A 144,179-nucleotide genomic window follows, 5' to 3' on the forward strand; every position below is an offset into this window, starting at 1 on the left:
CTGTACTCTGTACCCCTGTCTAGAGCTTGCTCTAGATGGGTTAATTCATACCTGTTAAGCCTGGTTTCACATACTCTGTCAAACAGTATATAACCAAACCATGTATACAAAAGCTTTACAACACAAAAAGAACTAAGTCAAGCACAATGCTAACTTTATACACAATTGGTACATCTCTTTAAGTTTACATGTCCACAATATTCTATTACACAACTCTTCTCTCTTCCTATACTCTGCTGGACTTCTCCTGTACACTGTACACTGAACCTGCAAGACTGGGGTTAAGGGAGTGGGATGAGCTCTATAGCTCAGTGAGTAGAACAGTAAAACAAGTCATTAACATATGATCTTATGGAATGCATCATATCGCAGACAATTCACATCAAGGGTAAACCTGTCACCACATAGTCCCAGTATCTGTTCCGTGCCAGGCCGTAGACTGGGGTCCTGGTCTTCCTGTACTGTATATGTATACGTGTATATAACACCTGTACTTACCATTTGCCAGGGCGTAGACTGGGCACCTGGTCTTTACTATACCTGCCAGGCCGTAGAATGGGGTCCTGGACTTTACTATACTTGCCAGGCCGTAGAATGGGGTCCTGGACTTCCTGTCTGGAACTATTGGATCATTCAGCATATACCCACATCAACAACTAAGTATGCAATGCAACATCTTCATGGATTCTAATGCAATCAACCTATTGCATAATTATGGTGCATGAAATATGCAAAAAGCATTCAATGTCTCAATTAAAACGAGTATTAAGTTTAGTTCCACTCACCTCTGGCTATCTCTGAACTGACTCTGCAAACTCTGATACAGTACTCACTGCTGCTCTCTTTGGTTCCTCTGGTCTGTGCCTACACAGATGGACTCAAATGAGGGACCAAACTAGCTTATGACCAACTCTATTAAACTCCCCAAGAATCAACGTAAACTCACTCAAACATTCATGCAAAGCATGCAAAGGAAGGCTGGACAGGACACTTTCGGCGGCAGGTTCGGCGGCCGAAAGTTCTCTCCAGAGCCGAAACTCATGCATCTTTGGCGGCCGAAGCTCAACTTTCGGCAGCCGAACCCTTTCGGGGGTAAGTTTCGGAGGCTGAAAGGCACTCCAGAGACGAAAGTCTCTAACCTTCGGGGGCATCTTCGGCGGCCGAAACTCCCTTCCAGAGCCGAAAGTCCAAAGACTCGGGGGCAAGCTTAGGCAACCGAAGCCACCTCCTCAGCACCTTCGGTGGCCGAACCATTCTTCGGCGGCCGAAGCTGGGTTCATCAACAAGGCAGAACCTTGCTCTGCCTCACGCCAAAAAGCACCAATTTTCCTCCAACTCAAACACCTCAACTCCTCAACATGCATACACCCAAGTATATGCTCAAAGGGGTCAGAAACTACCTGCAAACCCCAACAACACAAAACACAAAACACACAAACAAGCTTTTCTCACAAAAATATCAAAAACACTCTCTTTTACCCTAATCATGCAACTCTCTCCCAAAACATCAAAACGCTTCCATAAATCATGAAAACAAGCTCAGGATCTTCACTTACCTCTTGAAACCAAGAAGATGAACGATCCTAACGTGGAGTTTTGGAGCAACTCTCCTTCAAACTCTCCAAACTTCACAACTTTGTGTTTTTAGCTCAAAACCTTCAAAATAACATAAAAATCAATCAAACCTTTGCATGATTTGATGAAAACAGGAAGAAAACTTAAGAAGGTCAGGGTCTCACCTCAGAAAGTGAAAGAAAACGGCAATACTTATCCTTTCAACCGACTGAGGGCCTTTTATAGGTGGCTGGCCAGACCACCTTCGGCGGCCACACGTGAAACCGAAAGCCATGCATGTTCGGCGGCCGAATGTTACCTTCGGCGGCCGAACCTGGCTTTTCTGCCTTGATTCTTTTCTGTCAAAAACTCATTTCTTTTTAGCTTAAAAATAGTAAAACATACTACATTACTTTAGAAAAACATAAAGAATTCCGACATCCTGGATGCCACCGGACGACAGGAATTCCGACGCCGGACTCTAGCCGGGTATTACATTCTCCCCCCTTAAAAACATTCGTCCTTGAATGTTCCTAAAACAACAACAAATAAACACATAAAAAGGAGGAAACTCACCTCAAAACAGATATGGATACTGCTGGAGCATCGACTCCCGCATCTCCCAGGTGCACTCTTCTAGATTGTGGTGGTTCCACAGAACTTTCACCATCAGAATTTCCTTGTTCCTTAGCTGCCTGATCTGCGTGTCTAGAATCCGTACTGGCTGCTCTACATAGGTGAGATCTCTAAGAATCTCCACATCAGGCTCACTCAGAACCTGATTCGGATCTGACACAAACTGTCGTAGCATAGAAACATGAAATACTGGGTGAATTCTCTCCATAGAAGTAGGTAAATCCAGCTTATACGACACATTTCCGATCCTCTGCAAAATCTCAAAGGGTCCAATGTATCGTGGAGCTAACTTACCCTTCTTTCCAAAACGAACCACTCCTTTCATTGGAGACACTTTCAGCAATACCCAATCACCCTCCTGGAACTCTAACAGTTTCCTGCGCACGTCCGCATAGCTTTTCTGTCTACTCTGCGCTGTTTTGATCCTCTCTCTGATCATAGGCACTGGTCTACTGGTAATCTCTACTAATTATGGCCCTGCAAGAGCTTTTTCTCCTACCTCTTCCCAGCAAACAGGTGATCTGCACTTCCTCCCATACAACGCTTCATAAGGAGCCATCCCGATGCTAGCATGATGACTGTTATTGTAGGCAAACTCCACCAGAGGTAGATGCTGCCTCCAAGAACCGCCAAAGTCTAACACACACATTCTGAGCATATCCTCAATGGTCTGGATGGTCCTCTCTGACTGTCCATCAGTCTGCAGATGGAAAGCAGTGCTAAAATCCAACCTCGTGCCCATCGCACTCTGCAGACTGCGCCAAAACCTGGAGGTGAACTGAGGTCCTCTGTTTGAGACTATAGATACTGGAACGCCATGCAATCTCACTATCTCATCCAGATATACCTGTGCCAACTTATCCACAGCATAGTTACTCCTAACTGGAATGAAATGAGCAGATTTCGTGAGTCAGTCCACAATCACCCAGATGGAGTCGATCCTGTTGGACGCTACCGGTAAGCCCACTACAAAATCCATAGCTATGTTCTCCCATTTCCATTCTGGAATCGGCAGTGGGTTAAGCATTCCAGCCGGCTTCTGATGTTCTAATTTCACCCTTTGACAAACCTCACAGGTTGTCACGAACTGCACCACTTCTTTCTTCATGGTTGGCCACCAATATACCTTCTTCAGATCCTGATACATCTTGGTGGCTCATGGGTGAACACTATACCTCGCATTATGAGCTTCCCTCATAATGTCTTCTTTCAGACTGCTACTATCTGGTACACAAAGTCGACTACCATAGCGAAGGATCCCTTTGCTGTCAAATCTAAACTCTTCATTGTTGCCTGATTGAACAGTCCTGGCAATGTTCATCAACTCTGGGTCCTCGTGCTGTTTCTGAGCTATCTGCTCCATAAACACAGGTGTCACTCTCATCTGTGCTATCAACGCACCCGTACCAGACAACTCTAGCTGTAACCCTTCCTCAATGAGCTTATAAAGCTCCATCACTACTGGTCTCCGCTCTGCTGCTATATGGGATAAACTGCCTAGTGACTTCCGGCTTAGGGCGTCTGCCACAACATTCGCCTTACCCGGATGATACTGGATCGTACAATCATAATCACTGAGCAATTCTACCCATCTCCTCTGCCTCAAATTCAGCTCTCTCTGGCTCAAGATGTACTGTAAACTCTTGTGATCAGTGAAGATCTCGCATTTAACCCCATAGAGGTAATGCCGCCACATCTTGAGTGCAAAGATAACTGCTGCCATCTCTAGGTCATGGGTGGGGTAATTCAACTCGTGCTTCTTCAACTGTCTAGAAGCATAAGCAATCACCCTATCACTCTGCATCAAAACACAACCCAATCCCACTCGAGATGCATCACAGAACACTGTGAAATCCTCGTTACTAACAGGCAGAGCTAACACTGGTGCTGATGTCAATCTCCTCTTGAGCTCCTCAAAGCTCTCTTCACACTGGTCTGACCAGTTAAACTTCTGGTTCTTCTGAGTCAGTTTGGTCATAGGAGCAGCTATCTTCGAGAAGTCCTGAACGAACCTCCTGTAGTAACCTGCCAGTCCCAAAAAGCTTTTAATCTCAGTCACTGTAGTGGGTCTGGGCTAGTTAGCTACAGCCTCTATCTTCTTGGGGTCTACCTCAATCCCTTCTGCTGATACCACGTGTCCCAAGAAGGAAATGCTCCTCAACCAAAACTCACACTTAGAGAACTTGGCATACAAACCATGCTCTCTCAATGTTTGTAGAACTATCCTCAGATGTTGGACATGCTCCTCTACATCTCTGGAATACACTAAGATGTCATCGATAAAAACAATAACAAAGTGATCCAGAAACTCGCTGAAAACTCGGTTCATGAGATCCATGAATGCTGCAGGGGCGTTAGTCAACCCGAACGGCATCACTAAGAACTCATAATGCCCATATTTGGTCCTGAAAGCTGTCTTTGGCACATCTGCCTCTCTAACTCTCAACTGATGATACCCGGATCTCAGATCTATTTTAGAAAAACAATCTGCTCCAGCTAGCTGGTCGAACAGATCATCAATCCTAGGTAGGGGATACCTGTTCTTGGTAGTGACCTTGTTCAACTGTCTGTAGTCGATACAAAGTCTGAGGGATCCATCCTTCTTTCTGACAAACAGTACTGGAGCACCCCAAGGTGAGGTACTAGGGCGGATGAAACCCTTATCTACCAATTCCTGTAACTGTTCTTTCAACTCCTTTAACTCTGCTGGTGCCATCCTGTAGGGAGGAATAGAGATAGGTCTGGTATCAGGTAGCAAGTCAATTTCAAACTCTATCTCCCTACCAGGCGGTAGTCCTGGAAGTTCGTCTGGGAAAACATCTGGAAATTCTCGGACTACTGATATCGAAGCTGGTTCCCTAACCTGTCTGTCTAGCTCTCTCACATGAGCTAGAAACCCCTGACAACCCCTCCTAAGCAAACGACGAGCCTGAAGGGCTGAAATCAAACCTCTGGGTAAGACACACTCTGACCCATCCTGGTCTCTGAGACGAACTACCTTTTCTCTACAGTCCAAGGTCGCACTATATGCAGATAGCCAATCCATCCCTAGAATAACATCAAAATCGATCAAATCTAGAACCACAAGGTCAGCTGGAAGGCATCTACCCTCTATGAACACTGAACTGAAACGACAGACTGACGCTGCCACTGATGGGTCACACTTGGGTCCACTGACCCAGAGAGGATACTCTAACTCAGAAATGATCAAACCCAATCTCTTTATGGCTCTCGAAGCAATAAAGGAATGAGAAGCACCGGGGTCCATCAAAGCATACACATCTGAACACCCAATGATGAGATTACCTGACACCACTGTGTTCGACGTGTTAGCCTCCTCCTGTGTCACAGTGAAAATCCGTGCTGGGGCTACCGAATTTCCACCTCGGGAACCTGCTGCTGAAGTAGAGGCTGACCCTCTCCCTCTACCCCTGCCACTACTCTGAGGCACGGCTGGAGCTGCTGGCTGTACTACACTGCCTGAACTCATCTGCTGGGATGGTGCAAAAGTCACCTGCGGACATTCCCGAGCAAAATGCCCTTCTTGTCCACATTTATAACAAGCTGAAGATCCCAACTGACAAGCTCCCTTATGTGGTCTCCCACATCTCCTACATACTAGACTGCTTGCGCTAAAGCTTGAGCCACTACCCATTCCCAGACCAGACTTGACTTTACTCCAGAACTTATTCTTTGTTCCTTTTGCCTTTTCCCATCTTTTGCTGCCTGAAGTTCTTACACTGGGGGCCTTAGAACCTGAAGCCTGTGCCTTTGACTGTCTCTGACTATTGGCACTTGCTTCCATTTTCCTGGCTGCATCCACTATAGCGTGGAAACTTTCCTTCTCTGCAGGAAGAATCAAGGAAGAATACCTGGGATGCAATCTCATAGTATATCTCCTTACCTTCTTCTGATCAGTATCATAGGCCTGACCCACGTACTGAAGCAAATCCAGGAATTTATCTGTGAATTCATCAACACTCATCTCATCCGTCTGTCGCAACTGTTTAAATTCTATGATTTTCATCTCCCTGGAGCTATCAGGAAAAGCCCACCCTGTAAACTCATTGGCAAACTCTCCCCATGACATATTGTCCCTCCTCGGCTCCACATAATTCTTGAACCATTCTCTGGCTTTCTTGCATTTCAGTATGAATCCCGCCATCTCAATGGCTCTACTATCATCAGCTCCCAATTCACTGGTTATCATCCTAACTGATTTGAGGTATTCAAATGGATCATCTCCCGTGTTGTATTTGAGAGCATCCAATTTCAAGTACTCTGTCATTTGCACCTTACCTCCAGATGAGCTAGGTTGATGTCTTTGGGCAACAGGAGCTACTGGTTCTGGTTGTGGTGGTGGAGGTACTGGTTCATTTAGCTCTGGGTGTGCTGCACTTGGATGGGTAGGGGAAGGTGGATACATGGGATATGGTGGGTAATAATGAGGAAAAGGCATATATGGCATGTAAGTAGGATATGGGACAAAACTAGAGTACTCTGACATACCTCCCATCAGATACCCTGTGTCCTGAGGAAAGGCTGGATAACCAAACCCCGAGGCCTGAGCGCCTCCCTAAGACTCTCCCATACCTTCGTCAGATCTACCTACACCCATGCTTTCATCTACTGACTGATCACCCTCCATAGCCTCCCTCACTTCCTCTGATCTCCCTCCTCTAGCTGTTCCTCTTCTGCTCTCTTCTACAGACCTTCTAGGGTCTATTGACGTACCTTCCCTGCTAGATCTTTGCGACCTTGCCCTTGGCAAAGTAGGAGGACGAGCAGCTATTCTCTCACTATCTGGTGGGACTCCAGTCAATTGTGCTAATCGACGAGTTCCTCGCATTTTAACTCTGGAAAACAACACATAACATAACATATCAGCATAGAAACATCAATATCAAAAACACTCTCTTTTACCCTAATCATGCAACTCTCTCCCAAAACATCAAAACTCTTCCATAAATCATGAAAACAAGCTTAGGATCTTCACTTACCTCTTGAAACCAAGAAGATGAACGATCCTAACGTGGAGTTTTGGAGCAACTCTCCTTCAAACTCTCCAAACTTCACAACTTTGTGTTTTTAGCTCAAAACCTTCAAAATAACATAAAAATCAATCAAACCTTTGCATGATTTGATGAAAACAAGAAGAAAACTTAAGAAGGTCAGGGTCTCACCTCAGAAAGTGAAAGAAAACGGCAATACTTATCCTTTCAACCGACTGAGGGCCTTTTATAGGTGGCTGGCCAGACCACCTTCGGCGGCCACACGTGAAACCGAAAGCCATGCATGTTCGGCGGCCGAATGTCACCTTCGGCGGCCGAACCTGGCTTTTCTGCCTTGATTCTTTTCTGTCAAAAACTCATTTCTTTTTAGCTTAAAAACAGTAAAACATACTACATTACTTTAGAAAAACATAAAGAATTCTGACATCCTGGATGCCACCGGACGACAGGAATTCCGATGCCGGACTCTAGCCGGGTATTACAGTCTGCACTTCCACAAAGCCCACACCTGTATTTGCAGGGGTTGATTCCTCGTGGCCTCCTAACATCCAACGCCTGGCATTGGTGCTAACTCGAATGCCCTCTCTCCTTGAGGATTCCAGCCTGGTCATTCTACTAACTAAGAATGCTATGAGGCCCAAGGACTATTGTCGCCTAAACGAGGTCGAGACGGATGGGCTTTTTTTGACAACGTTATGTATTCTGCCCTGAAAAGTGTCATCTGCACCTATATGGCTAAGAAGCATAATAAGGTCCTGAGGCACGAGTTTAGTGCTCAAGAAATAGATAGAAGGCTCTAGAGTCAGTGGACAAGCTCCAAGCAGACCTGGGTGAAGCCAATGCTTCCCAACTTGCCCTTGGGAATCGGGCTAAAAGTGTTGAGAATCAAGTGGCCATGCTTCAACGCCAAGTCCAGGAGCTGCAATCTCAGGTTGAGGAGAACCGAGTCATATACGATAGAATTGCTAAATTAGAGATCGAGTTTCAAGACTTAGTCAAGAAGGAGCTAGTGAAGTAGTTTCCTTATAAAGACTTTGCTTGGATAGAGGACATCCTTCCCTAGGAGGAGAGGGACGAGGATGAGGATGTGGATGAGGAGGAGAGGATTGATGATATCGACCAAGCCCCTGCAGAAAATATAATAGATGTAAGGAATGCTGATGTGATTGAGGCTCCTGAAGTCATCCCTCATCCTTTGTAATTTTACTGAGGCTTAAATGAAAAAATATTTTTATTATCTTTGTGTGCTTTGTATAATCAATACTCGTCTATAACCCTCTTCTATTTATTACCAATTCAGACTTGAATAATTGATAAGAATTGTCAAGGGGTGAACACTGGATCATATCACCCAATCATTGATTTAACAGCTGGCCATAAAATGTCCCCTTTATAAAATGGGACTGACACCCGGACATGTGACTTGATGGATACCCGTCTTGCAGCATGAAAGGGCTTTGGAGAAATATGTATATGAGATTAACACTTGGTTGTTAAACCTAGCGGATACCCGCTTTTGAAAATCAAATGCCTTAGAAACTTTTATATGCATAAAGTGCCTTATAAATTTTTTATAAGGGACCAACACCTGGTCTTCTAGCCTAGTGGGATCTGCTTTATGGCTCTGCATGAATGCCTTGATTTGTGAGACTAATGCCTGATTTTCCAGCCTGGTGAAACCCGCCTTGTGGCCTGCCATGAGTGCCTTAATTAGACGACCAATGCCCGATCTTCTGGCTTGACATAAGTGCCCTGATTAGTGGGACCAACACCCAGTCTTCTGACGGAACCCACCTTGTGGCTTGACATGAGTGCCTTGATTAGTAGGACCAACACTCGGTCTTTTAGCCTGGCATAAGTGCCTTGATTAGTGGGACCAACGCCCAGTCTTCTGGTCTGACGGAATCCATCTTGTAGCCTTACATAAGTGTCTTGATTAATAGGACCAACGCTCAGTCTCCTGGCCTGGCGGAACCTACCTTATAGCCTGGCATGAGTGTTTTGATTAGTAGGACCAACGCCTGGTCTTTTGACCTGGCGAAACCCGCCTTGTAGCTTAACATGAGTGTCTTGATTAGTGGAACCAACGCCCGGTCTTCTGGCCTGCAAAACCCATCTTGTAGCCTAGCATGAGTGCCTTGATTAGTTGGACCAATGCCCGGTCTTGGCCTGATGGAACCCATCTTGTGGCATTGAATGAATGCTTCTTCGGAGAGTGTTCTAGATCAAAATTCAAGCGTGCTAAAAGCAGTGACTCATCAGATGAAGACATGCTGTCAGACTCTCTTTTCCAAGATAGTCAGAATCCCGAGGACCCAGAAGAGGCCACCTGGCCATAAAGCAGTGTCTTACGTCCGCAATGACGTAAAACTATTTTGTTATATGTAATTATTGTTTGTAATTATTGTACTATTCCAGCTGTAAAGGAAAAGAAGGTAGTGGACGATGGGGCCCACAGCGCACCCGCACTACATCTTATCCTAAAGGAATCTTTCATACTTATCTGTAAACGCCACGTGCCTTGCTACGGGTGGCCTAGCTAGATTACTGAAGATAAGGTTGAACATCTCAGTTTTAGTATAAAAGCATAAGAGAAGTAGGAGTAAGTGTGCAAGTTTTAATTTTGAAAAGCCTCTGTGAGTCTTCTTGAATGTAAAGTTTCTTACTTGAATGAAATCCAGTTTCTCTAAATTTGAATCTCGATCTATCGGAAAGAAGTTGTCTCAGTTATCTTTAAAATCTGAAACTGCAAAAATTTGCAGAAAACGCAATCTTCCTGTCAACGATCTAGTAGGTGTGCAAGATACTCTCGGAGAACCTACTGGTAAATTCAACTACTTAGTCTGGTACACTAAACCAGAATCGGCCGAAACACCTTTCTCCGCTATCAAACCTACTGGTTGGGGAAAAGAATTCTCAGACACCGACGATCAAGTAAGTATCTTATGTCTTATCATATTGCCAAAGCTATAGAACACTTGCTTTTCCTAGACTTAACAAATCGAAATGAAGTTTTACAATTTAAAAATGCTATTATAGCTGAAGGTAGCGAGTTGTTCACCTATCATACTGTGAATCATAATGAACACTGTGACTGCCGAGAATATCAACGGACTTTAGCTTTGTTTAATGTTTTATTAAATTACTTAAATCAATTACTTAGAAATAATAATTTTTAAGTTTCATACTACTAGTTGAACACCAAAAGTTTGCGGTTGCGCTTGCTTCCCCTATTGGTATCAGAGCCTAGTTGAACCCAATCCTGCTTAAGCCTTAGTGAAACCGAAGTCGCGTTTCCTGTTGCCAGAAAACCACAGTTGTTAGGCGTGTTGGAATAAATCGTTGACAGTGATCTAAGGGTAAAATGGAAAGGTTACTCAACTCTATCTCTGGTAGATCTAGGAGAACTAGTTCATCGACTCCTAAAAAAGGAAAAAATAAAGAAATATTACTAGCAGCAGACTTAGATACTAGTTTAAGTAACTGGAAAATGCCTCCCGTATCTTCTAATGCTATATATAGTAATCCTTTTGCATTAAGGTCTGATTATGTAGTAAAGACTGTAGAACAGGCTACTCCAGTTCATGGAGAACTACAATCGATGAGATTATTATCTGAGGAACTTATTCGAAGGCATCAAGAGAAATACCTATTCCTACACATAGGAATGATTCAAGTTGCGGTAAAACCAGCAACCAGGTTAGGGCTTAATACAGCCGCCATGCTTTGTGTCAGAGATAAGCGACATAATAAATTCAATGACTCCTTATTAGGAGTGGTGGAATCCTCTCTATGTGACGGGCCAATCTTTTTCCAATGTCTCGAATACATAGTTCTTATGCACTACTATGGTAACCTTTGTATGCCATTTATGGGTAATTACCCTATCAGCCATGTTGATGTAATGGAGGTTGTTGAGGTCTTTACCTCCTTGATCTTCTTCTGGTCTTCCATAGCTAATTGCTGCTATTTTCCAGGGATTCAAACTTTCATACCTTTTTTCAATGGGATTCATATTGTAGTAGCTGATAGGAATGTATGGGTAATTTACCTCTTTTTCATTAACTGGTTTGATGCTTATTTTGTAGGCATCATCTCTGACCCGATCCGATTCTTTAATCGGTGTGGGTATCATGTCATCAAACGCTCTTTTTGCTGGAATGTTTGAACTCATTTCCTGTAAGAAATTCTCTTGTTAGAAAATCAGGTAATGAATTAAATTCTCCTTTGATAAACTCAATTTCAAAATCAAAAACAGATAAAATAGCCTGCCATCTAGCAAATATCTGTTTGGATGCAATGTTTTTAACATCTTTAAGGAGTATTTCCTTTGCACTTTTACAGTCAATCCGTATTAGGAATTTCTGATTCAATAAATCAGATTCAAACTTTTGAACACATAAAACAATTGACAAAATTTCTTTTTTAACCGTAGAGTAATTTACTCTAGGTCCTACCCATATACCACTAGTAAATCTAACTAGGGTCTCTTTATCATTAAGTCTTTGTTTGAGTATTCCTCCGTATCCCTTATCTGAAGCATCAGTTTCCACTATTTTAAATGACTCAGGGTGTGGAATTGCTAAACATGGAAGGGTCTTTACCCTTTCCTTGATTCTTTTTACTGCTAAGGTACATTCAGTTGACCATTCAGGAGGATTCTTTTTTAGACGCTGGAACAGAGGCTTAGCATCTTGGGCAAGGTTCTGATAGAAATCGGCGACATAGTTTAAGCTTCCTAAAAATCTTTGTAATTGAGTTTTTTCTTTTATTTCATCAGGAAACTTACTAGCAAATTCTATGGCTCGGTTTATTGGAATGACGGTTCCTTTGGAGATATTATGACCTAGAAATCTAACTTCAGTTTGGAAGATCTTTATCTTCTTTGCAGAAACAACTAGACCGTTTATTTTAACGATCTTCTCAAACATTTTTAAATGCTTGAAGTGCTGATCTATTGTCCTGGAGAAGATTAGGACATCATCAATATAAACAATAGAAAACGCTGAATAAACGTTAAAAATTTCATTCATAATCTTCTGGAATTCAGAAGGAGCATTCTTTAATCCAAATGGCATGACATTCCACTCATAATGCCCAAAGGGCACAGTGAACGCCGTTTTATATTTATCTTCTTCAGCTATCTGGATTTGCCAGTATCCAGACTTCATATCAAATTTTGAGAAAATAGTGGCTTCATAAAGCCTATTCAAGAGATCTCTTTTATTGGGCAGTGGATATCTTATCCATCTTAGCGCCTTATTTAAGGGCTTATAATTGATAACCAGTCTTGGGACACCTCTTTCAAGTTCAGCAGCATTTTCTACATAGAATGCTGGACAACTCCATGGGCTACTACTTTTTCTAATTAACCCTTTAGCTTCTAGCTCAGCTATTTCTTTCTTACAAAGTTCTAGGTGTCTTGGCCCCATGGCTATGGGCCTGGCCTTCGTGGGAATATCCTTTTCTGAGAATTCCGGCTCATATGGCAAGTTTACCACATGCCTTTTCCTAGTCCAGAATGCATCTGGGCTTTCAGCACAAATGCTGCTTATCAATTCTTCTTGGATTACTTTAATCCTCTGTTGAATTTTAGGTTCTTTTAACCTATCATCTATACATTTATAGATTACTTCCTGTTTTAAGGAATTTATAAATTTCGTCTTATTTTCTACTGTGTTCTTTAACACATCTATCTCTTTCAGTTTAGGCTGAGAGCTAAAGTAAAAGGTAATAACCTTACCATTTATCTCGGTACTAATTCCTTCTTTGGTTATTTGGATGGGGTATAGCATATGCAAAAAAGGATTTCCTAAGATAACAGGATGGGATAATCCTTTTACCATAAGAAAAGGGATTTCGAAACAGGTACCTTGATTGCAGATTACGGTATTGTTTAGTTTGTATTTTACCGACATTTTGCTCCCATCTGCTGTATGCAGCTCTTCAAGCGTTTTTGAAAAGTATTTTGAAGGCACTAGTCCTTCATTGATGCAGTTGAGATCAGCTCCCGAGTCGATTAATGCATTTGTCTCGAATACATAGTTCTTATGCACTACTATGGTAACCTTTGTATGCCATTTATGGGTAATTACCCTATCAGCCATGTTGATGTAATGGAGGTTGTTAAGGTCTTTACCTCCTTGATCTTCTTCTGGTCTTCCATAGCTAATTGCTGCTGTTCATTTAACAGCTCTAGGATGTTTATCCTTTCTTTCATTTCCTTAATCTCAGTTTTTACTGAGTTAAGTTCTGAGCGTAACTCTGCCACTGTTGGCTCCTTTTGCTTCTTCGAGTTTTTAACTCTTTCTAATACTTCTTTGAGGTCGTACATAGGTTGTCTGCTTTCTATCTTCTTGTCTATCAAGCCTTGTGCTGTGGGGTTCGTTTCTTTGTCTTTGTAGAGACTAATATAAGTTTCTAACTTCTCTCTTTTCTTTTCTGGATCTTCAATGTTGTCTATCAGGTCAAGGATAAGATTATCCTCTTTGGTCAGTACCAGAAGGCCATTCATTGCACATAGCGATTTATAATAATCGCAATTTCCTTCGCAGTCTTCTTTCTGTATTTCTTCTTCTTCAGTGCTACTTTCTTCTTCTGTGGTGTAGTCTACTGCATTTATCTCCATTTGATCTTGCTCTGAATCTGTCTCATTTAGCAAAATTTTTGCTAATGCTTCTTTCAAATCTTCCTCTATTGTCAATGCTTGTATCTGCTGTTTAACTCGACACTTATTGGCGTAATGTCCCACTTTTCCACATCTATAGCAGACTATAGTTTTCTCTGCTTTGCCTTGACTGGGCTTCTTTCTTTCCTTTGGCTTTCGACTGCTTTCAGGTTGTGAAAACCTTCTGTGCTTCTCCTTGTATGGACGTTTATTTGTGAAGAAACGCTTGCGTCGATGAGGCTTGTTGTTGTCCTCTCTGTCCTCTCTCCTATATGAGAACAGGCAAAAGAAGTTTAGCTGGTTCATCCAATTTCAACTTGAAAAGGAAGTTAAAGAATTTCCTCCCTGGTTTCATGAATGGTTTTTTAACTGGGAAATTTTCCCGATAATGTTACCTGATAAGGTAGGAACTGTTTATAAGTAGTTTACAGAGGTTAATAAATCTCTTGAAAATCCTAGATTGGACTTTACGATTCAATATAAGGTTCCATGGATAGCTAAATGGGATTATATCCTGACCACCAAACGATCCAAAAAATTCGAAGAATTTGCCATTAATAATGTAAAGTGGTTAACTAGGAGAGTAATGACTAAATGGTGGGACAAGTTTGACTTCTTTGGAACTTCATCTGTACACTATTATCAAGGACTCATTCAACTGGTTAAACAACCTGAAAAATCTTCTGACAAGTCTAAATTGACTCACTTACTAAAGGAGTTATTTCACTCCCTGCCAAAAGAAGAACTGAAGAGACGACTGTCATCAGCACTAGAGGAACTAAGTGAAAATGAAGCTTCTAGTGGAAAGCCGAAAGAAAAGGGAGAGTGTTCTAGATCAAAATTCAAGCGTGCTAAAAGCAGTGACTCATCAGATGAAGACATGCTGTCAGACTCTCTTTTCCAAGATAGTCAGAATCCCGAGGACCCAGAAGAGGCCACCTGGCCATAAAGCAGTGTCTTACGTCCGCAATGACGTAAAACTATTTTGTTATATGTAATTATTGTTTGTAATTATTGTACTATTCCAGCTGTAAAGGAAAAGAAGGTAGTGGACGATGGGGCCCACAGCGCACCCGCACTACATCTTATCCTAAAGGAATCTTTCATACTTATCTGTAAATGCCACGTGCCTTGCTACGGGTGGCCTAGCTAGATTACTGAAGATAAGGTTGAACATCTCAGTTTTAGTATAAAAGCATAAGAGAAGTAGGAGTAAGTGTGCAAGTTTTAATTTTGAAAAGCCTCTGTGAGTCTTCTTGAATGTAAAGTTTCTTACTTGAATGAAATCCAGTTTCTCTAAATTTGAATCTCGATCTATCGGAAAGAAGTTGTCTCAGTTATCTTTAAAATCTGAAACTGCAAAAATTTGCAGAAAACGCAATCTTCCTGTCAACGATCTAGTAGGTGTGCAAGATACTCTCGGAGAACCTACTGGTAAATTCAACTACTTAGTCTGGTACACTAAACCAGAATCGGCCGAAACACCTTTCTCCGCTATCAAACCTACTGGTTGGGGAAAAGAATTCTCAGACACCGACGATCAAGTAAGTATCTTATGTCTTATCATATTGCCAAAGCTATAGAACACTTGCTTTTCCTAGACTTAACAAATCGAAATGAAGTTTTACAATTTAAAAATGCTATTATAGCTGAAGGTAGCGAGTTGTTCACCTATCATACTGTGAATCATAATGAACACTGTGACTGCCGAGAATATCAACGGACTTTAGCTTTGTTTAATGTTTTATTAAATTACTTAAATCAATTACTTAGAAATAATAATTTTTAAGTTTCATACTACTTGTTGAACACCAAAAGAAGACAATCTCATCGTTTTTTATTACTGAAAAACACAACATATAAAAAAATATATCATTAACTGTTATTAATAAAATTTTCTAAGAAATACAAATATTTCATGACTTAGCTAACTAATTTGGTCAACCTATAAGATATTGGGTCAATAACGTTTGAGACCCTAAACAGTTCTTTTCAGTTTTTTCGGAGCTTACCAGACTAGTTGTTACATATGTGATTTGCTTATTTTCCTTGATTATCACTAGACCCTTCTGTAATTATATGAACAATCTCCACAGGCTCCATGTCAGATCTTTCTTTTTTTAGGCGGGATCACATTATACTTATTAAATGCTTATCACGTGATTGTATTTTGCAATAACAGCTCATGACTTATTTTGGAGGACTCTTGTGTAGCATTGGTTATTGTAGCACATTTTTATATTTGTTGTATTTTTGAATTATATATATATATTATAATAAAAAATTAACTCAAATAATTAAATATAAATAATAACAAGAATTTTTAAAAGTTGAACCTATTACGTAACTCCACAATCAATATAAAATTGAATTATTTTTATACATCATTAGATTTTAACCTCAATAAATAGTGCTAATTTATTGATATTATAAATATTTATTTTTAATAAATTTTATGAAAATCAATTAATATAAAGTAAAAAAAATATATACTTTTTTATTTATTTTTACAAAATATTAAAATTTGCAAATTATATAAGTAACTTTTTTTCAATTGAATTATAAAAAAACTAAGTAGAAATAGGTTTAATAATTATTTTTTTTGAATCAAATAGGTTTAATAATTATAAATTTATATAAACTCTATGATTAATATAAAATTTAAATTTAGATTAATCTATAGTATAGAAGTATAGAAAATTTAAGAATTCCATTAATAATATTTCTAAAAGTGTCTCATTGCATATGTGCCTTTTTACTTTATTTAGATATATATAAATGTATAATCATTTAAAAATAATATAGATAATAGGATAAACAATTTAATTTATAACTTATAATTATATGGTTTATATTTTTATATTATAATCAAATATAAAACTATATTAATTATCTAAAATATTAGTTTAATAATATTGGAAATAAAATTATAATTATCATTAACAGAATTTAATAATAAGATTATAAAATATAAAATTAATAAATTATTATATTATTAAAATAAAATTACAAATAATCTGTGCAATGCATGGGTCGTACGACTAGTTAATAAATTATGATGTATTCAAATCGTGTTTAGATTTATCAATTATTTAAATTCATTTATATTAATAATTCGTTGAATACAAAATTATAATTTTTATTATGAAAAATACTTATTTTAAAGTAAAAAATATTATTAAATTAATCAAATTAATATATGATAACCGCTGGATTTCTCCACCCCGATCTGGATCAGGCCCACGATACCAGCCTATTGTTTAGAGGCCCTCAAGCCTCACATGTGCACCAGGGCCGATCCGCTCAGCCTTAAGATCGGGTTTCAGTTAATTTTTTCAATCAGGCCGGCCCAGCATCGTCGGCCCAACGAACAGATCCTCTTTTGACTCAGTTCTAATCTTATCTCCCGGCCCGGTTCGGAACCAGGAAGAAGATCAACCCGCCTGTCTTGTAGGCCCATCCGCATGCGTGCCCAGGGAGAATCAGAGGCCGTTACGCACAAAGCAGGGATCTGATTTTCTCGTACGTCCGTATCAACGTGGCAGGGACAGGTGGCCCAGTGATAGCCAGTCTGTAATGCGTCGCTAGCAGACAAAGGAAAACGGATAAAAGGGGGAAATGGTCTCCCCTAAGGCTAAGCTTTTTCTAAGTTCACAAAACCCCTGTAAAACCCTATTTTTCTAGATCTCAGATCATCAATTAGCGTCGTCTGTGTGAACGAAGGAGATCTTTTCATCGCCGGAGTTCCACTCTTACAATACCCACTGAGATCCACAATGGCTAACCACAACAAAAACAACGTCATTCCAAATGATCTGAGCTCTACCCAAGAGGGACAGCAGTTCTCCTTTTCCAGTCCTACAACTCCAAACAATCAACCACCCATCCCTTTTAACCCCTCGCCAAGCCTGGCAGTGAATGCTTCCGTCGCTACCTTGTCCAATCAGGACCTCCAAAGCATCGCCCTCCAACTACAAAACACCGCCCACTGGCTGGAGCAGATAATGCAGCAACGGGGCCTTAGCACCCCAGCAAACGTATTGTCAGTGGTAGAAGAGCTCCAGACCAATGAACCTCAACCTACCCTCAACCATCCCCCAACAGTTAACCGCGAAACCGGAGAAAGGGAGAGAAGAGCTGGGGAAGAGGAAGAACCGGAGGCCAGGGTTCATGGAAGAAGGGTGAGAGAGATGATTGAGAACGATGGGGCCGACAGTTATTCTGCCGGAACAACCAGGTGGATGAGAAGCGAAATGGAAGAGGAGGAGTACCACCTGGAGAAGAAACCCAAGCAGGAGGAGGAAAGTGTAGACTAAAAGCTGCAAAAAATGAGAGAGCAGCTCTTGGCCGAGTTGGGAATGAAGGATCATAATCAAGCTCTCCTGCCCACCTCTTCACCCTTCTCGAAGTGGGTACAGCAAGAGACCGTCCCCAAAAAATTTATGATACCGCCTGTGGCCGCATACAACGGAGCTGGAAACCCCCGGGAGCATGTCTTGAACTACAAGACTTTCATAGAACGGCAGACTTTGTCAGATGCCTTGATGTGCAAGGTATTCCTAACGACACTCTCGGAGCCAGTACGGGCGTGGTTTAATAACCTTGAGGCCGGAAGTATCATCAGCTTTGGAGATCTGGCCACTCGCTTCATCAGCCGGTTTATTGCAGGGGTGCCCGCAGATAGAAAGATGAGCTACCTGGAGACGATCAGGCAGATGAGAGACGAATCGCTCAGGGAGTACGTCGCTTGTTTCAATACAGAGGCCTTGCAGATTCCCGAGCTCGATGAGGGAAGGCGGTGGAAGCCATGCAGAAGGGGACGACCTCTGCCGAGTTCTTTGGCTCATTGAGCAGGAAGCCTCCGACCTCACTGGCCGAGCTGATGAAGCGGGCTGAAAAATACATAAGGCAGGATGATGCCTTGGTGACAAGCAGGTTCGCCAGGGAAGCGACAGATAAGGGGAAAGCACCGGAGGAAGGGAGGCCGGAGAGGCACGAGAAAAAGCATGGCAAGAGGCCTGAGCCTTACAGACAACCCTGGGAGCGAAGGGACCAAAGACCTCTCCCTCCTTGGGTCTTAGAACAGAGGCCACTCCCTCCGTGGGTTCCAGAGAAGCTGACCCCACTCAATGCCTCTAAAGCCGAAGTGCTCATGGCCGTCCAGGACAAGGAGTTCCTCCAATGGCCCAGGCCTATGAAAACGGAAGCAAACCAGCGAGATCCTAACAAATATTATCAGTACCATCGTACGCACGGCCACGACATCAATAACTGCTTCCAGTTGATCACAGAGATCGAGAGGCTGATAAAAAGAGGGCACCTCAAGAACTTCATGAAGAAACCGGAGGGACAGAGGCCTCAGCCCCATCCGGAGGGATAGAGGCCTTAGCCCAAGTGCCAAGGAGAGCGGGAGCTGGACCAGTGAATGATGGGTCCAGTGTGACCATCAACATGATTATTGGGGGAACAAGAGGTCGGATGAGTCGTAGGGGGAAGAAGAGGAGTCGAGAGGGGGAAAGCAGTAGCGCCGAGGTCATGCAGGTCGTCGAGCACTCTCCAGTGGCCATCACTTTCTCTCCGGAGGATGCTCAGGGTATTCAGATGCCCCATGACGATGCCCTTGTCATTGAAGCTGTCATTCACAACTACCGGGTCAAGAAGATCTTAGTGGATGATGGGAGCAAGGTGAACCTGTTGCCCTACCGGGTTTTCCAACAGATGGGAATCCCCGAGAAATAGCTAGTCTGGGATCAGGCACCGGTCAAGGGGATCGGAGGAGTACCAGTGCCCGTAGAGGGGAAGGTGAAGCTGGCTCTCACCTTAGGTGAAGCGCCAAGAACTCGCACCCATTATGCGGTGTTCTTAGTGGTCAAACTCCCATTGAGCTACAACGCAATCCTGGGGAGACCTGCACTGTTTGACTTCGAGGCCGTCACCAGTATCAGATATCTGGCATTGAAATTCCCAACAGAGGCAGGAGTGGGAGTAGTCCGGGGAAGCCAGGAAGAGGCGAGAGCAGTGTACTTAGCCACAGTGGCAGAGCCGAGCTCGGCAGCAGAGAGGCTCGACTCAGAGGTGCTACAGGTCAGGGATGAGAAGAAAGAGGCCAGAATAGAGCCGATCGGAGAGCTGGAGACTTTCCTTTATCAGAGGCAGAGACAGATAAGGTCTTTAGTCTCAATGTCGGCCTTACTGAAGAACAAAAAACTGAAGTCATGGCCCTGATCCGAGGTCATTCATCGAGCTTCGCCTAGAAGCCCTCTGACATGCCCGGGATTGACCCTAAGGTGATGACCCATAAGCTGAACGTCCTCCCCGATGCCAAACTGGTAAAGCAGAAGAAGAGGGTGGTAGGAAGGGAGAAGCAACAGTTCACCAGGGAGGAAGTACGGAAGTTAGAAGAGGCAGGCTTTATTAGAGAAGTCATGTACCCGCAGTGGTTAGCAAATCTTGTATTAGTCAAAAAAGCCAATGGCAAATATAGGATGTGCATAGATTTTACTGACCTAAATCAAGCCTATCCTAAAGATTGTTATCCCCTCCCTGATATTAATAAAATGGTCGACTCTACGGCCGATTTCGATTACATGTCTTCTTTGGATGCTATGTCTGGCTATCATCAAATCCCAATGGACAGGTCGGACGAGGAAAAGACCTCGTTCATAACAGAAGATGGGACCTACTGCTATAAAGCCATGCCCTTCGGGCTAAAAAACGCCGGGGCAACATACCAAAGACTGATGAACAAAATCTTCAAAAATCAGATCGGCAGAAATGTAGAAGTTTATATAGATGATATGGTGGTCAAAAGCCCAACTTTCCAGCAGCACGTGGTAGATCTGAGGGAGGTATTTGAGGTGTTAGAACAGTATAGAATGAGGCTGAACCCAGCGAAGTGTGCCTTCTTCATCAGGGGAGGAAAGTTTCTGGGATACATGGTGAGTGGAAAAGGCATCGAGCCCAATCCAGAGAAAGTAGAAGCTATACTGAATATGCCAGAACCGACCTGTGTAAGGGATGTCCAGAGACTGACTGGGAGAGTAGTGGCGTTAAATCACTTTATGTCAAGGTCGGCAGAGAAATACTTGCCATTCTTCAAGAAGTTGAGGAAAGTGTCGAACTTCGAATGGACAGAAGACTGCCGAGAAGCTTTCAAAGAGCTCAAAGGCTACCTCAGCTCGCCCCATGTGCTCAGTAGCCCCTTGGAAGGAGAAGAACTTCTGATATACTTGGCAGCCTCTAAGCAAGCAATCAATGCAGTATTGGTAAGAGTAGATGAAGGAGAACAAAAGCCAGTGTTTTATGTCAGCAAGGTGCTTAAGGATGCCGAGGTCAGATATCTGAACATTAAAAAGATGGCGTATGCTCTGTTGCTAGCAGTCCAGAAGTTTAGGGTCTATCTGGAAAGCCATCAGGGTGTAGTGATGACAGACCAACCTCTGAAGAAGATTTTGCACAGGCCGGAAACATCAGGTCGAATGCTTGCTTGGTCCATTGAGATTAGCCCTTACTGCCTAGAGTATCGACCTCGGACCGCTATAAAATCTCAGGCCCTTGCTGACTTCATAGCAGAGTGCTCATTCAATGAAGAGCGGGGAGAGTCATCTTCTGAAGCGTCGGGGAATGGGAGAGAAGGAGAGCCTTTCCAAGAATTCAACTGGAAGTTATATGTAGATGGGGCATCAGGCGCCGGGGGCAGTGGCGCCGAAATAATGCTTAAGGGACCTGGAGAATTTAAGGTCTGCTACGCCCTACGCCTGGAATTCAAGGCCTCCAATAACGTGGCAGAGTATGAAGCCCTAATAAATGGGATGCTGGTGGCAATGGAGGTAGGGGCAACCGACCTCGAAATGAATAGTGACTCACAGCTGGTGATCAATCAGATAACTGGAGCATATCAGGCCAGAGACCCAACCATGCAGAATTACCTAGCAAAGGTAAAAGCCATAGAAGCCGAGCTCAAGGGTCGGGGAGCCATCGTCAAATACCAAAGAATACCTCGAGAAGAAAATGAAGAAGCAGACCTGCTTAGTCGGTTGTCCAAGGAAGAACTAGAACAGCTCCCTGATGAAGTGTACATACAGCATGTCAGTACACCTGCTTTTAATAAAACAGCCACTGTGTTGCAGGTAGAATAAAGCCAGACCTGGATGACCCCGTACCTGGAATATCTGGAAAAATGAAAGCTCCCTAAAGACAAGGATGAAGCAAGAAAGATAGCAGCTCGTGCTGCTAATTACCAAGCAGTAAGGGGGACCTTGTACAGAAGGGGAAAGTCTTGCCCATGGCTCCGGTGTGTGAGCCCGGAGGAGGCAATAAGGGTGATGGAAGAGATACACAGGGTAATGTGCGGAGCTCACGAAGGAGCAGGAACACTGGCCAATAAAATATTCAGGCAAGGGTACTACTGGCCCACTGTTAAAAAAGAGGCAGAAGAGTTCGTCTGGAAATGCGATATATGCCAGAGGTTTGCCAACGCCATCAATGTCCCAGCCACTCCTCAGTCCAGCATATCCAGCCCATGGCCGTTCTCACAATGGGGAATAGACATCCTGGGACCCTTTTCCAAAACCACAGGGCAGAAAAAGTTTGTAGTGGTGGCTGTGGAGTACTTCTCAAAATGGCCAGAGGCGGAGGCAATTCCCACAATCACAGCCCGCCAGATGATAGATTTTGTATGGGGGCACATCATCTGCAGATTTGGCATACCCAGGGTGCTCTTCTCAGACAACGGCAGGCAATTTGACTGCAGCGCCTGCAGAGCGTTTACGGCAAATATGGACATATGGCACAAGTTCTCCTCAGTGGCCCATCCTCAGACCAACGGTCAAACAGAGGTCACCAACAGAGCTATCCTCCAAGGATTGAAGAAATGGCTGGATGGGGCCAAGGCGAACTGGGCGGAAGAGCTCAACAGCATCCTGTGGGCACTCCGAACTACCCCTAGAACGTCCACTAAAGAAACGCCCTTTGCACTTGCTTTTGGCACAGAGACCGTAGTCCCAGTCAAGCTGTAAATCCCCACTCATCGAGTCCAATTTGCTAACGAGAGTACTAATGATGACAAGTTAAGGAGCAACCTGGATGCTCTCGAAGAGGTTAGGGAGGAGGCTCAAGTCCGAACTGCCGCTTATCAACAACGGGCAGCTCGTTATTACAACCAAAGGGTCAGGGAACGAAGCCTAAAGGTGGGAGACCTGGCCCTAAGAAACCTGGAGGCTACGGGAAAAAGAGCGGCAATAGGCAAGTTGGCACCGACCTGGGAGGGCCCCTTCAGAATAGCAAAAGTGGTCAAGTCAGCAGTATACCGAATTGAATATATGCAGGAAAACCTTGAGCCCCATGCCTGGAATATCCAGCACTTGAAAAGGTACTTCCCCTGAGGTATCGTCAAATATAAAAGACTTATTGTATCTTAAAGCATGATAATAAAATAGATGTTGATTATCGTTCCTATTCATTATTTGTTTCTACTCATATTGTTTTCATGAAAGAAACAAAAAAATAAAAATGAAACAGGCATAAATGCCCAAGACCTCAGTTAGATAGTTGGCCGAGCTCCCAAAAGGCCCCCGGCACCATAAAACTGGCTGAGATGACGAAGCAACAGTAAGGCCAATGAGCCCGAATCTTGCGCAAAACCTCAAAGAGGTACAAGACCAGGATCCCGTAAGATCTCCTGGAGCAAAAACGGCCAGGATCCCGTAAGATCTCCTGGAGCAAAAATGGCCGGCGGGATCTCCAAGATCTCCCCCGAGCAAAAACGGCCAGGATCCCTGAAACACAGCCCGTATAAGGCTCGTCAAGAAAGCAAGAAATTAAGTATTGACTTCACAATGAGGAAGACGAAATTCCGAACTCCTGAGCCCGTCACACAGATAGCGCAAAAGCCTAAGCAAAGAATAAAAATTCGAGCTCCTTAATCCGCTGAATGGACGGACTCACGACAAAAGCAAGAGACCCTGCCCACAGCTCGGATTAACTCACAGTAAACAAACACTTAGCAAAAATGACCCTGGGAGAGGAAAACGACAAAAAAGCGAACTCCCCATCCCAGTGGAGCATACAGCCCAGACCGCACCGACTGACAAAGGGTCACTTCTAGAGGGACCAAATATCCGAGCTCATAACCAGAAAGAGAGGTAAAATCGTCTAAAATAAAGCCGCGCAGTTACAAATAAAGTCTAGGAATTTACCCCCTCACCACTCATGTAATAAATGCTGAGGAGGTAAAGGGGCAACCCGAGGAGAAATCCAATGGCGTGAGCAGATGAGACCCCAGCTTCAGTTCCTGTCAAATCAGAACTAAAAGCAAAAAGGCCAGCCCTGCTCATCACCTTTAAAGGTACATGATCTGACTTATTATTATTAAGGAAAGGCTATGTGTCCGAGCTCATAGTAACGAAGTAATAAGAGAAAAATGAGAATGTTCTTATAAAAATCATAAAAACTCGTAGGTCGAGAATTCAGCCCACTGTTAAAAACAGAGCTCACGGGTATGGCCAGTCCAGCTCGGAAAGAGCTTACGGATAAGAATACCTTAGTGACATAGATAAATTTATAAGTCAAAAGTTCAGTCCATTGATAGAATTTCAGTTCTGACGGGCTTGAAGGCAAAAAGGAAAAACAGTACAGTGGATTGCTTAGAAAAATTACGAAGCACATAGTTTAAGTGTTTCATTTTTGATAAGTAGAGGTAAGAACAGCTCAAAAATAAATGAAAAACAAAAAAGAATTCAAATAAGCAAAAATAAAATTTCATTAAAGGTGAAGGGAAATTTACAATCTAATCATCTAAGATTACTGGAGGGAAGATTGTCCTTAAAGGACTTACATTTCTAGGCGTTTCACTATCTACATTGCTATTCTCTACACTAGCATCTGCATTACTACTTGTGGGAGGTCTGGCGCCCTCTTGCTCAGATCTCCCATCACCCACATAGAGTACAATCTCTAGCCCTGGAGGCCCAGTATCTTCGGCAGCCTTTTCATCCTCTTCTCCTAGCTCAGTGTCCTCATCAGAGGGCCCAGCTGAAGTGTGAGAAGTTCCCTTGGGCAGGGGCAGGTCATCCTCCCCGTAGAGTACGTTCTCACCATTAGAGTCCACCTCAGTAGCTCGGAGCTCTGATATCGGAGTGGAAGGAGCAAGTCTGGCTTCTCTTAAACCTCGATTGAAACCAGACACGAACATGCGGAAGCCTTTTTTCCAAATAGACGACTTCATCTCATCAGAGGCCTTGTACTCCGCAAGTTGTGCCTGGCTGGCCTCAGCTATCTTTGCCTTCAACTGAGGAGAGTCCTTGTAAGCTTGAAGACGAGCTTCACAGGCCTGTTCCAGCTCCTTCTTCAGCTCAGGGGACTCCCTATACTCCATCAGACGCCTCCCACACTCCAGCTGAATCCTATCTTCAACGAGTCTGGCGTCCTCGAGTAGGGCTGAACATCTGTGCTCCAAAGCCTTGACCTCATGGCTGAGCTCTTGATTGCGAAGTTTAGATTCTTTTGCCGCTGAGGCCAAATCTCTGATGCGATCGGAGCTCTTACTCAGCTCCTGCTCGAGAACTTCTACACAAGCTAGTGCTCCCTCCTTCTGAGCCTTCATCTTGTCAAAACGAGCTTGAGCTCCTTCGAGATCGGCCTTCAGGGCATCATGCTGACGCCGGGCCTTGTCCCTCTGGCTTATAGCCTCATCCCTCTCACGAAGGGTCTCCACCGTGGAGGACAGCTGCTTCAAGACTTCTTCACAGCAGACCTCAGCTGCAGCTGCCCTCTCGTCAGATTCTTCAAGAACCCTCCGGGTGTGAGACAACTCCGCTTCCAGGGACTGGGCATGCTTTTGCGCCTCAGCTGTCTCCCCCTCAGCCCTCTTAAGGGCCTCCAAGGCGCAATTCAATTTGGAGGGACCTAGAGTTTTCCCGGGCGGCGGCAAGATTGCTCCGGGCATCGCTAGTCACGGATAGGTTCTCCTCCAGACGCGCCTCTTCAATATGGGGGTCTATTGTGTCCCTGAGGGTGCGATTCCGGGCATCTATCTCCATGAACACACCCGTTGCCTGAGAAAAGAGAGAATGATTGGAAGTCAGAGGGTAGAGGAAGCTAAGAGTAAAAACCAAAAACAAAAAGAGACAGATGAGAGTTACCATTAAGAGCATCTCCCTGACGGTGTCCCCCAGTTGATCCCTGGATTGAGCCCGGAAGGCCACCTGCTCCCGGGTAGAACTGGCCAAGAGACCGGAAAGAGCTAATAGGCGAGGGTCTGAGGCCTCCGTGAGCCCATCGAACATCCACTCCTTGATTAACTCAGCCACCACATTGGCCGGGGACTGATGAGTGATGTCCTCTGCGTTCAGTATGTCATTGTTTGGGGCAGACAGCAGAGGCACCACAGAAGCCTTCTCCTTTCCAATAGCAGGCAGGGCTGGAGCAGGCCTTATGAAGGCCCGAGATCTCTTGGGAGTGGGGGCAGGCTCTTCAGAAGGAGGAGGACGTTTACTTCCTACCTCCTCCACTATGACCTCATCATTAGCCGGACCGGACCCCCCTTCCTCAATCACAGGGGCAACTTCAGTAACGTCCCCCTGAATATCTCCCCCTGCCGGGCTGGTCTCTTTCTCGCCCCCAGGACCGTTGACGTCGGCAAGGCATGTCCCAGGCGCCTCCTCAGAAATACACCCAGAAGGCACAGCCAAATCTTTCTTCGCCAGCTCGACGTCCTCAACTGACCCAGCAGCGATCTGGGGAGTCTCCTCCGCCCTTGGAACTGAAACTCGTCTAGATGCTGGAGCCTGGGAGGATGGAATGGCCAAGCTTGATCTGCTGCGGCTGGATGGCATGGAAGACCTGACTCCTTGAGAGCTCGACTTAGGAGCTCGGGAAGAAGTCGGAGCAGGAGGTCGGCTAACTGTCCTGGAAGAAATAACCTGGGCCACCTCCTCAGTAGCCTCTGACACACGTCGCCCAGCTCGGAGGGCATCCAGCGCCACATTCATGCTTTTCCGAGAAAGAACTAAGTTCTTCGGGGGCTTAATTTGGTCCATTTTGACGTCAAAAGCTGCAAAAAATACAAAATCAGAACAGGTTAGCATAATCTCCAGTAGAAATCACAAAGAATAGGCAAAACGGCTGGACAAGGCACAATACCCGCATCTTGGATATCCCTAAGATTACAGACGAACATACACTTCTCTACGTCATACTTCTTATCGACAGAAGTCAACCGAAGGTACCCGACCTGTTCAGTGAGGCTCAGCTGGGGCAGGTCATTGCAACCCATAGAGACATCCTCCCAGTCGAGCTCCACCCCCCCACGATCGGCCGGATTCTTTCTTCAGCTCCGCAACTACAAAACCCTCTACCCAGCCCTTTATGGAATCCTTGTAGCCCGTGAGGATGGACAACCCCCCACAGGGGGGCAAAGTAATAAAAACAGTTACTTGCTCTGACAAGAGGAAAAAAGGTCACGAACAGACGAGCCGTGGGCTTAAAGCCCCAGCTTAGGTAGATGGATTCGAAAGAACACATAAACAAGATAGAATTTGGGGACAACATCCAGGGGGTTATCCCGAAATACTGAAAAACCTCGATGAAAAAGGAAGTGAACGGAAAAGTCAAACTGAAGTCCCGTTGTTTAACAAAAAAGATTATGCTACGATCCTTCTGAGGATCTACTAAACCTGGAGGAGGGGGGTCCGAAAGAACAATCCTTTTGTTTCGGTGAAGGGCCCGGATAAGGTAAAGAGGAGTATCCAAATACCTCCGGAAAATAAGCTTAGTTATGGTAGAGGGAGTGATACATGACTCAAGATTAAAAACTTCAGGAAGCTTAGGGATTTCCATGGTGGTAGAAGAGGCGTACCTGAAGAGCGGTATAGCGGATGAACAGAAGAGAGCATAGAAGAACAGAGAGCAGGAGAGAGCAAGCGTTCCGAAGAGACAGAGAAAATTCAAAATGTGAAACAGTAATGAGACGAAAAGTTGCTCTGCACAGCTTTGTCCTAGGGTGGCGCGGTCATTATTACTCTTGATATTTACCCCCTCATCAGTCAGGCAATAACTGACGAGAAGGTAAAGGGGCAATTGATAACCGTTGGATTTCTCCACCCCGGTCTGGGGCCAGGCCCACGATACCAGCCTTTTGTCTAGAGGCCCTCAAGCCTCACATGTGCACCAGGGCCGATCCGCTCAGCCTTAAGATCGGGCTTCAGTTAGATTCTTCAATCAGGCCGGCCCAGCATCGTCAGCCCAATGAACAGATCCTCTTTGGGCTCAGTTCTAATCTTATCTCCCGATCCGGTTCGAAACCAGGAAGAAGATCGACCCGCCTGTCTTGTAGGTCCATCCGCATGCGTGCCTAGGGAGAATCAGAGGCCGTTACGCACAAGACAGGGATCTGATTTCCTCGTACGTCCATATCAACGTGACAGGGACAGGTGGCCCAGTGATAGCCAGTCTGTTATGCGTCGCTAGCAGACAAAGGGAAACAGATAAAAGGGGGAAATGGTCTCCCCTAAGACTAAACTTTTTCTAAGTTCACAAAATCCCTGTAAAACTCTATTTTTTTGGATCTCAGATCATCAATATATATATTAATTTATTATTAATTTTATTAATTATAATTTTATATATATATATAAAGAATAAAGAATTCTAAAAAAATAGTATTTATTATTATTATTTTGATATGAATAAATAAAACTGGATTACGTAACCCATTTATCTAATTCAAGTAAAATAAATAATTATTTATTTTAGTTCCTTGAACATTTATAAATTTTTTTATATCTTCTAGATTTAAAAATTGAATAAACAGGACTATTAAATTTTAAAATAAAAATTATTACGGAAATCTAAATTTTTATATAAATTATTAATAAAAAATAGATAAATTAGAGTTTCACTGGAATAATAATAAATGAGTTTAGAATGGATTTAGCCGTTTAAGATGGATTTAGCTAATTTAAGAGTAGAAATATAAATAAATTAAATCGTTTGTAAATTATTCAAATTCGACTCGATAAAAACTCAATCGATTGGATATTTAAACGAGTCAAATTCTAACTCAATTTTTAGGTTTATTTAATAAACGAATCAAGTTTGAGCTATATAGTATTTGACTCACTAAAATTCGTGAATTCGGTTCGTTTCCGAATTCATGAATAGACTCATGAATAAATTCGTGAACAAACTCATTACGCAGATTGAGATTAATATCATAAAAAAATAAATTCAAATCTTTCATATATTTTTATGAGACAAACTTAAATTTTCTTAAAAATTATATTTTAAATTTTTTAAAAATTTTTAAAGTTCAACTTTATATAATTTAATTACGGTCTTAAAATTAGTATACATTTGGCAGTTAAATTTTAACGGCTCATATTTATAAATTTCTGAGCTAATTTGTATATATACTTATTTAGCTAAAATTATTTAGTTTTAAACTTATTAATTTTAAACTAAAACTCATTATACATATAAATAAATTAAACTATTTATAAATTATTCGAGACTAAACTCAATAAAAATTCAACTTATCTAAACGCGTTTACTAAATGAGCTAAATTTGAACTTATAATACTCGCTTGAATTCGAAATAAGTAAATCTCGAGTTTGGCTCGAACTCAAAAAAATTTTAACGAAACAAGTTTGAACTCTTTAAAACTCAACTCAATTCAATTCGTTTATACAATTATTTAAAATAAATTTAAATATTAAAAATAATAAATAATTTAGAGTTTGAGTAATGCGATTTTTGCAAATACCATACTTGTGATCATCTTTAACCTTAGTATATTATCACATGATTATAATAAAGTATAGATAAGAGTTTTTAGGGGTGAGTTGTTCGAAGCGATCGACAATCCAACTTGAATTCGATCTCCTTATGGCTATCTAATCTTTTTGTGATCGGCTGACTTGTCCGATCTCGATCTGATCTCTTCGTAACCAATGGACTTGTCACTTTCAATGTAGTTTAAGACTTGATTCATGTGTGAATATCTTTTTTTTTTTCTTTGTTCTTTTCTTCTTTGTCTTGTGCAGTACAGAAAGTTTAGTTTGTAATTGTAAGAAATTTGAGCCGGTACTATATAGAAAGTTTTATATTTATAAATTTTTTAAATACGAGTGAATCTGGTATATATATTGTGATATTTTTGCTAATAGAAAGCAATAATTTTTATTCATAAATGGATTGTGTCTCCATTTTTTACATAAGCATAAATAAATTTGATTAAATTCAAAAATCAGAAAAATCCTATTAGACAAATCAATCAAATTAAATGAAATCATAATTCCATTCTGGTAAGTAAATTGTTTCACTTGATTTGAATTACTAATTTTAGAATCTCAAAATTTTTACCTAGTTTGCAATTGAAAATTTTTTAAGAATTTAATTGAATTTAATTTTATTGTTTGAAATAAAAGAATTTATTTATTTTTAATTATCGATTCTCAATTCTAAATAAAATAAAATATGCACAATTTTAGAATTCATTTGAATTATTTTATTACAAAATGAATTATATCAAATTAAAACTTATAGAAAACAAACGAATAATAAAAACATGGCCAAATAAAATTTCAACCTCATTATTCATATCCAATATGGCCGAAGACAAAGTATTTTTATAAAATCAAACTATATCCTCTAGCTGGCCAAAAGTTCATCAAACCTAATAATTAAACTAGTTAGCTCCAAATTCAACCTAAATAATGAAATAAAGAAATGAAAATCATAGAAGAAATGTAAGAAAAATATGTATATATATATATATATAAAATACAAATCCAAATACAGTTAAATGGACAAATTAAACTCCCTTGCTAAATTCAAACATAAATTCAACTGAAATGATGAAAAAACTTTAATACAATTTGGATTGTGTTCATACAGATCCAAACACAGATACAAAAAACACACACCCAAATCCAACTATGCATCATTAATTTTTTATTTTTTTTAATATTGATCTGTCAACCATCAACCCTACTCCATCGTACCATATGCATCATTAATTTAATAAAAAAAATAATATGTGATTGAATCGTTAAATTTATTTAATTTTTTTATTAAATTAAATTGAATCAAATTAAAATTAATTAAAATTTTAATTGATTAAATTGATGGGTTATTTTAATTTTAAATATAATTTTACTTAATTGTAAGAGTTCCCATGTCATAAACGTATAAGTAAGTCAATGGTCGATCGTCATGTCTTGATAAAAGGATGCATGTAAAGAAACTAATGGAGTATAGGTTTCTTTTAAATAGTTGGGTCATCAATTATTGATTGAAAAAATCAATAAAGCATGTGGATTCTCTAAAGAGGGAAAAGGTAACTAGAGCTTACATTCAAAAAAATAAGTGGACAAGACAAGACGGCTTAAAAAATATGTAACAATTCATATTATAAGTTATGGTATTTAAGAGCGGAGGAAAATAAAAATATTGTTAGATATTGATAATATAAAAAAAAATTAAAATTATTTAAGTCGAAGTAATAGACTCCATAAAAGAACATGCTTAAAATAATTATATAATTTTTAATGTAAAAGTAGGACCGTATTAAAACTCTATTAGAAAATAAATTTAAAAGTTAGACTCGAACTTCATTTATAAATTTAAACTCGTTTCATAAAATAAATATTAAATTCTAGTTGTTCGAACTCGATTCATAATAAACTCTTTTATCACATTAAAGAGTCAACTCAAACTCCATTCACAAATTTGAATTTGAATTCATTTAAACTTAAATTTTAATTCATTTAAATTTGAATTTTAATTCTATTATATTATAAACAAACTCAATATAACTCAAATTCATTTAAATTATAAATAAATTTAAATTAAAAATAAAATTTAAATTATAAGATTATCAAGAAATTTTTAAATTAAATTTTTTTATTTAATTGAAATCTCTCAAATCTAAAATTAAAAAAATATAAAAGGATTGCCACTTTTGATGTGGAATTGGTGTTGGCGAACAAATATGGTCACAAGTTTGTTTGCCAGCCTATTCACAAGTTTGTTTGCGAGTCAGCTCACGAACCTGATCACGAGTCAGTTTTCGAACCTGTTCACGAGTCAGCTCGCAAAATTGTTTATAAACTTAAAAACAAGCTGAACTCGCGAGTTTAAATAAGTCGAATAGTGTTAAATTCATATTTGGCTCGTTTATTAAACGAGTCTAAAACGTGAATTCAAATTTTAAACGAATTGAGTTTCGAATAACTTACGAATACTTTTATTCATTTAAACCCCAATACAGGAGTGTAGAAAAGTGAGAATATGATTTTTTTCTTTCTCTTTCTTCTTTCTTTTTATATCTAACTTAAACGTTAAAGGGTGTTGACTTGGCACGTTCTCATTTTTCTCTAATTTATAGTTCTCACCCTAGGATTATGTATTGTGGGGCTCCATTGATGCAGTAAGAGAAGAAAATTTCATTAAATACAAAAATAAGGTGTTGAAAATGAAGAATTGAATTTAAATTAAAAAATATTCATTTATTATAAATATTAAAATTGATGATCTGAGATTCAATAGAGTAGGGTTTTACAAGGGTTTTTGTATTAAAGATAAAACTTAAACTTTCTGGGGGGTTCCCCCTTTTATCCATTTCGTTATGCTTGCTGATGACGTGTAAAGGCCTTTCCATGATTGGGACACGCGTCTCTGACATACAGATTCGGATGTACGAGGGTATCAGCAGCCTGCTTCATGCGTAACGGCCTCTGATTCTCCTCGTGCGTACGTTCGAGCGGATCTGCTAGGCTGTCTGGGTATGGCTCTGGATACTGGGCTGGGCCAAGAGTCGGGCCGGACGCTGAGTCTGAGAGGAGAGGGCCTGCTGGTCGTGGACTGGGCCGATTTGGGTGAAGAAGCTTGGTTGAGCCCGGCCTTGAAGGTTGAATGAGCCAGGCTTGTTGTGCATATCAGGTGCGTGGGCCTTTCCAAGATGGGCTTTTGGCTATGATCCAGGCCCGGGCCAGGATGGAGAAATCCAGCGGTCATCAATTGCCCCTTCACCTTCTCGGTAGTTATTGCCCCTACTGCCGAGGGGGTGAATATCAAGAACCATTATGACCGCGCCTGTTCGTGGTCAGGTGCCTTAATAACATCCTTTCATCTTTCTGTCGTTGTGCAGTTTCCGAGTCCTATCTGCTCTTTCCCTTTTCTGGCTTTTCTTCATTCTTCGTGTTCTTTGCTGTCTTTGTTTTCCTGTCATCATTATCTGGACATGTCCTTTCTTTCCTTTTCCATGACTATCTTTTAAAATTCTGACACCGTTAGCTTAGAGCATAGCTCTGCTCCGTGCTAAGGTCTCAAGCTCTGGATGTATATCAACGCTAGCTTTTCTTCATTCTCAAATCTTCTGCTGGAACAAGAGGTTCTTCCTTTCCGTTTCTCTGCAAAGGATCCATTTGACGCCTTCTTCAAACGGAATGAGGTGAGCTTGAGTTTGCATTGCTTTGTTGCCCCAAAGGTTAATCTTGCTTTTATCATCTTGATGGAGAATTGTTTCTGACTTGTCTCTGTTTTGAAACTTTTTGCAGTACCTGAGATAAGAATGGGTCAGTTCAAAATTCTTGAAAATTTGATGTTACCTCTAAGGAGTCTGGACGGTGCTTCGGAGATCCTGCTGGTAGGACGGCTGATGTATGGGATTATTCGGCAAGCTATGGAAACTGTTTTACCCAGGTTGTCTGGCCGACCTTCTCCTCAGTTTGCTGTCCGAGCTCCAAAGAGGTTCTGGGCCGATGAAAGGTCTGCTCCTTCTTCCGAGAAGAAAAAGGAAATTTCCTTAATGCCCCCGTCGCCTTCTTTTGATATAAATGGAAGTGGGGAGAATGATCAACTTGTTGTTCCCTTTGATGTGAAGTACCAGTATTATGCGGGACTGAGATCTGCTGCACTCAGTCAAGCTTCTGGCGATACCTTCGAATGTATGCTCAGCGATCTCCTTGGAGCCGTAACTTGAAAGCTCGTGTTTTCATAGTACATACGGACAAGCTCAGATATTATATCCTGTCCGTATGCATCGTGAATCACATCTGGGCAATCAGGATGTCGACCTATTATAGGGGGAACAGTGAGAAATACTTATGGGAATCAACTTGTTCAATTCCCCTATGATAGCGAGACAGATCTTGGCCTTTTCTGCCAAACTCACATTCCGAGCTGCGAGAGTTCTTCCGAGCTGAAGATTAGAATAGTAGGATAGGTGGTGAAATATCCGGACATGTAAATCCCTTAAGGATAGTCTTCCATTCTGTAATGTAGGCCCGGACATGTAAATCCTTTAAGGATAGTCTTCCATTCTGTAATGTAGGCCCGGACATGTAAATCCTTTAAGGATAGTCTTCCATTCTGTAATGTACTTTTCCTTTAATGAAATTCTTGTTTTCCGTTCATACTTGAGCTTATTCTTTTCTTTGTTGTGGATGAAGTACTGGTACTGTTCTCTTCGTAGTTTTAACCAACTAAACTTTGTTTCGTTTCGTCCAAGCCGAACTGACCGTACTTATGAACTCTCGCTTTTAATCAATGAGCCGAGCTTTGGACCTACTTAGCCAACTGGGAGGTCAGTTTGCTTTTCCGAGCTGAACCAACCGACCTGTAAGCTCGGCCCTTATTTGATGGATTGAGCTCTGAACCTCCTTAGCCGGTTGAGCTCTCAAGTTTCGTTTTTCGGACTGGACTGGCCGACCTGTGAGCTCTATTTCGGTTTGCTTTTTCCGAGTTAGAATACCGACTTGTGAGCTCTATAAGTTGAACTCAGAGCCCTTAGCTCTATATGATTTCGAGGTGCCCTTATTGCCTCCGATCTCGCAGTATTTGTTCAATAACAATCGAGTCAGAACTTATAACTTTTTAAATAGTAAGCAGGTCTGACCTTTATCATGCTTCCATCTGTGGGCTAAGTTGCTCTGATTGCCGAGTTGGGCTTGTGGACAGCAAATGGGCTCTTGAGTGATGGGCTGTTATCACGAATTTGGCCTTTAACGGATGTGGAGGAGTCTAGCGATTATCTCTTTGCCCCTTTACCTTCTCACCAGTTATTTATCTAACCGTTGAGAGGGTAAACTTCGAGAGTAATTAGTGATCGCGCCGCTCCAAGACAAAACCGTTCAGATCAACGTTCCGTCTCATTATTGCCTTTCATTTCGAATTCCTTCTGTCTTCTGAAGAAACAAGTTCTTTTCTGCTCTCTGTCTCCCTGCAACTCCTTCTGCTTTTTTCACCTTATTGCATTTTCAGGTACGCTTCCTTGTTCTTCCATGGCCCTTTCAGAGCTTCCTGATGTTGTTAACATTGAATCACGTATTACTCCTTCCAACATAACTAAGTACATCTCTCGGAGGCTCTTAGATACTCCTCTGTATCTGATTCGAGCCCCCCTTTCAAACGAAAGGATAGTCCTTCCTTATCCTCCCCCTCCGGGTTTGGTGGATCCCCAAAAGAATCGTAGTATAGTGTTTTTCTTGAAGCAGAGGGAATTCGGTTTATCGCTTCCTTTTACCCCTTTCTTTGTTGAGGTTTTTGAATACTTCGGGGTGACTCCTCGGATGTTATCCCCAAACTCTATTTTGTTCATGTCCTGTTTCGAGTCCATCTGCCTGAGTTGGGGTTTTACACCCACAGCATGTCTGTTTGTTACTTTTTTCCGTTTGGTTAAGGCGGTTCAAAACTTCTATTACTTTTCCCCCCGTAGGGGGTTATCTCTTCTCACGGGCTACAAGTGTAAGACCCCGCTCGTTCAGACATCGGAATTCCTACCGTCCGGTGGAATCTCGGGTGTCGGATCCTTCTGAGGGGTATAGTAAGGGTTTTCTAAAAGGTTTTCTAAAATGTTTTTAAGTGTTTTATGGTTTTAAATGGAAAAGGTTTTGGGTTTTTGAAGAGAAAAGACCAAGGAGGGCCAATCAGAGGTTCGGCCGCCGAAGGTAAGTTCGGCCGCCGAACGTGGAAAGGCTTCGGGAGTGCCTTTGGCCTCCGAAAGCTTTGTGGGAGCAAGTCAAGGTTCGGCCGCCGAAAGTGAGGTTCGGCCGCCGAAAGTGAGGTTCGGCCGCCGAACATGCATGAGTTTAGGGGGCACGTTAGGCTGCCGAAGGTTGTTGACCAGGCCACCTATAAAGAGCCCTCAGATCGGAAATGGGCGAGTTTTCTCCCCATTCCCGAGCTCAGGTGAGTGTATGCCCTCCCTTGGTTGTTTGTATGTCTTTCCTTCAAATCCCTCAAGTTTTTCATGGGTTCTATCCTTGGTTTGTAGTTTTAAAGCTTAGATCGGAGGTTTGGAGAGCTTGGAGCTTTTGGAGCTTGGATTCTCCACACCTCAAGCTTTGGGTCGCACCAATCCTCAATCTTGAAGAGGTAAGTGTAGATCCTTGTTTTCCTTGAGTTTTAATAAAGTTTTAAGTAAGTTTTGTGGAGGTTTTATGGTTGAGTATGGGTAGATATGCATGTTTAGGTTTATGTGGGTTTTATGCCCAATGTATGTTATGTGATGATGTGTTGAGGAGTTTGAGTTAGTTTCCTTGCTTCCTATGCTTGTAGGAGTGTGTATGCATGCTTGGGAGAGAGTATGTGAGGTTTGGGGATGTTTTGTGAGGTTTGGAAGGCTGATGTGCACGAAGGCTGAGTTCTGGATGAACTCAGGTTCGGCCGCCGAAGGTGGTTTCGGCCGCCGAACGTGCCTGAGGATGCATAGGTTTGGCCGCCTAACCTTACCCCCGAAAGTTGAGTTGTGGCTTGAAAGCAGACTTTCGGCCGCCGAAGGTAATGTTCGGCCGCCGAAAGTGCCTGACTTTCGTCTCTGGAGAGAGGGTTCGGCCGCCGAAGGTGCCGCCGAACCTACCCGAGTTTCGTCTCTGGAGGAGACTTTCGGCCGCCGAAGGTGCCGCCGAAAGTGCCTGTCCAGCCTTTTCATGGCTGTTTTCTATGAAACATTAGAGGGGTTTTTGGGGAGTTTCTTATGAGTTGTTAGAGTGTGTTTGGTACCTCATGTGAGTCCATCTGTGTAGGATCGGACCTGAGACATCGAGGTGTCTAGCTTCAGTGCTAGTTGGCCAGTAGAGTTAGCTGAGCAGTGACTCCAGGTGAGTAGAACTAAACTTAATCTTTTACTTTAAGAAAATCTAATGCCTAAAGCATACTCATACATCATGTTATGTAATAGGATGTTTGCACTAGTTCACCATGCCCATGCACCATGTTTATATGTTATAGGATGATTGCACTAGTTTCACGAAGGTGACGCATTGCATAATGTGCTATGTATATGATGTGATGGGTGGACCAAGGCGACCTCAATAGCCCACAAGTCTGTCATGAGTCTTTGTCAGTCGGGTGAGTACATATAGGAAAGCCCCATGAGAGCTCCTTCGGGGCCAAGTTTTGACAGAGGGAATGTTGGGGTCATGTCTAACCCTGAGGGGAAGGACGTTACGTGAACCCTCTAAAATCACCCGCAAGAGGAAGAGATTTGCTAGCATGAACTCAAGCGGGAGTGAGATGTTTGTTGTGATATAATTGTGATATGACGCATTTCATGAATGCATGAATAAGAAGAATAATTGAATTGAATAAAATGTCTTTATAATTAAATACATAAAAAGGGTGGAACAATGAAATAGATAATAATAAACCTAAAAAAAAGGAGGAACTAAATCAAATGTTTTTCTCTGTTTCTACTCACTGGGCTCTTGTAGCTCACCCCATTCCCTTAACCCCAGTTTTGCAGGGCCAGAGTATGTCAAGCCAGAGTAAGTCAGAAGAACTATGGGATAGAAGAGGTTCAAGCATGGGTTGCCATGTTTGGTTGTAACAGCTTAGCTTGTTTTGTTTATGTTTATGTATAAGGAGAGATGCTTATTGTATATGTTTATGGAGATAGTATGTAATGTAAGTTGTAAAGAGACGATATGTTATGTAATGCTATGAATGCTTTGTATGCTTGTATAGTTTAGTTGTGGACATGATGATGATGATGATGATGATGATGATGATGATGATGATGATGATGATGATGATGATGATGTATGGACATGTTGTGAGCATATGAATGAGTAGAAAGAGAAATGTATAAAGAGATAGAGCCAAGTTAAGAAAAATATGTGAGATGTATAGTATAGAGTTGTGCTTTGCCTAGAGTGTTGGTTAATCCCGTAGTTGTGCATGATCAATATATATATATATACGTTTTCAGAATGGCCGTGAGGGAAGAAAGGGTTCCAATCCCTTGACCCAAAGCGGATATGTTTTTACAGTTAGCTTGATGACCCTGTGAGGTTCTATGTTTTCATGCATAGGTCAAGCTGAGGTAAGAAAAAGTTTTAAAAGTTTTATGAAAATGCTGATCGTGTACGGGATTATACCTAGAGTTCAGGATGTTTAGCAGGCTTGCTACGGGTTCCGGCGGCCTTAAGCCGATCTGAATCCTAGCGCCGAGCAGGTCGGGCCGTTACTAGAGGGGTACCGGTTTCCGGGCTGTTACAGTTGGTATCAGAGCATAGGTTCCTCGAGAGTACGGTGTTTTGATGCGAAGGTGCTCAGACATCGGAAAGAGGTTGTGCTAGATGTTAGGAGGGCAAGCACATTAAGAGAGATTAAGAGTAAGATCATGTCCACTAGGATAGGATGAGGAGTCCTGTCTTGCATGCTGATGTGTAATGCCATGTGTGATGCATGTGCATTTATGTCGTATTATGGATGTTGATAGTCCCATAGCTACGAGATGGCATGATATGTACTGATATGAGATGAGCTGAGAGACCAAGTATGGCCTTTGGCACAGTTGGTCAAGGCATGTTCTGCTATGTTGTAGGCTATAGGTGACAGGTTCATCCATGATATATGTTGCATGAGGGGTCATGTGTTTGTCACATGGACCATATGATATGATGCATGCTATACGTTATGATGCTATGCTATGTGTTGTGAGTTCATGTGTTTGTCATGGACCACATGATATGATGTGATGCTTATGTGTGCTTGTGTGCCCGTTGTGTTTCAGACAAGCTGAGATGCAAGGTGCTAGGAGCTCTATGGAGTCAGATCCATCTGAGTGGGAAAGTGAGCCTTTTCCCTTTGCAAGGTCAGGTGGAGATGACAGAGCAAGAGACCCTGAAAGGTCTATTGAAGTCAGCAGAGAAGTTATGGTGCAGAGGAGGGATGTAGGTCTGCAAGTGAATATGGATGAAGAAAGTATGGGAGAGTCTAAGAGTTCAAGTTCAGGAGAAGTTGATCCCTCCATGATGAGTACAGCTACCAAGAGAGGTAGACGGGGGAGAAGAACCCCTAAGCAATGGGGCAGAACTAGAAAGGGTAGGCTATGGAAGAGGTTTAGGCTAGATGCTGAGGATGGTTCGAGTTCTGGCCGAGGAGCTACAGGATGTTTGAGGTGTGGGAGACCACACAAAGGAGTTTGTCGAGTTGGGACAACGGCATGCTTCAGGTGCGGACAGGAAGGGCACATAGCACGTGAATGTCCTACTGCGCCCAGGAGGGTGTGGTCCCAGCAGCGAGCTTCAGGTGCTGTGGCCCAAGCCAGTGTTCCAGGAAGGGGAGCAGACACATCGAACGCAGTGATGCCAGGTACGCTCACTTGTTCATGTTCTGATGTGTGTGTTTGTGCTCTAGTGTGTTTCCCTTTTCTGTTGTTGCTCTAGGAGCCTTTGAGAGGTTGAGTTGATAGCTTCTGGGTGTAGAGTGTTCTCTTTGGGTTAGTAGACCGGATAGGATCCATCTGTGGCTGAGATTCAGGCCAGTGTCCGATGAGGGTAGATGCCTTCCACCCGAGCATGAGGTCCTAGACTTGATTGTCTGGATGTCAGCCGGGGGATGGATTGGTTTTCTACTTGTGGAGCTGGTGATACTTGCGTCTGCAGCGCAAGGTGGTCGGGATCGAAATGCAGGATGGGTCTGAGGTAGACTTCAGAGGGGACCAAGTAGGATGCCTAGAAGTTTGATGTCAGCTGTCAGGCTCGGAGAGTGTGTAAGAGTGGTTGGTAGAGAGTTCTCGTTGAGTTCGAGAGGGCAGCAGGCAGGTCTAGGAACCAGCCTTAGTGCCATAGATAGAGCGAGTACTCAGAGGTTCCAGGCTAGTGTCAGGTTTACCATCGGTCTGGAAGGTAGAGTTTGGTTTAGAGGTGGTACTTGGTACCAGAACCATTTCTCTTTCCTTACAGGATGGTACCTGTAAAGTTATAGGAGGAGTGTAGGAGCAGTGGAGTGCTTGGTAGACAAGGGTTTTTATTCGACCCAGTACCTCACCCTGGAACGCTCCAGCGTGGTGCGGGAAAGGAAGGATGGATCCTTGAGCCTTTGTAGCGACTGTAAGCAGTTGTGCAGGGTTGCTACCACGAGTAGGTAACCCTTACCTTGAATTGATGATCTATGGGATCAGCTAGCAAGAGTCGGTTGTTTTCTTAGATCTGAGAGTCGGGTACAGGTTGTGAAGCTTAGAGAAGAGGTTAGTGGTAGAGTAAAGAGTAAGAGTATAGCAGAGAAGAGTAAGAGTAGAAAAGAAGGCAGAAGAGAAAAGTAAGATCAGTGAAAGAGGAAGAAGAAGAGAAGGATCAGAGTAGCGCAGCAGAAGCTTGTGGCGTTCAAGCCCAAGTTTGTGTTTTTGTTTGAACATTCGGGGACGAATGTTCTGTAAGGGGGGAAGAATGTAAGACCCCGCTCGTTCAGACATCGGAATTCCTACCGTCCGGTGGAATCTCGGGTGTCGGATCCTTCTGAGGGGTATAGTAAGGGTTTTCTAAAAGGTTTTCTAAAATGTTTTTAAGTGTTTTATGGTTTTAAATGGAAAAGGTTTTGGGTTTTTGAAGAGAAAAGACCAAGGAGGGCCAATCAGAGGTTCGGCCGCCGAAGGTAAGTTCGGCCGCCGAACGTGGAAAGGCTTCGGGAGTGCCTTTGGCCTCCGAAAGCTTTGTGGGAGCAAGTCAAGGTTCGGCCGCCGAAAGTGAGGTTCGGCCGCCGAACATGCATGAGTTTAGGGGGCACGTTAGGCTGCCGAAGGTTGTTGACCAGGCCACCTATAAAGAGCCCTCAGATCGGAAATGGGCGAGTTTTCTCCCCATTCCCGAGCTCAGGTGAGTGTATGCCCTCCCTTGGTTGTTTGTATGTCTTTCCTTCAAATCCCTCAAGTTTTTCATGGGTTCTATCCTTGGTTTGTAGTTTTAAAGCTTAGATCGGAGGTTTGGAGAGCTTGGAGCTTTTGGAGCTTGGATTCTCCACACCTCAAGCTTTGGGTCGCACCAATCCTCAATCTTGAAGAGGTAAGTGTAGATCCTTGTTTTCCTTGAGTTTTAATAAAGTTTTAAGTAAGTTTTGTGGAGGTTTTATGGTTGAGTATGGGTAGATATGCATGTTTAGGTTTATGTGGGTTTTATGCCCAATGTATGTTATGTGATGATGTGTTGAGGAGTTTGAGTTAGTTTCCTTGCTTCCTATGCTTGTGGGAGTGTGTATGCATGCTTGGGAGAGAGTATGTGAGGTTTGGGGATGTTTTGTGAGGTTTGGAAGGCTGATGTGCACGAAGGCTGAGTTCTGGATGAACTCAGGTTCGGCCGCCGAAGGTGGTTTCGGCCGCCGAACGTGCCTGAGGATGCATAGGTTTGGCCGCCTAACCTTACCCCCGAAAGTTGAGTTGTGGCTTGAAAGCAGACTTTCGGCCGCCGAAGGTAATGTTCGGCCGCCGAAAGTGCCTGACTTTCGTCTCTGGAGAGAGGGTTCGGCCGCCGAAGGTGCCGCCGAACCTACCCGAGTTTCGTCTCTGGAGGAGACTTTCGGCCGCCGAAGGTGCCGCCGAAAGTGCCTGTCCAGCCTTTTCATGGCTGTTTTCTATGCATGTTTCAGTGATGTTTAGAGGGGTTTTTGGGGAGTTTCTTATGAGTTGTTAGAGTGTGTTTGGTACCTCATGTGAGTCCATCTGTGTAGGATCGGACCTGAGACATCGAGGTGTCTAGCTTCAGTGCTAGTTGGCCAGTAGAGTTAGCTGAGCAGTGACTCCAGGTGAGTAGAACTAAACTTAATCTTTTACTTTAAGAAAATCTAATGCCTAAAGCATACTCATACATCATGTTATGTAATAGGATGTTTGCACTAGTTCACCATGCCCATGCACCATGTTTATATGTTATAGGATGATTGCACTAGTTTCACGAAGGTGACGCATTGCATAATGTGCTATGTATATGATGTGATGGGTGGACCAAGGCGACCTCAATAGTCCACAAGTCTGTCATGAGTCTTTGTCAGTCGGGTGAGTACATATAGGAAAGCCCCATGAGAGCTCCTTCGGGGCCAAGTTTTGACAGAGGGAATGTTGGGGTCATGTCTAACCCTGAGGGGAAGGACGTTACGTGAACCCTCTAAAATCACCCGCAAGAGGAAGAGATTTGCTAGCATGAACTCAAGCGGGAGTGAGATTGTAACAGCCCGGAAACCGGTACACCTCTAGTAACGGCCCGACCTGCTCGGCGCTAGGATTCGGATCGGCTTAAGGCCGCCGGAACCCGTAGCAAGCCTGCTAAACATCCTGAACTTTAGGTATAATCCCGTGCATGATCAAACTTTTTCATAAAACTTAGGCCTTGGTCTCATAAAAACCTTTAAACTTGTTTTCCTTACCTCAGCTTGACCTATGCATGAAAACATAGAACCTCATACTAGATGGGTCATCAAGCTTGCCTTAAAACATATCCGCTTTGGGTCAAGGGATTGAAACCCTTTCTTCCCTCACGGGCCATTCAAAACTCATAACATTTAAAACATTTTCTCAAGATCATGCATAACAAAAGGGATTAACCAACACTCAAGGCAAAGCACAATTCTAAACATCTCATGCTACAACACATGGCATATCTATACTTTTCTTAACTTGGCTCTATCTCTTTACACATTTCTCTTTCTACTCATTCATATGCTCACAACATGTCCATACATCGTCATCATCATCATTATCATCATGTCCACCACTAAGCTAAACAACATACAAAACATACATAGCATTACATAACATATCATCTCTTTACAACTTACATTACATACTATCTCCATAAACATATACATAAACAGCTAAGCTATTACAACCAAACATGGCAACCCATGCTTGAACCTCTTCCTTCCCATAGCTCTTTCTGACTTACTCTGGCTTACTTACTCTGGCCCTGCAAAACTGGGGTTAAGGGAATGGGGGTGAGCTACAAGAGCCCAGTGAGTAGAAACAGGGAAAAACATTTGATTTAGTTCCTCCATTTTTAGGTATATTATTATTCATTTTATTATAAAGACATTTTATTCCTCTTATTCATGCATTCATGAAATGCGTCATAACACAGAGAAATCACATCATCTTGTCCGTCTCGGGGCTCATGCTATAGTTATTCCCCACGGACCCTGGTTTCTGAGAGTCTGTCTGTTTGCATGCATCTTTCCTCTCAGAGGATGGACATGACATCAAAAATACCCTCTGTCGGTGCCCGGCTCCCCCATAGGAGCTCACAAAGGCCTGAAACATACATGACATGGTGTCTGATCCACAGAGAGCTCACATGGACTTTCCTATATGTACTCGTCCGGCTCTCAAAGGACTAAGACAAGACTCGTGACAGATATGGGCTATTGAAGTCGCCTCGGTCCACCCTACCTCAGCATCAACATCAAATAATGCAATGCATCACCTTCGTGAAACTAGTGCAAACATCCTATTACATATAAACATGATGCATGCATATGCTTTAGGCATTAGAATTTCTTAAAATAAAACATGCATTAAACATTGGATTTTCTTAAAGTAAAAGATTGAGTTAGTTCTACTCACCTGAAGCCACTGCTCAACAAACTCAGGGTCAACTAGCACTGAAGCTAGACACCTCTCCTCAGGTCCACTCCTACACAGATGGACTCACATGAGGTACTAAACACATGCTAACAACTCATAAGAAACTCCCCAAAAACCCTTCTAAACATCACTGAAACATGCATAGAAAACAGCCATGAAAAGGCTGGACAGGCACTTTCGGCGGCACCTTCGGCGGCCGAAAGTCTCCTCCAGAGACGAAACTCGGGTAGGTTCGGCGGCACCTTCGGCGGCCGAACCCTCACTCCAGAGACGAAAGTCAGGCACTTTCGGCGGCCGAACATTTCCTTCGGCGGCCGAAAGTCTGCTTTCAAGCCACAACTCAACTTTCGGGGGCAAGGTTAGGCGGCCAAACCATGCATCCAACGGCACGTTCGGCGGCCAAAACCACCTTCGGCGGCCGAACCTGGGTTCATCCAGAACTCAGCCTTCGTGCACATCAGCCTCCATAACCTCACAAAACACCCCAAACCTCACATACTCTCTCCCAAGCATGCATACACACTCCCACAAGCAAAGAGAGCAAAGAAACTAACTTAAACTCCTCAACACATCATCACATAACATACATTGGGCATAAAACCCACAAAAGCCTAAACATGCATATCTACCCATTTCAACATAAAACCTTCATAAAACTTACTTAAAACTTCATGAAAACTCAAGGGAAACAAAGATCTACACTTACCTCTTGAAAATCGAGGGTTGGTGCGATCCCTAACTCGGAGGTGTGGAGAATCCAAGCTCCAAAAGCTCCAAGCTCCCAAAACTTCTATTTTTGCTTCAAAACTTCAAACCAAGGGTAGATCTTATGAAAACTTGAAGGATTTTGAAAAGAAGACACACAAGCAACCAAGGGAGGGCAGAAACTCACCTGAGTTCGAGAATGGGGAGAAAACTCGCCCATTTCCGATCTGAGGGCCTTTATAGGTGGCCTGGTCATCAACCTTCGGCAGCCTAACGTGCCCCCTAAACTCATGCAAGTTCGGCGGCCGAACCTCACTTTCGGCGGCCGAACCTTGGCTTGCTCCCACAAGACTTTCGGAGGCCAAAGGCGCTCCCGAAGCCTTCACATGTTCGGCGGCCGAACTTCACTTTCGGCGGCCGAACCTGGCAAACGCCTCCTTGGTCTTTTCTCTTCAAAAACTCAACTCTTTTCTATTTAAAACCATAAAACACTTAAAAACATTTTAGAAAACCTTTCCTTTACCCTTGCTCTACCCCCCAAAGAGGATCCGACACCCGAGATTCCACCGGACGGTAGGAATTCCGATGTCTGAACGAGCGGGGTCTTACAGAGATGTTTGTTGTGATATAATTGTGATATGACGCATTTCATGAATGCATGAATAAGAAGAATAATTGAATTGAATAAAATGTCTTTATAATTAAATACATAAAAAGGGTGGAACAATGAAATAGATAATAATAAACCTAAAAAAAGGAGGAACTAAATCAAATGTTTTTCTCTGTTTCTACTCACTGGGCTCTTGTAGCTCACCCCATTCCCTTAACCCCAGTTTTGCAGGGCCAGAGTATGTCAAGCCAGAGTAAGTCAGAAGAACTATGGGATAGAAGAGGTTCAAGCATGGGTTGCCATGTTTGGTTGTAACAGCTTAGCTTGTTTTGTTTATGTTTATGTATAAGGAGAGATGCTTATTGTATATGTTTATGGAGATAGTATGTAATGTAAGTTGTAAAGAGACGATATGTTATGTAATGCTATGAATGCTTTGTATGCTTGTATAGTTTAGTTGTGGACATGATGATGATGATGATGATGATGATGATGATGATGATGATGATGATGATGATGATGTATGGACATGTTGTGAGCATATGAATGAGTAGAAAGAGAAATGTATAAAGAGATAGAGCCAAGTTAAGAAAAATATGTGAGATGTATAGTATAGAGTTGTGCTTTGCCTAAAGTGTTGGTTAATCCCGTAGTTGTGCATGATCAATATATATATATATACGTTTTCAGAATGGCCGTGAGGGAAGAAAGGGTTCCAATCCCTTGACCCAAAGCGGATATATTTTTACAGTTAGCTTGATGACCCTGTGAGGTTCTATGTTTTCATGCATAGGTCAAGCTGAGGTAAGAAAAAGTTTTAAAAGTTTTATGAAAATGCTGATCGTGTACGGGATTATACCTAGAGTTCAGGATGTTTAGCAGGCTTGCTACGGGTTCCGGTGGCCTTAAGCCGATCTGAATCCTAGCGCCGAGCAGGTCGGGCCGTTACTAGAGGGGTACCGGTTTCCGGGCTGTTACAACAAGGATTCTATAAAGGGATGGGTAGAGAATTTCCTTGTGGCGGAGCTGAAATTAGGGTCCGCTCGGACGTGGGAGGTGGATCTAAGTTGGGGAGAGATTTATCCAGGTTGCAACGACCTGCCCCAATTGAGTCTTATTGAGCAAGTGGGGTTGCTTCGACTGACTTCCGGTGAAAGGAAGTATGACGTCGAGAAGTGTTTGTTCGTGTCCAATCGTAGGGACGTCCGGGCCATGGGTATAGCACTTTGTCCAGTTATTCTGTTTTCTCTTTGCCCGTAATATCAGAAAGTATGCTGACTCTTCATAATTTTGTATTTTTGCAGCTTCCGAAGTAAAAATGGACGACATAAAGTTTCCCAAGAACTTTGTCCTCTCTCGGGACAATATGCATGCAATTTTTGATGCCTTTGGGGATGGGCGTTCGGTAACTGAGATTGCTGCGGAGTTGGTTCAGGCTGCTTCCTCCAAGGAGGTTAGCCGACCTCCCGCCAAAGCTTCTTCTCAAGCTTCAAAGCCGAGCTCCCGCAGCACCAAGTCGTTTCGGCCATCTAGCCGTGGTGGGTCGAGCTCAGCTCTTAGGCCTGTTGAAGGGTCTAGGTCTGCTCCAGCCTCCTCAGAGGGCGTGAGGGAAGCTTCCCTGGCTATTGTGGAGCAGACCTCCGTTGTTGAACAAGTGGAGCGGGGTATTGCCCATTCTTCTGGAGAGGTATCGGGGGGAAAATCTAAGTCCCCTATTGAAGACAAAGAGGCCTCAGGGACAGGGCTGGAGATCGTCCTTATAGAGGACTCAGCTCCAGAGGTTCCTACCCAAGATGCCCCTGCCCCTGCGAGGACTGAACCTGAGGGTTCTGAGGGCGTTCCGTCAAAGACCGGGGACAAGCGCCCAGCCCCTTCTAGAACAGCTGCTCCATCTCCTGCTCGGAAGAAGTCCAGGGCTGCTGCAGGGTCTTCTCCGGCTCTTCCTTCCATTGGGAAAGGAAAAAGTGTGGCTGCCGAGCCTCCGTTGTTTTCTTTTGACAATTCTCTGAAAGCATCGGACATTACCTCCGAGTCTCCGGCCAGTGCTGTTGCTGACTTTCTCAGAGAGCAAATGTTTGGTGGAGTTACAGAGGCTTCGGACCCTCGCCTTCTTGCCCTGACTGGTCTCTTAGCCAGTTCTACTAAGGAGCAAGCATCCTTCCAGTCTCGCTCTCGTGAGGAGCTCGGATCCTCGATTAGGGAAATGCTTCTGATGGTAAATCATTTTGCCCCTTTTTTTCAGTTTGTTCTTTTTCCTTTTCCTGACAGTTGTTCTCCTGTACTAGGTGACGGGCCTCCTTATGGAGGTGGATATCCGTGATCGTTCCCTCCGGGAGTCTGTAGACCGCCGGATTGAAGAGGCGCGTCTGGAGGAAAACATATCTGCAACCAATGACGCGAGGGGAAATCTGGTAGCCGCTCGGGAGCAGATCCAGTCCCTCCAAGTGGAATTGCACTCTGCACTGGAAGCCCTAAAAAAGGCTGAGGAAAAAGCAGCTGAGACAGCAAAGCATACCTCGTCCTTAGAAGCAGAGCTGTCTCAGACTCGTGGGGTCCTCAAAGTGTCTGATGAGAGGGCAGCTGCCTTGGAGGTTCGCTACAAAGGAGTTTCGGAGCAGCTGTCCTCTATGGCAGATGCTCTTCAAGAGAGGAATGAGGCTTTGAGCCAAAAGGCTGAGGTCCAGCGCCAGTATGATGCCTTAAAGGCAGATCTTGAAGGACTTCAGACTCGTCTGAATGAAGTGGAAACTCAAAGAGAGATGGCCCTAGCTCGGGTACAGGTACTTGAGCAGGAGTTGAGCACGAGCTCTGACCGTATCAGAGACCTGACTTCATCGGCTGAAGAGTCCAACCTTCGCCATCAACAGCTCAATCACGAAGTCAGGACCTTGGAGCGCAAGTGCTCAGCCCTGCTTGAGGTAGTAAAGCATTCTGAAGATAAGGCTCGGCTAGTGCGCGAGCAATGCATAGCGGAGTATCAGGAGTCTGATGAGCTGAAAAGGAAGATCGAGCAGGCCTGTGAGGCTCATCTGCAGGACTACAAAGACTCTTCTGAGTTTAAGGAATTTGTGGCTGAGGCCTGCAAAGCACATCTTAATGAGTATAAAGCCTCTGGTGAAATGGGAGCGGCTATTCTTAAGAAAGCCTTCCGCATGTATGTGACCGGCTATAATCGTGGTTTAAGAGAAGCCAGACACGCTCCTGATACTCCTTTGGCCGAGCTTCGCAAGTACGAAGCGGACTCAGATGGCGAGCCAGTGTTGTATGGGGAAGATGATTTCCCTATGCCTCGAGGAGATTGCCGGAGGAATATATGCCAGCCAGCTGAGATTTCTTCGGAAGAGTCCGAGCTAGAAGGAGAGGACGTGGAAGTCCTTGGGTCGAAGGATGATGACCCTGTTTCTGAGGGGGAGAACCCTAACCTTGGGTCAGAGGTTGCTCCTGCTGTTAATATTGAGAGCTCTGATCCAAGGGATACCGAGCTTCCTGCAGATATGACTGCCAATAGAGATAATGTAGGCGAGGAGGTTTTAACTAATGTAAGTCCTTTAAGGACTATATATCCCCCCACCTCGTCAGAGAGATAAACTGTAATAATTATTTCTAATGAAATATCAATTTTTCTTTTTTCTCAAACTTTTCTTGTTCTACGTATATCTTGGAATTTAACTCTACTTTTAATGTATGCCACGTATGCACAAACTTTGAATTGATCTTAAGTTACGGGCTCAGCTCTTAGCTAATAGTCTGAGAAATCAAATTTCATACCTTTTAATGGCGATTAGCATGTCTGCCTTTTGCTTTTAGCCCTTTCTTCTTGGTTGTGAATTTGGATGTTTGTTCCAGATAAACAAGTTTCTTCGTTTATGAACCTTTTGAGAGAGGGAGCTCGGCCTTTTGTTTTGGCTTTCATGCCTTGGGTTTTTGATGATGCAAGTCTATCCGAGCTGGGAGCTCGGCCTTTTGCTCGATAGCCAAACTTTTAGCGTTAGCATCTGTTTTGAGGTCGGCGCTTCTTTAACCATTGTGCCCCGAACCTCTTCATGAGGTCGGAACCTGCTTTTGTCTTGGTAGCTCTGGGCTCCTTTCGTTTTTGAGGTCGGAACTGTGTTTTTATGAGTTTGTCCCTGCATGGAAAATTTTCATTTCGAGAGGCTTTTAAGCCCTTCCCCGACCATTTTTGTTTTCAGGGGATCTTACGAGATCCTGGCTGTTGTTGTTCCGGGGTGACCTCAAGGCCCTTCCCGCGGTTTTTTGTTTTCCCGGGAGTTCTGGGGGATCCCGGTCTTCTTTGTTTATCCGGGAGTTCTTGGGGATCCCGGTCTTCATGCTCCGGGAGGCATCTTTATGATCCTCACCGGCCGTTCCGGGGTGACCTCGGGGCCCCGCCGGCTGTTTTTTTATTTTATTTTCCTGGGAGTTCTGGGGGATCCCGGTCTTCTTTGTTTACCCGGGAGTTCTAGGGGATCCCGGTCTTCATGCTCCGGGAGGCATCTTTATGATCCTCACCGGCCGTTCCGGGGTGACCTCGGGGCCCCGCCGGCTGTTTTTTTGTTTTGTTTTCCCGGGAGTTCTGGGGGATCTCGGTCTTCTTTGTTTACCCGGGAGTTCTAGGGGATCCCGGTCTTCATGCTCCGGGAGGCATCTTTATGATCCTCACCGGCCGTTCCGGGGTGACCTCGGGGCCCCGCCGGCTTTTTTTTGTTTTGTTTTCCCGGGAGTTCTGGGGGATCCCGGTCTTCTTTGTTTACCCGGGAGTTCTAGGGGATCCCGGTCTTCATGCTCCGGGAGGCATCTTTATGATCCTCACCGGCCGTTCCGGGGTGACCTCGGGGCCCCGCCGGCTGTTTTTTGTACCTTTTTGAGGTTTTGCGCAACATTCAGGCTCATTGGCCTTACTGTCGCTTCGTCATCTCAGCTGGGTTTGGACCTAACTGAAGTCTTGTTTTTTCAAGGGATCTTTCTAAGCCCTGTTCTTTTCTTTTTTATGGAAGAATATTATTCATAGAGACAATCATGTTGAATAAACAATTTTATTTACTCATATTCATCAAAATACAATGTTTTTCTTTACAATTACTTCAAGGAAAATACCTCTTTAGGTGCTGGATGTTCCAAGCGTGGGGCTCGGGGTTTCCTTGCATATCTTCGATTCGATATACCCCTGGCTTGACCACTTTTGTCACCTTGAAAGTACCTTCCCAGGTCGGTGCTAACTTGCCCGCGGCCACTCTTTTTCCTGTAGCTTCCAGGTTTCTTAGGGTCAGGTCTCCCACTTTTAAGCTTCTTTCTCTGACTTTTTGGTTGTAATATCTTGCTGCGCGTTGTTGATAAGCGGCAGTTCGGACTTGGGCTTCTTCCCTGACTTCCTCAAGAGCATCCAGGTTGCTTCTTAACTTATCCTCATTGGTATTCTCATCAGCAAATTGGACTCGATGAGTGGGGATCTGCAGTTCAACTGGGACTACGGCTTCTGTGCCATAAGCAAGTGCAAACGGTGTTTCTTTAGTGGGCGCTCTGGGAGTGGTTCGGAGTGCCCATAGTATGCTATTGAGTTCTTCTGCCCAATTCTCCTTTGCGCCATCCAGCCGTTTCTTTAATCCTTGAAGGATAGCTCTGTTAGTGACTTCTGTTTGGCCATTAGTCTGAGGGTGAGCCACGGAGGAGAACTTATGCCAGATGCCTATGTTCGTCGTGAAGGCTCTGAAAACGCTGCAGTCAAATTGTCTGCCGTTGTCTGAGATAAGTACTCTAGGTATGCCAAATCTGCAGATGATATGCCCCCATATGAAATCTATCATCTTGCGAGCTGTGATTGTGGCTATTGCTTCTGCCTCTGGCCATTTCGAGAAGTACTCCACAGCCACCACTACAAATTTCCTTTGCCCCGTAGTCTTGGGGAAAGGTCCCAAGATGTCGATTCCCCATTGTGAGAAAGGCCATGGACTGGATATGCTTGCTTGAGGAGTGGCGGGGGTTCTGATGGCATTAGCAAATTGCTGACATACGTCGCACCTCCGGACAAACTCTTCTGCTTCTTTTTTAACAGTGGGCCAGTAGTACCCTTGCCTGAATATTTTGTTGGCTAATGTCCCTGCTCCCTCGTGAGCCCCACATAGGCCTCTATGTATTTCCTCCATTACCTTTGCAGCTTCTTCCGGACTCACACACCGGAGCCATGGGCTGGACTTCCCTTTTCTGTATAGGGTTCCCCTTATTGCTTGGTAGTTGGCAGCACGAGCTGCTATCTTTCTGGCTTCATTTTTATCTTCCGGGAGCTTGCCCTTCTCCAAGTATCTCAGGTATGGGGTCATCCAAGTTGGGCTCTGTTCTACCTGTAGTACCGTGTTTGTCTTTTTAAAAGTAGGTGTGCGGACATGCTGTATATATACTTCATCGGGAAGCTGTTCTAACTCCTCTTTGGTCAATCGACTAAGCAGGTCTGCTTCCTCATTTTCATCTCGAGGTATTCTTTGAAATCTGACGATAACTCCCCGACCCGTGAGCTCGGCTTCTATAGTTTTTACTTTATCGAGATAATTCTGCATGATGGGGTCCCTAACCTGATATACTCCCTTCACCTGGTTGATCACCAACTGAGAGTCGCTATTCACCTCGAGGTCTGTTACCCCGACCTCCGAAGCTACCAACATTCCATTTACCAGGGCTTCATATTCGGCCATATTGTTAGAAGCCGTGAATTCTAGACGCAAGGCATAACATACTTTAAAACCTTATGGCCCCTTAAGCATTATCCCAGCGCCACTACCCTCAGCGCCTGATGCTCCGTCTACATACAGCTTCCAGCTAAATTCTTGGGGGGGCTCTCTCTCTTCCTCCGTTCTTGATAACTCTAAGGATGATCCTCCTTTCTCCTTATTGAATGCGCATTCTGCTATGAAGTCAGCCAGAGCTTGGGATTTTATAGCTGTTCGAGGTCGGTACTCTAGACAGTAAGGGCTAATCTCTACAGACCATGCCAACATCCGCCCTGAGGTTTCCGGCCTATGTAGAATTTTCTTTAAGGGTTGGTCTGTCATCACGACTCCTTGGTGGCCTTCTAGATAAACTCTGAATTTCCGGACTGCTAACAATAAGGCGTAAGCCAATTTTTCAATGTTCGAATATCTGACCTTAGTGTCTCTGAGTACCTTGCTAACGTAGAAAACAGGCTTCTGTTCTTCTTCTTCCACCCTTACTAGCACTGCGCTGATTGCTTGTTCTGAGGCCGCCAGGTATATCAGAAGTTCTTCTCCTTTTATGGGACTGCTGAGCACGTGAGGCGAGCTGAGATATTTTTTAAGCTCTACGAAGGCCTTTTGGCAATCTTCTGTCCATTCGAAATTCGGTACTTTTCTCAACTTTTTGAAGAATGGCAAGCATTTCTCTGCCGACCTCGACATGAATCGGTTAAGCGCTACTACTCTCCCGGTTAGTCTCTGAACATCTCTTACACAGGTCGGTTCTGGCATATTCAGTATGGCTCAGTACCAGTACTTCATCCTGGCTACCTCGAACCATTCCCACTCCTTCCTCTGTTGGGAACTTGAGTGCTAAATATCTGATGCTGGTGACAACTTCAAAGTTGAACAACGCAGGCCTCCCCAAAATCGCATTGTAGCTCAGTGGGAGTTTGACCACCAAAAACACCTCATGATGGGTGCGATCTCTGGGTGCTTCTCCCAAGGTAAGAGCCAGCTTTACTTTTTCCTCTACAAGAACCGGTGCTCCTCCGATCCCCTTGATTGGTGACTGGTCCCGAACCAGCTGTTCCTCTGGAATTCCCATCTGCTGAAACACTCGGTATGGTAGCAAGTTGACTTTACTCCCATCATCCACTAAGACCTTCTTTATCCGATAATTATGAATGATAGCTTCAATGACAAGCGCATCATCATGGGGCATCTGAATACCCTGAGCATCTTCTGGGGAGAAGGTGATGATCATGGGAGAGTGGTTAACGATTTGCATGACTTCACTACTGCTAGTCTCTCCTTCCCGGTTTCTCTTCTTTCCTCGGCGGCTCATCCGTCCTCCCGTTCCTCCAACAATCATGTGGATGGTCCCACTGGACCCATCATTCACTGGTCCAGGTCCTATTCTTCTAGGCGTCTGAGTTGTCGGACCAGACTGAGGCCTCTGTCCCTCTGGTTTTTTCACAAAATTTTTGAGGTGTCCCCTTTTTATTAGCCTCTCAATCTCCGCGATTAACTGAAAACAGTTATTCGTATCGTGCCCATGGCTCCGGTGGTACTGACAATACTTGTCAGGATTTCTTTGATCTGCTTCCGACTTCATGGGTTTGGGCCACTGGAGGAACTCCTTATCTTGGACTGCCATGAGCACTTCGGCTCTGGAAGCGTTGAGGGGGGTTGGCTTCTCGGGAACCCAAGGAGGGAGCACTCTTGGTTCAAGAGCCCGAGGAGGAGGTGGAGGCCTTTGATCCCTTTTCTCCCAAGCCTGTTTGTACGGCTCAGGCCTCTTTCCATGTTTCTTCTCGTGTCTCTCCGGCCTTCTCTCCTCCGGGGCTTTTTCTTTTCCGGCCATCCCTTTAGCAAATCTACTCGTCACCAAGGCGTCATCCTGCCTTATATACTTCTCCGCCCTCTTCATCAACTCAGCCAGTGAGGTCGGAGGTTTTCTGCTCAAAGAACCAAAGAACTCGGCAGAGGTTGTTCCCTTTTGCATGGCCTCCACCGCTCTTCCTTCATCCAGCTCGAGAATCTGCAGGGCCTCCGTATTGAAGCGGGCAACATACTCTCTGAGTGATTCACCTTCTTTCTGTTTCACTGTTTCTAGATAGCTCGTCTTCCTATCGGCTGGCACCCCGGCTATGAACCGGCTGATGAAGCGGGTGGCAAGATCTCCAAAACTTCTAATGCTTTCGGCCTCCAGGCTGTTGAACCACGCCCGCGCCGGTCCCGAGAGTGTTGTTGGGAACACCTTACACATTAAGGCATCTGACAGGGTTTGCAACTCCATAAAGGTCTTATAGTTCATGACATGCTCTCTCGGGTTACCAGCTCCATTATAGGCCGCCATTGGCGGCATCATAAACTTATTGGGAACGATCTCCTGCTGCACTATCTTTGAGAAAGGAGAAGAGGTGGGCAAAGAGGTTTGGCTCTGATCTTTCTTACCTAGCTCGGCTAAGAGCTGCTCTTTCAACCTTTTCAGCTTTTGGTTCATTTTCTCGTCTTCCGGGCTGGATCCTTTGCCCCAGCTGTATTCCTCCTCCTCTGTTTCAGTTCTCGTTTCCCTGGTTGTTCCGGCAGAATAGTTGTCCGCCTCCTCATTTTCTATCAACTCTCTTGCCCTTCTCCCATGGATTCGGGCCTCCGGTTCTTCCTCTTCCCCGGCATCGTGGCTGTTAGTTTGGAGGCGGTCAAAGGTAGGTCGGGGTTCATTGGTTCTGGGCTCTTCCACTACTGGGAGTGCATTTACTGGGGTGCTAAGGCCCCTCTGTTGCATTATCTGCCCCAACCAGTGAGCAGTAGTCTGTAGCTGGAGGGCCATAGTTTGAATGTCCTAGTTAGACAGAGTCATGGTGGGAGTATTCCCTGCCAAGCTTGGCGAGGGATTAAGAGGAATAGGCGTTTGGTTATTCAACGTGGTAGGGCTAGAGAAGGAGAACTGCTGCCCATCTTGGGCAGAGCTCAAGTCATTTGGAATGTTAAGGTTACTTTCTTGGTGGTTTGCCATCGTGGATCTCAGTGGGTTTTGAAAGTGAAAACTCCGGTGATGAAAAGATCTCCTTCGTTTCCCACAGACGGCGCCAATTGATGATCTGAGATCCAATAGAGTAGGGTTTTACAAGGGTTTTTGTATTAAAGATAAAACTTAAACTTTCTGGGGGGGTTCCCCCTTTTATCCATTTCGCTATGCTTGCTGATGACGTGTAAAGGCCTTTCCATGATTGGGACACGCGTCTCTGACATACAGATTCGGATGTACGAGGGTATCAGCAGCCTGCTTCATGCGTAACGGCCTCTGATTCTCCTCGTGCGTACGTTCGAGCGGATCTGCTAGGCTGTCTGGGTATGGCTCTGGATACTGGGCTGAGCCAAGAGTCGGGCCGGACGCTGAGTCTGAGAGGAGAGGGCCTGCTGGTCGCGGACTGGACCGATTTGGGTGAAGAAGCTTGGTTGAGCCCGGCCTTGAAGGTTGAATGAGCCAGGCTTGTTGTGCATATCAGGTGCGTGAGCCTTTCCAAGATGGGCTTTTGGCTATGATCCAGGCCTGGGCCAGGATGGAGAAATCCAGCGGTCATAAAAAATTATAACAATTAAATTATTAAAAATTAAAAAATTATTATAGAAAAGAAAATTAAATTATTAAATTTTTATAATGATGAATTTTAACAGAATAAACTATTTTTTTAATAAAATAAAACTTTTAGAAACTAAATTATTTAAATTAAGGCGGTGTATTTACACTGTTTATTGACAGACTTGGTCATGCCTTTCTCTAATAAAAGATATTTATGGATAAAAACAAATAAAAAAGAATTTTTCAAATTGCTAATTTTCAATTATTGCATTACTCCAAAAACAATAATATTAGACAAATTTTAGTATAACTTAAAAAATGTAATTACTATTACATAAACCCATATAGTGATTAATAACTTGAATAATCTCACCTGAAAAAAATTATGAGTAAATTAAATAATTAAGATTAAGATTATTTTTAGCATATGAATGCCCATTAAAATTAACAATAAGTTTTTTAAAGATCAAAATCGAAGTAAAATTTAAAGTTATACGATAGAATTCGTAATAATTCAAATATAATAATAAAAATTAATTTAAATTTGAAATTTAATTTGAATTGATTTGATTTTAATGTATCAATTTAATTATTTTTTTAAAGAGAAATTAATTAGTCGGATATTTTTTTAGATCATTATTATTATGTACTTTTTAATCATTTTTGTTTTTATTTATATTTTTTATTTTTTATTTTTTAAATTTAAGTATTTAGTAAACTGGAGGTAGAATGCGCTGGTGCACTCAAGAATGAAATTTTTACATTTTTCCATTTTTAATCTGATTTATGGCTAATTGCTCCCATTTATTTTCGTGTTTTTTAAGACATTCTCCTTGATTAGAAACAATTTTAAACTGAGTAACAAACATATTTATATAATTTAAATAAAAAATAAAAAAGCTTCATAAATAAAATACATATGATAATGACTTGATAAATAAAATGCACATAATAATGACAACAGCAATAATAATTTATAAATTTAATTTTTTCAAATTAATTTATAATCTATAATTTTATATCTACCGTGAGAAAGAGTAGAATATTGACTTAGATATAAGATTACAAATTTATTTTTTTATATTTTTATTTAAAAATATTTAAATTATTGGATAATTATTAAAAACTTATATTAATATTTAACATAAATTATTAACAACTTATATTAATATTTAGCAAGTTTTGTATTCTTGTCAAATATTAATTTTTATTTCGATTAAAATTTAATTTTTATCAACTTTTTAATTCTAAAATTTTAATGGTTTTTTCATTAATTTTAATTAAATTAGTATTTTAACTTTAATTTTAATTTAAAAAATGAAAAAGTGAAGAATATAAATTAATTTTAATTTTAAATTAGTACATCTAAATTCTATCTTTTAAAAATTTAGTGCTTTTTATTTTTAGCCATAAATTAATAATTTTTTTTTAATAAAGAAGAGAAATATCATTAATTCAAAGCGATAAAAAAAAAACTATATGAGGAGGAATAACATGAATCCAAACTCCTTGACCTGACTCAGAAACAAAACCACATCTTGCTTCTTTATAACTTTCTTTATAACTGGATAGAAGCAATTTATAATTTTGAACCAAAAGACTAAAAGGTGATAAATCATCTAACGAAGCATTGTTAATGGACACAACAAGAACCTGAGCATCTGATTTGAAAAAAACTCGATCCCATCCGCACTCTTTAATCCAGCTCAATGCCTCTCGAAAAACTATTGTCTCAGCACACTTAACCTCTATCTGACTGCAAAATTGCGAATTTAAAGAGATATCAATATTTACCTTAATCCAACCTTGCAGTGGAGGAGACTTAATTAAAGTAAAGAACAAATAAAATAATTTAATTTGATATTGATTATTAATTTCTATAAGATTAATTTTGAGCCCTTAAATTAAAAAATAAAAAAAATGTCCTAAATTAATCTTCACTTATTTTCCCTCGTTAATTTTTTTGTTATTGGATTTAGGAATTTGGAGTCTATATATACCAAGATTTTTCTACTAAATTTGAAGGGAGAACATTAGAAATTAGGGTTATTAATTATAACTTGGGGAAAAATGGAGGGGTAAGCTGAAATTTACCAAGAGAATAGAGCTCCTCTATCCAAAAACGACCCCGCTTCCGTTCGAACAGAGGACCCTTCCTCGTTCTCCAAGCTCAAACACCATTACCCCACGCCACTCCGACACTCTTGAGCTCACTCTGGGCGCCAGTACCCGTTTTCAGTCCCTTCATTCAAAACCCCCTCTTTCCTTACGACACCCACTGCACCCTCCCCATCTCGACCAGAAGCGCCGCCGTCCCGCCAGCACATCAATCACGAAGCCCCAATCTCCCTAAATCAGCCTCTTCTGAACTCACCCAAACCCGTTTTCACCGCCCCCACGGTTCTTGCAATCCCAGCCTTCACGCATCTCTGGTTTCGACAGCTTCAGTATGAGGTAGTCTGCCCCTTACAGCCCCAAACCTCTATTCCGAGAGGTACCAGCGTTTCAGGCCAGCCACATACTTCACCTTCAGCTTCTCAGTCCAGAGACTTGGTATTCTCTTTCTTTATTTTCTGTTTTGTGAATGGATGCAAACATCATTTCCCAATTTGATCCTGAATTCTCCTGACTTTGAGACTTATTAACATTTAATCAGTGGATTATAATGGAAATATTCATATTTGACATCTTGTAGTTGGGATGATGTAACTCGGAAATCACTCTCTATTTGTGCTGTATTCAGTTGGCTGTTCTTGTTCATGCTGTGACACTATGGTTCCCTGTATGAGACACTAGTAGTCAAAGTTCTAAATTTCTCTTTGGTTGCTGTTGTGTCTTGGAGCTTCATTAGGCTGTCATTTCTGTTCAATCCCTACATGTTTGTTACACGACAGTTTATGGTTAAGGATTGCTTTGTTGCTAACTTGCCAACTATGTGAGTGTTATTTTAGTGGTACAATGAAATCACGATTCATGGGTACTTGTACTGTATATGTTTCAAAACTTTGGAACTGCCACTTGAGGTTGGTTGTGAAATGTGTAAATGTGTTAATGTGGTGTGGATGTGAGGAAGCAGATATTTAAAGTGTTGGCGTAGGCCTGGACGGCATTTTAAAAATTTATTTCTGATCAGCTATTTTTGGGAGTAAAGCTGGCTCTTGATAATTGTTAATGCATGTCTCAAATGGATTTGAGAATTTTTAAAGTGGATTATTTTTGGGCTTTAGTTATAATTAGGCATTTAATATTGGAAGATTAACTTAATCTTGATTATTGATTATTAACAAGTATTTTAAAGTAAACTTTGAATTTTTTTTTTAATTGGCATTCTTTTCCCTTAACATGGGGCTAAATTGACATGAATTTGATTTGTTTAATTTTATTCATCACAGGTGAGAAGAAATTTAATTGAAGGGCAAAAGCATTTTCTTGGCCTTTCTATTGCACTGAAGTGGAAGGAGTTGGAACATATGAGATGAGATGCTTCACAGAGTTTCTAGGTGTTGCTTCTGCACTGCTGTTGCACGACCATGGCTTTTTGTTGGCTTGGGAAATCCTGGCGAGAAATTCAAAGGAACTCGACATAATGTATTATACTATAATCATTCATGTCAAAGCTCTAATTTTAAGTTTGTTTATCATTATTTAACTTCTAAATTCCATTATTTTGCTTCAAGCAGGTGGGTTTTGATATGATTGATGCATTTGCTGAATCACAAGGGGTTTTGATGAATACAGTTCATTGCAAAGCTATCTTTGGAGAAGGCTTGTGAACTTCTTTCTAAGCTTTATTTCAAAAGTGCAAATATGCATACACATTGCACACACAAATTCATTCTTCCACATGCATGCTCTCTCTCTCTCACACACATACAGACACACACACACAAATAGTCAACTATGTGTTCTTAAAGGTTTCATAATTCATGTCAGGTTTTGTTGGTGAAGCACCATTTCTTCTTGCAAAGCCTCAAACTTACATGAATCTGAGTGGTGAATCTGTAAGTGGTTACCATAGTTTAAAATGTACTTCATATAGTCGAGGCTTATTATTAAACTATAGGGATGCAATTTGTAATATACAACAATACATAATATTTTTTTCTTTTTTTCTTTTTTTTGGAAAAATATGTTATACAAGTCATTAGTTCATTATCAATGGTGTGATGAAAATTATATAAAATCAAATTCATAAAGTTTCCTCAATTCTCACATTCTTAGGGACAAGAATGTACTAATGGGGACAATATTGTTACATATAAGAGGAAGAGATTCAGGATAAGGGTAGTTTTGGAAGAAATAATTAGATTGTTCTAGAAAGGCGGGAAATAGAAAAGTGATAGTTTGCTATTCTGTTGAAAGGAAGCATAAAAGGGCGCTAGAAGAGTTTGTTAGGATTCTAGAAATTTGAATGAATTTAAACTTTTGTCATTTCCTCCCTAATTCTCTCTTTCTCACTCTTTTCTCTCCATCCTTTCCCTCTTCATTCCTCAAATCTCCCTAATTCCTTCTTCTATTCTTTAAACATTTCTCTTTCCGTGACAGATCCTTTGTGATGTAAAATTACGTTCCTGTATTGGACAAAATTTATTATAAATTAAATCTTGAAATAATGTAATTCATTGTGAATGCAGTCTGCATTTAGAAGTATACTCACAAAATGTTGACCACATAATTTTAGCCACGTGTGTTTATTTTAAATAAAATAGCTGGAAATTGTGCCAAATGTTTTTATGTATGAACATGTTATGTTGCCTATTTATTTGGATATGTACCTGGGATACTTAATGCAATATGAAAGTAGATGGTAGTATTGCTATTGTTGTTGTGACACGGGCTGGTTATGACGCTCTAGTCTATAGAAGAAGTTGAGATATGTGCTATTCACCTTGTATGGTTTACTTTGTCAAGGCTGGAATATTTGGTTTTTAAGTTGTATTCAAACTATTACATTTTAATGACAATTTGAGGTATTATTCAACAATTGAGTTTATATTGAGATAACAATGACTTAATAGGGGCTTTGATGGCCTTGAGTCTAAGTCCTAGCGTCGAACAAACTTCGTTAATGAAGCATGGTGAAAGATTTTTTGTATCTAGAAAAAAAGCTTTGGGACTGCCTATTTATGAGGGTAGGGAAGCTAATGATTCCATCGCCTATTTTTTCGAGGTGAAAAGCTTGGCAATACTCTCAGGTTCTTTAAACCAATAGCCATTGAAATGGTGGGATTTTCCATGGGGGAGACACCACAATGTGGTTTTATGATCAAACAAAGCCTCAAATGGCTTACATGATTCGGGCACAATTCTTTGAACAAAGCCTCAATCGAAATGAAAAGATGCATGAGTTTTAAAAGTTGACATAGAAAGAGAAATCTATCTCGGAGTACTTTTGATAATTCAAAAAACTGATCAAATTAACACCATAGTTGCCATCGAAGAAATGGAGGTGGAAGTGGAACAATTTGTCAATGGACTTAAAAAGGAGTAAACTGCATTTATTACTGTTAAATTTGAGATAGGTTTAACTCACTTTAAAAGCTAGCTCAAGGGGAGGAGTGCCTAAAGCCTTTATAAGGGGCACATTAATCCTATCCCAAATCGATTTGGGATTCAACACTCTCTCTTACGTCCATATTTACACCCATACTACATTTGAGTGTGAAACATTTACGGGTGGCCCAATGTCGTTGGAGAGGCTTTGATACCATATTAAATCGGGTGTGGTCTAACTACCCCAAAAGTTAGCTCAAAGGAGTATCTAAGGCCCATGCGTTGAATCTCACATCGGTTTGGGATAGGGTAATGTGCCACTTATAAGGGCCTTAGACACCCTCCCTCCCTCTTGATCTAGCTTTTGGTGAGTCAAACTTGACCCAAATTAAACAATCACTTGTCCATGGATGGACATCAAATCAACATGTGACTGATATGGTTGCGAGTTAGATAAAAAGCTAAAACCAAAATTGGGGGAACCCAACAGTAAGAACTAAGAAGGCTAGGAGGGAACCACAATAATCCTCTAGCTGCAACTCCATTTACAAACCTGGGAAATAATAATGACAATAGAGCAAAAGGATAAAGAGTTTCAAGGGCAACTCATCACAATCTAGCAACTTCCTAAGTGGTACTTCTCTCGACCTATTTTGCCTGAATGCTCCAATTATGGTAAAAGATATTTAGGTGCTTGTGATGTATGTTTTAAATGTGGACAAAGGGGGGACTTTCAACAAGATTGTCCTAATGCAGCACAGGAGTCAATGTTCAGAGTAGCCCAACCAACATATAAGAATAATGCAACAAGTGGATTGCCTTTTAAGCCAATTTAGCAATGCATCTGGCTTAACTTGAGATGCTAGAAGAGAAGCTGGAATGGGAGGCTAATACAAAGCAACAAGCAAGGAGGTTATGGACAAACTCGAGTGTTCACACTGAGGCATCATGATGCTTAAGCATCAAATTTAGTTGTCAAGTGTGACTCTAGCTTGTTCCAATAAGACTTCCAATGCCATGCAGTCCTTTATATCACATTCTTTTGTTGCAAAACTTCAATGATTGCCTTCTAGTTGGGATCCCCTTTATTAGCAGCCACACCACTAAATGGGCCATCATTGACAATGAACAACAATATACTTATCATGCCCAGTTTGAATAGGAGAAAAAGATCTCCTAGCTAATCTAGTGTTTCTAAGTGTCACCGACTTTGATGTAATATTTTGAATAGATTGATTGTCTTGATTTTATGCCAAAATGGATTTGTTTTGATGTTTTTAATCCAAATTTTGCCTATAATGTTGGATTTTAATGTAAAAAATAAGTGGGTTGGTGCTGCTATAGTAACTCGTAGTCACTTCATCAACCACTATAGGGACTTACTATGATCAACAGTACCAACTCTTATTTTATCGTATACCTCCAAATTTAAAAAATGTGCTAAATATTCATGAGTTTTAGAAATATATGAAACTTGAGCGAGAAATTTTGGAAAAATTCCTAATTTTATTTTGATGCATACTTGGTAAATTTTCAGATTTCTCACTCTTTATCTGATCCTTGACAATTTGAGATTGTAGAAATATAATATTTTGTTGTTGTTTCACAATAGAGATTACAACCTATTTATATATGAGAGACGGTATCTAAACAGGAAGGAAAATCAAGCCTATGATTATACAATCTAGAGATTAAGCAACTGACCCATCTATCAATATTTACTTCCTATATTAACATATTTACTTTCTATAACTTATAACACTCCCCCTCAAGTTGGATCATAAATATTAATCATGCCCAACTTGTTACATATATAATCAACTCGAGTCCCATTTAGAGTTTTAGTGAAAATATCTCCTAATTGTTCTCCAGTTCGGATATGTCCTGTTGATATTATCTTTTGTTGGACCTTTTCACGAACAAAATGACAATCAATCTCGATGTGTTTAGTCCTCTCGTGAAATACTGGATTGGAGGCAATGTGGATAGCTGCTTGATTATCACACCACAACTTAGCAGGCACCGAATTTGTGAACCCAACTTCTTCGAACAGTTGACGTACCCACAAGATTTCACAAACGGCTTGTGCCATGGCTCGATATTCAGATTCAGCACTAGAACAGGAGACCATATTTTGCTTCTTACTTTTCCATGAGACCAAGTTACCTCCCACAAAAACACAATACCCAGTAGTTGACCTCCTATCAACTTTCGAGCCTGCGCAATCAGCATCAGAAAAGTATTCAATATTTGAATGCCCATGGTTACCATAGAATAGGCCTCGCCCTGGGGCCCCTTTAAGGTAACAAAGAATCTGTCCCAGAGCATCCCACTGGGCAACAATAGGAGAAGACATAAACTGACTTACCACACTCACTGAATATGCAATATCAGGACGAGTCACCGTCAAATAATTCAGCTTGCCAACTAATCTTCTATAACTTCCAGGATCTGCAAATGGCTCACTGTCTTCTGTGGTAAGTTGAAGGTTAGAGGTCATTGGGGCACTACAAGGCTTAGCACTCAATTTTCCTGTTTCTGCTAACAAATCAAGAACATATTTTCTTTGAGATAAGAAGATGCCTTTCTTACACCGCATGACTTCGATTCTCAAGAAATATTTCAAGGATTGGGTCCTTTGTATGAAACTGTGTTTTAAGAAATTCTTTTAGGGATGTGATGCCAGCAATGCCACTTCCTGTAATAACGATATCATCCACATATACTACAAGCAGAATTACTCCACTATCAGAATTTCTATAAAACACTGAGTGATCACACTTACTTATCTTCATTCCAAACTGTTGGACCACCTCACTAAACCTGCCAAACCATGCCCGAGGACTCTGCTTCAAGCCATAAAGGGATTTTCAAAGTCTACAAACCTTACCTGACTCCCCCTGAGCAACAAAACCAGGTGGTTGCTCAATATAAACCTCCTCCTGAAGATCACCATGAAGAAAAGCATTTTTAATATCTAGTTGATGCAAAGGCCAATCATGAGTAGCCGCCAATGAAATAAACAATCGGACAGATGTGAGCTGGGCAACTGGGGAGAATGTATCAAAATAGTCAACTCCATAAGTTTGTGCATAACCTTTGGCCACTAAACGGGCCTTGAGGCGAGCAACAGATCCATCAAGGTTTACTTTCACTGCAAACACCCATTTGCACCCAATAGCCCGCTTTCCTGGGGGCAAGGACATCAACTCCCAAGTACCATTAGTGTCAAGGGCCATCATTTCCTCTTCCATTGCAGCACGCCAACCAAGATGGAACAAAGCCTCAATAACAGTTTTGGAAATTGAAATAGAATCTAAAGCAGTGACAAAACAACGAGAAAATGAGGATAATTGATCATAAGAGACACAAGATGAAATAGGATAAGTGCAAGTACGTTTACCTTTGTGAAGAGCAATGGGCAAATCCAAATCAAGGATCAGTGGGAGCAGGATCGGTCGACGAAGAAGCAGGTAGCGAAACGGAGTCAGAGTCCTCTAAGCGTCTGGAATACACATGAAAGATGGGAGGGCGACCTGGCACATGAGCGAAAGGTGTAGGAGTAGTCTGAGGAGACAGAGAGCGAACAGTGTATAACAGAAGGTCATTTTCCTCCTCCTGGGTGTTATAAACAGATGATGGCGGAAAAACCGGAGTGGGCTCAAAGAATGTTACATCCGCAGACACAAGATACCGATTCAGATCAGGAGAAAAACAACGATACCCTTTATGACGTCGAGAGTAGCCAAGGAAGACACATTTGAGTGATTTGGGATCCAATTTAGTAACCTGTGGACGAACATCACGAACAAAACAAGTACAACCAAAGATACGTGGCTCAATAGGAAACAAAGATTTAGTGGGAAACAAAATGTTATAAGGGATGACGCGGAACCCTATGGCACAAGCCTTAAATCCACACGCACAAGTAGATATGGAATCCAAAGATTTGATAAACCCACCTCCTATGGCATCCCACACTTAGAGAAGCTGAAACACTAATGATCGAAGGATTTAGATGAGAATCTGACAAACGCCACAACGAATAGTTGATAAGTAAGCCAAGATTCCTGGTGCAATTGATGAAAGCAAATCCTCACTCTCACTCTCACTCAAAGCAATACACGCCAAAGGCATGAGAAGAATTCTGAAATTTTGATTAAAAGCTCCTCTTACAATTGTTTCTTATCCTTATATAGTAAGGAGAAAAACAAATAAAACCCTAAGACACTCTTCTTGGACCTGACTTAAACACATAAGGCCCAAGCCCAATCACACACTAAAATAACACATAAGTATTAAAATATAAGCCCAAAACATGGCCCAACACTTTAAAACTTAAAAGATAAAGTATGGCCAGAATACAAGCCCAAACAAAGCTAAAATAAAACAAGTGTTAAATAATAACAATATAGCAAGCCCATCATAACAAAGCTGAATCTTCACAAAAGCCTTACTTGATCTTCACTTTAGGCTTCCCTTTGTGTAGTTTTAGCCCATAGGTTTGATTAGGCTCCCTAAGCCTATGATTGCAAGTGTTGCACCAAATCTGTCCCATATGAGTTGAAGCACGCCCCAAATATATATGGATCATATGAATATGATTTTGAACTCCTTTTAGATCTATTTGAATGACATAAGTTTGCTCCACACCATTGTTAGAAATTTGCCCTATTGGATCCGTATCAAGGGATATCACCATGAAGGATGGAGGAAGGCATGCGATTGATCAAAAAACAAGCAGTGGATACAGTATCAGCCCAAAAACATTTAGGTACCTTCATTTGGAATAAGAGGGCTCTGGCTACTTCAAGAAGATGTCGATTTTTTCTTTCAGCAACTCCATTTTGTGAAGGAGTGGCAACACAAGAAGACTGATGAAGAATCCCTTTTTGTAACAAATAAGATTGAAATTCCCTAGAGAGATGCTCTTTAGCATTATCACTTTGCAATATGCGGATGGCAGTATTGAATTGGGTTTGGATTTCAGCATAAAATGCACAAAAAATAGAAAATAATTCTGAACGACTCTTCATTAAAAATAACCAAGTAGTACGAGAGAAATCATCAACAAAAATAACAAAATACTTAAAGCCAGACTTAGACACAACAGGACAAGGACCCCAAACATCTGAATGGACTAACTCAAAGGGGGACGAAGCCCGTTTATTGACTTGAGACAGTGTAGGTAAACGATGATGTTTGGCAAATTGGACAAAGAATGAAACTGTGGACATAACTTCTTCAAAGCCGAGAGAGAAGGATGCCCCAAATGACAATGAACGTCAAAAGGTGTTAAACGCGTGGAGCATACCAGAGATCGAGGTAGTTGCTGATCCAAGACGTAAAGACCCTCTGACTCACGCCCTCTACCAATAATCTGCTTTGTCGAAAGATCCTGAAAAACACAGTGATCAGGAAAGAATGAGACACAACAATTCAATGCACGAGTGAGTTTACTCACGGAAAGCAAATTAAACACGAACTTAGGAAGACATAATATAGAGGATACAGAAAGAGAAGGGGTTAAGTTGACATGACCAGAACCCATGACAAAAGATTTAGTGCCATCAGCAAGAGTAACATAAGAAGGCGATGTATGAGACTCAAGATTGGACAAAAGGTTAGAATTACCTAACATATGATCGGTAGCACCAGAATCAATAACCCATTTGGAGGATGAAGACACAAGACATGCAGTAGAATTACCTGACTCGGCAATTGCAGTGATAGAGGAGGAATTAGAGGATTTTAAAGATACCTGGTATTGGATGAATTGTGCATACTCATCTGCAGATATCAAAATTCCCTGATCGGAAGATCCATTCAATTTGTGTTCTGTGATTTTAGTCATCATAGGAATCACATCAGTTACGGTGGTGGTTTTAACTTCAGCCATAAGGACAACCAACCCAAAACAATAGCAACAAAAGAAACACAGAATCAGAAAACAGTACTCGACGTGAACAGTACCGATGAACAGTACACGTGAACAGTACTGATGAACAGTGTCGATAAACAGTACATGTGAACAGTACCCCCGAATATGAATAGTACCTAAAACACCTCCACCCAACAGCCGAACGGCAAACAAACCTCAAATCTGACAAGGGAATGGTGTGGCGACTTCGGCGATGGTGAGATCCAAATGTTACCTTTTATGGGTAACCCAAATGAACAGAACCCTAAGTCTAAGAAAATTTTTAAAACTTGACGAGAGAAAAAATTAAATCTCTACGAGAGTGACTCTGATACTATGTTAAATTTGGGTCAAGCTTAACTCACCCCAAAAGCTAGTTCAAGGGGGAGGAGTGCCTATAGCTCATATAAGGGGCACATTACCCTTTCCACAACCACCGATATGGGATTCAACACACCCCTCACGCCTAGAATTTTTACTGGTGCGTGGCACATTTATGGGGCGCCCAACATCGGATGGGGAGGCTTTACTTTCTATAACTTATAACAGAGATAAATTATGGAAAGCGTAGCGAATGTTTGAAAGTTATTGATCTGAGTTATCAGTAGGTTTTCAATGTATAAAATCTAATAAAAATAATTGCTTGTATATTTCTTAAATGCAGACTGGGCCACTTGCGGCTTACTATAAGCTACCTCTGAATCGTGTCATTGTGGTAATCTGCTTGCTCCTAGCATATTTTCTTGAATTGTTTGGTAGGTATTTCATTTTGCATATCTGATGTTCTGCAATTCTAGGTTCATGATGATATGGACTTGCCATGTGGAGTGCTTCGACTTCAACACAAAGGAGGACATGGAAGGCACAATGGGTATGGTTATTTAGTGCATGCTTCCTCGATACTAATAGAGGAATATGCAAACAATTATACAAATAATATGTTCAACGGTTGTCAAATTGTGCTTATAGGTTAGAGGCATGCAAAGTGGGTGGATGCTTGAGGGCAGAGGGGGAGGGGGAAGAAATAAAATCAATTAGTTTCAGTTATTATAATGCATCATCCATCAATGATGCCATCCCTTGTAGTCCAAGACATGGGCTGGTTTTTGTTCAATTTGGGCTGGAATTGCTAGTTTGATGGGCTTGGGCTCCTTGGTTCGATTTGGTTTTGGTTCAAAATGGTTCAGTTCAACTGCTATGGTTTGAAACAGTTTCAATTCGGTTTCAGTTCTGGTTCTGGCTTGACTTTGCTTTGAAATTTTAAAGTTACAATTACATTAATATCTATTGCGCTATAATATATGGATTTAGAAGATGTAGGGGGGAGGCCCGTAATGGCCCTCCAAACGAATGGTCTTTCTTCGGTACATGAGGTGAATTTGTTTGGCGGTTCCATTCCTGATATTGACCGGTTTGGTTCCAGTCCGGTTCACAATTCGAATAAGATTGTGGCCAGGTCTAAGCCTTGATGTGTGATTTGAGATGGATATTCATTGTAGTTTTCCAAATTTTACCCCATGTTTAGAATCAAGAAAGTTGCAAAAATTCAATTCAATTGATTTTTTTTATCAATTCTCATGTTTGTAATGAAAGAACTTATATCTTTTTTAATTTAGAAAATTTTTTTATTTCAATTCATGTATAATTGTGTAAGAATTCATTTGAATTTCTTTTCTTGCAAATGATTGATTTAATATAGGGCTGAGCACTGTTCGGTTCGAACCGAATAAACCGACCGAACCGATTTAATTTAATAATTTGGTTCGGTTTTAAAATAAAATCAGTTCGGTTCGGTTTTAATTTTTAGAAATTTCGGGTTGGTTGGTTCGGTTCGGTTTTGGAGTCAAAATAATTCGGTCGAACCGAACCGACCGATTTAATTTTAAACGCAGCGTTTTATTATAGGTTATATCAATTCACTTCCTATCCCTCGTCATTCTTCACGCGGCGCATACCTTGTCTCTCTCAAACCAAATCCCTAATCTCCATCCTTCGCGTCTTCAATCCGTAGCCACAGCCACCCACCCCAGTCGTTAGTCCCACAGCCACCCACCGGCCACCCACCCTGCCACCCTTCGCGTCTCTCTCTCACGGCCATCGCTCGCGTCTCTCTCTCTCATAGCCGTCGCTCGCGAGACTCTTTTCACTCACCCTGCCACCCTTCGCGTCTCTCTCTCACGGCCATCGCTCGCGTCTCTCTCTCTCATAGCCGTCGCTCGCGAGACTCTTTTCACTGTAAGTTTCATGAACTTAGCTTGTAAGTTTAGCTTGTAAGTTTCAGTGATTCACAACCGTCTCTCTCACAGGCTGTAGAACAACACTCTAAATACTCAAAGAAGGTTCAGTTGCTCAGTCTCATCGTGTTGGTAGAGTTAGCTCAGGTATTTTTTTTTTAAGAAAATTTTTTGGTGAGTAATTTCTGGGTTCTTTCTAGGATGAAATTTGGTTGCTGTAAGTGTTTGAATTATGCTTTTTGGGTTTTGTTTTGAGTGTTTTGGTATTGTGTTTCTGATAAATTTTGTTGCTACTTTGATCTGTTAGTGTTTTGCTGATTTCTTTTTTCCTTTAGTTTTAGTGCTACAGTTCATTTGATGGATTTACTGCTTGTGGAACTGCGTCTTGTTTATGTTATTTGGTCCAAATTATAATATAATTCAATGAAATTAGAAAAAAAAGTTCAAAAATCGGTTTCGAACCGAACCGAACCGAACCGGTTCGGTTCGATTCGGTTCGGTTTTCTATCTTATTTGGTTCGGTTCGGTTTACATTTTGAAACAATTCGGTTAATTCGGTTTTGGCCGGTTCGATTCGGTACCGAACCGAACCGACCGATGCACACCCCTAATTTAATATCTCTAACCCCTCCTGGGGTTTGATAATGCCATTCCTGGTATTTGATTCAAGACAGATTTTATTTTCCATATTGAAACATTAATGTCCTATTGCCATGGTAGTTCTACGTCCTAAGGACTGTACATTAATTTGGTTTTGTAGGCAACTCCAAATTTGTTGTAGACATGCGAGCTGCTAGGTTCAATGACCAGTGAGCTGTTAACGGCTTAGAATTATACTCAATGCTTGGTTTTTTGATGAATAAACCATTTATCCTTTTGTTATTCTCACTGTTTATCATTTTCAAACATTTGTGCATGATCCTTTTCATTGTATTTCTTCTTTCCAGTCTGAAAAGTGTCATCTATCATTTTCGAGGAAATAGAGAATTTGCTCGGCTGAGAATCGGTAAGTTTGACACCTCACATCATTTTGTTTCCTTCCTGGATTCCCTCTACAACCTAAATTATTTTCATATTATTCTTAGGAATTGGGAGGCCTCCGGGTCAAATGGATCCCAAAGCTTTCTTGTTACAGAAGTTCAATGCAACTTTTCGAGAGCGAGTAAGTTGGTATTTGAAAATAAGCTTGACGAATTTTGATACTTCGTTACGATATTTGTTCATTGGCTATAACATCATTTCTCTCACAAAATCCTCATTATGTTGTATGCTTTTTCTTTTTGAACAAGATTGATACTGCCATACCAGAGGGAGTTGGTGCATTAAAATGCCTTTTATCAAAAGGCTTGAAAGATTGTGCAACACATTTCAACCAAGAACAGAAGTACAAGCATTTAAGATCAGAGCACGCCTAGGCTAGGTGTTGGATTTATTTTACATAATTTCACTGATCCTTAGATGTGTTGAAACTCTTTCTGAAGAATTCTCTTTTATGAATATAGTTGTCCGCCCAAATATTGTGGGCGTATCAGAGGTAAAAGTTGAAAGTTTTACCATTTTTTTTAATGATTACATCCTGATTTTTTATTTAAAATTTTGAACAATAATACTCGTTTCAATTTTATTGTAATTATGGTAGAACACATAAATTAATTTTGATCAAAGCTACCCATCATTAAGGTCAAGTTACTAGTTGGGAAATCTAACAAGTGACAAATTATGCATTATGTAGTAGTAATGGAGTTTTTGATTAAAATTAATTTAAGTGTTTGAGACCTTGATAACAAGGGCCAATGCATAATTTAAGACAGATTTCAATGTTTTCTCCGAAATATGTTGGGTGATTTGCTAGGGTTTTCTCAAGGGTAACTCTACGTAACGAATTTAATTATCTCAAATAGTATCTGAACTCATCTACTTTTATATATTTTAAAATTTTGTTAATAGACTTATAAATTAATTAATTTGAAAATATAGGGTAAGTTATAGTTTAGTAAAATTTACCATTTAGTTCGGTTGAAATGAAACATTGAAAACTGAAAATCTTAATTGATACAAAAATGAATTTCATTTACCTCATCAAACCCATAAATCATCGAAATAAGAAACCATAATCAACCCAAACAAAGCAATCAAATATACAATTGTAGAAATTTAATTGAGAATTCTTTTTAAAAAAGAAAGACAGGTGTGTGCTGCTGCAGTTGAGGGGTATGCACCATACATACAACACTACGTCCAGTATCCTGCAGTGGTGCAGCCTGCTATGCTGTGTTCAAAGGTCTTGCGGGTCTATGGGCTGCGTCCAGTACTGTAGTTCAGTGTAAACTAGGAATTGAATTAATTTAAAAATTTAATTTGATTTTTTATTCATTTTGATTCGGTTCAATTTTTAATTTTAAAATTTTTAATTATTTTGATTCGATTTAATTTTAATCAGAAAAAATTAAAAAAATCGAACCGAACTGATTAGTGAAAATAATATATAAATTAAATCTTATTAAAGATAAAATATTCTAATTAAATTTTAAAATATTAAAATAAAATGTAAAAAATAAAAAATTTATTAAAAATTCAAACTGATCAAATCGAATCGAACTGAATTAGATCGATTCAGTTCGATTCAAATTTTAATCAAAATCAATTCAATTTGATTTTTATAAATACTAAAATTTTAATTTTCAATTTATTTAATTTAATTTAATTTAAAACTGAACTAACCAAATGTTCGCTCTACCTGATAGCGATCTCTAGAAGCATAAATTCCAAAGATAACTCAGTGATTGCATTAGCAATTATGGAAATATTTGTGTTGTATTGCAAATTTTCTACAATTTAATATCCACTTTCATCGATCAATCATATTATAGAAATTATATAACGTTAACAAAAAGTGATAATATTTCAAACATATATAAATATATGTATTTTTTATTTTTTAAATTTATATAAAAACATAGACATTAATTATTTTATAAAAAAAATTACTAAAGCAATAAAAATTAATAACATTGTTTTAGAAATATAAGACACCGTAACAATTTTAAGAATTTAAATATATAACACCTGTTTTAATAATTAATTGACTAAAATATCGTTTTTACTACTAATTTTTATTATTAAAGTTAAATATAATTTATTTTATTGATTTGTAAAAAATTATATATTTAAAAATCAATATTTAATTTAATATATTTTCTATAAATGATTGCTTTATAAAAATAAATATTTTCTTTTCATAAATTTATAAATAAAATATAAAAGTTTCGATAAGTTTAATATATTTTTACAAACAAAATAATAAACTACCGGTACCATCAATTCGAAGCCCTTAATCTCATAAAAAATAACATATGGGTCTTCCATTAATCTGGGATACACTAAAATGACACGTAGGTTATCTGGATGAAGTCACCATCCCATCAAAAACTGCCACCATACTTTTCAGGAGCGTGTTCTTCATTCTCTTAATCAGTGAGTGGACAAAAATCACTCTCTTTATCGATCAGCACTGCCAAAGCTTTTGTCCAAAAACCTTAAAGAAGACCCAACCCAATCCCAATCAATAACAAAAACATATGAAAATCCATACTTTTCTTGGATTCATAGCCTAGAGAAAGAAGGAAGAGGAAGACGATGAGAAACCCATCAATGTCTGCTTCTTCAGGAGGAGCACAAGCAGTGACAATGGCCAAGACACCATGTTGCAGCAAGGTAGGGTTAAAGAGAGGGCCATGGACACCCCAAGAAGATGAGCTTCTAGCCAACTACATCAAGAAAAAAGGGGAAGGTCGCTGGCGTACCTTGCCAAAAAGAGCTGGACTTCTCCGTTGTGGCAAAAGCTGCCGCCTCCGATGGATGAACTACCTCCGTCCTTCTGTTAAACGTGGTCAGATCGCCCCTGATGAAGAAGATCTCATTCTTCGCTTGCATCGACTTCTCGGAAACAGGTGAGTTTTGTATACATACATATATAACAATTCAACAAGAAAATATTAGTGGATTTCTTGATTGTGTTACTTCAATGAGTTCAGTCATAGACAGCTCTAGGGTTTCATCTTCATGAAAATGGCTTGGTTCACTCGTCCTTTCTCTGTTTATCATCCCATTAGAGAAACCTAGATCAGGAAACGATCTGGGTTCTTTCCATTTTACCTCAAAACCCTATCTTTTCTAGTAAATTTATCTGGGTTTTTCCTATTATAATTCATCTCAAGAACCTGACAAGAATAAGTTAACCAACAATCATACTCATCAATGTCTTGCACTCCACTATAAATATGCGTCTTATGTGTTTGCAAACACTTAATGAACTGATGATATTCACATGGTAACATCAATATCTTGTACTCGACTGCGTACAAATAAGTCGCTTGTGTGTCTGTAAGCACTTACTGAACTGTTGAGACTCAAAGAGCCTGCCAATAGAGGTAGATGATAATGGCTACTTATAATTCATCTGGGTTTAAATGCATCATTTTCGTTGGAAATGTTTAACTATCTAAATTTGCAGTGGTACATTATGTTTGGCTTATATAGGTGGTCATTGATAGCTGGGAGAATTCCAGGGCGTACAGATAACGAGATCAAGAATTACTGGAACACTCACCTGAGCAAAAAGCTGATAAGCCAAGGAATGGATCCAAGAACCCACAAGCCCCTCAAACCTGAATGTCTTGATCAAAACAAAGCTTCTTCATCTAAAGCAACAAAGAGCAAAACATCAAGCCCTAAGAGTAATAATAAGAATCCAGCTGCTGGGGCTGGTGCTGGTGTGGAAGAAACCCCCAGTGGGGACAAAGAAAATGTATACATCGAAAGCACTTACATAGATTATCAGTATCAAATTACTGGAAATAGTAATCCCAACCATGGATATTCAAGTTTGCTGAATTCTGGTTATGGTAATTGCGGGATGGATTTCAGAAGCATCATTCATGGGCCTATCAACGAACATGGAGATATCAATTACTGCACTGATGATGTCTTCTCTTCGTTTCTCAATTCACTCATCAATGAGGAAGCTTTTACTAGCCAGCAACATCAACAAATGCAGCAACAAGACAATCTGATTGTGCCCACTTCGGATCCTTTGGTTTCACTCGGTGCTTCAACGTTTGGCTATGGCCCTAGCTGCGAATCTGAGCTCATGTCCTCCACTTTTAACCAAAATGATCCCCAGCAAGAGGGTTAGTGACCATCTCCAATAGTAGCGTGTATATATATATACACAGAGATATTCCTAATTAGGCTCTTTCACTAGCTGAAGAATGGAATTGATTTTATGTTGGTTATTTAGTCATAAAGAACGCTAGGGGATGATCCATCGGTTTATTATTTTATGTATGCTATGTTGCTATCTATCTATCTATCTATCTTTGGTTTTTGTATTTGAGCATTCCATTTTCAGAACAATTTATAACTTAAATTTACGAGTGAGTGAGTGAATGAATACATAATACATATTTACACCTTTAAATTTTATTAAAAAGGTTTTTTGCATTCTGTACTTAGAAAAAATCCCATGATCCATCGTCGGAGACCCTTAACTTTATTTATACACTTCTGCTCTACAGTTAATTTCTACTCTTACCAGTTGCCTGCATACTAGGATCGATACTATATATATATGAAATTTGCAATGTGAACTTATCTTCCCATGCACATGGGGATTCCCTTGTATTATTTTCTTGCATTTTTTATCAGTTTTTTTTTTAAAAAAAAAAGCTAAAAAATTATTAATGAAAGGAAAAAAAAAAAAAAAAAGGAATTAGGGTTCCAAAACTAAAACCATTCCAGAAGCCAAAACCCAGAACGTCAATGCCAACCTAAGGGCACAACAATTTACTTACCAAAACCAGCAGAAAAATTATAGGAAATCACAAAAGAACAAAACTACAGGAGAAGCCCCTAATAACCCAACTGGCCTAAGACAATGAGCAAAACATGAAAACATTTTCATGACTGATATATAAATAAGTTATTGATTAAATAGAGTCGTTAAAAAGACAAACACTCGTTTTAAAGATGTTTTATATTAGAATTTAAATTTCAAATCTCTAATTAAAAGAAAAAGATATGTATGATTTCATCTCATATTTTTTAATATATACGTATGAAAACTTATTTAATAATGCTATTTATGCAGTTGCAACCTCCCTGAAGTTAATTAAGAACACAGTAAATTTAATGGAAAAGGAAAATTTATAGATTTAATTTATTTTAATTTAGTGATATTACACATGAATTTCTTTATTTTTAAAAGTAAACTATTTGGTCTTATAATTTTAAAAACCAATAAATTAGACTAATAAATGGGGAATGTGTGTGTATATATATACATTAAATCATTCCTCCTATTTATATTATTTAATTTTATTTGTCTATTTAAAAAATAAATATAATATAAAAATAAAAAATATTTATTTTTTTAAATAATATTATATAATAAATTCATAATTATATTATTTCAAATAATAATTATATACTAATTTTGTTTTCAAAAAATTTATATGCTTATTTTAATAATAACATGACTTATATAATATATACATTTATCAGTTATTTTAAATATCAATAATAACAACTAAAAATTTTATACACTTAGAATAAATAAACTGTCCCTAACCATCAACTAATAACAATAAATATTTAATTGATTTTAAAAAAATAAATATTCTCTCAATTCTATAATTTTTATCTGTTTTTTAATTATCTCAAAATTATTATTCATTTATTTTTTAAATTACAATAACATTTAAATTGATTATTATAATTCTATTTAATTTTATTTTATTTTTTAAAAAAATTTTAAAATATCTTTTAAAATTTAATATATTTAAAATTAATATAATTGAAAAATTAATAAAAAAATTTATTTTTTAATATGTATAAAAAGTTAAATAAAATTTATGATTAATTAAATATATTAAACGGTTAAATTTAGGCTCCAATTAGTTAGTTTTGGGCTGACCTGCCCGAAAACAAGATTTTAGATTGGGCTTACAGTGGGCCAACTACAATAAGCCCAAACCTAAATCTTCACACACACATAAACGTAGTTGTGATTTTCCATTGAAATTCTATTTTCTATTTTAATTTCAACCATTGTTCTAAACTACTCTAATCGGTAAAAAATCCTATTTTAAAATTAAAATGAATCCATAGATCTCATAAAAAATAAAGAAGGGGAGAAATATTTTTTTTTAACATTAAGATATATATATTTTCAATAAATCTTAATTAACCCAAAGACTATTAGCTAATTAAACGTGTAACATTAAAACACAACTCTTTTATTTTTTTTCTTTAACTCTTAATCCCATGATTTAATCACTAAACTATTAACAAACAATAGTGTTGGCTTATCTAAGCTAATTAATCTGAAAAATCCAATTGACTGGCAAATTCATATATCAAAGGAAACTTTCCTTTGAGCTTAATTACGCAGCACGCAAGTAATAAAAACACAAAACTGTAGCAGAATTAAATAGTAAAATAACCACATGAACAAGAAAAAACACTGAAATAATCAGAAATTAAGAAGAACAACAACAAACAGAATTAAATAGCAAAACAACTACATCAACAAGAGAAAACACTGAAATAATTAGAAAGAAGAAAAAATAACAACGTAACTATTGCCAACAACAGTTGAAAACTAAAATATTGAAGATGACTTACCCGACAACCTTGTACGTAGTCTTAATATTGAACTATAAAGTGACGTATTTGGAGTTTAAATTCTATTGGCTCTCTCTATATATAGTATTGATAAAAAGGAAAAAGAAAAAAAGAAAAAGGTTGGAAGTGTATATTTGCAGAATGTATGTTGTCATGAGAAGAAGCCAATGATGATCATAAATGGGGTCAAGAAATGAAAAGAAAATCATGGTGTTGGCAAATTATAAAGTTATGAAAGTTGCAGAGAATTTATTTTCATAATGTTGTATGAAGAATGGGGAATGACAAGTGTAGGTTTCAGGTTAAGAAGGGAAGGAGGAAGTATGAATTTGACTGGTAGATTTGTCGGGGGGTTTACCAGCTGAGCAGGTGAATACTGGACCAAACAAACTTTCTAAGCTAAAGTGTTAGATTTTGTTAGACAGAACAACCTTTCTTTCGTACAATCCCTCAAAACAAACGCTGCTCTTCTATATCTGCCTGTCATTCCAAAGCCCATACCTGTCATTTCATTTTATAATTATTTTCTACATTTTTAAATTTGCACTTTTACATGCATTTTTTTACGTCAGCAATGACCCTCAATAAAAAAAAATTATCTAAATTCTATTCATATAAATTTAAAATATTAAAGGTCATTCTACTTAAAATTTCTAAAATTTACGGCCTATTTATATTTTAATTTTAATTTTAATTTAATTAGCTTAACTTTTACGTTAATTATGATGTAATTTTTGTTAATCTACACATTTTTCAATTTGATAGTCTATATACCAATAATCTAACTGATATGTGTAGTATTATTTTATTAATTGATTGAAAAAAACTAACGTATATATTATTTTATATTTTAATTTATACATTTAAATTTTATATAAATTGATAATTTTAGCTAATTTTTAAAATTAAAATTAACAATTTAATTATTAAATAAATAATTTATATGTTTAACAATAAATTTTAATAAAATATTACATTTAATTCTATCTAAACGCTATTTAAAAATCAATTAAAATTATACAATATAATTAATCTAAAATTTAAATGTTTAGATTAAAATATAAAATAATATAAATGTTAGGTCTTTTTTAGTCAATTGATCATTAATTTATATAAATAATAATAACAAATGTAGACTATTAAATTATCATATAGATTATTAAATTTAAAAATTTACAAATTGATTAAAATTATATGAAAATGTAAATATTGAATTAAATTAAAATTAAAATATATATAAACATACACAAAGGTTGAAATTTTTGAATTAATTGCCCAAAATTAGATGATATTTCAGTTATCTATACCTTGGGTGATCCACTGTAAATCAGGTATAAACAAGTATTTCATCACTGCAAAGCAATGGGTTTGGATTTTAAATTGTTTCATCTCTGCAAGGGGTTTGGATTAGCGCCCAAGGTGAAGGCGACCTTTTTTGACAGAGTCTCTACATGTTTGGCAACCACTATGTTTTTTCAGCTATCATCGTGGAGAGCCTGTTTAGTACTGTACGTGATAGGAGAAATTTTACGATTAAAAAACAACAATTTTATTATAGATATTGATCTTATGAATTATAGTATAATCAATAACTGTAATATAATTTTATATAAAGAATTTTTAAATCATTTTTATACTATTGTAATTATTTGAATTAATGCTTCAAAATATAAGTCCTTTTAATTATTTGTAATTGCCATTGTTATCGCCATCGCCCCACACCATCCATATCACCTCTAACAAATTCTAGGTTGCAATGCAATTTCCAAGTTCCTCTAAATTTTGTTTACTTTCTAAATCTCAAACTCCCTCCAAATTAATTACCCCCTTCGTAGTTGGTATCATCAATCAAACACCACTTTTTTCAAACGCCTAAGAATGAATGCATGGAAAGATTGGGCATTGGGCAGAAGCTATGGTGGGTACAATGTTGAGTAGAAGAAACCTATGAATATGGCAGAAAGGAAACCAATGGATTGCCAATTGAATCTGATTGAAAGCAAAATTAACAAACAAAGGCTCTTCAATGTAGCAACCCATTGCAATCAATCTATCTTTCATCTCCATCGGAGCCAACGCCCACCGATGGTATTACAACCTGCGCTCTTCTACATCGCAACCCATTAATCGAACTCAAGGCTCTTCAGTATCGGAACCCGTAAATAGCTCTTCATCACATCGAAGCTCAGTTTTCTATTGGCTTCTTAAGATCCTCATCGACAAATAAGATTCCATCTGAGTTTTGATAAAGCTGGGATAATGAAACTGGGTTTCATGGATGAACAATACTAATTTTGTTGAATGAATATGGGTTTGATTTTTTTGACGAAGAATTTGTGTTTGATAAATGAATGTATTGTGTACAATGAACTTTGAGTACTAAAGTTAATTTTATAATTTCTAGATGTTCTCACTGACTTATTTACCTTTTTTACTAACAGATTTATTAATAAAAGGATTTACCATGTTATAAGAAGTGATAATAAAAATTAAATATCTCAAATTCAATAATACGGAGGAAATACAAATTTAATAACGCATCAAAACTTCTGAATTTAACATTTGTTCTTTACAAAAAAAATATTTTCTTTTTTAAAAAAAGATATTAACATTTTCGATAATTAAAGTTCCTCTTAACAAATTTTGAATCAATTGAGTCCTCTAAATTTTCAAATGCATCATATAATCTCCTAATTTCATGAAAAGTCATGAAATTTAGATCAAGCTTATGTGCAAATAGCCATTAACTCAAGGAGAGCGGAATCTCTTCCTCTCTAGTAATCGATGCAAGGTAATTATTATATACAAGTTTAAGTAACAAATGATTATTGTCTTCTAAATTAAAAATATAAATCTTATTTATAGATATAAATTTAAAAGAAAGTATTAATTTCATTGGTTCTTCTGTTTAAAATAAAATTGAACTCATAAGAAAATAAAATTAATTTATAATTATTAGATTAGATGTTTTTTTATTAAATTTTATGCATAATTAAAGTGTATATATATACACATGACTGCAAATACAAATATTTAATTTAATTTAATTATTTTTCACCAGTAATGCATGAAACAGAAGATTATTCTTATTGATTCTAAATAAATATCCAAGGCCATACAAGATGAAAATAACTAACCTAGCTAACTATAGCTGAGCTGGTAATTGGCTTTAATAGAAAGTTAACCAACTTTTTTAAGTTACAGTTCAACCAACTTTCTCATTTATCTCGTGATACTCCCTCTCAAGTTGAATATAAAAGTTTTTTATATTCAACTTATTCAACAATGGTTTAAATTGAGAAGTATGCAAAGTCTTGGTAAATATATTTGCAACTTGTTCTTTGGATCACAAGTATCCTAGTTGAATTACACTTGACAACACCTTCTCCCTTATGAAATGATAATCAATCTCAATATACGTTATGTTGAAAAAATAGGATAAAATAATAAAATCTAAGTCGTGTTGGACATTATCCTTAAAAATTTATTTTGTAATCCCCAAGAATTAAACAGGTTCTTTTGAAATTTAATTTTCAGGATCAAGACAATAAGGATTTATCTCTAATTTATAACTCAGGAGAAAACATAAAGAAGAGAGAATAAAGTAGAAAAAATAGGATTGTCTTTCTTTGTAAAAATGAAGGCTATTTATAGTGGAAAAATGACCGTTGTAAACGGTTATAAAAATCTTGAGATAATAAAATCATAACGGTCAGATTTAATATTAGATTTAAATATCAAACCTGCAACAGCAGAAAAATCTCATAAATAAAATTTTCGACGATCATAAAATTTTCAACGACCATAAAATCTTTAATGACCATAAAATCTTCAACGACCATAAAATCTTCAACGACCACAAAATCTTTTGAAATATAAACTAATTATACAACAATTCCCCACATATTTCAAAAAAATTTTCATTGCTAGGTTTAAAAATTTAGTGTATATGTTTCGAATTTGATGTCTTTTTAGAGTATGAACCAGATCTAGATTAATAAGACTTAACATACAGAGTAATTGGTGAAATTTTTGTTTCTATGAATCAAAAACTCTTTTTTGTATGCTAATATCCCATCAATCTCATAACACTCCACAGATCTTGTTGTCAAAACTATTTTGCACTAAAAGGCCATGCGCGCACCTGCTAATTCATAAGTGCTCTAGAGATTATGCCATAATCTCATAGAAGCGGCTCCACTTCACACTTATATAGGTGATATCATCAAGTGTATACTGTAATTTATACACCACCCATAAGGGATATGAATATCATTAAGAGCTTTTATCTCATCCTCTCATTAATGCAGTTTAGCACTTCTCACACAATAGGAAGGGACAATGACAAATAGTGCTAGCAAAACTAACAAGTGACTTGTTATTACCCATATGAACCTTTTTTATGGGATTTCCAATCACAAAGGTTAGGTTTCTATCACTGTTAATTTCAAATTGGCTCAAGTCACATTCCCCTTGATATTTCATCTATTAGTTTTCTCCCTAAATGTTTAGTTAGAGGATCGGCCAAATTTACTTCTGACTTCACATAATCAATGGAAATAGTTCCATTTTTCGGCAGCTGCTTAATAACATTATGTCTTAGATGAATATGTCTATTTTTACCATTGAAAGTTTTACTCTTTGCAATGGCTATTGTCGTTTGGCAATCACAACGCATTGATACAGATGATATTGATTTTATTCCTAACAGAATATCTGCTAAGAAGTTTCTTAGCCACTCAACTTCAGTTCCAGCTAATTCCAGAGCAATAAACTCTGAATCCATAGTGGATTTAGCAATGATATTTTGTTTGGTTGATTTCCATGTAATTGCACCACCTCCTAGAGTGAATACATAACCACTAGTGGATTTTATCTCATCTGAATATGAAATCCAGTTAGCATCACTGTATCCTTCTAATACAACGAAAAATCTACCATATAAGATACCATAGTTCATGGTACCTCTCAAATATTTCCCTAGTCTAACTAATGCAGCCCAATGATCATCATTGGGATTATGTGTATACCTACTCAATCTACATACAGTATAAGCTATATCAAGTCGTGAAAAATTCATTAAATACAACAAACTCCCTATGATCTGTGCATATTTAGATTGAGCAACAGAGTTACCTCTATTTTTTTTAATTGACAGTTATGATCATAAGGGGTACTAATTGGTTTAATATTGAAATGTCCAAACTTCTTTACAAGCTTCTCAACATAATGTTCTTGTGATAGTATTAGACTATCATTCTTCCTTATAATTCTAACTCCCAAAATCATATTTGCCTCTCCCATATCTTTCATATCAAATTTAGAGGCAATGAAGGCTTTTGATTTACAAATTATATCGTAACTCGTACAAAAAATAAGTATATTATCCACGTATAAATAAATAATAACATATTCATCATTTATACATTTTGTATATATACACTTATTAACTTCAACAGAGGAAAAATCATCATTCAACAAAACTTGGTCAAATTTCTCATGTCGCTGTTTGGGGACTTGTGTTAAACCATATAATGATTTAAGAAGTTTGCAAATTTTATTTTCTTGATCAGAAACAATACAACCATTAGGTTGTACCATATAAATTTTTCTTCCAAGTCTCTATTTAAAAAGCTACTTTAACATCAATTTGATGAATAACAAATTTATGTATAGAAGCTAAAATAATTAATACTCTAATAGAAGAAATTTTAGCTACAGGAGCAAACGTGTCAAAATAATCTATATTTTATTTTTGAGAAAAACATTTTGCTACTAGTCTTACTTTATACTTTTCAATTGACCTATCTGAGTTATATTTTCTTTTGAAAATCTATTTACAACCAATAGGTTTAGCTCTTGGAGGTAAGTCTACTAAAGTCCACGTACCATTTTGAGTAATAGAATCAATTTCAGTTTTAATTGCTTTTTTCTAAAAAGGAGTTGATACGGATCCAATAGGGTAAATTTCTAACAATGGTGTGGAGCAAACTTATGTCATTCAAATGGATCTAAAAGGAGTTCAAAATCATATTCATATGATCCATATGTATTTGGGGCGTGCTTCAACTCCTATAGGACAGATTTGGTGCAACACTTACAATCATAGGCTTAGGGAGCCTAATCAAGCCCATGGGCTAAAACTACACAAAGGGAAGCCTAAAGTGAAGATCAAGTAAGGCTTTTGTGAAGATTCAGCTTTGTTATGATGGGCTTGCTATATTTTTATTATTTAACACTTGTTTTATTTTAGCTTTGTTTGGACTTGTATTCTGGCCATACTTTATCTTTTAAGTTTTAGAGTGTTGGGCCATGTTTTGGGCTTATGTGTTAATACTTATGTGTTATTTTAGTGTGTGATTGGGCTTGGGCCTTATGTGCTTAAGTCAGGTCCAAGAAGAGTATCTTAGAGTTTTATTCGTTTTTCTCCTTACTATATAAAGATAAGAAACAATTGTAAGAGGCAGCTTTTAATCAAAATTTCAGAATTCTTCTCATGCCTTTGGCGTGTATTGCTTTGAGTGAGAGTGAGGATTTGCTTTCATCAATTGCACCAGGAATCTTGGCTTACTTATCAACTATTTGTTGTGGCGTTTGTCAGATTCTCATCTAAATCCTTCAATCATTGGTGTTTCAGCTTCTCTAAGTGTGGGGTGCCATAGGAGGTGGGTTTATCAAATCTTTGGATTCCATATCTACTTGTGCGTGTGGGTTTGAGGCTTGTGCTATAGGGTTCCGCGTCAGGAGTTTCAAAAAATTTAATAGATTCAAAAAAACTTAAGGGTTTATTTTCAACAAGATAAATATAAAAGACATTTCCAAAAGAAATATCTTTTTTTTTAATCTTTTACTTCTTCTTAAATCTTCATTATTATTTTAAAAATCATTTTCATAAATATTTTCATTAGATTCATGGGAAAATTTCTCAACTTTTAAAGGAAAAATATGTTAAAAAAAACTCAGCATTTTTTTATCTCAATTATAGTGTTACAATCAAACACATCACTTTTCAAAATAAAAAATCTATATGGAGCACTATGTTCAGTATAATCTATAAACATGCAATCAAAAGTTTTTGAACCTATTTTTCGTTTCTTAAGATCAGGAAGAATTATTTTAGCAAGACACCCACACTTTTAAATATTTTAAGTTAGGTGTATAAACTTTCCAAAATTCATAGGGTGTTTTATCAATTTTCTTATAGGGTATCATATTTTGTAGATGACAAGCAGGTAATAAAGTTTCCCCCAAAGGTTATTAGGTGAGGAGAAACTTATTAATAAATCATTCATCATTTCTTTTAATATTCTACTTTTTTTTTCCGCTACTCCATTGAATTCAGGTGAATAAGGTGGAGTAAATTCATGCATTATTCCTTCTTTTTCACAAAAGTCATTAAATAAGACATATTCTCCACCTCGATCTGGTCTAATCCTTTTTATTTTCTTATTTAATTGATTTTCTACTTCAGTTTTATATAATTGAAATATATCAAATGCTTCATCTTTGTTTCTAAGCAAATATACTTTAGTATATCTAGAATAGTCATTTAATAAAAGTTACATAATATTTTTTACTACCTCTAGTCATAGTTTGTTCCAAATTTTTCAAGTCTGTGTATTAAGCTAAGCAATTTAGATTTTCTATGTGTAGTTGAACATGATTTTTTGGTTGACTTAAATTCTGCACAAATTCCACATTTATTTAAATATGTATTACCAATGTCAGATATTATACTAAGATATTGCATTTTTTTTAGGATAAGAAGCACTAATATGTCCTAATCTAGCATGCCATAAATCAAAAGAATCAAGCAAGTAAGCAGAAGAAGATGCATTTTCATTTGTTATTGTAGAAATATTGAGAACAAAGAGTCCCTGATTACAATAACCTTTTCCAATAAAAATGTTATTTTTAGTCGGTATAATTTTGTTTGACTCAAAAGATACCTTAATCCCATTCTTTCCCAATAGAGTTACAGAAATTAAATTAGCTCTTATATTAGGTACATGAAGTACTTCATTAAGTGTCAAGGTCTTGCCAGATGTGAGTTTGAAAATAACTTTCCCCTTATCAAGGACACTTGCAGTCCTAGAATCAACTAAATACACATGTTCTTCTCCTTCCCCCACTGTGGTGTAGGAGATAAATGCATTTCTATTTATATAGATATGCCTAGTAGCATTAGAGTCTACTACCCATTCTTGCACATTAGCTGCAAGAAAAGTTTGAGAAATGACCGCAATAATAATGTCATCTCCTTCAACTAAATTTACTTTTAGTTTAGGAGGATTGTCATTTATCACTCTTTTCTTGTACCGAGGTGCATGGTGACCCGGCTTACCACATACAAAATAATGTCCTTTCTTTTTAAAGGTGGAATTATTACACTTAGGTTTGTAATCAGGTTTCTTATTTTCGTAACTGTTATTTGATTTGTGCACTTTTTCTTATACAAAATTTGCTCTTGTAGTCAACTCTTTACCTTTTGCAATTTTAAGTTCCATTCTATTTGTATCTTCAATCTTCGAGATGTCAGGAAAAAGTTTGGCGTATGGAATAGTAGGCAAAAGAGGCCCACCATTTAAAGTAGCAGGAAGCGCGGCGGCAGGAAGCACAGTAGAGGCAATGACAATGTCATTGGAAGCAAGCAGTGCAGAAGTAGAGACAATAACAACGTTTGGTTCCATTTGTTTAAAGTTTCATAAATCCTTAAGATTGTTGGAAAAATAGGATAAAATAATAAAACCTAAGTTGTGTTGGACACTGTCCTTAAGGATTTATTTTGTAATCCTCCAGGATTTAACATGTTCTTCTGGGATTTAATTTCCAAGATCAAAACAACAATGATTTATCTCTAATTTATAACCCAGCAGAAAACATAAAGAAGAGAGAATATAGAAAAATAGGATTGCCTTTCTTTGTAAAAATAGAGGCTATTTATAGTGGAAAAAATGGTTATTGTAAACGGTTATAAAAATCTTGAGATAATAAAATCATAACGGTCAAATTTAATATTAGATTTAAATATCAAGCCTGCAACAATAAAAAAATCTCATAAATAAAATCTTTAACGATCATAAAATCTTTAACGATCATAAAATCTTTAACGATCATAAAATCTTTAACGATCATAAAATCTTCAACGACCATAAAATTTTCAATGACCACAAAATCTTTTGAAATATAAACTAATTTTACAACACTTTGTTCTCTCATGAAAAACAGAATTCTTTGAAATATATAGAGCAAACATACTATTTGTGAATAATGCATAAGTTGAGAGATGTCAATCTTGAGATCTTTTAACAAAGTAATTAACCAAAGAACTTCTACAACTGTGGTTGCCATAGATCTGTATTCTGCCTCTATTGAGCTTCTTGGCACTGTAGGTTACTTCTTAGACTTCTAGCTGACCAAGGATTCTCCAAGAAATACACAGTACCCAGTCAATCACCTCCTAGTTTCTTGACAATCTGCCCAGTCACTATCTGAATAAGCTGTGATTTTCATGTTAGAATTTGCAGACATAAACAACCCTTGCCCTAGAGTTCCTTTCAAGTACTTGAGCTCTTTGTAAGCTGCTTCTATATGAATCTGAGTTGGTTTATCCATAAATTGGGATAGAACATGAACACTGTATGTTATGTCAGGTCTAGTCAAGGTAACATACATTAGCTTTCTAACAATTTGTCCGTAAATTCCAGGATCATTCAGAAGATTATCTTCAGTGTGTACTAGCTTGACATTGACTTCCATGGGTATTGAACTTGGCTTTGCTCCAAGCATTTCATACTCCTCCAACATTTCTAACATTAACTTTCTCTGTGCAAGAACAATTCCCTTAGTTGACCTTGTTATTTCCAAACCAAGAAAGTACTGCAAGTTGTCTAAATCCTTGAGCTTCAAGGCAGTACTTAGGATTGCTTTTAATTGATATATTAGAATCTAATTCTTGCTCCCAACAATGATGTCATCTACATGTACTAAAACTTCAATAAAGCCTGCACTTTTTTGCTTTGTAAACAATAATCTACTTTAGTATGAGAAAAACCATTTTGTAATAAGCATTCTGTGAACTTGAGATTCCATTGTCTAGATGCTTGCCGTATTCTATATAAGGACTTCTGTAGCTTGCAAACCAACTTTGAGTTTGAATCTCCAGCCTTTTCTTCATACTCCCCCTTCATCTAATAGTCCAAAGGTATATCCATGTAGACATCTTCATGTAGTTCACCATTCAGAAGTGCATTATTAATATCTAATTGAGCTAAGGTCCATCCATGAGTAGCTGCAAGAGCTAACAAGGTTCTTATAGTTGTATGTTTAGCCACTGGACTAAATATTTCTTGAAAATCAAATTCAGCCCTTTGAGTGTATCCTTTAGCCACCAATCTTTCCTTATACCTTTCAATAGAACCATCTGCATCAAATTTGACTTTGTATACCCATCTACAACCTATAGGCTTAGCTCCTATAGGTAAGGGGGTGATGGTCCAGGTTTGATTAGATTCGAGGACATTAATCTCATTTTGCATAGCATCATTCCAGTGATCAAATTGTATAACTTGATGAAAGGTTTAATGTTCATAAGTAGAGGAACATTGAGAATAAAGGATCTATAAGAAGGAGACAATTTATCATACGAAAAGTAATGCTAAAGTGGGTGAGAAGTAAAATAAGAGACTAAGGGAGAAACTGAATTGTTGTACGGAGGTACTGCATTCTTACCTTCGTTAGGTGGCCATTTAATTCTCTTCAGCACCACTTAGACATGATTAAGGCTTCACGGGCTCTGTCTTTATACGGAAGCTAATGAACATTTGGGCCAAAATGCCCTAGGCCGGTTCAAGTCCTACTCGGCTTGCGAGGACAGGCTCTGAACTTGTATGAGGCTTGTTGCCGCGTATTGGGCCAGTGGGTAGCCCGACCTGGTCCCTTTCATATGGGTTGTATTAGGCCTAGTTATCCGTGGCTCAGCAGTTATCAATTGCCTCTTTACTCCCTTATTAATTATTCTATGATTAATGAGGGGGTAAATTACGAAATCCCTAATTATTTTTGCGCGGCTTTAAGAGAGTTCTGTCAAATATCCTTTCTTTTGTCTCCACCAATTTTGAATTTTCACTTTCACCTGTTGCTCTTCCTCTTGCACCGTATCTACTATTTCGCTTTCCCTCTTCCCTGTTATTTCAATTCTCTGATTCGAGTTACGTGTTCACTCTTATTATGGCTCCTACTAAGATACCCGCAGTGGACGGTTTAACCTCCGTTATTACTCCTTCCTCCCTTTTTCAACATTTTTCTCGCGACCTAGTAGATACCGAGATTTATAAGATTAGGGCGCCTCTGTGCAATGAGCAAATCTTCCTCCCTAACCCACCACCTGTGGGTTTGGTTGATGCTTAGCAGGGCTGCAATTTGGTCTTTTTTGTCAAACAACACGAATTCGGATTGACCTTTCCCTTTACTCCTTTTTTTATCGAGGTCTTCCAACGATTTAGGGTTACCCCCTAAATGTTGTCTCCTAACTCCATCCTATTCATGTGTAGCTTCGAGTTTATCTGTCTGTGTTGGGTTTTATCCCTTCTATCGATTTATTCTCCACCTTCTTTTGCTTAGTTAGGTTTGCCCATAGGTTTTATTATTTTGTTTCCTGAGCCAGATTATCCATCTTTACTGGATATAAAGACTCGATTAAGGGTTGGGCAGAGCAATTCGTCATAGTCGAGTTGAAAGAGAGCTCAAGGATTGAGTGGGATGTTGACCTCTCTTGGGGGGAGGTGCCTTAGGTTTGCAATGAATTCCCTAGGCTAAATCTCATGGATTAAATCTGCCTTCTTCGACTGGCTTCTGTAAAGAAAAAATGATGTCGAGAAGTGCATGTTTATGTCCAACCTACGGGACTTCAATAAGCCGGTACCTTTAAGTTTTCCTTTTGTGTTTTTCTTTTGCTATTTTGAATCTTGACTGAATTTGTGCTTCTTTTTCAGCCTCCAACGTGCCGATGGACAAAATCAAGCTCCCCAAAAACTTCACCTTGTCTCGGGAGAACATGAAGGACACTTTAGATGCTTTCAAGACCAACAAATCTATCTCATGTAGCTAGGGAGGTTTTTCAGGCTGCAGCTTCAGTGTCGTCAATTCTTCCTTCTGTTCACGCCCTTACACCTTCGTTGGCTTTAGTACCGATGTTAGGAGGTTCTTGTTCTACAGCCTTCAGGATATCGGTTCCTCCCAAGATGTCAACCTTCTCTAAGGCTCTTGCTGCCCCAAAGGAGGCCCCTAAAGAGCCCCCTAAAGAGCCTATTGTTGTTAGCGAGTCTCAAGAAGACAACTCAGAGGAGGGCTCCAAGTCTCTAACTCTGAGTGTCTCTCCTATCCGGATAGTAGGTAATATTGTCATTGGGGGCAAGACTACCAAGCGTGCTAGGACCTCGAAACCTGTGAAGTTAGACCCCTTCCCTTTTGTCCACTAGGGAAAGAGGGTGGTAGAGAACCTTTCTTCTGCCCCTAACAACAAGCGACTGAATGTTGCTGAGGTTAGTCCCGACTCCACACTGGCCTACCCTTCTATTCTCTTTACCCGTCAAAATCTTTGCCCATGCATTTTTATTGGATAGCTTGACTCCTAAGTAAATATAGTTTGGCATTAATATATATATACAAGGCATTAAAATTCTTTTTCTGCTCATTTATAGAAAATTTAATGGTAATTTCTTGAATTACAAGGATTTATTAATTTACAAATATTAGTATAAAAAAATCTTTTTACGAAATTAGACATTTATTAAAATATATTGTTTACACTAATTATTTTTTATTAGTCGAAAAGTCATATTACTGTGAAATTAATTTTTTTTACTACCTTATATTTAAATAGTTATCATTGTGCAAACACTTAATATTTTTTTAGAGAAGCATGTATGTAATTATTTAAATATAAATGAATAATTATTTAAATAAAAAATTAAATGTAAACGTTATTCTGTTAATATAACAAAAATTTAACATTCAATTCAGATAGCATGAACTAATCTGCTAATAGATCAATATCTACCAATAATTTTAACTTTAATTTCGTAAAATGAAAACACGGACTTCAAAATACTCCATCAGTTGCCATTTCTAGCGTGATATATACTCCTATCAAGGACATGAATATTTGAGCATATGGCACAACGGGGAAGCTTTATTTTCATGTCAGGTTTTTGGGTACAAACCTATTTAGAATAAAAAGATTTCGCAATAATTTAATTAATTTATTTTTTAAATAGAAAAATTAAATTCCTTTTTAAGTTTTCGAAGTATCGATGGTGATGAACACCCTAATAGATTCAAAATATCGATGATCAACAATGAGACAAGGAACTTTACCCTGTTACTTCATCTCCATTAGGTACACAGCACAAGTTAGATATGCCCTCTTGTAACCATTAAAATTAAATAAGGCAAGATAAATATGATTTTATTACGCTAGTGGTAAACAATAATAACACCCTAATGATGTTCACTACATAGCAACATATTAAAAGTGCAAACTAAGCAGCATGCACTTAAGCTGGGTGAGTTTCCAGGAAGAAATTGTATTTCACCAAATAAAAGCAAGTCATTTTTACCTAAATATCAATTGGCTAGAAAGCTTTACAAGCAATTGACGGTGTAAATTAGCAAGCACTTTTGCCATGAACCTTGTACTAAATGGCTCAGACAAGGTGCGTTCTAAAATTACATGATTGAATCATATGATTTGCTAAAAAATAAATCATAACGTATTTGACACTCACAAGGCTGAAAACTCGACCTCTTGAGTGCAAGGACGATATGCTACAAAAGTATTGTCATTTGAGAAGGATCCAGGGTTGAAACAAGTGATTCCTGTGTATTTGAATGCCTTCTGCTCACTCTTGTCGCCCAAAACAATCTGAGAAGGTTCATCAAATATCTCAAATGAAATTGGCTTCTCACTATAAAATTTACATGGATTATCATCAGTTTTAAAAGGAAAATGAAATTCCTTTTATCCCTAAATCTAAACTTTGCAATTGGTTAAAAACCTTTCCAGCTACAGTGCCAATCAATGCTTCTCTCAAGAACTCAAAGTCATTCAAATCAATATTTCCTACAAATTGAAGCATTCAAAATAAATCTCCAATCAAATGAACCATGCAACTAGTCATATGCTTTTTACATCTGGCAAAAATGTGTATCCAATGCTCCATATCTGATGTTGCTTTATAGAAAACACGAAGTGATAATGGAAAAATGTCTGAAGAAAGCTATAGCATTACCGTATGTGGAGATGGATATAGATGAAGACAATGATCATAATTCCAGATAATAGGCTGAACAATAAGAGGAAGTGGGCAGAGATGACTTTGATGGGTTATGGTAGCAACCAGCTGTAGAAGTCAAAACTCATTAGTTTCACTGAGCAATAACCTCAAAATGATGAAATCTATCAGCAGAATATATGAAAAAGAAAAGGTAAATAGGGGATAAAGAAGTAAACATGTTCAAAGGGATCAGAAGTCTCCTCTGTAGAAGGGGGCATCAAACATGAACGACGCATCCTATACAGCAGATCATATCGGAAAAATACAATTTCTTGTGTGTAGAACTTGACCCTGCATTTGCATATAGAGTTAAGCACTCTTCAAAAGTTGCATATCATGTTTCTCTATTTCATGTTGTAAAGGTATTTTCACAAGAATTTCATTTAGGCCTTCATTATTAAATTGTACACAGAATTTAAAATATGTGATTTCCAAAAGCCAGTAAAAGAGAGTCTAGGGTAGATGTTATATAAAAAAATTTATTTGTTTTAGTGATCAAACAGATCAACCTGCAAGGATTACTCGAAAATATGGCATTTGGAATGTACTTCTGAAGCTCTTCTGTTAGATACTTTGGTAAAGCACACCTAGGTAATACTGTTGATGGACCTGAAGTGGTAAAAACATTAATCATCCTCATGTCATGTAAAAGTAAAGCTATTTATGAAGAGATTAAAAGTATGTATAAAAAGTTTAATATACCTGCATCATCAGGACCTGGAATAAATAGAAACCTACTATGCTCTTTTAGCCTTGGATGTGCTGCAATCATTTTCCCTAGATTTCCAAACTGCAATCTACAGTTGTAGAGTGGTACTTTATTGAGTTTATTCATGCCACCATAACTTGTTCAAAAAAATGTAGATGGAAGTCCAAATATCCCTCACCTGAGACTTGAAAATGAATGAAAGGAAAGATTGCATGGATGAGAACAAAAATTCCCCAAGAAAACAAATAGAGAAGGAACAACTTCTTGAATCTCAAAGCCATCAAGTACAGTCTCCAGCTTTCCCATTGCCTTCTCTCAGGATAAAACAATATTATGATTGAAGTGAGCTACTTATCAAAACCACCATGCCACCCCAAGTAAATAAATAAATAATTCTCAAAGGCTTTTAAATCACCTCTTCACTGTCTAGCCAAATGTCTGAGAGTATGACAAACATGGCATTAACAGCTTTCTTTTCCAGCTCTGCAAGTCTTAGCTATTGAAGTATATAGGAAAATCACTAACAGTTTATCATATTTTAAAGATACAAAGGAACTTTCATGAAAGTAATTAAATTTTTATTCCCAATCCTTAATCAGTGGAGGCATACAAGGATACAGTTTCCTCTTTTGTTAAAGTACCACCACCAAAGAAATCATGTTGTCCAAGTAATTTCAATGACTTGTCTCTGTCCTCTAATGGGGGAAACCCACATGTGAATACCTGCATAAGTAAGCATTAATTGACATTTCAGATAAATCAATTATTAAATTTTCATGCAGATTCCTGAATGGTGATGAGAACAACAAAATATCTCTAAGCAAAGTAGAAACTTAAAATGTTAACCAGTCATATAAGTTCATGCCCAGAGAACAAGGGATTTGGCAATGCCTATAGGATATCTACTAGGATGACGTCATGAGTCAACAGGTGATCAATTTCACTGGAAAAAAAGTAACCTAAATGTCAAAGTTCTATCAGTTGCATCACATAATATATAGCTGCATCAAATGCTTGCAGGCGGGAGGCTCATGTCTTCCTGCAATGTACGCATGCATATGAAAAGGTAAGTTAAGATGGCACCAACAGAAAATTTTTTAAACTCCAATATACAGGAAATTAGGACTACTAAAGCTGTTGTATTGCTCTCAAGTTTTTTAAAGAAAAGATAACCAATATGCATGTCTTAAGTCAAAGTACAAGGTACACTTCTTCAAGCGGTAATCAAAGCAATGAACACATCTCCAGCACAAACCCTTCCCTGATAGTGATTAGTAGTAAGCACCCTTTTATGAAATGATCACATTCTAGTATCTCAAAAACCAGCAAAATGGAAACAAGAATAGACTTCTTGACAAGGAAAATAATAACTAATATTTGAAGTCAAACCATTGCATGAAAGGTTTACATTAAGAGGAAATTCAATACTAACCTGAAAAATACCATCCAAGAGCATCTCACCTTCTGCAACAACAATTGTATTCTCCGATAAAAAGCCTGTAGTTATCTTGTAATACATTTTAAGGAATACGATGGCATACATGTATGTTTAATGTACAAATAATATAAATTGAACAAAGCAAAAAGTAAAACTATCAATAACTTGTAGAAAAACCATCATTCTTAAATATGTGAAAATTACTTTGCCAATCAAATTTATTAGTTGGTTTTGTTCCCATCATTACCAGATTTCAGGTCTGTCAGACAATGCAGTTGAAAAAAATAAACTGTCAATGACATGTCATTTCAAGCAAATAAAAATTGTTTTTAAGGTGGATTGGGCATGTTTTGGTCATTAAAACTCCCATACAGGTAGAAAAGCAATTTCAAAATTCCGTTTGCAACATCTTACTATAAGTACTTTTCTAAAGCAACTTCAACCTAAATGCCAAACAGACAAAAAGTAATTTGAACCTCAATGCTAGACAGACAAGTTATTATTCGATTCATTTGCAAGTCATTCATGACCAAGCAAGAAGATATTAAAACGCAAATAGCAAGACAACCACAACATGCTATTAAAGAAGGATCTCTTGAGGTCAAAATGCATAACAGCTCACACAAGTTTGGCAAGGCCATGTGGTAACTGCTTTACATTCAATGACGCAACTGAACTTCATAACCTCACAAAAAAAAAGTCTCTATTAACAGAGGAATCAGAAAACTAAGAAAATAATTTCACCAAAATTAAGCCTTGTTTTTAACCATATAACCAGAGCTAGGAAATTATGCCTGAGTGCTAAATGGCAAAGGAAGAATACAGATCTTAGGTTCACATCATGCTGAAAATATATATACACAAGAATATCATAAGAAATACTTAAGAAGGATATTGCTTTAGACAAATTGATTTCCACTGATGCAGTAAGATCTTCCAAGTAGAAATGGCCATCCTCAAATTGAGATATCACACCCATGACCCATCGTCTTCCTGTTTGCCCAACCAGAGACTGAATTGGAGCTATCTGACAAGACATACCACATTGAAATATTGTGTCAGTAAAGCTAAATGTCAAAATTTTCTGCTTGGAAGTCCATTTATAAGTGTCTATTAGCAGATGGTTTAGAAAGGAGAGAGATAGAGAGAGAGAGAGAGAGAGAGAGCACCTCACAGTTTCCATAATGTGACATTTCAGTATCAAATGCAGGTTTGGAAAAATGCTGATCGTGAGAGATTCTCTGGAAGAGCAACAAATACCTACCCTTGTAAAGAGCAGATTTGGCAGAAGATCCACCATGTATGGATAGCCCCCCAGTATGCCTTAGAATGATAACCCAAATCATTAAGGAGGGAGATCAAACAAAAAAAACAAAAAAGAAAGGAGGAAAGGAGAATTACTCATTGCCCAAAGTAATGCAGGCAAGGAACTTGAGAAAATTCAAATTTAAAGACTAAAAACTTGAGAAATGGATGTATAGTGTCTAGGTGTCAACAACACTTATTTGGCTCATGTCCGATGATATCCCATATCAGGAAACTTCAGAATTTTACTTCTTAGAAGGCAGGAGTGATTTCATAACTTCCATATTTGCTGGAAAAACCATTAAATGTGTTTGGAAGTTCTTATTTTTATTTTTAAGTCTTCTGTTAGACATGGCTTATTTAGGATTATACTATTTCTTTTAGTACTTCAGAGTTCAAGCCCTTAGAGGATTAGCGTTATTTGCAGTCCAGTGACTCCTGTGTCTTGAATGTTTACAGCTACTTTAGGTCTATATTCTCTAAATAACCAGACTTGTCATGCTCTACAATTTAGTCTTTGGTCATTAAAATTTGAGCAATTGTTGCCTCTTCAATTGTGTGATGTAATTCAATCCTGATGCCTATGAAACCAAATGTGTGATATCTATCAAAATCTAGGTGTTAAGTTTAGAATCTTTAATTTCTTTCCCTTTCATATCAATCAGATCTAAACTTGAGCAAATTACGCAGATTTCATCCACACAAATCACTTGTGTATTTGAGTTTCCATCCATCAATAGACTCCACAACTCATCCACTAAGCTACTGTAGGCCACCAACACAGCAGAAAAGCCACTCTACTTTCTATGAGAAAACATAAAACCTAAATTAAATAAATAAAAAATGCTAACAACGAATTTTATGTTCAACTTCCCCATTACTAATATAATACTGGCCCATGAGAGGATTGATAGTCAGTTAAATATATTAACAATGGCATGTCTATAAGTCAATACCAAATATAATTTTTCTTTTTTCCGTTAATTCTCAAGGAAACACACAGATTGATTGCGTTAGTTATTCGGGAACCTCCACTAATTGAAACTGTTTACAGATCCCACATCATAGAAAACAGGGAAAAGCAAATATCACCTTTACATGTATAATTGCGATAAAAAAGATAGTTGACCAAGTTTTCTTAGACAAGAACACGGTATATATTTAAGAAGGAAAAGAAAATAAAAAAGAAACGAACATACTGATAAAATTGCTTCTTGATGGGATCAAAGTGAAATTTTGGGACTAAGAAAGCATCAATCACACGAATTGTGGCATGAGAAGAAACTGTGTCACTTGAGGTTGGCTCAACTGCATCATCAGCTTCTAATAAACTGCTTATGACACGACGTATTGGCTCCTTGTCAATTATGGAAGATTTCACTCCCACTTTCTCTAAATCCATTCATTCATTTCAATAATCAGATTCCTAATAAGTGGTCAATAATATTTAAAACAATTCAACAAATGGAGAATGAGAACTCTTACGTGATTCATATTGAAGGTGGTCTAAGAGGAGATCAATGGCCTCATCTTCAGCACCTTGGAAACGATTGGCAAAGGAGAGGATCTCTTCAAGAGCATCAACTTTGAGTGTGTACCCTCTAATTTTAAATTTCTTTTGAATTTTTTTCCTTGCCACTGAGGCATTCATATTTTAGTTGTCGAAAGTGTAAAAGCACATTACAGCACAAGGGGTACAAACTATCAAGGGCCTAGGTGGGCAAGCCTGAGGAATATGAGGCACAACTTTATTAGAACATCGTGTAAAGATTCATTAGAAGAACTAATACTACAACAAGGGACTGCTAAGATTCCTTTTTGTCAAAGCTAAAATTAGAACATGATACTCATACAAAGAAACAATTGTAGCTCAAGAGGAGAAAACATGAAAAGATCACAGATAGGAGTAAGTACAGATAATTGGATGAGTAAACATCAGAGTGACCAATTTATCATTACAACATAATTAACACTCTACAATTGAAGAAAATGGCCAATTTTATCCAATGCTTTCTAGGAGATCAGCAGGAAAAAAAAACACAATTACAAAGGAGGACACAGAAATAAGCAAACGGAAACCCTAACCTGAGAGGGATTAGAAGGACTGAGAAGTAGACTTCTAATTGTCTCGGCAGCAAACAGCTCGGTTCTGGTTCTCCGCCGTGCCTTGAGGAACTGTGAGAAACTGAGAATACAGCAGAGGGATGCTAGAGAGTAAAGGCTATGAAACTTGCGATTAGGAAATGGCGCCGGGAAGTAGGGTACCGCGAAAATTCAAGATACCAAATTCAGAACCAGTTTACATTTATGACCCAAACCCATTTCTTTTTTTATTTATTTAATTTAGAATATCCTTATAATTTCGCTTAATTAATAAAAATATTTTAATATTTTAAAATTACATTAAAATATTTTTATAATTTAATTTTATTAATTGAAAAAGACAACAGTAACTTGTTAATGATTTTGACCGTTTGGTGAGAGTAATAATCTAAATGTTTAATTGTCCTCTAATTAATAAATAAAATTTAAATATAAATTCAATTAAATTATAATATTTTTACTCGTCAAATAAATTTAATTTAAAATTTAAAATTAATTAAATTATTGAAAAGTTAAATAAGTTCACCATTTAATATAATATTATTTTTATATAATAAAATATGCATTTTTATAATTTTAAATTTTTTTAAAAAAATATGTTAATTAAAATATTAATTTTTTAAAATTTTATTATATACAAAATAATATTTATTATTAATAAATAATATTTTATTATTAAAAATAATATAATATTATGTTAAAATTTAATTAGCACCTAATAAAAATATAAGAATTTAATTAGCTAAAAAATTTAAATTGAATTTATTTAACTTAAAAAGAGAAATATGAAAGTTTTTTTTTCTTTTTGAAATAGGGAATAATTAGAGGACAATTAAACATTTAGATTGTCCAGTCTTAAGACCGGACCCCATTTAATTAGGACCCGCGTGAGACAGGTCCAGTCCGTCCAGTTTTAAGACCGGACCCCATTTAGATTTCTCAATCAAGCCGCCCCAATCTTACTGGCCCAGAAACCAGACCTCCCTGGGGCACCAGTCCTACTCTCATCTTCCGACCCAGCCCGGAGAAGGAAAGGCAACCAGCCCATCCACTTGGTGGGTCCTCCAGCATACATGCCAGAGGAGAATTAAATGGCCGTTACGCATGGGACAGAGATCTGATACTCTCGTACGTTCGTATCAGTATGGCAGAGACAGGTGGCCCAATGAAAGCAAGACCATTACACGTCACTAACAGGTAGAGGAAAGGAATAAAAGGGGAAGAACACCCTCCTCTCAGACTAAGCTTACAGAACGCATTGTAAACCCTATTTTATGGATCTCAGATTATCAATTGGAGCCGTCTGTGGGAAAACGAAGGAGATCTTTTCATCACCGGAGTTCCACTTTTACAAAACCCACTGAAATCCACTATGGCTAACCATAATGAAAACAACCTTGCAAACACTCCCAATGACCTGAGCTCTGTCCAGGAGGGGCAACAGTTCTCTTTCTCCAGCCCCACAACCCCAAACAACCAAACACCAATCCCTTTCGACCCCTCCCCAAGCTTGGCGGGGAATGCATTCGGAGCTGTCTTATCCAACCAAGACCTCCAAGCCATGGAATGATACGGATCCAATAGGGCAAATTTCTAACAATGGTGTGGAGCAAACTTATGTCATTCAAATGGATCTAAAAGGAGTTCAAAATCATATTCATATGATCCATATATATTTGGGGCGTGCTTCAACTCATATGGGACAGATTTGGTGCAACACTTGCAATCATAGGCTTAGGGAGCTTAATCAAACCCATGGGCTAAAACTACACAAAGGGAAGCCTAAAGTGAAGATCAAGTAAGGCTTTTGTAAAGATTCAGCTTTGTTATGATGGGCTTGCTATATTTTTATTATTTAACACTTGTTTTATTTTAGCTTTGTTTGGGCTTGTATTCTGGCCATACTTTATCTTTTAAGTTTTAGAGTGTTGGGCCATGTTTTGGGCTTATGTTTTAATACTTATGTGTTATTTTAGTGTGTGATTGGGCTTGGGCCTTATGTGTTTAAGTCAGGTCCAAGAAGAGTGTCTTAGGGTTTTATTTGTTTTTCTCCTTACTATATAAGGATAAGAAACAATTGTAAGAGGCAGCTTTTAATCAAATATTTCAGAATTCTTTTCATGCCTTTGGCGTGTATTGCTTTGAGTGAGAGTGAGGATTTGCTTTCATCAATTGCACTAGGAATCTTGGCTTACTTATCAACTATTCGTTGTGGCGTTTGTCAGATTCTCATCTAAATCCTTCGATCATTGGTGTTTCAGCTTCTCTAAGTGTGGGGTGCCATAGGAGGTGGGTTTATCAAACCTTTGGATTCCATATCTACTTGTGCGTGTGGGTTTGAGGCTTGTGCCATAGGGTTCCGCATCACATGGCCCTTCAACTACAAAACACTGCCCACTGGCTGGGGCAGATGATGCAACAGAGGGGCCTTAGCACCCCAATGAATGTGACGCCGGTAGTAGAAGAACCCCGAACCAATGAACCCCAGCCCACCTTCAACCACCCCCAAACTATCAGCCGAGAAACCAGAGAAAGGGGGCGAAGAACAGGAGGAGAAGATGAACTTGAAGCTAGAGTCCATGGAAGAAGAGTGAGGGAGCTGATAGAAAATGACGAGGCAGACAGTTATTCTGTCGGAACAACCAGGAGGACGGAAAGTGAGGTGCAGGAAGAGGAGTATCGTCTAGAAAAGAGGCCCAGACAAGAAGAAGAAAATGTAGATAAAAAACTGCAGAAGCTGAGAGAACAGCTCCTGGCTGAGTTAGGGGCAAAAGACCATAGCCAGACTCTATTACCCACCTCTTCACCCTTTTCGAAGTGGGTGCAACAGGAGACTGTCCCCAAGAAGTTTATGATGCCACCTATGGCAGCATACGACGGAGCCGGGAACCCCAGGGAGCACGTCTTGAACTACAAGACTTTCATGGAGTTGCAGACTCTATCAGATGCCTTGATGTGCAAGGTATTCCCAACGACGCTTACGGGGCCAGCACAGGCGTGGTTTAATAGCTTGGAGGCTGGGAGTATCAGGAGCTTCGGGGATCTGGCCAACGCCTTCATCAGCCGGTTCATAGCCGGAGTACCAGCGGATAGAAAGACCAGCTATCTGGAGACAGTCAGGCAGAAAAGGGACGACCCGTGAGGGAGTATGTTGCCCGTTTTAATACGGAGGCCCTACAGATCCTCAAGTTGGATGAAGGGAGAGCGGTGGAGGCCATGCAGAAGGGGACGACCTCCGCTGAGTTTTTTGGCTCGTTGAGTAGAAAGCCTCCCACTACGCTGGCAGAGCTGATGAAGAGGGCGGAGAAGTACATAAGGCAAGATGACGCCCTGGTGACGAGTAGATTCGCTAAGGGGGTAGAAGACAGAGGAAAGGCCCTCGAAGAAAGGAGATCGGAGAGGCATGAGAAGAAACAGGGCAAGAAACCTGAGCCCTATAAGCAGCCTTGGGACAGGAGAGACCAGTGACCTTTTCCCCCTCGGGTTTCAGAACCAAAGCCATTCCCTCCACGTATTCCGAAGAACTTGACCCCGCTCAACGCATCTAGAGCCGAGGTGCTCATGGCAGTTCAGGATAAGGAGTTCCTACAATGGCCCAGGCCTATGAGGGCAGAAGCAAACCAATGAAATTCTGACAAGTATTGTCAGTATCATCGCACCCACGGCCATGATACCAACAACTGCTACCAGCTGATTAGTGAGATCGAAAGGCTAATCAAGAGGGGACACCTCAGGAACTTTGTGAAGAAGCCGGAGGGACAGAGACCTCAGTCGAACCCAGCAGCACAAGCACCCAGGAGGACGGGAGCAGGGCCGGTGAATGATGGCTCCAGTGGAACCATCAACATGATCGTTGGGGGGACCGAAGGTCGGATGAGCCGAAGGGGAAAAAAGAGAGGCCGAGATGGGGAAAGCAGCAGCGCAGAAGTCATGCAGGTAGTTGAGCACTCTCCGGTAACTATCACCTTCTCTCTGGAGGATGCCCAGGGTGTTCAGATGCCTCATGATGACGCCCTTGTTATTGAAGCCGTCATCCACAACTACTGAGTTAAGAAGATTTTGGTGGATGACGGGAGTAAGGTGAACTTGTTGCCATACCGGGTCTTCCAGCAGATGGGAATTCCTGAGGAGCAACTGGTTCGGGACCAAGCCCCAGTCAAAGGGATCGGCGGAGTCCTGGTACCTGTGGAGGGGAAAGTAAAGCTAGCTCTCACTCTAGGAGAAGAGCCAAGGACTCGCACTCATTATGCGGTGTTCTTAGTAGCCAAACTCCCCCTAAGCTACAACGCAATACTGGGACGACCTGCGCTGTTCGACTTTGAGGCCGTAACTAGTATCAGGTACCTGGCTATGAAATTCCCGACAGAAGCGGGAGTGGGGGTAGTCAGAGGAAGCCAGGAAGAGGCTAGAGCAATATACCTGGCCACGGTATCAGAGCCAAACTCAGCAGGAGAAAAACTTGACTCAAAAGTTTTGGAGGTCCGAGAGGAGAAAAAAGAGGCCAGAACAGAGCCGGTTGGAGAGCTGGAAACCTTTCTCTTATCAGAAGCAGAGACAGATAAGGTATTCAGTCTTAACGTCGACCTCACTGAAGAGCAGAAGATGAAAGTTATGGCCCTGATCCGAGGTCACGCATCAAGCTTCGCCTGGAAGCCTTCTGACATGCCAGGGATTGACCCCAGAGTGATGACGCACAAGCTGAATGTCCTCCCAGAGGCCAGGCCGGTAAAGCTGAAGAAGAGGGTAGTAGGAAGGGAGAAGCAGCAAGCCACTAGGGAGGAGGTGCAGAAGTTAGAAGAGGCAGGATTTATTAGAAAGATCATGTACCCACAGTGGCTAGCAAATCATGTATTAGTCAAAAAAGCTAATGACAAATATAGGATGTGTATAGATTTTACAGACCTCAATCAAGCATGTCCCAAAGATTGTTACCCCCTCCTTGATATTAATAAAATGGTCGATTCTACGGCCGGATTTGATTACATGTCGTCTTTGGATGCTATGTTTGGTTATCACCAAATTCCAATGGACAGGTCGGATGAAGAAAAAACCTCGTTCATAACGGAAGATGGGACCTACTGCTATAAAGCCATGCCTTTCGGACTGAAGAATGCCGGGGCAACATACCAAAGATTGATGAATAAAATCTTCAAGGATCAGATCGGCAGGAATGTCGAAGTATATATAGATGATATGGTGGTGAAGAGTCCGACCTTTCAGCAGCACTTAGTGGATCTGAGGGAGGTGTTCGAGGTACTAGAGCAGTACAGAATGAGGTTGAACCTAGCGAAGTGTGCCTTTTTTATCATGGGAGGAAAATTCCTGGGATACCTGATAAGTGAAAAAGGCATTGAGCCCAATCCGGAGAAAGTGGAAGCTATCCTGAATATGCCCGAGCCGACCTGTGTCAGGGATGTCCAAAGACTTACTAGAAGAGTGGTGGCGTTCAATCGCTTCATGTCGAGGTCGGCAGAAAGATGCTTGCCGTTCTTTAAGAAGTTAAGGAAAGTGCCGAACTTCGAATGGACCGAGGATTGCCGAGAAGCTTTCAAAGAACTCAAAAGCTATCTCAGTTTGCCTCATGTACTTAGCAGTCCACTGGAGGGAGAAGAGCTCCTGATTTATTTATCAGCTTCAGAACAAGCCATCAGTGCTGTGTTGGTAAGGGTGGAAGGAGGAGAGCAAAAGCCTGTTTTCTATGTCAGCAAAGTGCTCAAAGATGCCGATGTGAGATACCTGAATATCGAAAAAATAGCATATGCCCTGTTGCTGGCAGTCAGAAAATTCAGGGTCTATCTTGAAAGCCACCAAGGAGTAGTGATGACAGACCAGCCGTTAAAGAAAATCCTCCACCGGCCGGAAACATCAGGTCGAATGCTCGCCTGATCCATTGAAATTAGCCCCTATTGCTTAGAGTACCGACCCCGGACCACCAAAAATCTCAAGCCCTTGCGGACTTCATAGCAGAGTGCTCGTTCAATGAAGAACAGATGGAACGGGGTGAGTCGTCTTTGGAAGGGCAGTCCTCTCAAGAATTCAGCTGGAAGCTGTATGTGGATGGGGCATCAGGCGCTGGGGGCAGTGGTGCTGGAATAATGTTGAAGGGACCTGAGGAATTTAAGGTTTGCTACGCCCTACGCCAAGAATTTAAGGCTTCTAATAATGTGGCAGAGTACGAAGCCCTAATAAATGGAATGCTGGTAGCAAGGGAGGTAGGGGCAACCGACCTCGAGGTGAATAGTGACTCCCAGCTGGTAATCAATAAGATAACAGGGGCATATCAGGCCAGATACCGTACCATGCAGAATTACCTAGCAAAGGTAAAAGCCATAGAAGCTGAGCTTAAGGGTCGGGGAGTCACAATCAGATACCAAAGAATACCTCGGGAGGAGAATGAGGAAGCAGACTTGCTCAGTCGGTTGTCCAAGGAAGAGCTAGAACAGCTCCCTGACGAAGTATACATCCAACACATTAGCATGCCTGCCTTTAGCAAAACGGCCACTGTATTGCAGGTGGAGCAAAGCTAGAATTGGATGACCCCATACCTGGAATACCTAGAGAAGGGAAAGCTCCCTGATGACAAAGATGAAGCAAAGAAGATAGCAGCTCGTGCCGCTAATTATCAAGCAGTAAGGGAGACTTTATACAGAAGGGGAATGTAACGACCCGAATATCGGACCGCTATCGGCGCTAGGATCCAGATCGACTTAAGGTCACCGGGACCCGTAGCAAGCCTAACATACATCCTATAAACCAGTTAAATCCCATACATGATCAACTATAAACATGAAACTTTAAACTTTTTTCTTTCCTTTACCAAGCTTAACCTGTGCATGCACAAACTCATAAATATAAAACCCCACACTGGAGCCCTCATCAAATGCTCCAATGGGGCAACATGTCATACATTAAGCTTGGTTTGCATAAAACATCATTAAAACATTTGAGAAAGATCATGTGCCAAAAGGGATTAGCCATACTTGACTAGGGCAAAGCACAACTCTAACAAAGACATGTCATTACATATCCTTACATTTCAATACATACTTTTACATCATTACATGACTTTACAAATACATCATGTCTACTACTATCCTATTACATAATCATGACCATAACCATAACCTGCTGACCTCCTGAACTATCTTTGTCCCAGCAAACCTGGGGTTAGGGGAGAGGGTTGAGCTAAAAAGCCCAGTGAGCAGAAACTATAAAGGAAAAGCAGTTTGTAACGACCCGGAAACCGGACCGCTACCGGCGCTAGGATTCAGGTCGGCTTAAGGCCGCCAGAACCCGTAGCAAGCCAAACATACATCCTGTGAACCTGTTTAATCCCATACATGATCAACAACATACATAAAAATTAAAACTTTTCTTTCCAAGCCTAATCGGTGCACACATAACATATCATAAACCCCTCATTGGAGTCCTCATCAAATACCCCAATGGGTAACATAACATATGTTAGGCTTAGATAACATAAACATCATAAAAACATTTTTGGATCATATACACAAGGGATTAAAACAAACTCCAGTCAAGCACATTCTAAACTTTCATTACATTACATAACATACTTTTACATTACAAATAAACCATGTCCACCACTAGGCTATTACATAAACTTCTCTTACTCTTCTTGACTTCTCTATCTACTCTGTACCTGCAAGACTGGGGTTAGGGGAGAGGGGGTGAGCTAAAAAGCCCAATGAGCAGAAAGTAAAAACATTTGATTTAATTCCTCCATTTTTAGGTTTATTATTGTTTATTTTATTATTCTTTTTCTTATTATCATTATTATTATTATTATTTCATTGTTTTATTTCATCATATCATTTAACTTTTTCTTTTTCTTTTCATACTTTCATGAAATGCAACACATCACAGCTAATCACATAAAGGATGGTATTGTCACCATTAGTCCTCAACATCTCCAAATGCCAGGGGCGTAGAATGGGCCTCACTGGTCTTTCTCTTACATAACATAACATTCTAAAGTGCCAGGGGCGTAGAATGGGCCTCGCTGGTCTTTCTCTTACATAGTGCCAGGGGCGTAGAATGGGTCTCGCTGGTCTTCCATAACATATCATCATAACATAACATCAGAGGACTATGGATCACCCAACAACCATCCACATCAACATCAATTTATGCAATGCAGCATATTCGTGAATTTCTAATGCAAACATCCTGGAATATTTCATGGCATTAATGATGCATGAGTATGCTTTCAGATTCATTCATTTGTTCATTTATTCAATTACTTTACTTTAAAACTTAAGGAATTGTTCCACTCACCTGGCGACTGAAGCTTTAACAACGGACTCTGAACGACTATCTCACAACCGGGGGTCTCGGTTCCTCGGGTCCGAACCTACACAGGTGGACTCAAATGAGGCACCAACAACAAGAACATAACTCTAAACATACCCCCAAAAACCTCCTAAAAACACCTCAAAACATCCCTAGAAAACATGCAAGAAAAGGCTGGGAAGGGCACTTTCGGCGGCACCTTCGGCGGCCGGAAGTCCCTCCAGAGCCGAAAGTCAGGCAGGTTCGGCGGCACCTTCGGCGGCCGAAACTCCCAGACAGAGGCGAAACTCATGCATGTTCGGCGGCACCTTCGGCGGCCGAAAGTCTCGGACAGAGCCGAAACTCCAACTTTCGGGGGCAAGCTTCGGCAGCCTAAAGCTGCCTCACAAGCCATGTTCGGCGGCCGAAACTCCCTTCGGCTGCCGAACCTGGTTTCTGCCAAGGGCAGAAACTTGGCTCCTCTTGCCTCCAAGTTTCCCAAACTTCCTAATCATGCATAAAACTCTTCTACAACACTCATACACAAGCATACAAGCTCCTAGGGGCCTCAAACTAACTTAAACCCCAACTACAACACACAAGCAAACCACATTGTTCACAAATCACATAAAACCTAACATTTGCTTAAAAACTCATACAACCCTATACATGCCATTCTACCCCATAAAACAACTTAAAACTTACTTAAAACATGCAAGAGAGGTTGGATCTAAGCTTACCTCTTGAAGATCGAGAGGAAGAACGATCCTAGCTTGGAGGTAGGGAGAAATCCACTCTTTGATTTCCAAGCTTCCAAACTTGCTCAAACTTCAAAACTCTTCAAAAACAAGATGTAACTTGTTAAGATCTTAAAGATTTGAGGGAAAACACTTAAAATGACCATAGGAGGGCTAAAGCTTATCGTCGGCCGAAATGGGAGAGAAAACCTCGCCTCTTTCGGTCACGGGGTCCTTTATAGGGCTGGTTCTGTCACCTTTCGGCGGCCTAACGTGCCCCCACATCTCATGCATGTTCGGCGGCCGAACATGAGGTTCGGCGGCCGAACCTTGACTCACTCAAACAAGGCTTTCGGAGGCCTAAAGCGCTCCCAAAACCTTACCATGTTCGGCGGCCGAAATTAACTTTCGGCGGCCGAACCTGGCAAAGCCTCCTTGGTCTTTTTCATTCAAAACTAAATTTTCATTTTACTTTAGAAACATAAAATACCTAAAAAAAATATTTCATAAAACATGGTTTTACCCTTCTAGAGGTTTCCGACCTTCGAGATTCCACCGGACGGTAGGAATTCCGATACCGGAGTCTAGCCGGGTATTACATTCTCCCCCCCTTAAGAACATTCGTCACCGAATGTTCACCAAACAACACATAACATACATACTAAGCACATAAAAAACTTCACACTTACCTCAAAAGAGATGAGGATATTGCTGGAGCATGGACTCCCGTGTCTCCCACGTGCACTCTTCCAAGTTGTGGTGGTTCCACAGGACTTTCACCATCGGAATTTCCTTGTTTCTTAACTTTCTGATCTGTGTGTCTAGGATCCGTACTGGCTGTTCAACATAGGTGAGATCCTCTTGGACCTCCACATCAGGCTCACTAAGAACCTTGCTCGGATCTGACACAAACTTCCTCAACATCGAAACATGGAAAATCGGATGGATTCTTGCCATTGGAGCGGGTAAATCCAGCTTGTACGACACATTCCCAATCTTTTGCAAGATTTCAAAGGGTCCGATGTATCGTGGGGCTAGTTTACCTTTCTTCCCGAAGCGAACCACTCCCTTCATTGGAGACACCTTGAGCAATACCAGATCTCCCTCCTGAAACTCTAACTGTCTCCTGCGGACGTCCGCATAACTCTTCTGTCTGCTTGCAGCAGTCTTGATTCTCTCTCTGATTATGGGTACCACCCTGCTGGTAATCTCTACTAGCTCAGGCCCTGCCAAGGCCTTCTCTCCAACTTCCTCCCAGCAAACAGGTGATCTGCACTTCCTTCCGTACAAAGCTTCATATGGAGCCATCCCGATGCTAGCATGATGGCTGTTGTTGTAGGCAAACTCCACCAAAGGTAGATGCTGCCTCCAAGAACCGCCAAAGTCCAGCACACACATCCTGAGCATATCCTCTATAGTCTGGATGGTCCTTTCTGACTGTCCATCAGTCTGGGGGTGGAAGGCAGTACTGAAATCCAATCTAGTACCCATGGCATTCTGCAGACTCCGCCAAAATCTGGAGGTGAACTGGGGCCCTCTATCTGACACTATCGAAACAGGAACCCCATGCAGCCTGACAATCTCATCCACATACACCTGCGCCAACTTGTCCACAGAATAGCCACTCCTGACAGGAATGAAGTGAGCAGATTTGGTGAGTCTGTCCACGATCACCCATATGGAGTCCACTCTGTTGGACGCCGCCGGTAACCCTACTACGAAGTCCATAGCTATATTTTCCCATTTCCATTGTGGAATCGGTAGCGGGTTAAGCATTCCAGCCGGCTTCTGATGTTCCAGCTTCACCCTCTGACACACTTCGCAGGCTGACACGAACTGTGCCACTTCTTTCTTCATCGCTGGCCACCAATAAACCTTCTTCAAATCTTGATACATCTTGGTGGCTCCGGGGTGAATGTTGTATCTTGCATTATGAGCCTCTCTCATAATGTCTCCTTTTAGCCCTATGTCATCTGGTACACATAATCGACTCCCATAGCGGAGGATCCCTTTGTTATCAAATCTGTACTCACTACCACTGCCTGACTGAACAGTCCTGGCAATCTTCACTAACTCGGGGTCCTCATGCTGTTTCTGAGCAACTTGCTCAAGGAACACGGGTGTCACTTTCATCTGAGCCAACAAGGCGCCTGTACCTGACAACTCTAACTGTAGCCCTTCTTCGATGAGCTTGTAGAACTCCTTCACCACTGGCCTCCTCTCTGCCGATATGTGGGATAAACTGCCTAGTGACTTCCGGCTTAGGGCGTCTGCCACGACATTCGCCTTACCCGGATGATACTGAATCTTGCAATCATAGTCACTCAGCAGCTCCACCCATCTTCTCTGTCTCAAATTCAAATCTCTCTGACTCAGGATGTACTGCAGACTCTTATGATCTGTAAATATCTCACATTTTACCCCATAGAGGTAGTGCCTCCACATCTTGAGTGCAAAGATTACTGCTGCCATCTCCAGGTCGTGTGTGGGGTAATTCGACTCATGCTTCTTCAGCTGCCTAGAAGCATAAGCAATCACCCTCTCATTCTGCATCAGTACACAACCCAGTCCCACACGGGACGCATCACAAAAGACTGTAAAGTCCTCATCACTAGATGGCAGAGCTAAAACTGGTGCTGAAGTCAACCTCTTCTTAAGCTCTTCAAAACTCTCTTCGCACTGGTCGGTCCACAGAAACTTCTGATTCTTCCTGGTTAACCTGGTCAGAGGAGCTGCTATCTTTGAGAAGTCCTGAACGAACCTCCTGTAGTAACCAGCCAAACCCAAGAAACTTCTAATCTCTGTCACTGAAGTGGGTCGAGGCCAGTTAGCCACAGTTTCTGTCTTCTTGGGGTCTACCTCTATACCATTCTCTGACACTACATGCCCCAAGAACGAAATGCTCCTCAGCCAGAACTCACATTTAGAGAACTTGGCATACAAGCCATGTTCCCTCAAAGTCTGCAAGACCAACCGCAGATGATGGGCATGCTCTTCTGCATTCCTGGAATACACTAAGATATCATCTATGAAGACAATAACGAAGTGATCCAGGTATTGGCTAAATACTCTGTTCATGAGATCCATGAATGCTGCAGGGGCGTTTGTTAACCCGAACGGCATCACTAGGAACTCATAGTGCCCATATCTGGTCCTGAAAGCTGTCTTTGGGACGTCTTCATCTCTGATCCTCAGCTGATGATACCCAGATCTCATATCTATCTTGGAGAAACAACCTGCTCCTGCTAGCTGGTCGAATAGATCATTGATCCTAGGCAACGGGTACTTGTTCTTGGTAGTGACCTTGTTCAACTGTCTGTAGTCGATACAAAGTCTGAGGGATCCATCCTTCTTTTTCACAAACAACACTGGAGCACCCCAGGGTGAGGTACTCGGTCGGATGAAACCCTTGTCTACCAGCTCTTGCAACTGTTCTTTAAGCTCTTTCAGCTCTGCTGGCGCCATCCTGTAGGGAGGGATAGAGATCGGTCTGGTTCCTGGCATCAATTCTATCTCGAACTCTATCTCCCTAGGAGGCGGTAAACCTGGCAGCTCGTCTGGGAAAACATCTAAGAACTCTCTAACCACAGGCACCGAGGCGGGCTCTCTGACATCTCTGTCTAGCTCTCTCACATGAGCTAGATAACCCTGACAACCCCTCTTGAGCAGCCTACGAGCCTGTAGGGCTGATATCAAACCTCTAGGTGTACTCCCCCTGTCTCCTCTAAAGACAACCTTTGACCCATCCTGACATCTGAACTTAACTACCTTGTCTCTGCAATCCAAGGTAGCACCATGGGTAGATAGCCAATCCATCCCTAGAATGACGTCAAAATCTGTCAAGTCTAGAACCACAAGGTCGGCGGATAGGCATCTTCCCTCTATGAAAACTGGGCTGTACTGGCAGACTGACTCTGCCACTGACGGGTCACACTTGGGTCCACTGACCCATAGGGGACACTCTAACCCAGAGACCATCAAACCCAACCTCTCGACCGCTCTCGGAGAAACAAAAGAATGGGATGCACCCGGGTCCATTAAGGCATAAGCATCTGAACAACCAATGATGATATTACCTGACACCACGGTGTTGGATGCGTTTGCCTCCTGCTGTGTCATTATGAAGATCCGTGCTGGAGCTGACGGACCTTCCCCTCTGTAAACTGATGAAGAAGAGGCTGACCCTCTCCCTCGGCCTCTACCACTAGCCTGTGTTGCGGCTGAAGCTGCTGGCTGTGCCACACTAACTGAAGCTGTCTGCTGGGGTCGTGCCATAGGAACTGCTCTCGGACACTCCCAAGACATGTGTCCCTCTTGCCCACACCTGTAGCAGGCTGTCGTCCCAAACCGGCATACCCCTCTGTGTAGCTTACCACACCTTGCACACACTGCATTATCAGCACCAGAGCTTGAGCCACTTCCTAATCCCAGACCTGATTTGATCTTGCTCCAGAACTTATTCTTCTTTGGTTTCTTAGTGGTACTGCCCCACTTCTTACTAGCTGAACTCAAGGATGAAGGGTCTATCCTTCCCCCACCTGGGGTCTTAGAACCAGAAGGTTGTGCCACTGACTGCTTGACTTTTCCCTCTATTACGGCACTAGCCTCCATTCTCCTGGCCATGTCTATAATGGCATGGAAACTTTCTCTATCAGCTGACTGAATCAAAGAGGAATACCTGGAATTGAGCCTTATGATATACCTCCTCGACTTCTTCGGATCTGTGTCCAGATGTTGCCCAGCAAACGGCAACAACTCTAAGAATCTATCGGTGTACTCATCGACACCCATCTCGTCTGTCTGCTTCAGCTGTTCAAACTCAATCACCTTCAGCTCCCTGAAACTGTCAGGGAAAGCCCATCCTGCGAACTCATTCGCAAACTCCTCCCATGACAAACTGTCCACTCTTGGTTTCACATAGTTCTTGAACCACTCTCGTGCCTTCTTGCATTTCAGAGTGAAACCAGCCATCTGAATGGCTCTACTGTCATCCGCCCCTATCTCATCTGTAATTGTTTTGACCTTCTCCAGGTACACAAACGGATCATCACCGGTATCAAACTGGGGAGCACCCAACTTCATATAGTCGGTCATCTTGGCCTTGCTCCCTCCAGATGAGGTAGGTTGAGGTCTTTGGGTTTCTGTAACTGCGGTTTCTGCTGGTGGTGGAGGTGCGGCATCCCCTGGGATAGGGTTTGCTGTGCCTGGATGGAAGGATGGAGGTGGGTACATAGGGTACTGTGGATACTGTGGGTAGAAAGGTGGGTATGGCATGTGAGAAGGGTAAGGATTAAAACTGGGGTAATCCGATGTACTTCCCATCGAATACCCGGGGTATGGTGAAAAAGGTGGGTACTGGGGTGGTGGAACCAACCCCGAGGCCTGAGTGCCTCCCTGAGACTCACCCATGCCCTCTTCTGGCATGCTCACACCAAGACTACCATCCCTCCTCTGGTCCACATCCATCTCTTCTCCCACATCCACTGACCTTCTTTCCTGAACTGTACCCCTTACTGATCTGCTTCTACCCAGATCCAAGGACCTTCTAGGGTCCCTCACTGCTCTGTCCCTGTTGGACCTGCTTGACATTGCCCTTGGCAATGCTGGAGGACGGGCGCTCGTGCCCTCATCCTCAGGTGGTACTCTAGTCAATCTAGCCGATCGACGAGTCCCTCGCATTCTGTTTACTGAAAAACAGCACAGATAACAAAACATTAGCATCAAATGGTTCATGTGAAAACACATGAACCCTCATCACATACATATCACATAACATGGCATATCATACTTTCATGCAAGACAGGACTCTACATCCTATCCTAGTGGACATGATTTCCTATTGTGCTTGACCTTTCTATCACATCTATGAGCCCGACACTCTAGGTCCGACCATATGAACCTAGGGCTCTGATACCACTCTGTAACGACCCGGAAACCGGACCGCTACCGGCGCTAGGATTCAGGTCGGCTTAAGGCCGCCATAACCCGTAGCAAGCCAAACATACATCCTGTGAACCTGTTTAATCCCATACATGATCAACAACATACATAAAAATTAAAACTTTTCTTTCCAAGCCTAATCGGTGCACACATAACATATCATAAACCCCTCATTGGAGTCCTCATCAAATACCCCAATGGGTAACATAACATATGTTAGGCTTAGATAACATAAACATCATAAAAACATTTTTGGATCATATACACAAGGGATTAAAACAAACTCCAGTCAAGCACATTCTAAACTTTCATTACATTACATAACATACTTTTACATTACAAATAAACCATGTCCACCACTAGGCTATTACATAAACTTCTCTTACTCTTCTTGACTTCTCTATCTACTCTGTACCTGCAAGACTGGGGTTAGGGGAGAGGGGGTGAGCTAAAAAGCCCAATGAGCAGAAAGTAAAAACATTTGATTTAATTCCTCCATTTTTAGGTTTATTATTGTTTATTTTATTATTCTTTTTCTTATTATCATTATTATTATTATTATTTCATTGTTTTATTTCATCATATCATTTAACTTTTTCTTTTTCTTTTCATGCTTTCATGAAATGCAACACATCACAGCTAATCACATAAAGGATGGTATTGTCACCATTAGTCCTCAACATCTCCAAATGCCAGGGGCGTAGAATGGGCCTCACTGGTCTTTCTCTTACATAACATAACATTCTAAAGTGCCAGGGGCGTAGAATGGGCCTCGCTGGTCTTTCTCTTACATAGTGCCAGGGGCGTAGAATGGGCCTCGCTGGTCTTCCATAACATATCATCATAACATAACATCAGAGGACTATGGATCACCCAACAACCATCCACATCAACATCAATTTATGCAATGCAGCATATTCGTGAATTTCTAATGCAAACATCCTGGAATATTTCATGGCATTAATGATGCATGAGTATGCTTTCAGATTCATTCATTTGTTCATTTATTCAATTACTTTACTTTAAAACTTAAGGAATTGTTCCACTCACCTGGCGACTGAAGCTTTAACAACGGACTCTGAACGACTATCTCACAACCGGGGGTCTCGGTTCCTCGGGTCCGAACCTACACAGGTGGACTCAAATGAGGCACCAACAACAAGAACATAACTCTAAACATACCCCCAAAAACCTCCTAAAAACACCTCAAAACATCCCTAGAAAACATGCAAGAAAAGGCTGGGAAGGGCACTTTCGGCGGCACCTTCGGCGGCCGGAAGTCCCTCCAGAGCCGAAAGTCAGGCAGGTTCGGCGGCACCTTCGGCGGCCGAAACTCCCAGACAGAGGCGAAACTCATGCATGTTCGGCGGCACCTTCGGCGGCCGAAAGTCTCGGACAGAGCCGAAACTCCAACTTTCGGGGGCAAGCTTCGGCAGCCTAAAGCTGCCTCACAAGCCATGTTCGGCGGCCGAAACTCCCTTCGGCTGCCGAACCTGGTTTCTGCCAAGGGCAGAAACTTGGCTCCTCTTGCCTCCAAGTTTCCCAAACTTCCTAATCATGCATAAAACTCTTCTACAACACTCATACACAAGCATACAAGCTCCTAGGGGCCTCAAACTAACTTAAACCCCAACTACAACACACAAGCAAACCACATTGTTCACAAATCACATAAAACCTAACATTTGCTTAAAAACTCATACAACCCTATACATGCCATTCTACCCCATAAAACAACTTAAAACTTACTTAAAACATGCAAGAGAGGTTGGATCTAAGCTTACCTCTTGAAGATCGAGAGGAAGAACGATCCTAGCTTGGAGGTAGGGAGAAATCCACTCTTTGATTTCCAAGCTTCCAAACTTGCTCAAACTTCAAAACTCTTCAAAAACAAGATGTAACTTGTTAAGATCTTAAAGATTTGAGGGAAAACACTTAAAATGACCATAGGAGGGCTAAAGCTTACCGTCGGCCGAAATGGGAGAGAAAACCTCGCCTCTTTCGGTCACGGGGTCCTTTATAGGGCTGGTTCTGTCACCTTTCGGCGGCCTAACGTGCCCCCACATCTCATGCATGTTCGGCGGCCGAACATGAGGTTCGGCGGCCGAACCTTGACTCACTCAAACAAGGCTTTCGGAGGCCTAAAGCGCTCCCAAAACCTTACCATGTTCGGCGGCCGAACTTAACTTTCGGCGGCCGAACCTGGCAAAGCCTCCTTGGTCTTTTTCATTCAAAACTAAATTTTCATTTTACTTTAGAAACATAAAATACCTAAAAAAAACATTTCATAAAACATGGTTTTACCCTTCTAGAGGTTTCCGACCTTCGAGATTCCACCGGACGGTAGGAATTCCGATACCGGAGTCTAGCCGGGTATTACACAGTTCATTAAAACGTATGCTATCATGAAATGCATCACATCACAAACAAATCACATCAAGGATGAATTTGTCACCAATAGCCCTCTATCAGAACATCTCATATCATAACAAGTTCAGTGATACTCTGTGCCAGGGACGATACGGCCACACCTGGTCTTTTCTTACTCTGTGCCAGGGGCGATACGGCCACACCTAGTCTTTTCTTACTCTGTGCCAGGGGCGAGACGGCCACACCTGGTCTTCTCTTACTCTGTGCCAGGGGCGATACGGCCACACCTGGTCTTCCATCTCATATCATATCATACATGGCATATCGTATCATTTCATAACATGTCATATCATATCATACTGAGGGCTAAAGGATCATTCAATATCCATCCACATCATCATCATCGTATTATGCAATGCATCATATTCGTGAATTTCTAGTGCAGATAACCTATTACATAATATGGTATTCATGATGCATGAACATGCTCAAAACATTCGATTTATTACAAGACATAAGGGTTAGTTCCACTCACCTCTGGCTAGCTCTGGACTAACTCTGAAGCAGCTAACACTGCTAAACACCTCGGTTCCTTGGGTCCGATCCTACATAGGTGGACTCAAGTGAGGGACCAAACACACTCTAAACAACTCATAAACAACTCCCTAAAAACCCCCTAAAACATCACCAAAGCATGCATAGAAAACACCTAAGAAAAGGCTGGACAGGGCACTTTCGGCGGCAGGTTCGGCGGCCGAAAGTCCCTCCAGAGCCGAAACTCAGCCACTTTCGGCGGCACCTTCGACGGCCGAAAGTGGTTCCAGAGCCGAAACTCATGCATATTCGGCGGCACCTTCGGCGGCCGAAACTCCCCTCTAGAGCCGAAACTCATGCATATTCGGCGGCACCTTCGGCGGCCGAAACTCCCCTCCAGAGCCGAAAGTCCAGCTTTCGGGAGCAGGGTTCGGCAGCCAAAACAAGCCACCATAGGCAAGTTCGGCGGCCGAAAGTCCCTTCGGCGGCTGAACTTGAGTTCTTCCTGAAGGGCAGAACTCAGCCTCCTCATGCACAACCAGCCTCCTCATGCACAACCAGCCTCCAAACCTCCTAAACATGCATTCAACTTCTCAAAAACATGCATAACTCCTTAACCATGCATAAAGGAGCTTAATAACTAGATTAAGCTCCAAAAATAACATCAAAAAAGCATACAAAAATAGTTTATGACCCACATAAGCCAAAACCATTAAAATAACCCATAATCTCTCTTGCTCTCTCCCAATCATGCATACACTCTCCCACATGTATATAGGGCATAAACACTAGTCCAAGCCCCCAACAATCAGCACATAAACATACATTGGGTACAAAACCCACAAAAACCTTAACATGCATATCTACCCATACTCAACCATTAAAACCTCTTAAAACTTCATTAAACACAAAGGGAAGCAAGGATCTACACTTACCTATTGAAGATCGAGGGTTGGTGCGATCCCTACCTCGGAGGTGTGGAGGATCCAAGCTCCAAAAGCCTCCAAGCTCCAAAACTTCTATTTAAGCTTCAAAACTTCAAAACAAGGGTAGAACTCATGAAAACTTGAGGGATGGGTAGAGAAAGCATGAAAACGACCAAAGGAGGACAAAAACTCACCTGAGCTCGAGAATGGGGAGAAAACTCGCCCATTTTCGATCTGAGGGCTCTTTATAGGTGGCCTGGTCAACCACCTTCAGCAGCCTAACGTGCCCCCTAAACTCATGCATGTTCGGCGGCCGAACTTGAGGTTCGGCGGCCGAACCTTGGTTCGTTCAAACAAAGCTTTCGGAGGCCAAAAGCGCTCCCGAAACCTTCCCATGTTCGGCGGCCGAACTTCACTTTCGGCGGCCGAACCTTGCAAATGCCTCCTTGGCCTAATCTTTTTTTTTAAAAAAACTCATTTCTTTTCCATTAAAAACCATAAAATCGAGTGAAAACATTTTAGAAACACGTTTTACCCCTCTAGAAGACTCTGGCATCGTCAGAATTCCAGATTCCAACGGAGATTCCGCAGAAGGTAGGGATTCCGATGCCGGAATCTAGCCGGGTATTACAGGAAAAATCCAGCCCGTGACTCCGATGTGTGAGCCTGGAGGAGGCAATAAAGGTGATGGAAGAAATACACAGGGGAATGTGTGGAGCTCACGAAGGAGTAGGAACACTGGCTAACAAGATATTCATACAGGGATACTACTAGCCCACTGTTAAAAAAAAGGCAGAAGAGTTTGTATGGAGATGCGATGTATGCCAGAGGTTTGCTAACGCCATCAATGCTCCCTCCACTCCCCAGTCTAGCATATCCAGCCCGTGGCCGTTCTCGCAGTGGGGAATAGACATCCTGAGACCCTTTTCCAAGACCACGGGGCAGAAGAAATTTGTAGTGGTGGCTGTGGAGTACTTCTCAAAATGGCCAGAGGCAGAAGCAATCCTCACCATCACAGCCCGTAAGATGATAGACTTCGTATGGGGCAGCATCATCTGCAGGTTCGGAATACCGAGGGTACTCATCTTAGATAATGGCAGACAATTCGACTGCAGTGCCTTCAGAGCGTTTACAGCAAACATGGGCATATGGCACAAATTTTCCTCGGTGGCCCATCCTCAGACCAACAGTCAAATAGAGGTCACTAACAGAGCCATCCTCCTGGGATTGAAGAAGCGGCTAGATGGGGCAAAGGCGAATTGGGCAGAAGAGCTCAATAGCATCCTGTGGGCACTCCGAACTACCCCCAGGATGTCCACTAAAGAAACGCCTTTTGCACTCGCATTTGGCACTGAAGCTGTGGTTCCAATCGAGTTGCAGGTCCCTACCCATCGAGTCCAATTCAATAGTGAGAGCACCAACGATGATAAGTTAAGAAGTAACCTGGATGCCCTGGAAGAAGTTAGGGAGAAAGCTCAAGTCCGAACTGCCGCTTATCAGCAAAGGGCGGCCCATTATTACAATCAAAGGGTCAGAGAAAGAAGCCTGAAAGTAGGAGATCTGGCCCTGAGAAATCTGGAAGCTACTGGAAAGAGAACGGCAGTAGGAAAGTTGGCATCGACCTGGGAGGGTCCCTTCAGAATAGCAAAAGTGGTCAAACCAGGGTATATCGAATTGAGGACATGCAAGGAAATCCTAAGCCTCATGCTTGGAACATCCAGCATTTGAAGAGGTACTTCCCCTGAGATGTTATCAAATGTAAAAAGATCGATTGTACTTTAAAGCATGGTAATAAAATGGCCAATGTCCTCATCCAAATTCTTTATTTGCCATATCTGACGTCGTTTTCATGAAAGAAACAAAAGAGAAAAATAAAACAGGCACCAAGGCCTAAAGCTTCAGGGAAGTAGGTGACCGGGATCCCCAAGATCTCTCGGCACTACAAGACCGGGATTCCCAAGATCTCCTGGCACTACAAGAACGGGATCCCCAAGATCTCCCGGCACTACAAGACGGTGATCGGGATCCCCAAGATCTCCCGGCACTATAAGACCAGGATCCCTAAGATCTCTCGGCACTACAAGACCGGGATCCCCAAGATCTCCCGGCACTACAAGACCGGGATTCCCAAGATCTCCCGGCATTACAAGACCGGGATCCCCAAGATCTCCCGGCACCAAAAAACAGAGCTGAAAAGACAAAAGTAATGTCAAATACAAAAGCACCGACCTGAGATACGTAAACATAAGTCCAGAAAGGCAATCAAGAAAAAGGCCGAGCTCAGTAAGCTATAAGCCTCCCATGATCTAGAAAGAAGCCTAAAGCATGAGCAGACAAGGCCCCAGTCTCGATTTCTATGATCCAGAAAATAGAACTAAGAACAAAAAGGCTAGCCCTGCTCATCACCTTAAAAGATACATGATTCATTTCATTTTGGTTATATGAATGTTGAACGCCTGCACGAAGTTATAGAAACTCATGAATTGGAAGTTTAGTCAATTGTTAAAAATCGAACTTATAGGTGACGACTTGATATGGTCGGATCCTGCGAAAGATTAGATAAACATGTAGCTTAAAGGTTTTTATCTTTAAGGTAAATCCAACTCGGAAAAGGCTTACAGATAGGAATGCCTTGGTGAGAATGGAAAAATTTATAAGTTAAAAGTTTAGTCAATTGACAGGATTTCAGCTCTGATTGGCTTGAGGGCAAAAGAGGAAAAGCCGTATAGTTGATTCCTTAGAAAAATTATGAAGCACATGGTTTGAGTGTTTCATTCTTAATATATATGGCTTAAGTATTTTATCCTAGACATTTTGGGCTTTTTTACAGCATAAGTAGTTCGGTAAAGCTTGAACAACAAACCAAAAATAGAAACAATTCAAATATAGATACAAGTAAAAGTCAAATTTCATTGAATAAAGTTACAATTACAACCTACTCTACTGAAGGGAAAATTGTCCTTAAGGGACTTACATGCCTAGGTATATCTACATTGTTATCTTCTACACTACTATTTACAAAAGGTACCATTTCCCCCCCGTGGGGCCCTACTTCTTCGCCCCTTTGAAGCCCAGCATCTTCGTCCTCCTGCCCCGGCTCGGCAGCCGCCTCAGACAACCCAGCTACGGTGCGAGAAACGCCTTTAGGTAAAGGTCTGTCATCCTCCTCGTAGAGCACCTCCTCGCCATCAGAGTCTTCCTCAGCGGCTCGGAGTTCAGCCAACGGGGTGGAGGGGGCATATTTGGCAGTCCTTAGGCCACGATTGTATCCAGAGACGAACATGCGGAAGCTTTTATTCCATATGGCTGTCTGCATTTCGCCAGAAGCTTTAAATTTCGCAAGTCGCTCTTCGCAGGCCTCAGCTATCTTGGTCTTCAGCTCCGAAGAGTCCTTATAGCTCTGAAGATGAGCTTCACAGGCCTGCTGGATCTCTTTTTTTAGCTCGGCCGACTCCTTGTACTCCCTTAGACGTTCCTCGCACTCCAGCTGGACTCTATCTTCAGCCAGCTTGGCATCTTCGAGCAAGGCTGAGCACCTTTTCTCCAAAGCATCGACTTGTTGGCAGAGTTGTTGATTCCGAAGTTTGGACTCCTTTGCCGCGAAGGTCAAGCCTTTAACATTGTCAGCTTGCTTGCCCAGCTCTTGCTCCAAGACTACAACCCGAGCTAGGGCATCTTCTTTCTGTACCAGCACGGCATCAAAATCTGCCTTCAGTAGATCGTGCTGGTGCCGGGCCTCATCCTTCTGACTCAGGGCCTCATCCCTTTCTCGCTGGATCTCCTCCAAGGAGGATAGCTGCTTTAAAGCTTTGTCACGCTGATCCTCCGCCTCAGCTGTCCTCCCATCAGCCCTTTTGAGGGCCTCCAGCGTAGTGTGTAGCTCTATCTGGAGGGACCTGGAATGCTCTCGGGCAGCCGCGAGATTGCCCCTGGCGTCGCTGGTTGCAGATAGGTTCTCCTCCAGACGTGTCTCCTCAATCCGGCGATCCACAGACTCCCGGAGAGAGTGGTCAAGAGCATCCACCTCCATGAAGAGGCCCATCACCTAGCACAAAGAAAAAACCGTTAAAACAAAGAAACAAAGAAAGCCAAAATGAAAACAAAAGAAACGGCTTACCATCAGGAGCATCTCCCTGATCGTATCTCCAAGCTCTCCTCAAGGTCGAGACCGGAACGCTGCCTGCTCTCTAGTAGAACTGGCTAAAAGACCAGTAAGGGCAAGCAAGCATGGGTCCGAAGCCTCTGTGACGCCGCCAAACATCCACTCCTTGATAATTTCTGCGACAAGACGCTTGTCCCTGACCTTCTCCACAACATCCCCACCATCAATGGGTTTGGGCCCCGCTCCCTTGGAGGTAGGGGCAACCCTAAGAGGGGCCTCCCGGGCACCCTCGCCCACCGGGATAATCTCCATCCTTTTCTCTAGAGCTCTCTCCTCAGTTGCGGAGGCCTTCGATCTCCCCTCTGGAATCTCCTTGAAAGGCAAAGCGGGCTTCGCCCTCCCCCGCCTGGTGTCTCCACCCGGCATAGGAGCGGCCTTAGGAGCCTCTGTCACCCCTTCAGCTGAAGCATGTGGGGACTGGGGGGCCCGAGCTGATTGGGAAGCCGAGCTCGACCTACTACGGCTGGAGGGCCTAGAAGACCTGACCCCTCGAGAGCTCGGTCTGGAAGCTTGAGAAGCGACCGGAGGAGGAGGGGGTCAGCTAGCAGACCTGGAAGAGATGGCATCAGCCACCCTTTGGGTAGTCTCTTCCACCAACCGCCCAGTCAGGAGGGCGTCCAAAGTAGTGTTCATGCTTTCTCGAGACAGCGTGAAGTTCTTGGGAGGCTTGATCTGGTCCATTTTCACCCCGGAAGCTGCAAAAATCCAAAATCAAGACAAGTCAGAACAACGCTCAATAAAAATTGCAAAAACAAAATAAAGCAGGCAAATAGAATAAAGTACCCGCGTCCTTGATATCCCGAAGGTTGGATGCATACAAACACTTTTCGATGTCATACTTCTTTTCTGCAGAAGTCAGTCGAATGAACCCCACCTGATCGGTAAGATTCAACTAGGATAGGTCATTACAACCCAGAGACACATCCTCCCAGGGGAGGTCAAGCTCCCAAACCAGCCCAGTCTCTTTCTTCAGCTCCACCACCATAAACCCCTCTACCCAACCTTTGATAGAGTCCTTATATCCCGTAAAAATCGACAACCCTCCATGAGGGGCAAAGCAATAAAATTTTTGGCCTGCCTTGACTAGCCTGAAGAAAGTGACGAACAGACGCACTGTGGGTGTGAACCCCCCAGCTCCGACAAACAGATTCAAAAGAGGACATGAAGAGAACGGAGTTAGGAGTCAGCATTCGAGGAGTAATCTCGAAATACCTGAAGACCTCAGTAAAGAAGGGGGTGAAGGGAAACGACAAACCATATTCCCACTGTTTGGCGAAGAAGACCAAACTTACGTCCTTTTGAGGGTCAACCAGACCAGAAGGAGGAGGATCGGGAAGAACGATCCTCTCATTCTGGTAAGGAGCCCGGAAGTGAAAGAGAGAGGTATCTAGGTATTCCCTGGAAATGAAGTTTCTGATGTTGGATGGTGTAAAATCCGGCTAGACTCTAGTATCGGAATTCCTACCGTCTGATGGAATTTCGGATGTCGGAAGCCTCTAGTAGGGTAGAAACATGTTTTCATAAAATGTTTTAATGTATTCCATGGTTTTAAGTAAAAAGGAAATGAGTTTTTGCATGAAAACAACCTTGGAGGAAAACCCAGGTTCGGCCGCCGAACCTCTAGTTCGGCCACCGAACATGCAGGCATCTCGGGTGTGCCTTAGGCCCCCGAAGGCATAAGTGAGGGAAGTCCAGGTTCGGCTGCCGAACCTCAAGTTCGGCCGCCGAACATGGCATGCATGCGGAGGCACGTTCGGCCCCCGAACGTGGCCTGGCCAGCCACTATAAAAGGGTCCCTTAGCCGAAAACGGGCGAGTTTTTCTCCCCATTGTCGGCCAAGGTGAGCTCTCCGCCGTTCCTCACCAATCCTTGAGCTTTTCCTCCAAATCTTTCACGATTTTCACAAGTTTTCATCTTGTTTTGAAGATTTTCAAGTTTTGAGCAAGTTTTGGAGCTTTGAGGTTCAAGAACTCAAATCTCTCCCATCTCCGAGTTTAGGTCGTCTCTCTCTCGATCTTCAAGAGGTAAGAGCCGATCTTAAGTTCATTGCATGTTTTGAGTAAGTTTTATGTAAGATCTATGAGGTAGAATGCATGTTTAGCTTATGGTTAGGTTTATGAGCTTATGTTGTGTTTTTGAGCAATGTGTTGTTGTTGTGTGTTGTAGTTGGGGTTTAAGTTAGTTTGAAGCCCCTAGGAGCCAATGTATGTATTTTTGCATGATTTGAATGAGTTATATGCATGTTGGAATGGGAAGGAGAGGTTTTTGTGCAAAAGGGAACCAAGTTTCTGCCCTTTGGCAGAAACCAGGTTCGGCAGCCGAAGGACTTTCGGCCGCCGAACCTGCCTGGGAGGCAGGCCTTTCGGCTGCCAAAGTTGCCCCCGGAAAGAGACTTTCGTCTCTGTCTGGGACTTTCGGCCGCCGAAGGTGCCGCCGAACCTGCCTTGTTTAGCCTTCCTTTGCATGTTTTGCATGATTGTTTTTAGGTGTTTTAGGGGGTTTTTGGGGGATGTTTTCAGAGTCATGTGATAGTATGTTGGTCCCTCATTTGAGTCCACCTGTGTAGGTTCGGACCCGAGGAACCGAGGACCTCAGCAGTGAGTCAGCTGCTTCAGTCAGTGTCAGAGCTAGCCAGAGGTGAGTAGAATAACTCTTTATGTTTCAAGTAAATAAATCAGTTTTGAGCATGTTCATGCATCACGGATGCCATGTGATATTTTAGGTTGTTTGCATTAGAAATCACGAATATGTTGCATTGCATAATATGTTGTTGATGTGGATGAATGTTGAATGATCCATTAGCCCTCATATGTTGTGACATGATGATACGATATGGAAGTCCAGGTGTGGCCTGCACTACGCCCCTGGCACTATGTAAGAGAAAGACTGGGTGTGGCCTGCACTACGCCCCCGGCACCATTGGTTATGTATGTTATGTTATGTATAAGAGAAAGACCAGGTGTGGCCTGCACTATGCCCCTGGCATGATTGGAATATGTAGAGGGCTAGATGGTAACAAGTTCATCCTTGATATGATTAGTTGTGATGTGATGCATTTCATGATAGCATGTGTTTTAAATGCTTTATTATTCTGCTCACTGGGCTCTAGTAGCTCACCCCCTTTCCCAAATTCCCCAGGTATGCAGGTACAGGGTAGACCAGGAGGTCAGCAAGAGTATTGAAGTCATTTGTATGTAATAGATAGAATGTGGACATGATAAAATGTAAAGTTATGTAATGTAATGATGTTGAGGATTAGAGGTTGTGCTTGACCTATGTGTAAGGTATCCCTTGTAATGCATGATCCTAGATCTTTTTATGGTGTTTATGTAAACCAACTCAACTCATGTTGTATTTGCCCATTGGGGCATTGATGAGATCCCACAGAGGGGTCGATGTTTATGATTATGTCTATGATCAGTGCATGCACAGGTTGAGTTTGGTGTATGAATGAAAGAAAAGTTTTAAATTTTATGTATGTTGTTGATCATGTATGGGATTAAACAGGTTCACAGGATGCATGTTAGGCTTGCTACGGGTCCCGGCGGCCTTAAGCCGACCTGGATCCTAGCGCCGGTAGCGGTCCGATTTTCGGGTCGTTACAGAATGGTATCAGAGCCCTAGGTTCATATGGTCGGACCTAGAGTGTCGGGCTCATAGATGTTATAGAAGGTCAAGCACAATAGGAAAGATCATGTCCACTAGGATAGGATGTGGAGTCCTGTCTTGTATAATGATGTGAAATGCCATGATAATATGCATGTGCATTAATGTTATGATTGTTATGTGATGTATGTGATGCGGGTTCATGTGTTGACACATGAACCATTTGATGCTGATGTTTATGTGCTTTGTGCTGTTTTTCAGAAAACAGGATGAGAGGAACTCGTCGATCTGCACGATTGACTGGAGTGCCACCTGAGGATGAGGGCATGAGCGCCCATCCTCCTACATTGCCTAGGGCAATGTCTAGTAGGTCTAACAGAGAAAGAGCAGTAAGAGACCCTAGAAGGTCTCTGGATCTGGGTAGGAGCAGATCAGTGAGGGGAACAGTTCAGGGAGGAATGTCAGAAGACATGGGGGATGATATGGATGTAGAGCAGAGGAGGGATGGCAGTCTGGGAGTTAGCATGTCAGAAGAGGGAATGAGAGAGTCCCAAGGAGGCACTCAGGCCTCGGGATTTGTTCAGCCACCCCACTACCCACACTTCTCACAAAATCCCGGGTATTCGATGGGAGGTACATCAGATTACCCTAGCTTTACCCCTTATCCCACACAGATGCCATACCCACCCTACTACCCACCATATTCACAATACCCAATGTATCCACCCCCACCTTACTATCCAAATCCAGCAAACCCTACCTCAGAAAATGTTGCACCTCCTCCACCATCAACAGAACCCACAGTTCCAGCAACCCATATGCCTAAGCCTAGCTCATCTGGTGGGAGCAAGGTCAAGATGACCGACTACATGAAGCTGGGTGCTCCCCAGTTTGAAACCGGTGATGACCCGTTTGTGTACCTTGAGAGGGTCAAAACAATAACAGATGAGATAGGGGCGGATGACAGTAGAGCCATTCAGATGGCTGGGTTCACATTGAAATGCAAGAAGGCCCGTGAGTGGTTTAAGAACTATGTGAGCCCGAGGTTGGACAGCCTATCATGGGAGGAGTTTGCAAATGAGTTTGCAGGATGGGCTTTTCCTGACAGTTCAAGAGAATTGAAGATGATCGAGTTTGAACAGTTAAGGCAAACAGAGGAAATGAGTGTAGAGGAGTACACCGACAGATTCTTGGAGCTGTTGCCGTTTGCAGGGCAAACTCTTGACACAGACCAGAAGAAGTCAAGGAGGTATATCATGAAACTTCACTCCAGGTATTCCTCCTTGATTCAGTCCGCAGATAGGGAGAGCTTCCATGCCATAGTGGATATGGCTAGGAGGATGGAGGCTAGTGCTATCATCGAGGGGAAAGTCAAGCAGTCAGTGGCACAGCCTTTTGGTTCTAAGACCCCAAGCACTTCTTCTATGAGTGCAGCAGCTTCAGGTAGTAAAAAGTGGGATAGAGGCTCTAGGAAGTCCAAGAAGAACAAGTTCTGGAACAAGGTTAAGTCCAGTCTGGGATTTGGAGGTGGCTCAAGCTCTGGTGCGGATAATGCAGTTTGTGCAAGGTGTGGTAAGCCACACAGGGGAGTATGTCGGTTTGGGACGACAGCCTGTTACAGATGTGGTCAGGAGGGGCATATGTCTCGAGAATGTCCAAGAGCAGCCCCGATGGCACAGTCCCAGCAGACAGCTTCAGGTAGTGTAGCGCAGCCAGCAGCTCCAGCCACGACTCAGGCCAGTGGCAGAGGTAGAGGTAGAGGGGCAGCCTCTTCTTCAGCGGGTTTCAGAGGTGAAGGTCCATCAGTTCCAGCACGGATCTTCACAATGACATAGCAGGAGGCAGATGCATCTAACACCGTGGTGGCAGGTAACTTAGTCATTGGTTGTTCAGATGTGTATGCCTTGATGGACCCTGGTGCATCTCATTCTTTTATTGCACCGAGAGCCGTTGAGAGGTTGGGGTTGATGATCTCTGGGTTAGAGTGTCCTCTCTGGGTCAGTGGACCCAAGTGTGATCCATCAGTGGCAGAGTCAATCTGCCAATGTAGTCCTGTGTTTGTTGAGGGAAGATGCTTGTCCGCCGACCTTGTGGTTCTAGATTTGACAGATTTTGACGTCATTCTAGGGATGAAATGGTTATCTACCCATGGTGCTACCTTGGACTGCAGGGACAAGGTAGTCAAGTTCAGAGGTCAGGATGGGTCAGAGGTAGTCTTCAGAGGAGACAGGAGGGGTACACCTAGAGGTCTGATATCAGCTCTTCAGGCTAGTAGGTTGCTTAGGAGGGGATGTCAGGGGTATTTGGCTCATGTGAGAGAGCTTAGCAGTCAGGTTAGAGAGCCCGCCTCGGTGCCGATGGTCAGAGAGTTTTTGGATGTGTTCCTAGACGAACTGCCAGGTTTACCACCTGCTAGGGAGATAGAGTTCGAGATAGAACTGATGCCTGGAACCCGACCGATCTCTATCCCTCCCTACAGGATGGCTCCAGCAGAATTAAAAGAGTTGAAAGAACAGTTGCAAGAGCTGGTAGACAAGGGCTTCATCCGACCGAGTACCTCACCCTGGGGTGCTCCAATCTTGTTTGTCAGAAAGAAGGATGGATCTCTTAGACTTTGTATCGACTACAGGCAGTTGAACAAAGTCACTACCAAGAATAGGTACCCTTTGCCAAGGATCGATGATCTATTCGACCAGCTAGCAGGAGCAGGTTGTTTCTCCAAAATAGATCTGAGATCGGGGTACCATCAGCTAAGGATAAGGGAGGAGGATGTGCCGAAGACAGCTTTCAGGACCAGATAAGGGCATTTTGAGTTCCTTGTAATGCCGTTCGGGTTAACCAACGCCCCTGTAGCATTCATGGATCTCATGAACAGAGTGTTTAACCAGTACCTGGATCACTTCGTTATTGTCTTCATAGATGATATCTTGGTGTATTCCAAGAATGCAGAGGAGCATGCCCATCATCTGAGGTTGGTTCTGCAGACCTTAAGGGAACATGGCTTGTATGCCAAGTTCTCTAAGTGTGAGTTCTGGCTGAGGAGCATTTCATTCTTGGGGCACGTGGTGTCGGAAAATGGAATAGAGGTGGACCCCAAGAAGGTAGAAGCTGTGGCTAACTGGCCTAGACCCACTTCAGTGACAGAGATCAGGAGTTTCTTGGGTTTGGCAGGTTACTACAGGAGGTTCGTCCAGGACTTCTCAAAAATTGCAGCTCTTCTGACCAGGTTAACTAGGAAGAATCAAAAGTTTGTGTGGACCGACCAGTGCGAAGAGTGTTTTGAAGAGCTTAAGAAGAGGTTGACTTCAGCACCAGTGTTAGCTCTGCCATCTAGTGATGAGGACTTTACAGTCTTCTGTGATGTGTCCCGTGTGGGACTGGGTTGTGTACTAATGCAGAATGAGAGGGTGATTGCTTATGCTTCTAGGCAGCTGAAGAAGCATGAGTTGAATTACCCCACACATGACCTTGAGATGGCAGCAGTAATCTTTGCACTCAAGATGTGGAGGCACTACCTCTATGGGGTAAAATGTGAGATCTTTACAGATCATAAGAGCCTGCAGTACATCCTGAGTTAAAGAGATGTGAATTTGAGACAGAGAAGATGGGTAGAGCTGCTGAGTGATTATGATTGCGAGATTCAGTACCATCTGGGTAAGGCGAATGTTGTGGCAGATGCCTTAAGCCGGAAATCACTCGGCAGTTTATCCCACATATCGGCAGAAAGGAGGCTAGTGGTGAAAGAGTTTTACAAGCTCATTGAGGAAGGTCTACAGTTGGAGTTGTCTGGTACAGGTGCTTTGGTAGCCCAGATGAGAGTGGCGCCCGTGTTTCTGGAGCAGGTGGCTCAGAAACAGCATGAGGACCCAGAGTTAGTGAAGATTGCCAAGACTGTTCAGTCAGGCAAGGATAGTGAGTTCAGATTCGACAACAAAGGGATCCTCCGCTATGGGAGCAGACTATGTGTACCAGATGACATAGGGCTAAAAGGAGACATTATGAGAGAGGCTCATAATGCAAGATACAGCGTTCACCCCGGAGCCACCAAGATGTATCAAGATCTGAAGAAGGTTTATTGGTGGCCAGCTATGAAGAAGGAAGTGGCACAGTTTGTGTCAGCCTGCGAAGTGTGTCAGAGGGTGAAGCTGGAACATCAGAAGCCGGCTGGAATGCTTAACCCGCTACCTATTCCAGAGTGGAAATGGGAGAATATAGCTATGGACTTCGTAGTGGGATTACCGGCGACGTCCAACAGATTGGACTCCATATGGGTGATTGTGGACAGACTCACCAAATCTGCTCACTTCATCCCTGTCAAGAGTGGCTATTCTGTGGACAAGTTGGCGCAGGTGTATGTTGATGAGATCGTCAGGCTGCATGGGGTTCCCGTTTCAATAGTGTCGGATAGAGGGCCCCAGTTCACCTCCAGATTTTGGCGGAGTCTGTAGAACGCCATGGGTACCAGGTTGGATTTTAGCACTGCTTTCCATCCACAGACGGACGGACAATCAGAAAGGACCATCCAGACCATAGAGGATATGCTTAGAATGTGTGTGCTGGATTTTGGCGGTTCTTGGAGGAAGCATCTACCCTTAGTGGAGTTTGCCTACAATAACAGCCATCATGCTAGCATCGGGATGGCTCCATATGAAGCTTTGTATGGGAGGAAGTGCAGATCACCTGTTTGCTGGGAAGAAGTTGGAGAAAAGGCCTTGGCAGGGCCTGAGCTAGTAGAGATTACCAGCAGGGTAGTACCCATAATCAGAGAAAGGATCAAGACTGCTGTAAGCAGACAAAAGAGTTATGCAGACATCCGCAAAAGACAGGTAGAGTTTCAGGAGGGGGATCTGGTATTGCTCAAGGTGTCTCCTATGAAAGGAGTGGTTCGTTTTGGGAAGAAAGGTAAACTAGCCCCACGATACATTGGACCCTTTGAAATCTTGCAAAAGATTGGGAATGTGTCGTACAAGCTGGATTTACCTGCTTCGATGGAAAGAATCCATCCGGTTTTCCATGTTTCAATGTTGAGGAAGTTTGTGTCAGATCCGAACAAGGTTCTTAGTGAGCCTGATGTGGAGATCCAAGAGGATCTCACCTATGTTGAACAGCCAGTACGGATCATAGACACCCAGATCATAAAGCTAAGAAACAAGGAAATCCCGATGGTGAAAGTCCTGTGGAACCACCACAATTTGGAAGAATGCACTTGGGAGACACGGGAGTCCATGCTCCAGCAATACCCTTATCTTTTCTAAGGTTAGTTTCTTATGTGTTTCATGTGTTTTATGTGTATTGTATGTTGTATGCCTTGCATGTGCTAGTTGAGGAACATTCGGGGACGAATGTTCTTAAGGGGGAGAGAATGTAATACCCGGCTAGACTCCAGTATCGGAATTCCTACCGTCCGATGGAATCTCGGATGTCGGAAGCCTCTAGTAGGATAGAAACATGTTTTCATAAAATGTTTTAATGTATTCCATGGTTTTAAGTAAAAAGGAAATGAGTTTTTGCATGAAAACAACCTTGGAGGAAAATCCAGGTTCGGCCGCCGAACATGCAGGCATTTCGGGTGTGCCTTAGGCCCCCGAAGGCATAAGTGAGGAAAGTCCAGGTTCGGCCGCCGAACCTCAAGTTCGGCCGCCGAACATGGCATGCATGCGGAGGCACGTTCGGCCCCCGAACGTGGCCTGGCCAGCCACTATAAAAGGGTCCCTTAGCCAAAAACGGGCGAGTTTTTCTCCCCATTGTCGGCCAAGGTGAGCTCTCCGCCGTTCCTCACCAATCCTTGAGCTTTTCCTCCAAATCTTTCACGATTTTCACAAGTTTTCATCTTGTTTTGAAGATTTTCAAGTTTTGAGCAAGTTTTGGAGCTTTGAGGTTCAAGAACTCAAATCTCTTCCATCTCCGAGTTTAGGTCGTCTCTCTCTCGATTTTCAAGAGATAAGAGCCGATCTTAAGTTCATTGCATGTTTTGAGTAAGTTTTATGTAAGATCTATGAGGTAGAATGCATGTTTAGCTTATGGTTAGGTTTATGAGCTTATGTTGTGTTTTTGAGCAATGTGTTGTTGTTGTGTATTGTAGTTGGGGTTTAAGTTAGTTTGAAGCCCCTAGGAGCCAATGTATGTATTTTTGCATGATTTGAATGAGTTATATGCATGTTGGAATGGGAAGGAGAGGTTTTTGTGCAAAAGGGAACCAAGTTTCTGCCCTTTGGCAGAAACCAGGTTCGGCAGCCGAAGGACTTTCGGCCGCCGAACCTGCCTGGGAGGCAGGCCTTTCGGCTGCCGAAGTTGCCCCCGAAAAGAGACTTTCGTCTCTATCTGGGACTTTCGGCCGCCGAAGGTGCCGCCGAACCTGCCCTGTTTAGCCTTCCTTTGCATGTTTTGCATGATTGTTTTTAGGTGTTTTAGGGGGTTTTTGGGGGATGTTTTCAGAGTCATGTGATAGTATGTTGGTCCCTCATTTGAGTCCACCTGTGTAGGTTCGGACCCGAGGAACCGAGGACCTCAGCAGTGAGTCAGCTGCTTCAGTCAGTGTCAGAGCTAGCCAGAGGTGAGTAGAATAACTCTTTATGTTTCAAGTAAATAAATCAGTTTTGAGCATGTTCATGCATCACGGATGCCATATGATATTTTAGGTTGTTTGCATTAGAAATCACGAATATGTTGCATTGCATAATATGTTGTTGATGTGGATGAATGTTGAATGATCCATTAGCCCTCATATATTGTGACATGATGATACGATATGGAAGTCCAGGTGTGGCCTGCACTACGCCTCTGGCACTATGTAAGAGAAAGACCGGGTGTGGCCTGCACTACGCCCCCGGCACCATTGGTTATGTATGTTATGTTATGTATAAGAGAAAGACCAGGTGTGGCCTGCACTACGCCCTTGGCATGATTGGAATATGTAGAGGGCTAGATGGTGACAAGTTCATCCTTGATATGATTAGTTGTGATGTGATGCATTTCATGATAGCATGTGTTTTAAATGCTTTATTATTCTGCTCACTGGGCTCTAGTAGCTCACCCCCTTTCCCAAATTCCCCAGGTATGCAGGTACAGGGTAGACCAGGAGGTCAACAAGAGTATTGAAGTCATTTGTATGTAATAGATAGAATGTGGACATGATAAAATGTAAAGTTATGTAATGTAATGATGTTGAGGATTAGAGGTTGTGCTTGACCTATGTGTAAGGTATCCCTTGTAATGCATGATCCTAGATCTGTTTATGGTGTTTATGTAAACCAACTCAACTCATGTTGTATTTGCCCATTGGGGCATTGATGAGATCCCACAGAGGGGTCGATGTTTATGATTATGTCTATGATCAGTGCATGCACAGGTTGAGTTTGGTGTATGAATGAAAGAAAAGTTTTAAATTTTATGTATGTTGTTGATCATGTATGGGATTAAACAGGTTCACAGGATGCATGTTAGGCTTCCTACGGGTCCCGGCGGCCTTAAGCCGACCTGGATCCTAGCGCCGGTAGCGGTCCGATTTTCGGGTCGTTACAGACGGGGTGACGCTAGACTCTAGGTTGACGACATCGGGAAGACTAGAGCTATCCATGGCAGGAGAAGAGGCGTACTGTAACGACCCAGAAATCGGACCGCTACCGGCACTAGGATCCAGATCGGCTTAAGGCTATCGGGACCCGTAGCAAGCCTAACATACATCCTGTATACCTGTTAAATCCCACACATGATCAACATATACATAAAAATTTTGAACTTTCTCATTCAATTACCAAACTTAACCTGTGCATGTACAACTCATAAGCATAACCATCAACCCCACACTGGAGTCCTCATCAATGCTCCAGTAGGGTACCATAACATGCGTTAAACTTGGTTTATATAAACATCATTAAAATATTTCATTAAAAAGACCATGTACCAACAAGGGATTAACAACATACTAGTGTCAAGCACAATTCTATCCTCAATATAATTCTTAACATTACATGACTATACTTTACTTTACATTACATCATTTTCATGTCCATATCTAGCTATTACATAAAACATGACTTCTTATTCTTGCTGACCTCCTGATTCTATCCTGTACCTGCAAACCTGGGGGATTAAGGGAATGGGGTGAGCTACTAGAGCCCAGTGAGCAGAATAATAAAACATTATATTAAAATTCATGCTTTCATGGAATGCATCACATCACAAACAAATCACATTAAGGATGAACTTGTCACCAATAGCCCTCAACATATCCAATAGTGCCAGAACGTAGAATGGGTCCTGGTCTTTCTCTTACATAACATATCATAACATTCCAAGGTGCCAGGGACGTAGAATGGGTCTTCCTGGACTTTCTCTTACATAGTGCCAGGGACGTAGAATGGGTCTTCCCGGACTTCCATACCATATCATCATCATATCATACCATATCATTTCATACGAGGGCTAATGGATCATTCAATATTCATCCATATCAATAACATAATATGCAATGCAACATATTCGTGAATTCTAATGCAAACAACCTAATATATCTCATGGCATTCATGATGCGTGAATCATGCTAAGACTTTCATTATTTGCTTTGAAACGTAAAGAGTCATTCTACTCACCTCAGGCTAGCTCTGACAAGACACTGAAGCAGTTGTCACTGCTGGGGTCCTCGGTTCCTCGGGTCCGAACCTACACAGGTGGACTCAAATGAGGGATCAAACATACATGAAAATGACTCTAAAATACTCCCCAAAATCCCCCTAAGACACCTCAAAACAATCATAGAAAATATGCAAAGAAAGACTGAACAGGGCACTTTCTGCGGCAGGTTCGGCGGCCGAAAGTCCCTTCAGAGCCGAAAGTCATGCACCTTCGGCGGCACTTTCGGCGGCCGAAGGTTCCTTCCAGAGACGAAACTCATGCATGTTCGGCGGCGCCTTCGGCGGCCGAAACTCCCTTCCAGAGCCGAAAGTCCACTTTCGGGGGCAGGGTTTGGCAGCCAAAGGCTTGCCTCCACAGGCAGGTTCAGCGGCTGAAAGTCCCTTCGGCTGCCGAACCTGAGTTCTTCCAAAGTGGAAAAACTCAACCATTCTATGCACATTTGCCTCCCAAACCATTCAATCATGCATTTAGCTATTCTACAACATGCATACATAAGCAAATAAGCATTTAGGGGTCTCAAACTATCTTAAACCCCAACACAAACACATCAAACATACATAATACAACACACATTGTTCATAAACACAACATTAATCTAAACATGCATTTCTACCCCATAATCTTTCATAAAACTTGTTTAAAACATGAAATGAGCTAAGGATCTACTCTTACCTCTTGAAGATCGAGAGGAGAGGCGATCCAACTCGGAGATGGGGGAGATCGAGCTCCTGGGGTCTCCAAGTTACCAACTTCACTCCTTTTGCTCAAATATCTTCAAACCAAGATAAAACTTGTTAAAACTCGAAAGATTTGAGGAAGAACATCAAAATTGACCATGGGAGAGCATGGACTCACCGTTGGCCGAAAATAGGGGAGAAAGCTCGCCCGTTTCGGCCATGGAGCCCTTTTATAGGGGCTGGCCAGACCACCTTCGGAAGCCTAAAGTGCCTCCAAAACTCATGCAAGTTCGGCGGCCAAACATGGGGTTCGGATGGCGAACCTGAGCCACTTTCGGAAGCCTAACTTGCCCCCCTAAACTATCCAATGTTTGGCGGCCAAACCTGGAAATGCCTCCATGATCTTTTTCATTCAAAACTCAGTTTCTTTCTTACTTAAAATCATAAAATACATTAAAATATTTTATAAAAACATGATTTTACCCTTCTTTTCTTACTTAAAATCATAAAATACATTAAAATATTTTATAAAAACATGATTTTACCCTTCTAGAGGTTTTCGACATCCGAGATTCCACCGGACGGTAGGAATTCCGATACCGGAGTCTAGCTGGGTATTACATTCTCCCCCCCTTAAGAACATTCGTCCCCGAATGTTTACCAAACAACATGGCATAGCATAAAACATAAACACACAACAAAAACACATAACACTAACCTTAGAAGAGATGAGGATATTGCTAGAGCATGGACTCCCGTGTCTCCCAGGTACACTACTCAATGTTGTGGTGATTCCAAAGGACTTTCACCATCGGGATTTCCTTGTTTTTCAACTTTCTGATCTGGGTGTCTAGGATCCGTACTAGCTGCTCAACATAGATGAGATCTTCTTGGATCTCCACATCAGGTTCGCTAAGAACCTTGCCCGGATCTGACACAAACTTCCTTAGCATTGAAACATGGAAAACCGGATGGATTCTCTCCATTGAAGCAGGTAAATCCAGCTTATACGATACATTCCCGATCTTTTGCAAGATTTCAAAGGGTTCGATGTACCGTGGAGCTAGCTTACCCTTCTTCCCAAACCGAATCACCCCTTTCATAGGAGACACCTTGAGCAATACCAAATCCCCCTCCTGAAACTCTACTTGCCTTCTGCGGATATCTGCATAACTCTTATGCCTACTCGCGGCAGTCTTGATCCTTTCTCTAATTATGGGCACCACTCTATTGGTGATCTCTACCAACTCAGGCCCTGCCAAGGCCCTTTCTCCAACTTCTTCCCAACAGACCGGCGACCTGCATTTCCTTCCATATAAAACTTCATATGGAGCCATCCCTATGCTAGCATGATGGCTGTTATTGTAGGCAAACTCCACCAAAGGTAGATGCTGCCTCCAAGAACCGCCAAAATCCAGCACACACATTCTGAGCATATCTTCTATAGTCTGGATGGTCCTCTCTGACTGTCCGTCAGTCTGTGGATGGAAAGCAGTGCTAAAATCCAACCTGGTACCCATGGCGTTCTGCAGACTCCACTAAAACCTGAAAGTGAACTGGGGTCCTCTATCAGACACTATTGAAATAGGAACCCCATACAACCGAAAAACTCATCAACATACACCTGCGCTAACTTGTCCACAGAATAGCCACTCCTGACAGGGATGAAGTGAGCAGATTTGGTCAGTCTGTCCACAATCACCCATATGGAGTCCAATCTGTTGGACGTTGCCGGTAACCTCACCACGAAGTCCATAGCTATATTCTCCCATTTCCACTCTGGAATCGGTAGTGGGTTAAGCATTCCAGCTGGCTTCTGATGTTCCAGCTTCACCCTCTGACATACTTCGCAGGCTGACACGAACTGTGCCACTTCTCTTTTCATAGCTGGCCACCAATAAACTCTCTTCAGATCTTGATACATCTTGGTGGCTCCAGGGTGAACACTGTATCTGGCATTATGAGCCTCTCATAATGTCTCCCTTTAGACCTACGTCATATGGTACACACAATCTATTCCCATAGCGGAGGATCCCTTTGCTGTCAAATCTGAACTCTTCGTTCTTGTCTGACTGAACAGTCCTGGTAATCTTCACTAACTCTGGGTCCTCGTGCTGTTTCTGAGCCACCTGCTCCAGAAACACGGGTGCCACTCTCATCTGGACTATCAAAGCATCTGTACCAGACAACTCTAGCTGCAAACCTTCATTAATGAGCTTATGAAACTCTTTCACCACCTGTCTCCTCTCTGCTGAAATATGGGATAGACTGCCAAGTGATTTCCGGCTTAAGGCGTCTGCCACAATATTTGACTTACCCGGATGGTACTGAATCTTGCAATCATAGTCACTAAGCAGTTCTACCCATCTTCTCTGCCTCAGATTCAGTTCTCTCTGACTCAAGATGTACTGCAGGCTCTTATGATCTGTGAAGATCTCACATTTAACCCCATAAAGGTAATGCCTCCACATCTTGAGTGCAAAGATTACAGTTGCCATCTCTAGGTCATGTGTAGGGTAATTCAACTCGTGCTTCTTCAGCTGCCTAGAAGCATAAGCAATCTCCCTTTCATTCTGCATTAACACACAACCCAGTTCCACACGGGACGCATCACAATATACTGTGAAGTCTTCATTACTAGTTGGCAGAGCTAACACCGATGCCGACGTCAACCTCTTCTTTAGTTCCTCAAAGCTCTCTTCACACTGGTCGGTCCACACAAACCTCTGGTTCTTCTTAGTTAGTCTGGTCATAGGAGCTGCAATCTTAGAGAAGTCCTGAACGAACCTCCTGTAGTAACCTGCCAAACCCAAGAAGCTCTTGATCTCAGTCACTGTAGTGGGTCTAGGCCAGTTAGCTACAACTTCCACTTTCTTAGGGTCCACTTCGATTCCATTTTCTGACACCACATGCCCCAATAATGAAATACTCCTCAACCAGAACTCACACTTGGAGAACTTGGCATACAAGCCGTGTTCCTTCAAGGTTCGCAAGACTAACCTCAGATGATGGGCATGCTCCTCTGCATTCCTGGAATACACTAAGATATCATCTATGAAGACAATAACAAAGTGATCCAGATACTAGATAAAAACTCTGTTCATGAGGTCTATGAATGCTGCAGGAGCATTGGTTAACCCGAACGGCATCACAAGGAACTCATAGTGCCCATATCTGGTCCTAAACGCCATCTTCGACACATCCTCTTCTCTTATCCTCAGCTGATGGTACCCGGATCTCAGATCTATCTTGGAGAAACAACCTGCTCCTGCTAGCTGGTCGAATAGATCGTCGATCCTTGGCAACGGGTACTTATTCTTGGTAGTGACTTTGTTCAACTGCCTGTAGTCGATACAAAGTCTAAGGGATCCATCCTTCTTTCTCACAAACAGCACCGGAGCACCCCAAGGTGAGGTACTCGGTCGGATGAAGCCTTTATCTACCAGCTCTTGCAACTGCTCCTTAAGCTCCTTCAATTCTGCTGGTGCCATCCTGTAGGGAGGGATAGAGATCGGTCTGGTTCCAGGCATTAATTCAATTTCAAACTCTATCTCCCTAGCAGGTGGTAAACCTGGCAGCTCGTCTGGGAAGACATCTAAAAACTCTCTGACCACGGGCACTGAGGCGGGCTCTCTGATATGACTATCCAGCTCTCTCACATGAGCTAGAAAACCCTGACAACCCCTCCTGAGCAACCTACGAGCCTGTAGGGCTGATATCAAACCTCTAGGTGTACCCCTCCTGTCTCCTCTGAAGACAACCTCTGACCCATCTTGACCTCTGAACTTGACTATCTTGTCTCTGCAGTCCAAGGTAGCACCATGGATAGATAGCTAATCCATCCCTAGAATGACGTCAAAATCTGTCAAATTTAGAACCACAAGGTCGGCTGAAAGGCATCTCCCCTCAACAAAAACTGGACTACACTGGCAGACTGACTCTGCCACTGACGGGTCACACTTGGGTCCACTGACCCATAGGGGACACTCTAACCCAGAGACCATCAAACCCAACCTCTCGACGGCCCTCGGAGCAATGAAAGAATGAGATGCACTAGGGTCCATTAAGGCATAAACATCTGAACAACCAATGATGAGATTACCTGACACCTCGGTGTTTGATGCATTTGCCTCCTGCTGAGTCATGGTGAAGATCCGTGCTGGAGCTGATGGACCCTCACCCCTGAAACCTGCTGAAGAAGAGGCTACTCCTCTCCCTCTGCCTCTGCCACTGGCCTGAGTCGTGGCTGGAGCTGCTGGCTGAGCCACACTACCCGAAGCTGTCTGCTGGGACTGTGCCACAAAAGCTGCTCTAGGACACTCCCGTGCCATGTGTCCCTCCTGCCCACATTTGAAGCAGGCTGTCGTCCCAAACCGACATACTCCTTTGTGCGGCTTCCCACACTTCATACATACTGCATTATCTGCACCTGAGCTCGAGCTACTTCCTAATCCCAGACCTGACTTTATCTTGTTCCAGAACTTGTTCTTCTTTGACTTTTTGGTGGTATTGCTCCACCTCTTACTGCCTGAACTCAAAGAAGAAGGGTCTAACCTTCCCCCACCTGGGGTCTTGAAACCAGAAGGCTGTGCTACTGACTGCTTGACTTTTCCTTCGATTATTGCACTAGCCTCCATCCTCTTAGCCATATCTACTATGGCATGGAAACTCTCCCTCTCTGCTGACTAGATCAAGAAGGAATACCTGGAATGAAGCCTCATGATATACCTCCTAGCCTTCTTTTGATCCGAGTCCAGATTTTGCCCGGCAAACGGCAACAGCTCCAAAAACCTATATGTATACTCATCCACACTCATCTCCTCTGTCTGCCTCAACTGCTCAAATTCAATCATCTTCAACTCCCTTGAACTGTCAGGGAAAGCCCATCCTGCAAACTCATTAGCAAACTCTTCCCATGATAGGCTATCCAACCTCGGGTTCACATAGTTTTTAAACCACTCTCGGGCCTTCTTGCACTTCAGTGTGAACCCAACCATCTGAATGGCTCTACTGTCATCAGCTCCTATCTCATCTGTAATCATCTTGACCCTCCCAAGGTACTCAAACGGGTCATCACCTATTTCATTCTGGGGAGCACCCAGCTTCATATAATCGGTCATCTTGACCTTGCTCCCTCCAGATGAGCTAGGTTTAGGTACTTGGGTTTCTGGGACAGTAGGTTCTGCTGGTGGTGGAGGAGATGCAACATCCCCTGGATTAGGGTTTGCTGTACCTGGGTAGAAAGATGGGGGTGGGTACATAGGGTGCTGTGGGTATGGTGGGTAGAAAGGTGGGTATGGCATGTGGGAGTGATAAGGGTTAAAGCTGGGGTAATCCGATGTACCTCCCATCGAATACCCGGGATTCTGTGAAAAGGCTGGGTACTGGGGTGGCTGAACAAATCCCGAGGCCTGAGTGCCTCCTTGAGACTCTCCCATGCCCTCTTCCGACATACTCACTCCAAGACTGCCATCCCTCCTCTGGTCCACATCCATATCATCCCCCACATCTTCTGACATTCCACCTTGAACTGTTCCCCTTCTGCTCACATCAAAAGACCTTCTAGGGTCCCTTGATGTTCTCTCCCTGCTAGACCTGCAGGACATTGCCCTAGGCAATGCAGGAGGACGGGCATCCATGCCCTCATCCTGAGGTGGTACTCCAGTCAATCGTGCAGATCGACGAGTTCCTCTCATCTTGCTTACTGAAAAACAGCACACATCACATAAAACATTTGCATCCAATGGTCATGTGCAAACACATGAACCCGCATCACATACATCACATACATAGCATATCATCAATGCACATGCATAAAATCATGGCATTTCACATCATCACTCAAGACAGGACTCTTCATCCTATCGTAGTGGACATGATTTTCCTATTGTGCTTGACCTTCTAGAACATCTATGAGCCCGACACTCTAGATTCGACCATATGAACCTAGGGCTCTGATACCAATCTGTAATGACCAGTAAACCGGACTGCTACTGGTGCTAGGATCCAGATCGGCTTAAGGCCGCCGGGACCCGTAGCAAGCCTAACATACATCCTGTATACCTGTTAAATCCCATACATGATCAACATATACATAAAAATTTTGAACTTTCTCATTCAATTACCAAACTTAACCTGTGTATGCACAACTCATAAGCATAACCATCAACCCCACACTGGAGTCCTCATCAATGCTCCAATAGGGTACCATAATATGCGTTAAACTTGGTTTATATAAACATCATTAAAATATTTCATTAAAAAGACCATGTACCAACAAGGGATTAACAACATACTAGGGTCAAGCACAATTCTATCCTCAATATAATTCTTAACATTACATGACTATACTTTACTTTACATTACATTACATCATTTTCATGTCCACATCTAGCTATTACATAAAACATGACTTCTTATTCTTGCTGACCTTCTGATTCTATCCTGTACCTGCAAACCTGGGGGATTAAGGGAATGGGGTGAGCTACTAGAGCCCAGTGAGCAGAATAATAAAACATTATATTAAAATTCATGCTTTCATGGAATGCATCACATCACAAACAAATCACATTAAGGATGAACTTGTCACCAATAGCCCTCAACATATCCAATAGTGCCAGAACGTAGAATGGGTCCTGGTCTTTCTCTTACATAACATATCATAACATTCCAAGGTGCCAGGGACGTAGAATGGGTCTTCCTGGACTTTCTCTTATATAGTGCCAGGGACGTAGAATGGGTCTTCCCGGACTTCCATACCATATCATCATCATATCATACCATATCATTTCATACGAGGGCTAATGGATCATTCAATATTCATCCATATCAATAACATAATATGCAATGCAACATATTCGTGAATTCTAATGCAAACAACCTAATATATCTCATGGCATTCATGATGCATGAATCATGCTAAGACTTTCATTATTTGATTTGAAACCTAAAGAGTCATTCTACTCACCTCAGGCTAGCTCTGATAAGACACTGAAGCAGCTGTCTCACTGCTGGGGTCCTCGGTTCCTCGGGTCCGAACCTACACAGGTGGACTCAAATGAAGGACCAAACATACATGAACATGACTCTAAAATACTCCCCAAAATCTCCCTAAGACACCTCAAAAAAATCATAGAAAACATGCAAAGGAAGGCTGAACAGGGCACTTTCGGCGGCCGAAAGTCCCTCTAGAGCTGAAAGTCATGCACCTTCGGCGGCACTTTCGGCGGCCGAAGGTTCCTTCCAGAGATGAAACTCATGCATGTTCGACGGCGCCTTCAGTGGCCGAAACTCCCTTCCAGAGCCGAAAGTCCACTTTCGGGGGCAGGGTTCGGCAGCCAAAGGCTTGCCTCCACAGGCAGGTTCGGCGGCCGAAAGTCCCTTCGGCTGCCGAACCTGAGTTCTTCCAAAGTGGCAGAACGCAGCCATTCTATGCACATTTGCCTCCCAAACCATTCAATCATGCATTTAGCTATTCTACAACATGCATACACAAGCAAATAAGCATTTAGGGGTCTCAAACTATCTTAAATCCCAACACAAACACATCAAACATACATAATACAACACACATTGTTCATAAACACAACATTAACCTAAAAACTCAATATTAACCTAAACATGCATTTCTACCCCATAATCTTTCATAAAACTTGTTTAAAACATGAAATGAGCTAATGATCTACTCTTACCTTTTGAAGATCGAGAGGAGAGGCGATCCAACTCGGAGATGGGGGAGATCGAGCTCCTGGGGTCTCCAAGTTACCAACTTCACTCCTTTTGCTCAAATATCTTCAAACCAAGATAAAACTTGTTAAAACTCGAAAGATTTGAGGAAGAACATCAAAATCGACCATGGGAGAGCATGGACTCACCGTTGGCCGAAAATAGGGGAGAAAACTCGCCCGTTTCGGCCATGGAGCCCTTTTATAGGGGCTGGCCAGACCACCTTCGGAAGCCTAAAGTGCCTCCAAAACTCATGCAAGTTCGGCGGCCGAACTTGAGCCACTTTCGGAAGCCTAACTTGCCCCCCTAAACTATCCAATGTTCGGCGGCCGAACCTGGAAATGCCTCCATGATCTTTTTCATTCAAAACTCAGTTTCTTTCTTACTTAAAATCATAAAATACATTAAAACATTTTATAAAAACATGATTTTACCCTTCTAGAGGTTTTCGACATCCGAGATTCCACCGGACGGTAAGAATTTCGATACCGGAGTCTAGCCGGGTATTACACGTACCTGGAAAGCAGTTAGAGCAGATGAGCAGAGGAAAGCGAAGAGAGCAGAAGGACGGAACAAGCAACTCACACAGAGAATAAAGGGAAGCAAGAGTTTGGAGAAGATGGAGAGAATTCGAAATTCGAAATGACAATAAGGTGAAAAGATGTTCTGAAACCAACCGTACTTAGACGGCGCGGTCATAATGGTTCTCGGTATTTACCCCCTCATCATTCGGGCAATAACTGATGAGAAGGTAAAGGGGCAATTGATGACCGTTGGATTTCACTAACCCGGTCTAAGGCCAGGCCCACGATGACAGCCCATGACTTGAAGGTTTCTAAGTCCCCCGCGTGAGCCAGGTCCAGCCCGTCCAGTCTTAAGACCGGACCCCATTTAGATTCCTCAATCAAGCCGGCCCAACCTTACCGGCCCAGAAACCAGGTCTCCCTGGGGCACCAGTCCTACGCTCATCTTCCGACCCAGCCAGGAGAAGGAAAGGTAGCCAGCCCATCCGCCTGGTGGGTCCTCCAGCATACGTGCCAGAGGAGAATTAAATGGCCGTTACGCATGGGACATAGATCTAATACTCTCGTATGTCCGTATCAGTATGGCAGAAATAGGTGGCCGAATGAAAGCAAGGTCATTATACGTCACTGACAGGCAGAGGAAAGGAATAAAAGGAGGAAAGGTAGCCAGCCCATCCGCCTGGTGGGTCCTCCAGCATACGTGCCAAAGGAGAATTAAATGGCCGTTACGCATGGGACAGAGATCTGATACTCTCGTACGTCCGTATCAGTATGGCAGAGATAGGTGGCCCAATGAAAGCAAGGTCATTACACGTCACTGACAGGCAGAGAAAAGGAATAAAAGGGGAAGTACACCCTCCTCTCAGACTAAACTTACAGAACGCATTGTAAACCCTATTTTCTGGATCTCAGATTATCAGGGATTAAGGATTAAGTAAAATTTAAGATCTCTCAAATTTATTCGGATACACTTATCGGTACATAAATATAAAAGTTTAATTGGACTTATTTTACTAATCTCTTAATCTCTTATTTAAATGGATGGTTTTACTTTCTCTTATCTCTCCCTCTGCATTTCATGCATTTGGTTTTAAGGTTATTTTCTTTTTGCTGTCTTAAATTTCGGTGAAAATCTAAGTATTCAACATTTAATTTTACAAACAGTTTTAGATACAAATGGGGCAAAACACCAACCCATTCTCATTGCAATCAAGACAACTGATCACCATCGTCCTCCTTTGCTTTTGCCCCAAATCCTTTACCACCATCACCGTCTTAGAGCTTCCATAGCGTGAAAAACATGGAAGGAATATCTCGCATCCCCACCCATCACATAAATCCCTAGCCATCTTCTTTGGCAGTCCCTAGAGTAGATTTCCCACCTATTATTGTCGATAACCATACATGAGTTCCCAAGAGTTGAAGGTTTCAGAAGAATCAGAATGGAGAGATCTGAAATTGAAAATCCAAGAATTAGAAATCAACCCATCGCATAAATCCCCTGTTGCTTGCTTTCATAATATAAACATTAGATAAAAGATTTCTTTAATAATAATAATAATAATAAATAATCCTTTTTATTTATGATGATATGATCAAATTTCAAAAAGAAATTAAATAACTAATTACCACAGGGAATTCTTTATAGAAGATGTAATATCTAAGCTTTGCACATAAATCTAGTAAAAAATGGGTTCCATTGATATGATAATGGACAAACAGAGAATTTTTCTCTCCAATTTCTACTACCACTTCATCACTGTACAATTTGTTGGAACAAAGAGAGTTGAGATTGATGAGTGGGGTAGAGAAAATGGAACCAAGGGTGAAACAAATGGGTAGATTGGGGTTGAAGAACTGAGGAGATGGGTCAAGATTGAAGAGACCATAGGTTGTGGAGCTAAGGAATACAATAAGGTGATCAAAGTGTTGAGCTGCTGAGTTGTGTGAGATACACAGGTTTAGGGATTTTTGTAAGGGTAATTCAGTCTTTTTAATTCAAATAATGGTAAAAATATTTAAAAGACAATGGGATGGCTATTCTTTTCTATCGACAGAATTAAATTATAAAAATATTTTAATATAATCTAAAAAATACAAAGATATTTTACTTACATAGGTAAAATTATAAAATTACAGTAGTAATTATCCCTTTAATTTATAATGTAGGCCTAAAATTTAATAAAATTTAGGTTTAGCTCTACTATTTTAATGAAAAATAATTTAATTTTTAAAATTTATTATGTTAATAAAATAATTTTTCTATTAAAATTTATTAGTAGATTGTAAAAATTTAGCTAAATTTTAAAAATTATATTGTGAATTATTTGTTTTCTAATCAAGTCCACTTTAAACTTGTTTAAAAATTATATTTTATTATATATCATTATCCTATTAATTTTAACTAATTTTATAGAAATGTTAATTATAAAATATACTTATGGATCAAAATATTAAAAAGAAATTATTAAAAAATGAAAAAAAAATAATTTCAGGTTGATGAGCGCTGGATTTCTCCACCCCGGTTTGGGGCCAGGCCCACGATACCAGCCTATTGTCTGGAGGCCCTCAAGCCTCGCATGTACACCAGGGCCAGCCCACTCAGCTTAAAGACCGGGCTCCAGTCAGATTCTTCAATCAGGTTGGCCCAGCTCTTTCGACCCAATGAACAATCCCCTCTGGACCAAATCTTAACCTTATCTTTCGGCCCAGCTCGGAACCAGGAAGGAATTCAGCCCATTCGCCTTGTGGGACCATCTGCATGCGCGCCCGGGGAGAATCAGGGGCCGTTACGCATGGAACAGAGATCTGATTTTTCTCGTACGTCCGTATCAACGTGGCAGAGACAGATGGCCCAGTGATAGCCATTCTGTTACACGTCACTAGCGGACAAAAGAAAACATATAAAATGAGAAATACTCTCCTCTAGGTCTAGGGTTTTTCCAGTTTTACAGAACCCATTGTAAAACCCTATTTTCTGGATCTCAGATCATCAAGTGGCGCCGTCTGTGGGAACGAAGGAGATCTTTTCATCACCGGAGTTCCACTCTAAACAAACCCACTGAGATCCACGATGGCTAATCACAACGAAAACAACGTCACTCCAAATGACCTAAGCTCTGCCCAAGAGGGGCATCAGTTCTCCTTTTCCAGTCCCACAACACCAAACAATCAACCGCCCATTCCTTCTAACCCTTCGCCAAGCCTGGCAGGGAATGCTTCCGCCGCTACCTTGTCCAAACCATCGCCCTCCAACTACAAAATACCGCTCACTGGCTGGGGCGGATAATGCAACAACAGGGCTTTAGTACCCCAGCAAACGTATTGTCAGTGGTAGAAGAGCCCCAGAACAATGAACCCCAACCTAACCTCAACCATCCTCAAACAGTTAGCCTAAGAAACTTGGAGGCTACGAGAAAAAGAGCGGCAGTAGGCAAGTTGGCACCGACCTAGGAGGGCCCCTTCAGAATAGCAAAAGTGGTCAAGTCAGGAGTATACCGAATTGAAGATATGCAGGGAAACCCTG

General features: G+C 41.3%; 4 protein-coding genes and 1 long non-coding RNA gene across 12 annotated transcripts; 1 reads left to right on the forward strand and 4 right to left on the reverse strand.

Annotated features, from left to right (window-relative positions):
• Nucleotides 1-57,418: 57,418 nt before the first annotated feature.
• LOC110611420 (peptidyl-tRNA hydrolase, mitochondrial) lies at nucleotides 57,419-70,556 on the forward strand. Of its 6 annotated transcripts, none has more exons than XM_021751746.2 (9): nucleotides 57,419-57,759; nucleotides 58,698-58,893; nucleotides 58,983-59,070; nucleotides 59,239-59,306; nucleotides 67,383-67,433; nucleotides 67,516-67,589; nucleotides 69,900-69,958; nucleotides 70,038-70,114; nucleotides 70,242-70,556. In XM_021751746.2, the coding sequence occupies exons 2-9, from the start codon at nucleotides 58,786-58,788 to the stop codon at nucleotides 70,365-70,367; spliced, it is 651 nt and encodes a 216-aa protein (XP_021607438.1). In that variant the 5' UTR covers nucleotides 57,419-57,759; nucleotides 58,698-58,785; the 3' UTR covers nucleotides 70,368-70,556. The 6 variants fall into 6 exon arrangements, with proteins under 6 accessions (XP_021607438.1, XP_021607437.1, XP_043810720.1 ...); XM_021751745.2 differs by having other exon boundaries at nucleotides 57,420-57,799; XM_043954785.1 differs by having other exon boundaries at nucleotides 57,421-57,814.
• Nucleotides 70,557-72,292: 1,736 nt separating this feature from the next.
• LOC110611421 lies at nucleotides 72,293-76,959 on the reverse strand. 2 transcript variants are annotated; one of them, XR_006350179.1, is made up of 3 exons: nucleotides 76,636-76,920; nucleotides 73,781-74,111; nucleotides 72,293-73,652 (listed from the first exon to the last, which is right to left on the reverse strand). It is a non-coding gene; the product is annotated as an uncharacterized LOC110611421 (long non-coding RNA). The 2 variants fall into 2 exon arrangements; XR_006350178.1 differs by having other exon boundaries at nucleotides 72,293-74,111; nucleotides 76,636-76,959.
• Nucleotides 76,960-86,088: 9,129 nt separating this feature from the next.
• LOC110611565 (uncharacterized mitochondrial protein AtMg00810-like) lies at nucleotides 86,089-86,825 on the reverse strand. The gene is made up of 2 exons (XM_021751954.1): nucleotides 86,673-86,825; nucleotides 86,089-86,583 (listed from the first exon to the last, which is right to left on the reverse strand). The coding sequence occupies exons 1-2, from the start codon at nucleotides 86,823-86,825 to the stop codon at nucleotides 86,089-86,091; spliced, it is 648 nt and encodes a 215-aa protein (XP_021607646.1).
• Nucleotides 86,826-87,173, reverse strand: LOC110611566 (uncharacterized mitochondrial protein AtMg00820-like). Its single transcript, XM_021751955.1, has one exon. It carries the CDS (start codon nucleotides 87,171-87,173, stop codon nucleotides 86,826-86,828), a length of 348 nt encoding a protein of 115 aa, XP_021607647.1.
• A 2,904-nt stretch (nucleotides 87,174-90,077) lies between these two features.
• Nucleotides 90,078-96,740, reverse strand: LOC110612169 (DNA polymerase epsilon subunit B). 2 transcript variants are annotated; one of them, XM_021752871.1, is made up of 14 exons: nucleotides 96,509-96,740; nucleotides 95,909-96,149; nucleotides 95,623-95,815; nucleotides 94,288-94,441; nucleotides 94,014-94,145; nucleotides 93,113-93,190; nucleotides 92,299-92,403; nucleotides 92,096-92,176; nucleotides 91,859-91,989; nucleotides 91,674-91,768; nucleotides 91,481-91,580; nucleotides 91,148-91,262; nucleotides 90,927-91,037; nucleotides 90,078-90,559 (listed from the first exon to the last, which is right to left on the reverse strand). In XM_021752871.1, the coding sequence occupies exons 2-14, from the start codon at nucleotides 96,072-96,074 to the stop codon at nucleotides 90,419-90,421; spliced, it is 1,602 nt and encodes a 533-aa protein (XP_021608563.1). In that variant the 5' UTR covers nucleotides 96,075-96,149; nucleotides 96,509-96,740; the 3' UTR covers nucleotides 90,078-90,418. The 2 variants fall into 2 exon arrangements, with proteins under 2 accessions (XP_021608563.1, XP_021608564.1); XM_021752872.2 differs by lacking the exon at nucleotides 90,078-90,559 and adding an exon at nucleotides 90,569-90,757 and having other exon boundaries at nucleotides 96,509-96,731.
• Nucleotides 96,741-144,179: the final 47,439 nt, after the last annotated feature.

The sequence above is a fragment of the Manihot esculenta genome, chromosome 3, assembly GCF_001659605.2.
Source record: "Manihot esculenta cultivar AM560-2 chromosome 3, M.esculenta_v8, whole genome shotgun sequence".
In the NCBI taxonomy this organism is placed as follows: Eukaryota; Viridiplantae; Streptophyta; class Magnoliopsida; order Malpighiales; family Euphorbiaceae; genus Manihot; species Manihot esculenta.

Coding starts and splice junctions, on each gene's coding strand:
- LOC110611420 (XM_021751746.2), top strand. CDS start 58,786: ATGCTTCACAGAGTTTCTAGGTGTTGCTTCTGCACTGCTGTTGCACGA. Junction 69,959..70,037: donor ATTTGCTCGGCTGAGAATCG/GTAAGTTTGACA, acceptor TATTATTCTTAG/GAATTGGGAGGCCTCCGGGT. Junction 70,115..70,241: donor ATGCAACTTTTCGAGAGCGA/GTAAGTTGGTAT, acceptor TTTTTGAACAAG/ATTGATACTGCCATACCAGA.
- LOC110612169 (XM_021752871.1), bottom strand. CDS start 96,074: ATGAATGCCTCAGTGGCAAGGAAAAAAATTCAAAAGAAATTTAAAATT. Junction 91,769..91,858: donor CATTCATTTTCAAGTCTCAG/GTGAGGGATATT, acceptor CTACAACTGTAG/ATTGCAGTTTGGAAATCTAG. Junction 90,560..90,926: donor TATATCCATCTCCACATACG/GTAATGCTATAG, acceptor GAACCTTCTCAG/ATTGTTTTGGGCGACAAGAG.
- LOC110611566 (XM_021751955.1), bottom strand. CDS start 87,173: ATGCAAAATGAGATTAATGTCCTCGAATCTAATCAAACCTGGACCATC.
- LOC110611565 (XM_021751954.1), bottom strand. CDS start 86,825: ATGAAGGGGGAGTATGAAGAAAAGGCTGGAGATTCAAACTCAAAGTTG. Junction 86,584..86,672: donor ATGGTTTTTCTCATACTAAA/GTAGATTATTGT, acceptor AGCAAGAATTAG/ATTCTAATATATCAATTAAA.